Source organism: Herpailurus yagouaroundi, unplaced genomic scaffold (assembly GCF_014898765.1).
Source record: "Herpailurus yagouaroundi ecotype Mexico unplaced genomic scaffold, PumYag 180, whole genome shotgun sequence".
In the NCBI taxonomy this organism is placed as follows: Eukaryota; Metazoa; Chordata; class Mammalia; order Carnivora; family Felidae; genus Herpailurus; species Herpailurus yagouaroundi.
The window spans coordinates 16,190,683-16,321,828 of NW_024412411.1; the positions used below are offsets into that span (position 1 = coordinate 16,190,683).

At 39.4% G+C, this 131,146-nt stretch overlaps 1 long non-coding RNA gene across 1 annotated transcript; it reads right to left on the reverse strand.

Annotated features, from left to right (window-relative positions):
• Positions 1-67,843: 67,843 nt before the first annotated feature.
• Positions 67,844-120,468, reverse strand: LOC121039385 (uncharacterized). Its single transcript, XR_005794734.1, has 4 exons — positions 120,391-120,468; positions 119,341-119,450; positions 113,858-114,006; positions 67,844-68,036 (listed from the first exon to the last, which is right to left on the reverse strand). It is a non-coding gene; the product is annotated as an uncharacterized LOC121039385 (long non-coding RNA).
• Between the last annotated feature and the right edge of the window lie 10,678 nt (positions 120,469-131,146).

A 131,146-nucleotide genomic window follows, 5' to 3' on the forward strand; every position in this document is an offset into this window, starting at 1 on the left:
GGAGACATGGAATCCAAAGCAGGCTCCAGGCTCTGAGCTGTCAGCACAGAACCTGACACGGGGCTAGAACTCACAGACCATGAGATCGTGACCTGAAATGAATTCAGAAGCCTAACTGACTGAACCATCCAAGTGCCCCTCTTACCTCTCCAGCCTTAAACCCTTTCCTACCAGTAACAGATTTGAGTCCTGGGGACAAGAGGTTGTATTTTCACTGCTCTGAGTCTCCCTGGCACAATCATTCTGGCTGACGGAGCATCTGCCCCGACTTTGCTGATGTGACTCCTAGCCTGGATGGATAATGGGCTCTACCCTCAAGACTGGAGGGTACACCCTCACTGAGTGCACTGGGGTCTTGGAGATGCCGTTTCATTGCCTGCTTCCAGGTAAATGAAGCCCCAGATGCTGGCAGATAGATGCTGTGCAACCAGGCTTGTCAAGGCCACAAGGTGGCCTGAATCTTCTCTGAGCCCAGTTTCTTTGAAGTGAAAACTTCCATCGATTCATTCCCTCAAGCGAGAGAGCAATCTCATCCTTGCTGGGTGGCAGATGGTAAGGTCCTTGGTGCTGGAGGTGAGGGGAAATGATGACAAGCCACTTTTGGCCCAATTGACAAGCTGTTGTGACTAATTATAACCCGCCAGGACTCTCCAATACTGAGTGAGTTTTGTAAACTTGAGAAACAAAGGAAAGAATGATCACAGTATGACTCAAGAGAGGCATCTGCAAACATACATTGGGAGGAGTCAGGGAGGCAGCATTTTACCTGAGGCTGGGGAGCCAGTATCTGAGACACACCAACCTGGATTATTAACTCTCTAAGCCTTAGCTTTCTGGTCTATAAAATGGGGTCATGATAATACCTTCCACGGAAGGATTATTGTGGGATGAAGTGAAATAATGCAGGTTTTCGCATTCACCTAATAAATTCTCAAGAAATGTCAGCAATTTTTTGTAATAATAATGATTATTTATTAATCACTTAATTGTAATAGGTTGACAGTTCAAAAAGGAACTGTCTTTAGGAATGAACTCTTTAGGAATGAGCAATGCATCTTGAACACACAGATCATTTACAAAGAGCAGTTACAGCTGGAGAGATCTGTCAAGATCATCTCATCTGAGTTTCAGTTGTCTCACCAGCGAATTGGGGGGGTTGAGCCCCTACCCTGCAAGACTGCTATGAAAATTAACCTATACCATTTTCATGGTGCTCCTGACAGTGACAGTGGGAAGCCACTGCTCTCATGATGGCTGAAGGCCGGGTTCTCTGCAGACAGACAATCCTGACCTGAAAGATGGGGGGAAATGTCAGGCATAGGAAATGAAAGCCGTTGGAGGGAATGTGGGCAGAGGAAGCTTCTTTAGGGCTGTGTCCTGGGACGCTGAGCAGCTGCCCTGAGGTTGTCCTCCCTTCACCTCATCCCAGACAGGAATTCAGAGTCTCTTTTTCCTTGATCATGTTCCACTATTGAAATTACGTATTATCTTCCTTGCACAAGCCACACATCCTTACTGCATTGTTGGCCATTTCTAGTATTGATTCCTTTAAGGTAGACTAAGATCCTAAGGATACTTGAAAATCAATCAACTTAAGCTTATCATCCTTTGGATATTTATGTTTCTTCCTGTATCTTTTACAGATGTTTCTCTTATAACTTTATCAAATTTTCCCCAAGTATTTAGTTTCCATAGAAAAAACAACTCTCTTTCTTTTCATTCCAGAAGTTCCTAATTTTACCTAGGATTTAATGAAATGATTTAATGACAATATCAAGTACAACTGTATTGCACAGATGTAGGTACAGACAAGACAGATTCTCTGTAGCACACAACTCAACTGGGGGGCACAGCATGAGCAGACACATGAGGAGGAAGCTGACTAGCTGTGGGCATCTGGGTACCGTGGGCATCACTCCATATATTTTACAGGAAATGGAGAATAACAGCTAAACCAACCAGTTGGTTAAGCAAGGTCTATAAAAGAGCTTCTGCTGTCCTTGCAAATTGCGTGATGCACCCACCACCCTTTCTCTTGGTCTGCATCTTTATGCACTGTTTTCTTTGTCAGGAAGGTCCTTCTCATCTCTTTCGTCCTCTCCCCTTTTTTTCCTAGGCCAATATTAATTTTTCTTTATGGCTCTAACAAGTCTCTCCTTCTACTCTATTCCTTTCTTCTCTCCCTAACTTTATCCTAAACCCTTGTGTACTTTTGTCCTTACCATCTCCCCTGAGAAGGTGGCTGGGCCACAAGGTGGAAGAAGGCTAGTTCCCTGCCCCCCACCTCCACTTCTACAAGAGCACCCACCCCACTCTAGGGCATTCATTTGGTCACTTTTCTGTCCTTTCCACTAGTATTTGAGCATCTTGATGGCAGGGCCTATGTCATATTCAATTTTGTTTCTTCAGCACCAAGCTCAGAGTCTGACACATAGTTTTTCACTAAAAATGTATTGACTGATCTCTACTTCTTTTGGAACTACTATGCATGTAGTCCAATCCTACAGTGTTGTAGTAGATAGATAATCACATTCCAGTAATCAAAAGTAATGCCAAAATGGCCTGGGCTAGTTATGCGCATTTCTTGAGTGCAGTGAGTGCAACCACACTGCTTAAAACTTCCTTCTTTTTATAAGCTTTTGTGCAATTAAATTTGTCAAGTACTTGGTATTCACAGTCACTGGCTTGGAGGAGAGAGCACAGAGCATAATATGTGTCAGGTTTTTATGGACTGGTCCTGGAAATGGCAAGTATTCCTACTTACTTGTACTCCTAAAGCCAGAACTCAGTTGTGTGCCTTCTCTCTCCAGTTTCAAGAGAGGCTGGGAAATGTAGTCTAGCAATATATCAGGCAGAGAAAATTTCTGGGTCATGGGAATATGCATATCTGTAGCATTATTAGATAATGTCAAAATAATTTCAAAATGATATACCAATTTTTACTCCCACCAGCATTGGATAAGAATTACCACTGTTTCACATTCTGGCTAATATGTGATGTTCATCTTTGGGTCTCCATGATATCTTGTGTGGTCACATGTCCTCTTTGACAGCATGTATCACCTTATATGACATATATTTATCTCCTTTAAGGACTGTTACCCTATTGATGGAAGTTGCTCTGTACTTTTATTGCAAATATTCAGTAAGTCTACCTTAAGTACATACCCTAGGTGTGTACCCAGCAGAAAGGTGTGGACCCATGCACCAAGAGATGTGTGCAAAAATGTTCATAGCAACATTAAATAGGTAGAATTTGGAAGCAACTTAAATATCCATTGAGAGTTAAATGAAATATAGTACAACAATGAGAATGAGTAAACTATAGCTATACAGAACAACATGATGAGCTTTCAAAACATAGTACTGAGCAAAATGAGTGTGTAATGTATGAATACATTTATGTAAAGTCCAGAAATGGGCAAATCTAGACAATAGCATTTAGGGTTGTGAACTTGGGTCGTGTGAGTATGAAAAAAGAAAGAAAGCAATGAATGACCATGAAAATCAGGTTTAGAGAGAAGGGAGGAAGGGGAAAGGAGGAGGGTCTCCATCAGTGGGAATTAGGAAGTCTAATACAGGGCTTTAGGGACCAGAGTTAGTTGTAGGACCATTTTAGCTTTAAAATGCAAAACAGGGTTATTTCTGCATAGCAGGATTATGTTTTTAATTTCTTCCTTTGTGCTTGAATTGATCTTGAGAGATTGAGTTTGCTAAAGCAATAGATTAAAGGAATGATAAGCTTATTTCTAGTGGTTCAAAAGGGTCTTCAATTAAAATCAGTTAATGTTTTTTTCAGTTCAGTTCCATGCAGTTCCACAATTACTAATTTAATAAGCATTTGTTCCCTACTAGGCACTATAGTAAAACAGAGACGAAAAATACATGAACTATACTCAAGGATCTTGTGAGGGGGAAAAAAACCCCACATACACACTAACTAAAATACATGCAAAATGCCACATTCCAAGACATAAGTGTAAACAGAAGCCTACGTGAACACCCGAGTCAAGAACCAGCAACCACGAGGGGGTAGCTCTGGGAAGATGTCATAGCACAGGAACTCCTAAGCTGTGCCTTGAGAAACACAGAGGTGAGGAGTGGAGAGAAGGAAAGGGTGGATCTGGCAAGAAGAACATCAGGAATAAAGACCTGATGTGGACGACAAGAGTGGACTGGAGGGATGGTGAATGGTGATAGGGCCCTGAGGGTCCATGGTGGGTTTGAAGGGGAGGGTTGGGGGGTGGGTAGATGGAAAGGAAGTTTAAACAGGCAGTCTGGGCTCAGATCAAGAAGGACTTTAAAGGCATGCAAGCAACTTGTGTACCTCCGGATCTCTCTCTCCGTGCCACCCCTACCCCCGCCCCGCCTCCATAACAAGAAAGGGCTCTTGATGCATTTGAAGCAGAGAAGCAACTGGCCATGGTTGCTTTAGAAGAATGACTCAGGCAGGAGGTTAGAGGAGGAAATGGAGAGAAAACCCAAAAGGAGGAAAACCACTCTGGAGGTTTCAGTGGTGGTCACCGCCTCTCCACCCAACAGAAACACTCCAAACAAAAGCAAGAGTTGTGGCCATGAGAAGGAAGAGAGCCGGCTGACACAATTTACTGCTCAGCTGATGCCGAGTGAGGAGGAGGGAGATGCTGAGGATGGTCTTGGGAACAGGGTGTGGGCGTGGAAACAGTGTGCTTCCACTGTCAATGTGTGGGGTGCACACCATCTCTGTTTAAGTTTGTTGTGACTCTGAAGGAGAAGGGGAGGGGCCCCAGGGCTTGAAGTATGTATGCTTGCTTACTTGACAGCGTTTTCTGTCTTCAAGACCCTCTGATTGACTCAAGGTTCCCAAGCAGTATCACATTTTGTTTTGCATGAAAATGATTGAGCAAGCCTGTGATGATAAGCAAGTTTGTGAAGCTTAAGGGTATCTCTGTCCATTGCTATTCCAGCAGAAGGGAACAGTTTCCACCTAAGTCAAAAGCCCAGTTTGCAGCCATCTTCCAGGGAGAGAATATCCTGTAAGGAGTTGATAATCTGACCAATCCTCCCCAAAAGAAAGTCCTAGAACCAGCAGCTGGATAAGTTGAGGCATGGTTGTCCACATTTCCCTGTAACTTTGTTGAGCTCTCCAAATTTCTTCCATTTCCATATTGTCTGTGAGCCCAAGATCTTGCCTTTGATGAGAAATTTTGTTCACTGTTTGAATGTTTAAATTTAACTCCCCAAACTCAGAGATTAACTATCACTGTACAAAAAGTTTCCATTAATCATTTCAGATATCGTGTCACAGAGGACAACGACAAAATCTTCTGGAGGCTCCTGGGCCTTTATCTGCCATAGTCATCTTTTTTTCCTGCCAAATGCAAACATTTATCTTCCTACCAGACTGGAATGATTCCTTGGTACACACAAATTCATTACTGGCTAGCCAATGGATAAACATATCCCTTACGTGAGATTTATTCCACCCCCAATATTTTCACCCTCCATCTAAGCTAGGAAAATAATGTTTTACCTTCCTTTTTTTTTAAATTTTTTTTTATTTAAAAAAAAATTTTTTTTTCAACGTTTATTTATTTTTGGGACAGAGAGAGACAGAGCATGAACGGGGGAGGGGCAGAGAGAGAGGGAGACACAGAATCGGAAACAGGCTCCAGGCTCCGAGCCATCAGCCCAGAGCCTGACGCGGGGCTCGAACTCACGGACTGTGAGATCGTGACCTGGCTGAAGTCGGACGCTTAACCGACTGCGCCACCCAGGCGCCCCACCTTCCTTTTTTAAAAAAAGATTCTTTGTACAGGTGATGGGTGGGAAAGAAATGCAAAGGAGATTTTTGGATTTTTTTAAGACTGGGTTTTGATTCTTTCTTGAATCTGAGCAAATCTCTTACTGTCTCAGAGCCTAAGTTTGCTAATTTATAAATTGTAAAAATAATATTCCTGCCTACCCACCCCATTGGGTAGCTGGATCATCTACAAAATCATCTGGGAAGACAGTTTTTAAATTGCAAAGTACCATATAAATGTTGTATATCAAAATCATTCACTGATATGGTATGAATTTTAGTCTCAAAGGGCAAATGTCTATCTTTTTCTATTCTTTCTGGCTCTTATGCATATATGTTCTTCATTGACTTAAACTATTTATTGAGTGCCTATTTTATGGCAGCATTATGTTGGAAATAAGGTTGACAGTGGATGTGACAGAATTTATGTCAATTTCAAGATCAAAAAGATTCTAACAGAGGTGAGAAAATAGTGTTAACATCTCCTTAGAAAATAAACATAGCTCAATGTAGAATATAGTAAAAGGAATGGTGTACCATAGTAACTCCAAAGCCTGGGTAGACACTAGATTCACCTGGGGAGCCCACAGAAACTATGTGTTTCTATCAAATTAGGGTATGTGAGGATAGACCCAGAAATCTGTGCTTTGTGTTCTCTTATGTTTTTTAAACATCTATTGCTTTTTTTAAATGTTTATTTAATATTTTGAGAGAGAGAGAGAGAGAGAGAGAGAGCGAGCATGCAAGCAGGAGAGGGTCAGAGAGAGAGGGAGAGAGAGAATCCCAAGCAGGTTCTGCACCATGAGCATGGGGCCCAATAAGGGGCTTGAACTCATGACCATGAGATCATGACCTGAGCTGAAATCAAGTCAGATGCTTGACTGATTGAACCTCCCAGGCACCCCTTAAATAACCATCTGAATCAGTTCCTTACTGGAACCACAGTCATAGATGACATTGATGCAGGGATAAAATGAAGAGTGCGCTCAGTGAGAGCTAAAGTGGCAGGGAAGGGGGCAGTGGTTTTCTGGAGGAGGTGGGCCTCAAGGTAGGAAAAATGCTGAGAAGAGCTTGAATCCAAGTCTTTCTTTGCTGCTCCTTCAGGATTTGGCAACATTGCCACCTCCTCTGGTAACAGTTTTCTGATTCCATGAGATGGGGCTAGGAGCAAATGTAGGCTCCCACAGTGCCCTGTGTGTCCTTGAATCCCCACTTCTCATGCCAATTCGCAGTTATTTGCTTGCTTACTTGCCTCTCCTCTAGAATGTACACTCCATGTGAGAGGAGAAAGTGTTTTGTCTGTATTTGTCACCGGGTCTGTCACACAGTAAGCTTTCAAAAAATCTTCATTGAAAGAATGAAAGCTGAGGGCATTCATTGTAGGTAGGACCAACAGCATATGCTAAAATCAGAAAGTGAGGGTGACCTTGGTGTGTTTGGGGCATGTGAGGAGACTGAGGACCATCAGCCACAGATTAGAGAGGGTAGGATTGGTTTTATGGTGAAGCTTTGGATTCATTCCTTTAACGAACAGGTTGAGCACTTACAGTGCACCAGGAATTTGCTGATAAGAGAAACACCATCCACTCCCTGGTGGAAGAGATAGGTTCGTGAATAAAAAAAAAAAAAAAAAAAAAAAAAAAAAAAATTATGCTCCAGGCACTCCCGGGAAACAGTGCAAGGGAAACAGTAGTGAACAGACCAGCATGCTAGAGCAGCCCAGAGTGGAGATAACAGACACTGTTGAGAGGTATCAGGATAAATATGACTCATGGCAGGATGTGTGAACCTGTTTCTGATGGAGGAAGAGCAGAATTTTATCAGGCATTGCAAAGTGGGAAAGGGCAGAAATTGTAGAGGACTTTCCATCTAAAATCAGGCTTGCAGCTTAAATCCTCTACCTGTGGCCAATCACCTTACACTTGAACATCTTTCATGATAGGAAGTTTTCTGCTCCAAGGCAGCAGCCTATTCTGATCCATTATTTCAGAGCCTGGGTTTGTCAGGCAGACCATGGTTATGCTAAGGAGGGCATGTTGCCGTGAGTGAGGCAGTTTTTCTTACCCACCATGCTCCACCTTCACATGTGCACACTGAACTTTCACCAGAGTCTTGCCCTTAATCTTCGCCAGAGACTATGACTCTCTTGCTCGCTGCTGTATACGCTAGCACTGCCTGAACCAGAGCAGACACCCAATAAAAATGTGGTTAGTGAATGAATAAATGCCAAGGAAAAAGGACAGTGTTCCCACAACACTTCTGCAGCAGCGGCCTGGAACCTTGATGAATGGCAAGTGAAGGGCGGGGGGTGTTCTGACATGGATCAAGGCAGCCGTAAGTCATGAGCACTGAGGTTTAGATGCCTCTTGTCCCCATTATCTTTCTTAAAACTGCCCGCCAGGGGCGCCTGGGTGGCGCAGTCGGTTAGGCGTCCGACTTCAGCCAGGTCACAATCTCGCGGTCTGTGAGTTCGAGCCCCGCATCAGGCTCTGGGCTGATGGCTCAGAGCCTGGAGCCTGTTTCCGATTCTGTGTCTCCCTCTCTCTCTGCCCCTCCCCCGTTCATGCTCTGTCTCTCTCTGTCCCAAAAATAAATAAACGTTGAAAAAAAAAATTTTAAAAAAAAAAAAAAAAAAAAACAACTGCCCGTCATTTCATGCCTTGCTCAAACTGGGAATGCGGAAGTGTAGGTGACGCAGCATGACAGAGGCAGGTGAGAGCCTAACCAGAGTTAATGAGCATCTCATGGTAGCTTATTCCAGTTTCTCAAGTCTCTTTGTAGGTTTTCACATAATTGTATCAAAGGAACAAACCTTTGTTGTTCTGTATGTAATGGCTAGGGGATAGCTGGGATAGCTGAATAAGAGTGACTAGCTCTTGGAATTGAGTGTATGTTCTAATTGGGAACTGTGCATGACTGGGAATGTCAGAACACAGATCACGGTAAAATAATCATAGGAGATGTTATTCTGCAGCCTGGCTGACAGTGGAAGGGGTGATAAACGGGGGGACAGAGATCTGGATTCTTTCAGGCTTAATCCTGACTTGATTAACCATTTTGGGTAAGGCAGGAAGTACCTGATACTTAGTTTACTCTCTGATACTTAGTTTACTCACTGAAGTGAGGAATTTCATTTAAGTTCATAAAATGGAGTGCCCTGAAAGACACAGTAAGTCATTGAGGTATTTTTTTTTTTAAGTTTTCATTTAAATTCCTGTCAGTTAACCTGCTGTGTAATATTAGCTTCGGGTGTATAACGCAGTGATTCAACACTTCCAGACATCATCCTGTGCTTATCAGGACAAGTGCACTCCTTAATCCCCATCATCTATTTAACCCATTCCCTTACCCCTTCCACTCTGGTAACAATCAGTTTGTTCTCTATAGTTAAGGGTCTGTCCCTCAGTTTATTCTTTTTTTCCATTTACTCATTTGTTTTGTTTTAAATTCCTCATATGAATGAAATCATATGGTATGTGTCTTACTCTGACTTACTTTGCTTACTCTCTAGCTCTACCCATGTTATGGCAAATGACAAGATTTCACTCCTTTTTATGGCTGAGTAATATTCTGCTGTATGTATATATCACCTCTTTTTTATCCATTCATCAGTTGATGGACCCTGAGCTCATTCCATAATTTGGCTATTGAGATAATGCTGCTGTAAACATAGAGGCCCATGTATCCCATTGCATCAGTATTTTTTTATCCTTTGGGTAAATACCTACTAGTGCAATTGCTGGATCTTAGGGTAGTTCTATTTTTAAGTTTTTGAGGAGTCTCCATACTGTTTTCCAGAGTGGCTGCACCAGTTTGCATTCCCACCAAGAGTGCAAGAGGGTACCTTTTTCTCCACATCCTCACCAACATCTGTTGTTTCTTGTATTCCTGATTTTAACCATTCTGACAGGAGTGATGAGATAGCTCATTGTAGTTTTAATTTGCATTTCCCTAAGGATTAGTGATATTGAGCATCATTTCATGTGTCTGTTGGCCATCTAAATGTCTTCTTTGGAAAAAATGTCTATTCAGGTCTTCTGCCCATTTTTTAATTGGATTTTCATTTTTTGGGTTTTGAGTCATATTCATTCCTCACATATTTTGGATACTAACCCCTTATTGGATATGTCATTGTCACATATCTTCTCCCATCCTGTAGGCTGCCTTTTAGGTTTGTTGATTGTTTTCTTTGCTGTGTAGAAGCTTTTTACAGGATGAAGGATGAAGTCCTAGTAGTTCATTTTTGCTTTTGTTATCTTGCTTCAGGAGACATATCTAGGAAAAAGTTGCTACGGCCAATGTCAAAGAGGTTACGGTGTTCTTTTCTAGAATTTTTATGGTTCCAAGTCTTGCATTTAGTCTTTAATACATTTTGAATTTATTTTTGTTTATGGTGTAAGAAAGTGGTCCAGTTTCATTCTTTTCCATGTGGCTGTCCAGTTTTCCCAACACCATTTGTTGAAGAGGTTGTTGTTTTCTTATTGGATATTCTGTCCTTCTTTGTGGAAGATTAATTGACTGTATAGTTGTGGGTTTATTTCTGGGTTATCTATAGTTTATTTGCTCTCTGTGTCTGCTTTTGTGCCAGTACCACACTGTTTTGACTACTACAGCTTTTTAAAAAAAATTTTTTTTTATAAATTTTTTTTTCAACGTTTTTATTTATTTGTGGGACAGACAGAGACAGAGCATGAACGGGGGAGGGGCAGAGAGAGAGGGAGACACAGAATCGGAAACAGGCTCCAGGCTCCGAGCCATCAGCCCAGAGCCTGACGCGGGGCTCGAACTCACGGACCGTGAGATCATGACCTGGCTGAAGTCGGACGCTTAACCGACTGCGCCACCCAGGCGCCCCAGCTTTTTAAAAAAATTTTAAATTTTATTTTATTTTAGTTTTGAGAGACAGAATGTGAGCAGGGAGGGGCAGAGAGAGAGAGGGCGACACTGAATCTGAAGCAGTCTCTAGGCTCTGAGCTGTCAGCACAGAGCCTGATTCAGGGCCTAAGCTCACACCATGAGATCATGACCTCAGCCAAAATTGGACACTTAATTGACTGAGCCACCCAGGTGCCTCTGATTACTGCAGCTTTGTAATGTAACTTGAAGTCTGGCATTGTGATGCCTTCAGCTTTTCTTTTTCAAGATTCCTTTGACTCTTCAAGGTCTTTTGTGGTTCCATACAAATTTTAGGATTGTTTGTTCTAGCTCTGTGAAAAATGCTGTTGGTATTTTGATAGGGATTGTATTAAGTGTGTAAATTGCTTTGGATAGTATAGACATTTTAACAGTAATTGCACATGGTAGATTCTTCAGAATAGATTCTATATTAGGTCACAAATCAAACCTCAACAAATACAAAAGGATTGCAGTCAAACCATGCACATTTTCTGACCACAATACTATGAAACTAGAAGTTTACCACAAGAAAAATTATGGAAAGACCACAAACACATAGAGGTTAAACAACATGCTATTAAACAATGAATGGGTTGACGAGGAAATCAAAGAAGAAATAAAACATTCATGGAAACAAATGCAGATGAAAACACAATGGTTAAAAATCTTTGGAATGCAGCAAAAGTGGTTCTAGAGAGAAGCATGTAGTAATACAGGTCTACCTCAAGAAGCAAGAAAAATATCAAATAAACAACCTAAACTTACACCAAAGGAGCTAGAAAAAGAACAAATGAGGCCTAAATCCAGCTTCCAGCAGAAGGGAAATAATAAAGATTAGACCAGAAATAAATGAATAGAAACTAAAAAAACAATGGATCAATGAAACCAGGAGCTGCTTCTTTGAGAAAATTAATAAAATTGATACACCTCTAGCCAGACTTATCAAAAAGAGAAGAAAAATGATCCAAATAAATAAAATCACAAATGAGAGATCACAACCAACACCACAGAAACACAAACAATTAAAAGAGAATGTTATAAAAAAGTGTGCCAACAAGTTGGACAACCTAGAAGAAATGGATACATTTCTAGAAACATATAAACTACCAAAACTGAAACAAGAAGAAATAGAAAACTTGAATAGACTGATAACCAGCAAAGAAAATGAATCAGTAACCAAAAAACTCCCACCAAACCAAAGTCCAGAACCAGATGGGTTCACAGGTAAATTCTACTAAACATTTAAAGAAGAGTTAATACCTATTCTTCTCAAACTGTTCCAAAAAAAATAGAAGAGGAAGGAAAACTTCTTAATTCATTCTATATGGCCAGTATTACCCTGATACCAAAACCAGATTAAGATTCTACTAAAAAAGAGAACTATAGGCCAATATCGCTGATGAACATGGATGCAAAAATTCTCAAAAAAATACTAGCAACCCAATTTAACAACACAGTAAGATGTTTTAACAAGAGAAATAACATGGGTCTTAAATGACTCCAGTAATTGTGTGAAGTGGGTCAGATTGTGTGAGGAGGTGTTTTTTACTGCTGAGGTAAGTCATGTGTTGTGATAACTTTTTTTCTGGAATTTTACCTACATTTTTATGATCCTATTATTAATTCTTAAAATGCTTCAACTTAATTTTAAAAGCTCATTTAAATATTATTAGCCACATTGCCAAACTCATCAGGTATTATATACTCTATTAATCTATTTATTTCCTGGGATCTTTGGGATCTTTCTTTTGGGATCTTTGTCTTTCTGATACAGCCTGGACTGGGGGCTCTCCAGCACACCTGACAGCTGTTACCCTGGGACTTCCCCCCACTGCTCTCCTATGTTAGATCTCCTATTTCTGGGATATATATTTTTTCATTCTTGATCTATTTCCTCACTCTGGTGGAGAATGTCATCTGCTAGTTCCTGGAAAAGGGTTTTAAGGAAAAAATTTTTTGGAGAAGTTATATGTGTAAAAATGTATTTTTTCCCACACTCACACTTTAATGACAGCATGTCTGGTCATGACTCTGGGTTAGAAACTTCAGAATTGGGAAGGATTTGATGCATTTATTTTTGGCTTCCAATATTGCTATAAATGATACAATAGCAATTCTTAGTCTTTAGTATATCACTTATGTTTTTTTTTCTGTAAGGTTTAAGCTCTTCTTTTTGTCTCCTAAATTCTGAAATTTGACAAAAATATGTACCTTTTTCCATTAGCATTTCCAAGCAGTAAGTGGGAACACTCAATTCAGAAACTCAGATCCTTTTGTTCTGAAAAACTTCTAGTATTGTTTCTTATATAACCTCCTCCTACCTAGCCCTTTCTTCTTTTCCTGATTCTGCAATAGGGCATGTTGGACCTCTTACTTGATTCTCTTTTCTTTTGTCAAAAGAAATTGCCTTTTTTTTTTTTGTCAAAAGAAAATTCAGAGAGCTTTACTTAATATGGATATTTTGTTGAGCAAAAAACAAACTGGTAGACTTTGAACCCATAACAGGAGTGAAGCTCAGAGGCATGATGTTCCAAAGTGAGAATGAGGCAGTTGTTCAGCCTTTACAATGACTGTTATTTGATGGAGGTTTCCAAACTGGCAAAGGTGATTATCTTACATTGATTTAGGAAGATGATGTAAACTTTGATTATGATTATCAGAAGTATTTACAAGAAATAGCTTGTTTTATTTACATGCATGAAATAAACTAGATTATGTTTTCCCTTTATGATTTACATGGGGTTGTCTGATCAGAAGATCTTGAAGCCTGATTTCCATTTTAACAATTTTTCCATATATTCTATCACCTGGTCTCCTTTCCCAGAGCTATTCTCAATTTTCTTTCTCAAATCATTCTATTGAATTTGCATTTCTTTTATCATGTTTTTAATTTACTAGTGCTTCTTCTTTTTCTATAAATGTTTTGTTACAAACCTAAAAAAATTTTTTTTAAACAAATAGCATCCTATTTTTCCTCTTCTAGCCATCCAAGGTTATCAATTGTAGATTTCTAAATTTTTTTCCCATGTACTTTTCTATGTTTCCGCTGGGTTGAATTACTTTTTTAAAACATATTTATTTTGATCTCTGTCTTTCATATAGAAAACTTTATACAAATGTCTGGTGATCCTTTGCTGCCCAATCATGGTTAAAAGTGACATCCTAATGGATGATTGGGTATACTAACTGTCTGTGGGAGGGATTTGATAACTGATATGTGAATTCCTTTTTTTAATATGAAATTTATTGTCAAATTGGTTTCCATATAACACCTAGTGCTCATCCCAACAAGTACGCTCCTCAATGCTACTTTCCCCTCCCTCCCACCCCCCATCAACCCTCAGTTGATTCTCAGTTTTAAGAGTCTCTTATGGTTTGGCTCCCTCCCTCTCTAACTTTTTTTTTCCTCCCCCCCGTCCCCCACCATGGTCTTCTGTTCAGTTTCTCAGGATCCACATAAGAGTGAACACATATGGTATCTGTCTTTCTCTGTATGACTTATTTCACTTAATAACACTCTCCAGTTCCATCCACGTTGCTACAAAAGGCCAGATTTCATTCTTTCTCATTGCCACAAAGTATTCCATTGTGTATATAAACCATAATTTCTTTATCCATTCATCAGTTGATGCACATTTAGGCTCTTTCCATAATTTGGCTATTGTTGAGAGTGCTGCTGTAAACATTGGAGTACAAGTGCCCCTATGCATCAGTACTCCTGTATCCCTTGGGTAAATTCCTAGCAGTGCTATTGCTATTGCTAGTGCTATTGTATTTTTAAGTTTTTGAGGAACCTCCACACTGTTATCCAGAGTGGGTGCACCAATTTGCATTCCCACTAACAGTGCAAGAGGGTTCCCATTTCTCCACATCCTCTCTAGCATCTATAGTCTCCTGATTTGTGCATTTTAGCCACTCTGACCAGTGTGAGGTGATAGCTGAGTGTGGTTTTGATTTGTATTTCCCTGATAAGGAGTGACATTGAGCATCTTTTCATGTGCCTGTTGGCCATCCGGATGTCTTCTTTAGAGAAGTATCTATTCATGTCTTCTGCCCATTTCTTCACTGGATAATTTGTTATTCAGGTGTGGAGTTTGGTGAGTTCTTTATACATTTTGGATACTAGCCATTTGTCTGATATGTCATTTGCAAATATCTTTTCCCATTCCATCTGTTGCCTTGTAGTTTTGTTGATTGTTTCCTTTCCAGTGCAGAAGATTTTTATCTTCATGAGGTCCCAATAATTCATTTTTGCTTTTAATTCCCTTGCCTTTGGAGATGTGTCAAGTAAGAAATTGCTGTTCAAAGGGGTTGTTGCCTTCTGTCTCCTCTAGGGTTTTGATGGTTTCCTGTCTCACATTTAAGTTTTTCATCCATTTTGAGTTTGTTTTTGTGAATGGTGTAAGAAAATGGTCTAGTTTCATTCTTGTGCATGTTGCTGTCCAGTTCTCCCAGCACCATTTGTTAAAGAGACTGTCTTTTTTCCATTGGATGTTCTTTCCTGCTTTGTCAAAGATGAGTTGGCCATACTTTTGTGGGTCTAATTCTGGGGTTTCTATTCTATTCCATTGGTCTATATGTCTGTTTTTGTGCCACTACCATGCTGTCTTGATGATTACAGCTTTGTAGTAGAGGCTAAAGTCTGGGATTGTAATGCCTCCTGCTTTGGTCTTCTTCATCAAAATTACTTTGGCTACTCGGGGTCTTTTGGGGTTCCATACAAATTTTAGGATTGCTTGTTCTAGCTTCAAGAAGAATGCTGGTGCAATTTTGACTGGGATTGCATTGAATGTGTAGATAGCTTTGGGTAGTATTGACATTTTAACAATATTTATTCTTCCAATCCGTGAGCATGGAATGTTTTTCCATTTCTTTATATCTTCTTCAATTTCCTTCCTAAGCTTTCTATAGTTTTCAGCATACAGATCTTTTACATCTTTGGTTAGGTCTGTTCCTAGATATTTTATGATTCTTGGTGCAATTGTGAATGGGATCAGTTTCTTTATTTGTCTTTCTGTTGCTTCATTAGTAGTGTATAAGAATGCAACTGATTTCTGTACATTGATTTTTGTATCCTGCGACTTTGCTGAGTTCATGTATCAGTGCTAGCAGGCTTTTGGTGGAGTCTATTGGGTTTTCCATGTATAGTATCATGTAATCTGCAAAAAGTGGAAGCTTGACTTCATCTTTGACAGTTTTTATGCCTTTTATTTCCTTTTGTTGTCTGATTGCTAATGCTAGCACTTCCAACACTGTGTTAAACAATAGCGGTGAGAGTGTACATCCCTGTCGTGTTCCTGATCTCAGGGGGAAAGCTCTCAGTTTTTCCCCATTGAGGATGATATTAGCTGTGGGCTTTTCATAAATGGCTTTTATGATGTTTAAGTATGTTCCTTCTACCCTGACTTTCTCTAGGGTTTTTATTAAGAAAGGATGCTGAATTTTGTCAAATGCGTTTTCTCCATCGATTGACAAGATCATGTGGTTCTTATCTTTTCTTTTATTAATGTGATGTATCACATTGACTGATTTCCGAATGTTGAACCAGCCCTGCAGCCCGGGAATGAATCCCACTTGATCATGGTGAATAATTCTATTTATATGCTATTGAATTCGATTTGCCAGTATCTTGTTGAGAATTTTTGCATCAATATTCATCAGGGATATTGGCCTATAGTTCTCTTTTTTTGCTGGGTCTCTGCTTGGGTTAGGAATCAAAGTAATGGTGGCTTCATAGAATGATTCTGGAAGTTTCCCTTCCCTTTCAATTTTTTGGGAACAGCTTGAGAAGTATAGGTATTATCTCTGCTTTAAATGTCTGGTAGAATTCCCCAGGGCAGCCATCTGGTCCTGGACTCTTATTTGTTGGGAAGTTTTTGATAACTGATTAAATTTTTATGCTGGTTATGGGTCTGTTCAAGTTTTCTGTTTCTTCTTGTTTGAGTTTTGGAAATGTGTGGGTGCTTAGGAATTTGTCCATTTCTTCCAGGTTGTCCTGTTTGTTGGCATATAATTTTTCATAGTGTTCCCTGATAATTACTTGTATTTCTGAGGTATTGGTGGTAATAATTCCATTTTCATTCATGATTCTATCTATTTGGATCATCTCCCTTTTCTTTCTGAGAAGCCTGGCTAGAGGTTTATCAGTTTTGTTTATTTTTTCAAAAAACCAACTCTTGGTTTCATTGATCTGCTCTACAGTCTTTTTAGATTCTATATTGTTTCTACTCTGATCTTTGTTATTTCTCTTCTTCTGCTGGGTTTGGGTGTCTCTGCTCTTCTGCTTCTATTTCCTTTAGGTGTGCCGTTAGATTTTGTATTTGGGATTTTTCTTGTTCTTTGAAATAGGCCTGGATTGCAATGTATTTTCCTTTCTGGACTGCCTTCACTGCATCCCAAAGCTTTTGGATTGTTGTATTTTAATCTTCATTCGTTTCCACATATTTTTAAATTTCTACTCTAATTGACTGGTTGACCCATTCATTCTTTAGTAGGGTGTTCTTTAACCTCCATGCTTTTGGAGGTTTTCCAGACTTTTTCCTGTGGTAGATTTCAAGTTTCATAGCATTGTGGTCTGAAAGTATGCATGGTATGATCTCAATTCTTGTATACTTATGAAGGGCTCTTTTGTGACCCAGTATGTGATCTATCTTGAAGAATGTTCCATGTGCACTGGAGAAGAAAGTATATTCTGTTGCTTTGGGATGTAGAGTTCTAAGTATATCTGTCAAGTCCATCGGATCCAATGTATCATTCAGGGCCCTTGTTTCTGTATTGAATGTGTGTCTAGATGATCTATCCATTTCTGTAAGTGGAGTGTTAAAGTCCCATGCAATTACCACATTCTTATCAATAACGTTGCTTATGTTTGTAATGAATTGTTTTATATATTTGGGGGCTCCTATATTCGGCGCTTAGACATTTATAATTTTTAGGTCTTCCTGATGGATAGACCCTGTAATTATTATATAATGCCCTTCTTCATCTCTTGTTACAGCCTTTCATTTAAAGTCTAGTTTGTCTGATATAAGTATGGCTACTCCAGATTTCTCTTGACTTCCAGTAGCATGATAGATAGTGCTCCTTCCCCTCACTGTCCATCTGAAGGTGTCCTCAGGTGTAAAATGAGTCTCTTGTAGACAGCAAATAGATGGGTGTTTTTTTAAATCCATTCTGATACCATATTTCTTTTGGTTGGAGCTTTTAGTCCATTTACATTCAGTGTTATTATAGAAAGATATGGGTTTAGAATCATTGTGACATCTGTAGTTTCATGCTTGTAGTGATGTCTCTGGTACTTTGTGGTCCTTGCAACATTTCACTCAGAGTCCCCCTTAGGATCTCTTGTAGGGCTGGTTTAATGGTGATGAATTCCTTCAGTTTTTGTTTGTTTGGGAAGACCTTTATCTCTCCTTCTATTCTGAATGACAGACTCGCTGGATAAAGGATTCTCAGCTGCATATTTTTTCTGTTCATCACATGGAAGATTTCCTGCCATTCCTTTCTGGCCTGCCAAGTTTCAGTAGATAGGTCTGCCACCAGTCTTATGGGTCTCCCTTTATAAGTTAGAGTGTGTTTATCCCTACCTGCTTTCAGAATTCTCTCTTTATCCTTGTATTTTGCCAGTTTCACTATGATATGTCATGCAGAAGATTGATTCAAGTTATGTCTGAAGGGAGTTCCCTGTGCCTCTTGGATTTCAATGCCTTTTTCCTTCCCCAGATCAGGGAAGTTCTCAACTATTGTTTGTTCAAGTACACCTTCAGCCCCTTTCTCTCTCTTTTCTTCTTCTGGAATTCCTATAATACGGATATTGTTGTGCTTGATTTCATCACTTAGTTCTCTAATTCTCCCATCATACTCCTGGATTTTTTATCTCTCTTTTTCTCAGCTTCCTCTTTTTCCATAATTTTACCTTCTAATTCACCTATTCTCTCTTCTGCCTCTTCAATCCGAGCTTTGGTCACCTCCATTTTATTTTGCACCTCATTTATAGCATTTTTTTTTAGCTCCTCATGACTATTTCTTAGTCCTTTGATCTCTGTAGTAATAGATTCTTTGCTGTCCTCTATACTTTTTTCTAGCCCAGCAATTAATTTTATGACTATTATTCTAAATTCTTGTTCCATTATATTGCTTAAATAGTTTTTGATCAATTCGTTAGCTGTCACTACTTCTTGGAGTTTCTTTTGAGGAGAGTTTTTCCGTTTTGTCATTTTGGGTAGTCCCTGGGGTGGCGCAGAACTGCAGGGCATTTCCCCTGTGCTGTCCAGAGTAACTTGTGTTGGTGGGCGGGGCCGCAGTCAGACCAATGTCTGCCCCCAGCCCACTGCGGGGGCCACAGTCAGACTGGTGTGTACCTTATCTTCCCCTCTCCCAGGGGCGGGACTCACTCTGGAGTGGTGTGGCCCCTGTCCAGGCTACTTGCACACTGCCAGGCTTGTGGTCCTGCTTTGATGGGATCTGGTCAAGGGCATATTAGATGGGGTGGATCTGCAGGTGCACAGGGGAGGGAGTGGCAGACTTAGCTCGCTTTGCCACTGGTGGTCCCCTGCGGGAGGGGCCCTGCAGCACCAGGAGGGAGGTAGACCTGTCAGGGGGTGGATCCACAGAAGCACAGCATTGGGTGTTTGAGTGGTGCAAGCAAGTTCGGTGATGGGAACTGGTTCCCTTTGGGATTACGGCTGGGGGATATGAGAGGGAGATGGCACTGCCCAGTGCCTTTGTTCCCTGCTGAGCTTAGCTCTTTCTTCCGGGGCTCAACAACTCTCCCACCCGGCATCCTCTCAACCTCCCTGCTCTCCGAGAGCGGAGCTGTGGACTTTTAACATTCCAGATGTTAAGTCCCGCTGGCTGTCAGAACTCATGGAGTCCAGCCCCTCTCCTTTTGCAAGCCAGACTCAGGGACTCTGCCTTGCCAGGCGGGCTGCCCCTCCATTGCTCTGGCTCCCTCCTGCCAGTCCGTGTAGTGTGCATCATCTCTCTGCCCTTCTTATCCTCTTCCGTGGGCCTCTTGTCTACACTTGGCTCCGGAGAGTCTGTTCTCCTAGTCTTCTGGTGGTTTTCTGGGTTATTTAGGCAGGTGTGGGTGGAATCGAAGTGATCAGCAGAATGAGGTGAGCCCAGCACCCTCCTATGCCGCCATCTTCCCCTCTCTAATCTCATATGTGAATTCCACTGTGGTTTGATTTGGTGGGCACTTCCCAGACCTTTCTGTTGGAAGATTCTCAAATACCTGAGTCTATGGATCTTCTCAGTGGGGCATTTGATTTTTCCAGGAAACTAATCTCTCACCTGAGAAGAACACACTGGCTAACTGCATTCCTGAAACCATGGTGGCATTAGGGGGATCTCATGTTAAGTATGTAGACTTTCACTGAATTTCCTTATTTCCAATATAGCCCTCTTCCACTCTACCTGGTAACCCCAAATCAAGAACTGCTCTATGTCAGTTTCTGGCATAAATATTCCTCCAGTTTGCTGCCTGAGCAGAAGAGGTAGTTAGCTAGCTTCAACAAATGGGGATGGGAACCTGAGATGCTATTTGTTAGAGAGACCTCAACTCACTCCCTTGCCTTAAACTCCTTTATGGTGGAAATTGGCATCTTCTATACTGGCTTCTCTGGAGCTGTGCAGAATGAATGGACCATGTCTTACTGACATCCTTTCTGCAGCACCTGGTATTCAATTTTTTCAGGTCCACTCACATCTTCTTCCACTTCCTGTCTTCCCAAAATGTGTTGACATCTGTATTTCTCCCATTCATTCCCTTTGCAGGTTTATACTTTTTGAATCCTTGTGATATCATTTTAAATGAATATAGACAGAAGAAACAGTAATGAGCATATGGTTTTGATCCATCATTTAAACCAGAAGCCCAGATAGATTTTTTATTAAAGTGATTTTATCCTGTCATGCCTAAGTTATTTTCTACTATGTGTCACTTTAGTACAATCTTTTAAAATTGTGATATTAAAATAGAACTAGTTTCTCTGATAACTCTCTCTCTCAATGCAGATTTCCCATTTAAAGACAAATCTTGAATTTGGAATAATGCTCCAGCTAGTTCAACTTGAAGTGTTAAACTTGGCTGACCCAAATGTATTTCTGATTCTAGGAGTCTGTTGCTACTCTATTCCACTATGAATTGGAAATCTTCTTGCACCCACAACATCTTTAGGGATGGGCCAGCTCTGCATTGGTCTACATAATGTTGCCTCCTTTATTCAGCTGCTCATTTTAATCCTGTGGCCCATTCCAGATAATTTGGGAAGGGTGCCGTCCTCTGTAAGTGACTGCACACCAAATATGAATTAGGAAATAGAATGAAGAGACAGCCCTTGCATAATAAAAAAGGCAATGTAAGGAAAACTAAAAGAATCACTTGATGCAACAGGGAGCAACCCAGGAAGCTTTTTACCACCAAGGTTTTAATTGATTAAAGAAAGATGCAGAGTTTAGGCACACTAATGGACACTCTCTAAGAGATTTTACTGTGTTTTCCAAATCAGTTGGGTAAAGTTCAGAAGCCATGACCTCTATCCCTGGTGTAACTATCTGAGGCAACGTTGGGTTGAATGTGTGTTGGGCTGCCCTGGAGTGGCCCTGGGAAGCCTTTCCTAATCCGTCAGCATGAAGTAGCCACCCCATCCTGTGACCCCAAGCATCTGGCCCATTCTCTACTGCAGCATTTGATACTCTCTACCTTTGAAAATTTCCTTTTACTTTTCCAAAAAAATACTAATTGTTTTTCTCTAAGTATAAAATTCATAGATATTTATTGTAGCATATTTGAAAAAAAATCACATATAAAAATGAAAAGCAGTTAGATAATGTACAGCTCTGGGATAACCCATTGTTTCCCCTTGTATGTATATACAATGATAAAAAAAAATCTCTCTCTCTCATCATACTATTTTTAAAGGTGCTATTTTTCATCTTACATTAAATTAAACATTTTCCTGTCATTATTATTTGAAATCAGATTTTCTTATACCTTTATGGTATTTATTCTTGATGAAAATATGAATTCTGGATTTGGCTCTGACATATAAAGAGTTTAGAAGTTATTTCCATCCTCACAAAAAAGGAAAAATGGACAAAGAGGAAAACAATAAGTCTAGACACAGACCTCACACCTTTAAAAAATTTTACTAAAATGGAAAACTTGAATGTAAATGTAAAACTATAAAACATCTAGAGGATAATACAGGAAAAAAAATCTAGGTGGCCTTGGGTTTGATGATACGGTTTTATAACTAATACCAAAAGCACAATCATGAAAAGAAAAAATTAAGTTAGACTTTTAAAATTAAAAAGTTTTGTTTTGTTAATGACATTGTTAAGATAATGAAGTAAATATAAGCCATATACAGGGAGAAATATTTGCAAAACATTTATACGAGAAAGGACTTATATTCAAAATATATAGCTAACCCTTAAAGACAATAATAAGAAATAACCCAGTTAAAAAAGAGGCAAAACATCTGATGATCTTCCCAAAGAAGATGTATAAATGGCAAATAAGCATTAATATTAAAAGACTGTCAACATTATATGTCATTGGAAAACTTGATTAAAGCAATAATGAGGAGCATCTGGGTGGCTCAGTCAGTTAAGTGTCTGACTCTTGATTTTAGCTCAGGTCATGAGCTCATGGTCATGAGATAAAGCCCCGTGTCAGGCTCTGTGCTCGGTGTGGAGCCTGCTTAAGAATTTCTCTCCCTCTCTCTCCACCCCTCCCCCGTCAAAAAAAAAAATCAATAATGAGATACCACGACACACCTATTAGAATGGCTAAAATCCAAAACACAGACATTACCAACTGTTGGCAAGTGTGGAACAATGGGAATTCTTATTCATTGTTGGTGGAAGAAATGGTACGGTAGCTTTGAAGATGGTTTTGCAGTTTGTAACAAAACTACACATATTTTACCATGCAATCCAGTGATCACACTCCTTAGCTCCAAATGAGTTAAAAACTTATGTCCACACAAACAAAAGTTGCTGCACATAGATGTTTATAGCAGGTTTATTTGTAATTGAAAAAATTGGGGACAACCAAGATGTCTTTTAGTAGATGAATCGATAAATAAACTCTGGTATATTCAGACAATGAAATATTTTCAACACTAAGGGAAAATGATCTAACAAGCCATAAAGTGACAGAGACCGTAGATGCATACTATGAACGGAAAGAAGCCAATTTGAAAAGGCTACCTATGGTGTGAGTCCAACTATATGACATTCTGGAAAAGGCAAAACTATGGAGACAGTAAAAAGATCAATGCCTGCCAGAGGAGTCATGGATAGGCAGAGCACAGAGGATATTTGGGGCAATGAAACTATTCTGTATGACATTACGATGGTGGATACATGTCATTCTATATTTGTCAATACCCACAGAAGGTATAACACCAAGAGAGAACCTTAATGCGAAATATGTACTTTGGGTTATAATGACATATCAGCATAGGTCCAACCATTGTAACAAATGTTCACTCTGGTGCAGGATGTAGGCCGTGCATATATGTGTTGGGGTGGGGTGTGGGAATGGGAACTCCATGCTTTCTTCTTGATTCTGCTGTGAACTGACGTCTGTTCTGAGAAATAAATTCTATTAATTAAAACAAAATCCTTTTTACCTCAGACGTATTTACCACAGTAGTCAATTATTAAAATTTTAGTATTTTTTAAGTGTGTGTAAATTTAATTTATTAAATCAGTTTCTAATTTCTAAGTATTTAGGCTTTTTCTCCTAGGTTTTTTTTTTAATTAATAGCATTACAGTTAACCTGCTTGCACCTAGATTTTTGTGCACATCTTCTCATATATTATAATTGTCTGTATTCTTCCTAAACTGTAAGTGCCTTGAATGTGGGGCTCCACCCATCTAATCTTTATATGATCAGAGCCTAGTACAGTGTGAGATACCATACAGCTTAATACATATTTCTTGATTAAGTGAATGTACCTATATTTTCTCATGTAGAGTTACCCTAAGGGATTTCATTTTGTCTCTATATCAGACATGTTATACAATACTACAAGGTCTTCTATTTAAGTTAAACACAAACACACACACACACACACACACGTACACACACTGCCTTTGAAAGTCAAACATGGATCTAAGAGAAAAGTATAGCACTAATTTATTTACAAATCCATCTAATGAAACTCAGGTACTGGAATATAGTCAAAGAAACTAGGTATGGAGTATAATCTACCATTTTGAACTCTAAGCTTCTCTTTTTTGCTTAAGAAGACAGCACAGGGTGCCTGGGTGGCTCAGTCAGTTAAGCATCCGACTTTGGGAGTATGCTCGGGGGGAGAGGGAAGATGGCAGCGTAGGAGGACGCTGGGCTCACCGCGCGTCCTGCTGATCACTTAGATTCCACCTACACCTGCCTAAATAACCCAGAAAACCGCCAGAGGATTAGCAGAACGGAGTCGCTGGAGCCAAGCGCAGACAAGAGGCCCACGGAAGAGGGTAGGAAGGGCGGCGAGGCGGTGCGCGCTCCACGGACTGGCGGGAGGGAGTCGGGGCGGAGGGGCGGCTCGCCGGCCAAGCAGAGCCCCCGAGTCTGGCTTGCAAAAAGCGGAGGGGCCTGACGGACTGTGTTCCGACAGCAAGCGCGACTTAGCGGCTGGGAGGTCATAAGTTAACAGCTCTGCTCAGAAAGCGGGAAGGCTGGAGGACACAGGGAAGGAGAGCTGCTGAGCCCCCGGACGACAGAGCTCAGTTTGGTGGGGAACAAAGGCGCTCGCCAGCGCCATCTCCCCCGCCCATCCCCCAGCCAAAATCCCAAAGAGAACCAGTTCCTGCCAGGGAACTTGCTTGCTCCGCGCAAACACCCAACTCTGTGCTTCTGTGGAGCCAAGCCTCCGGCAGCGGATCTGACTCCCTCCTGCTGCCACAGGGCCCCTCCTGAAGTGGATCACCTAAGGAGAAGCAAGCTAAGCCTGCCCCTCCTGCCCCTGTGCACCTTGCCTACCCACCCCAGCTAAGACGCCAGATCCCCAGCATCACAAGCCTGGCACTGTGCAAGTAGCCCAGACAGGCCACCCCACCCCACAGTGAATCCCGCCCCTAGGAGAGGGGAAGAGAAGGCACACACCAGTCTGACTGTGGCCCCAGCGGTGGGCTGGGGGCAGACATCAGGTCTGACTGCGGCTCCGCCCACCAACTCCAGTTATACACCACAGCACAGGGGAAGTGCCCTGCAGGTCCTCACCACACCAGGGACTATCCAAAATGACCAAGCGGAAGAATTCCCCTCAGAAGAATCTCCAGGAAATAACAACAGCTAATGAGCTGATCAAAAAGGATTTAAATAATATAACAGAAAGTGAATTTAGAATAATAGTCATAAAATTAATCGCTGGGCTTGAAAACAGTATAGCTGACAGCAGAGAATCTCTTGCTACAGAGATCAAGGGACTAAGGAACAGTCACGAGGAGCTGAAAAACGCTTTAAACGAAATGCATAACAAAATGGAAACCACCACGGCTCGGATTGAAGAGGCAGAGGAGAGAATAGGTGAACTAGAAGATAAAGTTATGGAAAAAGAGGAAGCTGAGAAAAAGAGAGATAAAAAAAATCCAGGAGTATGAGGGGAAAATTAGAGAACTAAGTGGTACACTTAAAATAAATAATATACGCATAATTGGTATCCCAGAGGAGGAAGAGAGAGGGAAAGGTGCTGAAGGGGTACTTGAAGAAATAATAGCTGAGAACTTCCCTGAAGTGGGGAAGGAAAAAGGCATTGAAATCCAAGAGGCACAGAGAACTCCCTTCAGACGGAACTTGAATCGATCTTCTGCACGACATATCATAGTGAAACTGGCAAAATACAAGGATAAAGAGAAAATTCTGAAAGCAGCAAGGGGTAAACGTGCCCTCACATATAAAGGGAGACCTATAAGACTCGTGACTGATCTCTCTTTTGAAACTTGGCAGGCCAGAAAGAATTGGCACGAGATTTTCAGTGTGCTAGACAGAAAAAATATGCAGCCGAGAATCCTTTATCCAGCAAGTCTGTCATTTAGAATAGAAGGAGAGATAAAGGTCTTCCCAAACAAACAAAAACTGAAGGAATTTGTCACCACCAAACCAGCCCTACAAGAGATCCTAAGGGGGACCCTGTGAGACAAAGCACCAGAGACATCACTACAAGCATAAAACATACAGACATCACAATGACTCTAAACCCATATCTTTCTATAATAACACTGAATGTAAATGGATTAAATGCACCAACCAAAAGACATAGGGTATCAGAATGGATAAAAAAACAAGACCCATCTATTTGCTGTCTACAAGAGACTCATTTTAGACCTGAGGACACCTTTAGATTGAGAGTGAGGGGATGGAGAACTATTTATCATGCTACTGGAAGCCAAAAGAAAGCTGGAGTAGCCATACTTATATCAGACAAACTAGACTTTAAATTAAAGGCTGTAACAAGAGATGAAGAAGGACATTATATAATAGTGACAGGGTCTATCCATCAGGAAGAGCTAACAATTATAAATGTCTATGCGCTGAATACCGGAGCGCCGAAATATATAAAACAATTACTCATAAACATAAGCAACCTTATTGATAAGAATGTGGTAATTGCAGGGGACTTTAACACCCCACTTACAGAAATGGATAGATCATCTAGACACACGGTCAATAAAGAAACAAGGGCCCTGAATGAGACATTGGATCAGATGGACTTGACAGATCTATTTAGAACTCTGCATCCCAAAGCAACAGAATATACTTTCTTCTCGAGTGCACATGGAACATTCTCCAAGATAGATCATATACTGGGTCACAAAACAGCCCTTCATAAGTGTACAAGAATTGAAATCATACCATGCATACTTTCAGACCACAATGCTATGAAGCTTGAAATCAACCACAGAAAAAAGTCTGGAAAACCTCCAAAAGCATGGAGGTTAAAGAACACCCTACTAACGAATGAGTGGGTCAACCAGGCAATTAGAGAAGAAGTTTAAAAATATATGGAAACAAACGAAAATGAAAATACAACAATCCAAACGCTTTGGGGCGCAGCGAAGGCAGTCCTGAGAGGAAAATACATTACAATCCAGGCCTATCTGAGGAAACAAGAAAAATCCCAAATACAAAATCTAACAGCACACGTAAAGGAAATAGAAGCAGAACAGCAAACGCAGCCTAAACCCAGCAGAAGAAGAGAAATAATAAAGATCAGAACAGAAATAAACAATATAGAATCTAAAAAAACTGTAGAGCAGATCAATGAAACCAAGAGTTGGTTTTTTGAAAAAATAAACAAAATTGACAAACCTCTAGCCAGGCTTCTCAAAAAGAAACGGGAGATGACCCAAATAGATAAAATCATGAATGAAAATGGAATTATTACAACCAATCCCTCAGAGATACAAACAATTATCAGGGAATACTATGAAAAATTATATGCCAACAAATTGGACAACCTGGAAGAAATGGACACATTCCTGAACACCCACACTCTTCCAAAACTCAATCAGGAGGAAATAGAAAGCTTGAACAGACCCATAACCAGTGAAGAAATTGAATCGGTTATCAAAAATCTCTCATCAGTACTCTTTGGTTATATTTTTCAACCAGGAACAATTCTACTTAAACACACTATTTTCTGGATCACAGTTTCTCATCTCCACAGCACATGAAGGCAAACTCAATGAAGTTTGTCTGTAGCTGATTAGGTGTCTTGATGTGATAGAAAGGGCCTTGATTTAAGAAAAAAAAATCTGAGTTATGACAGGAATATTTATTACCCCAACATTATCTAGCGAAAACTAATTGATACACTAGGCTGGCCAACAGGTAGGTTGGGCATAGACTTAGGACCCAAGATCCTACCAAAGGTTTCAAGAGAGGGAGTTTTTCAAGGTTACGAGGATTGTTAAATGCAGTAAAAAAAAAATCAAGAAACCTATTACCTGAGAGGTCATTTGGTTTGGGGACCAGGTAACATAAATTAAAGGGTTTGGTATATCATAAAGAGCTATATAATGATAAGACATTATTATTAAAATGCCATTAAATTCTAGGAAATGAATTCAGCATTAGCTAAAGAAGTAGCAATGTCCATGAACTAGGTAGAGAAATACTAAATCAGAGAGAGATAAGAAAGCAAGTGTTAAAAAATTATGATATCTTAGATGAGGGACTTTGGGGAGACTTCCTCTCTTCTTAGATAAATAGCTTTGTTGATGTAACTCTTTGTGCTGAGGTTTGAAGAGGTAGAATATCTTGATCACAGAATGGGCCCAAAGCTGACTCTGGCTGCTTTATCACACAAAGGGTATTGAAACCTTGCTTTTAATAAATGGCCCTGTCATGAAAAGAGTCTTTCTTAATCATCTCAGGGAGAGACGGACAGAGACAGGCCATCCAGAATTCAAGTACCGTCTCCCTGATTGATTGCAGACTACTCACTGAACAGTGGTGGAGAAGGCCTACAGAGCAGGGGAACCAGACTTTCTTTTTCTGATAATAACACAAGATGATAAAATGTGTTCTGCCAAGTGTCTTGGTATTTCTCTTTCTCAAAAAAAAAAAAAAAAAAAAAATCCTTCACAGCTTTCCTCACCACTTTATCACATTTCTTCATGTAATTGAAGCCGTGCTTTTGGACTGCATTAATCTCTACTCTGTAAGGCAAGACTCAGTCCTTGTCAACATCTGAGAGGGTGAAAGTAACAAATCTCAGCATGGGTGTTGAGAGAAGTGTTGTCTTAATGAATGTGTGGGAAGAAATAGAATGAGCCATGAGGGTAGGAGGGATTTGGCATTTATCTAGAAAGTCAGTCTCACCCCATTTCTCTTCCACTTCATTCCTTTAGGGGCACCACACATTTTTAAGGATCAAGGCCAGTGTGCCCAGTTTTCTACACCTGCACTTTGTGTGAGCCGCTCTGACTGACCAGCGGTCTTGGCCCCTCCCACCTTCCTTTCCGTGGCAAACTCTTGCCTGTCTTCCAAAGTGTAGTCGGAGAATTTTCCACCTCAGACTCCTCCTACCTGCAGTGTGATTTCACCCTTATGTCTGTTAAGGGGTGAGTTGCTTTGTATCCTCCTCCACATTATCATTTATCTGCAGCAGGACAGGAAGCACATGGTATTCAACATTGTTTTCCTCAGTGCTTAGAACCATGTCTGGCACATGGCAGATGTTCAATAACTGTTGAGTTTGTCCTCCAATGTCTTTGTTTGTCCTCTTTTATTTTGGGGAGGGGCCTGGCCCCAGAGCCAGGTCCCCCGTCTCTTATGGAGATTTGCTGCTACATCCAGAAGCTTCTGTGGCTCTAAAGAAGGAATGAGAACCTCTGTGAGGAGGGGGCGCTGGAGAGAGGGCCAGAAGAGTTTCCACGGAGGGCCTAGGCCCTGAGCTGCAGCCTTTAAGGATGCGCAGGAGTGTGTCAGGAACATGAGAGAAGAGGAAAACGGGTTCAAAGAGATAGTGGCATGAAGCAGATTATTAAAAGCTAACAATTTTACCATCTGTTGAGCACCTACTCTGTGATACTCTTGTTGAGTGTTTATACACAACATCTCTAAGTCTGGCAACAGACTTGAAAAGACATACCCCCTTCCCAGGTTTCCAAAGGGAACAGCCATTTAAACAACAAATTGTTGCTCAGAGAAGCTCAGTGATATGCCTAAGGCCACACAGCTTTTAAGTGTCAGATCTTGAATTTTAACCCACCGTGTTCTGAGAATAAAACCCTAAGCTCTTTTCACTCCTCAGGGCTATAGATGTCGTTTGGAATTGCCCTGTGTCTTATATTCATCATCAGCAAAATATGTGTGCTTGATTCCATAAATGGCCACATTTTCTTCCAAATCTGAATTTATGTTTGCTGAGCATGGTAATGAAGGCCACGGGCTCCAGAGCTGGAGTGTCTCAGCTCCATCTCCAGTTCTGTCACTTACTTCAGGGGTGGCTTGGGGTAGTGCCTGCCCCTCTCTTTGTTTCCATCTCCTCATCTGGAGAATGGGGCTGATAATAATAATACTCCTATCAAAGCACCTCTGTGAGCATGTGTGACATCCTTAGTGCCTGACACAGGGAAGTGCTCTGTAAATGAGAGCCCTCGGCAGTTCTCAGGAGTGTATATGACCATTTCCCTAGGACTTTATTTACTCCAAAAGACTCTGTGGTCTTTTATTTCTTCATTGAGCAAACATTTATTCAAAACCAAACAGGTAGTTACAGCAGAGCATTCACTGGTGATACAGAGAAGCAAGACACAGCACACATAAGAGTGACATGGCCAACATTTGCTTAGCTCTTCACAGTTTACACACATGTAGTGTTTATAGTGCTAACTCAATTCAAGGTGCTGTATGCCGGGTAGACGCACTTAGTAGGCTTGAAGTGGTTAAGTACCAAAACCCTAGCTGCAAATGTGGGATAATTATGTAACATGAAGCAAACCAATTAGGTTGTCTGTCTTCTTGAGGGACTGGTGGAAGTTGTCCTCTACCCTAGAGGGGCACCATGGTCTGGAACCCCATGGAGTGTTGCAGCATGGCCTGGTGCAAGGGTAGAGAAGGAACAAAAGAGAAGGAAGCAAGGAGGCATGCAGTAGCTTCCCAGGCATTTGGCAGAAGGCATGATGGGGCAAGGGTGCCTTCTGTTCCCACAGATACCCCTGATTCAGTAGGCAAGAGGAACCCAGACTCTCAAATGTGTACATGCCACAGGATGAGCAAATGTCCAGAATCATACTTCTGTTAGGAGACTGTGGTTTTTGTGTATCAGCACATTACAACATTATCTACCTTTTCAACTGTGAGTAACTGACTCCTTTTTAATATGAAGGACTTTTGCAAGTAAGAACACATTTTTTAAAAATTTAAGTCTTTTATTTATTTATTTATTTATTTATTTATTTATTTATTTATTTATGTATTTATTTATTGAGAGAGAGAGCACATGGGAGAGAGGCAGAGAGAGAGGGAGAGAGACAATCTCAAGAAGACTCCACACTGTCAGTGCAGAGCTGACTCAGGACTCAAACTCATGAACCGTGAGATCATGACTTGAGCCAAAATCAAGAGTCAGATGCTTAACCAACTGACTCATCCAGGGGCCCCATTTTTATTTTTTTATCGAGAGAGAGAGAGAGAGAGAAAGCGAAGAGAGTGAGAGCACATGCGTGTGCACACGAGTAGGGGAGGGGCAGGAGAGAAAGAATCTTAAGCAGGCTCCATGTTCAGCTCAGAGCCCGATATAAGGCTCAATAGAACACATTTTTAATCACTTTCTAAGAGTTACTAAAAAAGACAAAGAAGGGTAAAACAAAGTGTGTTGTTGTGAATAAGTAACAAACAAATCTCAACCAGGCCATCATCTTTAAAAGTTAAATTTGACTTTTACATCTCCTCTGCAAATGCCTTCATATTTGCTCCTCAGACCTCACTCCCTTATGTGGTCCTATTTCAGAGGAGGCCTTTAGCAGCATTAAACAATACTAGCTATCATTTATTGGTGATGGCCATGTGTCCTTCCTAATCTCTTTTTCTTTGCAATAGGAAAAATCCCCATTATCTAAGATAAAGAAACACAGGCTCATAGAATTGAAATAATGACATATTGTTCCCAAACTCTTAGAGACAGAGTTTGGAGTCAGGCAAATCTCTCTTCGAGTCCAGCCTTGCTCCATACTTGCAGAGTCATTTAATCTTTCTGTGCCTTAGTTTCCTCCTCTGTAAAATGGGGATAATAATGCTTACCTGATGGGGCTAGCTATTGTGTCAATTGTAAGAGACGGTATGTGTGGGAGGCATGGTATCCAGCACATTGTAAGTGGAAGCAAGCAAGGCCATGCTAACCTTATTGCCACACCTCATTTACCCCCTTTCCAAACAGATACTGTGGGTGTGGAACAGTGCCAGCTCTCACTTGTGTGCACCAAACACACTTGTCTTTTTGATCATGCTCCTGCTGGGGCGACTGCTCTCAGTCAGAAAGGCAGGAGCTTTTCCTCTTTATTCCAGTGCACCTGGATGAGCTGATGTGATGGCTGCCTACAGTTTGGGGAGTTTCCCCTTCTCTAGTCAATTACTTCCATAATTGCTCACTTCTACACTACTGTGAGCTGAGAATTTGTGGTTACGGAACCTCCTCCTGTCTGGTTGCCTGTTCAGCTGAAGAGGTACTTCTGTTGCAGGTTGTTTGGAAGTTCTCTGTGCTGGCTACTTAACAACATCAGCAGAACAAATTAATGTATGTCCATGTTTGACAGCTCCTACCTTGGAGATTCTGATTCAGTAGGGCTCAGAATTCATATTTTGAAAAACCTTTGCTCACTGATTTGGATGCACAGCCTGGTTGAGAACCACTGGGTAAGAAATCTGGTTGAAGGAGAATTGAGTGTATTTATCAGATGTCCTCTTTAGTGTGATGATCAGATGGCCATTTTAGTCCCACATGTCATGGCTGGAAAAAGTGATTTGATCAGTGATTGAATCCCAGGTGTGAGGTGATAAACTTTCACATGTTAGGCCTTTGAATCCTCTCTACCGCCTAGAAGGTCAGCAATATTTTCTATTTTACAGGTGCAGAAACTATGGCCCAGACAGATGCTGTAATTTGCACAACTGTTCGGTAGACTTAGGGTTCCTATATAGGATTCTCTGCCTTCCAGTCCAGGACTCCTTCCCTTACAGTTCAGGGAGGTGAATCATGAAGATCCGTTCATTTTACTGAGGTCATGACTGGGTTAAATTATCTTGAAAGTCCTGCTTTAAGGGATCACAGTGAGGATGTTTTGATAGGTCCAAACCAATGCCTGGTAAATCTGGGCAGGCTTAATAGAAGAGGTGACTTCTGGAATGAGCTTTGAAAAGGAGGACACCATTTTGTTTGGAGGCAAGGAGATGGGTATATGTTGCATGAGAAGTGAGGGAAGCAGCATGAAAAAGGCCCCCAGCCCCCAGGACTGCTGCTTTTGGGAGGGAGAGTGGAAAGGTTGCAGAGACTCTTGGGAAGGTGTGAGGGAACCGGCTGGCCTCTGGAAATCATTTAAAAACCCTTTTGAAACAGGAAGCCCTTAGAAAGTATTCAAGTAACTGCTCAGCATTCTCCGTTGACGAGCTTATGGAAATGACATCTCCTGTAGCAATTTGACTATTAGAGCACAAAAATGCTTAATTAAATAGAATTATTGAATTGAATTAGCCTCTGTTGATATGCAGAGGGGTTTCTTCCCTTACATTTATTAAAGTACTTGTTGCATGGCAGGATGTAATTAAAAGCTAATATTAAACTCTTTAGGAAAATCAGCTCAATCACAAGAAAATCTAACCTATGAGTTGAATATATGTGTATTGCAGCCTTCAGTGAAGGTGTAGTGGCAGAGAGAAGATTCTGCCATTCTGCCTTGCACAAGTTAGGGGATTTTCTTTCTTTCTGTTTTCTTTACATTTTATTTATTTCTGAGAAACAGTGAGACAAAGCGTGGTGGGGGAGGGGCAGAGAGACAAGGAGACACAGAATCTGAAGCAGGCTCCAGGCTCTGAGCCAGCAGTCAGCACAGAGCCTGATGCGGGGCTCGAATCCACGAGCTGTGAGATCATGACCCTAGCCGAAGTCGGACGCTCAACCGACTGGGCCACCAGGGCGGCCCAAGTTAGGGGATTTTCTAAAGCAAGTTGGTACCATATAATTTCCAAGATGTCCAAACTGAAGTGTCTCAGTATATTCATTCATTTAGTTATTCCACAAACATTTCTGGCTATCTGCTATGTAGTCCAGGCCCTAGGTATTGGAGGAGGTCACTGAGAGGACATGACCTCTGGTTGACCCAACAGGTGCACCTGGGCAATTGGAGGCTCCTAGCGCCCCTCCCTGTCCTTGGGATGTCTGTTTCACTCAGCATTCTCACAGCTGGAGCCATTTTAAGGATGAAACCTGGAGAGGGTAATGTATTATTGAGACCATCTGGATGGTGTAATGACTCAACCCCCTTAAGGCTTCTTTATAAACTTCAGACTCTGGCAGGCGGGTGTAGAGATTTACTCATTTTGCGTCGGCCTATAACAAGCCCGCAGGTAAGTTCCCTTACTAAACCTGCCACGGACCTATCCAGGAGCAGCCTCTTTCTTTAGCGTGTCCTCGCCCTCTGGGTACGGGACCGGTTTGCAAACCAGCAATTGGTGAGCCAGCCGGGGTCGGCGGAAACGAGTCTTGGGGAAGAGGCCTCTGTGGGGGGAAATCCCGAGCTGGCCACCCACCTCTGTGTGGGGAGGGGTGGCCCGTACGCTAGAAGCTGTGGACCACCCTGGGACACCCCCAAAAACGCGCTTGTCTGAGGAACTGGGCCGAGCCCACTGCCGCAGAGAAGGGAAGCGCGTGGGGGCCACGGTGGGCTGGCCTCTAAGGGGGCAGCTTTGCGGGCTCTAGATGCCCCACTCGGGGCTGGAGCTCGCGTTAGAAAGGAGGAAGCGCTGAGGTTGGAGAAGGGCGGGTGCCCCCTACTCCGCTGGCTTTGGGGCCAGCAGACAAGGTGGGAGAGCAAGGTAATCATCTGGGCAACTTAGCCTGCAGTTTTGCAAAGCTGGGCGGGCCCACGGGGGATTAAAGCCTGTGCATTTGGGACAAAGTGTGATTGAGCGGCCAAGACGAGGATCCCAGGCAAAGTGGGGAGAATGAAGGAGAGGATGTTGTGATAGTGAAGCAGACAGAATGCCCCATGCCGTTTAACCCCTAATAATACAAAGGAAAACAAAAGCACACCAACAAGAACCCTGGCCAACAGGGCAGCCCCCAACTCAGGAAATGTTCACGATGAAAGAATATATTCCCACTGAGTTCACTAGTTTAGCTGTCAAATTTCAACAAAAAGCCAGGGTAGGTAGCCAGGTGTGGCTAGTGCCACTAAGGGGATGGGGAGAGGTGGCATTTCTCTGGGAAGGAGGCAGAGAAAATGAGCGTCATCACCACACACCCTGCCCTCTGATAGTGCCTGTACCCCCTTGTGGGGGCAGGGGGGGGGGGAAGTTTAAGGTATTTATGCTCTTATAAATGGATTATTCTAGTTTGTAGGTAGGCTTGGCTCAGTGAGGGTCATCTCCCTGGTTATGGGGTCTTGGAAATCCATAGAGGAGGTATAAATCTTGAGGGTGCTGGGTATGAGCCAGACCACCTAGGCCTTGATGGAGCCACATTCACTGCAGGAATGCCCCAAGAATCTGGTATGGGACATGGATATCCTTGCTGAGTCCAGTTGTAGGACAAGACATTTATGATGTCTACTCCTGATCTGGGGGAAACTGACAAATTCCAGGAACTAGTACCAGCTGTAAGAAAGATCCCAGACAAAGAGGAAACTCAAAAAGCCAAAAGGCTATCCCAATTGTCTGTAAAGTGTGCAGGAAAGGTAACCTGTACGCGGTTTGCCCTTGCTATGGAGACACTACCTAAAAAGTAAAATCAGTAGCCCAACTCTATGTTGATCTTGATGTGGAAAACCTTAACACCTGAACAGACCTTCCCAATCTACTCTCCCTGCCTCTATTGTCCCTGACACACCTCCTGTTTCCTCAGAGGCCTCTAGGTTGTAGTCCAAATGGGATGGGTGCCTCCTATGCCCTGGGTACAGGGTCCAGGCCAAGGTTGTCTCCAGGTGAGGGCCATTGGAGGCAATCGGGGTATCATGTTGAGCTCTTTATTCACTAGTTTTCTGCTGCCTCCCCCTGAAATAAACAAGAATTCTGGTTGATCCTGGAGTCAAATACACTCTAATACACAGTAACCCTCAGAAGTCTTCTGGCCCCTCAATGCTATTGGTGGTTACAAAGAGCTGATGATTGTGGTCTGAGAGGTCCTTTGAAACTGCAAATTGGGTGTTCTCAGAAGAGAATGAGGCTTTTATCTTTCTAATACCAGAGAACCTACTGGGCATGGACATCCTACAAGCTCAAACTCTGTAAATCTCTGTTGATGAATTTCTTCTCTGGGTTAGACTAGTTAAAGCACTGCTGAGGGGGAAACCCCACCTGGGAACCGTTAAGTCTACCATGGCTGGGAAGAGTAGTTTAACTGTCAAACAGCAGAAACTGCCTGGGTGTGAGGGGAGCATAAGAAGAGAAACTATCTGAGAACTGCACTGAATGGGTGTTTCACACTCTGCCCATGTTGGTTTCAATAGCTTGGTACAGCTGGTAACAATGCTGGTTGGCTCATGGCAGTTGACTGTGGACTACCAAAAATTTTTTTTTTATTTATATATGAAATTTATTGTCAAATTTGTTTCCATACAACACCCAGTGCTCATCCCGAAAGGTGCCCTCCTCAATACCCATCACCCACCCTCTCCTCCCTCCCACCCCCCATCAACCCTTAGTTTGTTCTCAGTTCTCAACAGTCTCTTATGCTTTGGCTCTCCCCCACTCTAACCTCTTTTTTTTTTTTTTTTCCCTTCCCCTCCCCCATGGGTTCCTGTTAAGTTTCTCAGGATCCACATAAGAGTGAAACCATATGGTATCTGTCTTTCTCTGTATGGCTTATTTCACTTAGCATCACACTCTCCAGTTCCATCCACATTGCTACAAAAGGCCATATTTCATTTTTTCTCATTGCCACGTAGTATTCCATAGTGTATATAAACCACAATTTCTTTATCCATTCATCAGTTGATGGACATTTAGGCTCTTTCCATAATTTGGCTATTGTTGAGAGTGCTGCTATGAACATTGGGGTACAAGTGCCCCTATGCATCAGTACTCCTGTGTCCCTTGGATAAATTCCTAGCAGTGCTATTGCTGGGTCATAGGGTAGGTCTATTTTTAATTTTCTGAGGAACCTCCACACTGCTTTCCAGAGCGGCTGCACCACTTTGCATTCCCACCAACAGTGCAAGAGGGTTCCCGTTTCTCCACATCCTCTCCAGCATCTAGAGTCTCCTGATTTGTTCATTTTGGCCACTCTGACTGGCGTGAGGTGATACCTGAGTGTGGTTTTGATTTGTATTTCCCTGATGAGGAGCGACGCTGAACATCTTTTCATGTGCCTGTTGGCCATCCGGATGTTTTCTTTAGAGAAGTGTCTATTCATGTTTTCTGCCCATTTCTTCACTGGGTTATTTGCTTTTCGGGTGTGGAGTTTGGTGAGCTCTTGATAGATTTTGGAGACTAGCCCTTTGTCCGATATGTCATTTGCAAATATCTTTTCCCATTCCGTTGGTTGCCTTTTAGTTTTGTTGGTTGTTTCCTTTGCTGTGCAGAAGCTTTTTATCTTCATAAGGTCCCAGTAATTCACTTTTGCTTTTAATTCCATTGCCTTTAGGACTACCGAAAATTGAACAGGATTGTGTCCTCATCCATGCAGCTATGCCTAACTTTGCCACTATCTTAATTTTTTTTAACGTTTATTTATTTTTGAGAATGAGAGAGCGAGCCAGACAGAGCACAAGCAGGAGAGGGGCAGAGAGAGAGAGAGAGAGAGAGCGCGCGCGTGTGTGCGTGAGCGAGAGTGCAACACAGAATCTGATGCAGATTTCAGGCTCTGAGCTGTCAGCACAGAGCCCAACACGGGCTTGGACCCCTAAGCCATGAGCTCATGACCTGAATTGAAGTCAGACTTCCAACCGACTGAGCCACCCAGGTGCCCCACCACTATCCTAGACACCTTGGCCATGGTTGTAGGAGTGTACCATGTTGAATTAAGCAAATGGGTGCTTCAAGATATCCCTGACCACTTAGTCACAAGACCATTTGCCTTCATGTGGGAGGATGCAATAATGGAACTTTCAAGTACTTCCCCAAAGCTATGGGCATAGCTCCATAATAAGTCCTGGGATGGTAGCCTGATCATATCCCCATTCTCCTCCACAACAGTAAAATGGGTCCATTATGTCAAGTATATTACCATGTAAAGACTTGATTCTGCTGCAGGATACTCTGCAGACTTTTCTTGAACATCTGCAAGGGAGAAGATAGGTGGTAAACCCACAGAAAATTCCAGACCCAGGCACTGCCATAGTTTTGGGAGCCACTTGATGGATAAGATGTGCATTGTCCCAAAAGCTGTGATTGACAAGGTGCAAGCCTATACAACCCTTAAAAACATGGAAGAGGTGCAGCCTTGGTAGGGATTTGAGGGTTTGGGGAATTTTTGTTCTCCACCTGTCCTTTGCCATTGATACTACCTGGTAAAGGAAGGGCATGTGTGGGACTAGGGATCAGAGCAACAAGTTGCTTTTAAAGGCAAAAATACAGTGAAATAAATTAAAACTTTGGAAGTCTCCCAAGCAGGGATACCTCTTGAATTAACTGTATCTGTCACTCCAGAAGGTGTGGATTGGCCCTGTGACAATCAGTAGAAGGAAAGGCTACTGCTAGGATTTTGGTGCCTAGAGCAACAGGTCCTAACCATGTATATAGTATTCCTACAGGTACAGCTCTCCCTGGTAAGAACTCCCCTTCTTCGCAAAGAGTGGGGTAAGAATATATTCCATCAACCTGCCTCTGCCATGGCTCAAATTCCCACTTGTACTAAGTGTCATGCCTACTGGCACCAGAGGAGCACCTGTTTGCCAGTCCACTAGAAATGTGGATGCTACTAGTCCCTGTAGAGTATGTAGATCTTACAAATGTGCCTACCACTATTACCCCTGATGCCTGGTATACAGCTGGGTCTGGTCTGGGCAAGCTATGCACATGGACTGCAGTCACTATTCAGCCCAACACTGACCCCATTTGGATAGAAACTAGAAGGAACTACAGTAGCTAGTGAGCTGAACTCAGGGATGGCTGGTGATCACTCATGATCACTGGCTGTTAACCCTTTGTGCTGTTAGTTGGGCTGTTCTAAAGAGATTAACCTTGTGGCTTGAACAATGGAAAGCCAAGGGGTGGATGGTCATGAATAAGCCCCTGTGGATTTAGGATATGTGATAAGACAAGTTCACCAGCAAGAGCCTAAGGCAATCCTTTCTGTTTCCAAGTCCTAGCTCATAAGGCACTGATACCCTTCGGCAATGGAGAAGCTGATGCCATAACCTAGGTATGAACCCTAAGATCTGGCCCTTTTGTAGTTAGAGCAGATTGGGAGCATAAAAAGAGTAACCACTGTTGGTCCTGGGTGGGAGCCAAGGATGCCATTTAATATAGTCATATCATGTCCTTTGTGTTCTAAACAATGCCTAAGGTAACTGCCAAAGAATTCTGAGACCATCCACTGGAGTTACCAACGGTGAGGGATTAGGAAATTGATGAAATTGGTCCCCTCCCTCTGAGTGAGGGTTCTAAATATGCCTTGGTTTGTGTGGACACATTGTCTGACGTAAGCTTTCTCCCTTGGCCATGTGAACCAGGGTACAGCCATTAGAAGATAAGAAAAACTGAATACCACGTATGGATACCCTTGTTGGATAGATCATGATGGGGGTGGGGCGCACTTCAAAGGTCATGCTCTACAAAACTGACCAAAGAACAGGGCATTAAGTGGTGATTCTATTTCCCCAATAACCCATAAGCAACGTGGTTGGTTAAATATTTTCTATAATATAAATTACACCACTAACAAAACCACCTTGGATAGGTGGGCTGAAAAACTACTCCAGGCTTTAATATATCTTAATTATCAACCAATAGGATCTGTCACCCCATATGCCAGACCGGGGTCCCTGCTGAAGGACCCAGCACCACAAAAGTATGGAAATCACATACTTCCCTGCCTCTCAGAGTGGATCAGCATGCTATGCTGCTGGGAACAGCAAGCTTCATCATACCTGGGAGAGGTGTTACCTACTAGAGTTGGCAATTGAATGTCCTACCGGGATAGTGCAGCCAGATAGCCACCAATGAGCTACCTCCAAGCTAGTAAAACCCTTTGACCACTCAGGGCACACTGTGGAAGGAGAGGAAACATAGAAGGTGTAAGAGCCAGCCACAAGGAGTGGAATATTGGAGGAGGTCATTGAGAGGATGTTACCACCAGTTGACCTAAGAGGTGGGTCTGGGCAATTGGAGGCTCCTCACCATCTCCTCTGTCCTTGGAATAAATTCTTTCCACCATTACCACAGCTGTTTTAAGGATGCCACCTTCAGAGACCGGTGTATTGAGACCATCTGGGCAATAGACCTGCCTCAATCCCATTAAGGCCTCTACATGAACTTTTAACATTCTGGTGGGCATGGGTAGAGATCTGCCTATCTTACAGCCACCAAAAACAAGCCTTGTGTGTAAGTTCGCTTGTGGATTAAAACTGCCACCTACCATTCTGGTGTGGTCTACCTCTTCATTTGCTCCTTTTCCTCTGTGAATGTGGGCCAGTTTATAAAGCAACACTGTTAATTATGGAGGAGAAAGAAACAATCCTTCCCGATTTTCATTGAATAGGAGAAGGCAAAAAAGTAAATATATTTATAAGATTACAAGATGGTGTGTTTATTTTGCTACAGTAGAGCTGTGTTTAGAGGTTAAGGGTACGTAGAGAAGGGGTTTGGTCAGGAAGGAGCCTTCAGAAGGACAGATAGAATTTAGCTCAGCAGATCCAAGTATGGCTATGTGAAGTACAGAGGTCTAGCATCAAAGAGGATGGTGAAGTCCGGGCACCAGTGACCGTAATTGCCATAGCAAAAGCAACCGCAGAACAGCTCAGTATGAATACAGCTTTGAACCTTTGAGTGTGGTGAAAGAAGCTGCCAAGATTAGTCTGGACGTGGGAGATAGAAGGCGTGCTATGAAGGCTATAGCTTGCCGACTCACAAGCTTGAACTTAGCATAGATCCAGGGATGATACAACCAGAAATTTTTGGTTTTGAGCAAAAAAATTTTCTGGCTTTGGTGGTTAATAATGATACAGGGGTAACTATAAGGAATCAGATCAAGGTGAGAACCAAGGATTTGGCCTTGGCAAATCCAAAAGATTGCTCATCCACCTCTCCTTCTTTTCAAATGTTGGCCTTAGCCTCACCTATTGCGTTCAGTTTTCCCCACAGGGAAGAAGACACGAGGAGACATTGAATTTGTCAGCATCTGTATCACAGATCTGGGGAAGGACTCCAGTTAGCCTTGTCTGGACTGACCAATCTTGACAGTGATGGGAGATACAGGACAGCCTTGGGTACCAAAAAGCTTACTCCACAGGACAGGTAGGAAGGCAGCAAGACCGGAGGCAGGGAGGAGAGAGGCGATGAATTGTGAATTGATATATTAACAGAAGAAACAGTGAGCCAGGGAAAGGTAAAAATTATGGAGGCAGAACCCACAGAATGAAGGAATTGCCTGAAGAGGAAGGGAGAGAGAATGTGAGGTTTGAGGAGTGAATGATGTTGGCCGTACTTTCCTACTTGATAATCTGGGTGGAGGAGGTAGTATTTATTGAGGTGGGGGGAGAGACCGTTTATCACAGGAAAGAGGAAATTCAGTCTTTGTGTTTTACTTCCTATGACTACTTACACCTTTCCTGATTTTCTTCCAAAGATAATATTTGTCCCCTTACATGCAAAAACTCCATATAAATGAAGTTTAATTTTCATGAAATACCCGACATGTGTGGTGTCTTCTATAGGTCTTCATTAGCAGGTTAACACGTGAAGTAACCTTCAAATAATTGGGCTGGAAAAGATGGCTGTGGGAATTCAGAGAAAGAAAGGCTGTGTGATGCTTCTAAGATGGTTCAGGGAAGACTGACGTCTGTCCACTATGTCCATGCAGCCCAAAATAGTCTGTGCTAAACGAAGCAGGTAGGTCTTTTAATAAGCTTGTCCTTTCTTTGGAGAATTTTGTGTTTGTAAGCAAATGAAATGTAATAGAACTGCACTTATTTTTGTTTATAAAAGGACGTAGTTCTTACCTTTCACTAACGAAGACTGTCCTGTCTAGTAGTTTGAGTTAGCAGGATCCCCTGGATGTTGACGAGAAATGTTGAACACTTGCAGCACACAACACCTTTGTGCACCTTCTTACTCTGCCTCAAGTGCCCTTTCCCGTGTTTCCTATTGGGCAAATTCTGTCTGACCCTTCAAGACTTCCCCTGGACAAAATTAATCCCAGTTTCCCATGATCTTCTGTCTTGTTCAAACCGCTACCAACTGTTAAGCCCAGCAGTTAAGAACACGGCATTTGATTTGACCCAGGTTCAAGTCCGCTTCTGTGAAGTATCAGGCAAGTTACTTAACCTCTCTGAATTTCTGTGTTCTTACTGTGCAGTAGGGCTAATAACAGTGCTTTCTAATGTTATTGCAAAGACTAAATGTTATCTTGCACATAAAGGGTTTAGTGCACTGACGCATATAAATGCTCAGTAAGTGATGAATGGATGTATGAAATAACAAGTACATGCATAAGAGAATGGCCCGAGATAAAAGGCATCTGCTTTCTGGTCTGTTTGGTTACTAAATGATAATTATGATAGTGGAGATACAGATCAGTGTCCTCACATTGATTGAGTAGTTTGAAGTGCCAAGGGGGATATTGTTTCTCCATATGCTATTCTTATCTCAGCAGGATGAGTGTTGCACTTTTCAAATGCGGGAAGATGGAGAGGGTCAAGTATTGAATGGATGAGGCTGATTGGAATCCAGGAATCTCATCCCCTCACCTGCAGGGCATACATGGCACCTGGCTTAGCTCATTCTAGTACCTCACACTGCTGGCCAAGGTGGTGGTTACAGGGATGAGCGTAGGGTGCAACCTGGCCCAAATGACTTTGATGGAATCCTCTGCAGAGGCTGGGCAAGAGAGGCTTTACTTCTATGCTGGGAGATGATTAGCCTGTGGTCGTTTCTCCTCCTCTCCTCTCACTGCTGCATGGAAGAAAGCTGTCTGCAGTAAGCTAGAATGGGCCCACCACACAGGAGAAAACAATATTTGTGTCTCTGAGACTTGTTCTTCCCTTGGGCTTCCAGATTCCCTAGTTACATGGTACACACGTTTTGTTTCTAAGTTTAAAATAGTTTGATTTGGGCTTTTTGATTCAAGATACATTGGCTTGAATAAAGTGTTTATAATCCTTACCACTACCCTATGAGATATACTTCTCTTTTTAGATGTAAAACCCCGGTTCAGGATACTTGTATAAGAATACATAGTTACTAAGTGGGAAAGCTGGGTTTCAAATTGAACTCTGCATGATTCTAAAACCCTTACTGCTTTGATTGCTCCTCTGACATGGTTTCGCTTGCTTGTGACCTTGAGCCTCCTAACCGCCAGGCTATGAAGAGGGGGAGGTATGGTCATCTCCTTGGGCACATTGTCACCCTGTCCTCATGGTATTAAGATTGCTATTTGGAAAGAAATAGCGTATGATTTCATGCCTATGTGGAATTTAAGAAATAAAACAAACAAACAAAAGGCAGACAAAAAGGACTCTTTTTTTTTTTTTTTAATTTTTTTTTTCAACATTTATTTATTTTTGGGACAGAGAGAGACAGAGCATGAACGGGGGAGGGGCAGAGAGAGAGGGAGACACAGAATCGGAAACAGGCTCCAGGCTCCGAGCCATCAGCCCAGAGCCCGACGCGGGGCTCGAACTCACGGACCGCGAGATCGTGACCTGGCTGAAGTCGGACGCTCAACCGACTGCGCCACCCAGGCGCCCCAAAAGGACTCTTAACTAGAAAGAAAAAACTGGTAGCTGCCAGATAGGAGGTGGATGGGGCAATGGGTGAAGTAGGTGAGGGGGATTAATAGTAGACTTATCATAATGGACACTGATGTATAGAATTATTGAATCGTTACATTGTACACCTGAAACTAACATAACACTGTATCTTAATTATACTGGAATTAAAAGTGTACTAAATTGTATGTTAAAATTGTATATTCAGCTGCCATTTTTGTCTAATTCCAGTTTATTTGTAGACTTTTCTATTTAAACTCTTCTTCACTCCATTTCTAAGAAACTCCGAGACCATGAAAAGCCTCCTTGCCAGGCTGCCTCTGACCTGTGCTGCGATGGGTCCATTAATCTCCTAGACTGTGAGGGAGGATGTGGATGCCCCAGATGGCATTTCTTGGGAGACAGTAGAGACAGCCAGAAGGACATGACTGGAATCTAAACAGCAGTGGCCTGCTCAAGGCAGGAAGGTTAGGTCTTGGAGGAAAAGCAAGGTGGCAGCTTTATTTAATTAGTTTATTGGTTAATTATATCAAGAGTGAATATAAAATGGCCTTTGATTTGATAATTCATGAGATAAGAGCATTCATTGCCAACCATAAGAGAAATTCTAGGGGCAGAGAGGAAGAGGTCCAAGGTACAGTGTGTATATCTGTCTACATGTATGTTTCATGTTCTTACTGATTGAAATTATATACCATTGCATTTACTGTTACATTCTTACCTGTTTTAAGTAGCTGTTTTCCTTGTCCTTATTAAAGGCTACACATTATTACAGTATCCTTAAAGATTTTAACTGTTAGTTCTATTCATGAAATAGTTTTTCAGACTATTAAGGAGGTAGAGTTCTGTCCTCAGTCTACATCCTAAGGGGTTCTGCGTCTGTTTATACATCTGCATTTAAAAAAAAAAATTTTTTTTAATGTTTATTTTTGAGACAGAGACAGAACATGAATGGGGGAGGGTCAGAGAGAGAGAGGGAGACACAAAATCTGAAGCAGGCTCCAGGCCCTGAGCTGCCAGCACAGAGCCTGACGCGGGGCTTGAACTCACGGACCGTGAGATCATGACCTGAGCCGAAGTCGGACGGTTACCGACTGAGTCACCCAGGTGCCCCTATACATCTGCATTTAAATATAGTATAGATTATAATTTTGGCTTAAGTCTCTTTATTTTGACAAATGTGCTTTTAAGTCTTCTCACCCCCTTCTCTGAACTAACTTCTATTCCACCTTGGTCTCTTGTCCTTTAGGAAGTTTTAAGTTCTCGGCCTCAACACCTTTACTTGTTCATGTTCAGAATACTTGGAATTCTTAAGAAAATGTTTATTTATAGCCCAAGTGGGGGGGGGGGAGCGAGCGAGAGAGAGCGGGAGAAAATCCCAAGTAGGCTCCACAGTGTCCGTGCAGAGCCCAACACAGGGCTCGATGCTACAAACTGATATTATGACCTGAGCCAAAATCAAGAGTCAAATGCTTAACCAACTGAGCCACCCAGGCACCCTAATTTTTTACTCAATGTTGTCCTTCTGCTAGACTGCAGACACTATGTACGCTGTAAAACAGGACCTTGCATATTTGTGTTTAACAAACATTTGTTGACCAGAGACAATGGGCTATAATCTGTAGGTCATCAGAGTTGCTCAGGTAATTTGGGCTGGTTGGAAAGTGGGAAATGGGATATAGGGTGGCCTCTCATACCTACATCCTGGTAGGTCAGCTACTCCTGTGGTGAGCCACTGCTTCTCATGGGATTCCATCTTCTTCCTCAAGAGTTTGGGGACAGAAGGAAGGTTGTGAACCACTATCTCTGGGCTTCTAGTACTCCTGCTATTAAGATCATATACTTAAATGCCTGCTTCCTCAGTTAAAGTGTGAGCCTCTAAGGGTTTGGACTAACGTCATTTTCATTGCCCAGCACACTCATTAGCAATTTCTATTAGAGCTAGGTGCCAGTATTTTTTGAGGATTATGTCACATGTATTAAGCATGTTATATATATTTGCTATTCCTCACAACCTCTTATATGAGGTAGGCACTATTATATCCATTTTAAAGATGAGAAAACAGAGGGTGACAGATTTTAAGTATAAAGCCTCAAGACTGTGCATATAAGACCATAAATGATAAGGGCTAGAATTCAAACTCTGGCTATGTAGCTTCGAAGACCACACTCTTAACCAATGCTGTCTCTCAATTCATGATGCAATTTAATTTAGTTTGAGATTAAAAACTAAGCCCGGTCAGAAGTTTCCAGAGAAAGAGACTTAGGTCACTTTAGACCAGGTAAGAGGGATGAGATAGGTATACCACAGAGATAGGTTAAGTGAACAGAGGTCATTATATCTTAGAATATGGGCATCTGGAAGGGAGGAGGAAGAGGTATAACTCTCTCCTTGATGCAGTCTGCTTCTGTCTCAGAGCTAAGTGTTCCCTCACCCTCCAACCTTGTATATGGAACCGTTATACCTGGGGGGATAACTGGTTCCCCAAGAAGGATGAGCTTGGTCTGGCTGAGCACTGAATTCTTCCCACCCTGCCCGTGGCCATTTCTGTGCAGTTATGTCTCTTTCCATTTCTCTTATCCGTTAACCCACACAAGGATCTCTTTGGTTAATTGAATTTGCTAGAAGGCTGCCTTCTGTGATTAGGCATCCTGCAGCCTGAGCTGAGAGGAAGAAGGGAACAGGCATAGAGGCAAATGTCTTGGTGAGCACAATTCAATCTGCTGCTAAATTCAATCTCTACGTTTCTGGTTTCTGTTCTCATTCAACCACCCGCGGTGATATGTTTAAAATGCTCCCGACATATCAGCAAGGTGGGCAGTGTGCCAGGACCAAGCTGCCCATTTTTTCCTTCATTTTATATAAAACCCCAGTGAATATCAGTGCCGTTCCTTTTCATGCCACATCTGCAATTCTGAATTGCTGAGTAAGGCAGGACTGCAGTACCTGCTCCAAATGTGGTCTCCAAAAAAAATGGGTTTTAATATGTGTTCCCCCCATGCCCCCACTAAATATTCCTCTGTCCAGAAGAAGTTGGTAAGCCCTAGGTGTCTTAGTTTTGGAGCTCTTCTCTCATATTAAATATGTTGTTCATCTAAATCTTGCATGATAAAAAAATTTATTTAAAATTTCATGTAAGTTTTAGGTAAGTAAAAGATGTGTTGACATATAATAAAGCATATATTCATTTGGATTGTAAGTTTTCTTTTTGTATTTTGCAATGAATATATTTTCTTTTGTCAAGTCTCCACTTATTTAGGCGTCTGCAAAAGTCCTAGGTTCTGGTACCATGTGTGTGTCAGCTGAGGGGTAAGGAGACCAACATGTTGTATTATTTGTCTGCCATTTTAAACTTTCCTGAAGCAGAAGCCAAGAATATTGTGTGTGATGGCTCAAAGCACAGGCTTTGGTATCAAGCAGGTCCAAGTCTGTCTGCTCGGAGCATCGTTTCCTGAGAACAGAGCACCTGTTTCTGCCTTTGTTGAAATTTCAGTGATGATAGTGCATACTGGTTTCTGTTGTTTGAATAGTTTCTATGGTGGCTTTGTAATGTGACAGCTCGTTGGGGCCGAACCACATTTAGCAGAATTTCCTTTCTTGTATGTTTCTGGTTAGAGTGGCCCCAACAGAGATTCCGGTGGGAGATTTGCAAAGTGCAAGGAAAGCAACAGTCATTGGGTCGTTCACACACATTGTTAATCTGCTCACCTCGGTGGGGGGAGGTAGCAATCAGGCCTGCAATGGCTTAGCCTCCCCCAGATCCTCCCTTGGCTTCTCTCACTTGTTGGCTGGGTATGTCTGTTTAGCTCCAGGACAAGGCCCTGGCTTCTACAGGACACTCATATCATGAAAATCAGAAACAAACTGATGCGATTTCAGTCCACTTTGTATATTCCAGTTTGTTCTTGCTCTTCTCCACTTTACATCCTTCTTCCCTTGCTGACTGTCTCCTTTACAGACTTCCAGCTCCAACATCAGATGTGAGGACAACCAGCTCCCATGATTGTATAAAGTCAAACCCCCTGTAACAAATCTTTCTATATTTATGGTGGCTCTGTTTCTCTGACTGAGCCCTGCCTGAAACAGAACCCACTCATTGTTTCAATGGGATAAGGCTTATAAAGTGCCTAGTATCGGCCTAGCCTATATTAAATGCTTGATAAACATCGCCATTGCAGTCCCCAAAGATGGACATTTCTTGACTAATTAAGATCTAAGTACAGCACCTAACACAGAGCCTGGCACATAGCAGATGCTCCCTACAGACTTGTTGAATGTTTAATATCATAAGAGTGAGAAACAAAACTATATATGGCAATACATGGGAGTTGAGGGGGAGGTGGTGTAATCATTGAGTAACACAACATCTATATTTAAGAGCACTATTTTAAAGAAGTGCAATTTATTATTTCACATTTATAGAGTGATCACCTAGGGCAACATCATACACTCTAAATTTAAACAGTTGCTAAGTATGTTCCTTGGGGCCAGTTTGCATGAACGCTTTGAAACCTAATAAGTGTGTTCAAATAAAAATAGATGTTTCTGTGGTACTTAAGAATAAAATTATTCTGGGTTTTGTACATTCTGACAAGTCTTTCCTCATCCTCTCTCTCTGATCTAGCTTCACCTGTGTCCACAAGGCAAGGGTGTCTTTCTCCCATTTAACATTTAACTTTTTTTAATATGAAATTTATTGTCAAATTGGTTTCTATACAACACCCAGTGCTCGTCCCGACAGGTGCCCTCCTCAATGCCCATCACCCACTTTCCCCTCCCTCCCACACCCCTATCAACCCTCAGTTTAATCTCAATTTTCAAGAGTTTCTTCTGGTTTCGTTCTCTCCCTCTCTAACTTTTTTTTCCTTTCCCCTCCCCCATGGTCTTCTGTTAACTTTCTCAGGATCCACATAAGAGTGAAAACATACGATATCTGCCTTTCTCTGTATGACTTACTTCACTTAGCATAACACTCTCCAGTTCCATCCACGTTGCTACAAAAGGCCAGATTTAATTCTTTCTCATTGCCACGTAGTATTCCATTGTGTGTATAAACCACAATTTCTTTATCCATTCATCAGTTGATGGACATTCAGGCTCTTTCCATAATTTGGCTATTGTTGAAAGTGCTGCTATAAACATTGGGGTACAAGTGCCCCTATGCATCAGCACTCCTGTATCCCTTGGGTAAATTCCTAGCTGTGCAATTGCTGGGTCATAAGGTAGATCTATTTTTAATTTTTTGAGGAACCTCCACACTGTTTTCCAGAGCAGCTGCACCAGTTTGTATTCCCACCAACAGTGCAAGAGGGATCCCGTTTCTCCACATCCTCTCCAGCATCTATAGTCTCCAGATTTGTTCATTTTAGCCACTCTGACCAGCGTGAGGTGGTATCTGAGTGTGGTTTTGATTTGTATTTCCCTGATGAGGAGTGACGTTGAGCATCTTATCATGTGCTTGTTGGCTGTCTGGATGTCTTCTTTAGAAAAGTGTCTATTGGGGGCGCCTGGGTGGTGCAGTCGGTTAAGCGTCCGACTTCAGCCAGGTCACGATCTTGTGGTCCGTGAGTTCGAGCCCCGCGTCAGGCTCTGGGCTGATGGCTCGGAGACTGGAGCCTGTTTCTGATTCTGTGTCTCCCTCTCTCTCTGCCCCTCCCCAGTTCATGCTCTGTCTCTCTCTGTTCCAAAAATAAAGAAACATTGAAAAAAAAATTAAAAAAAAAAGTGTCTATTCATGTCTTCTGCCCGTTTCTTCACTGGATTATTTGTTTCTTGGATGTGGAGTTTGGTGAGTTCTTTATAGATTTTGGATACAAGCCTTTTGTCTGATACGTCATTTGCAAATATCTTTTCCCATTCCATCTGTTGCCTTGTAGTTTTATTGATTGTTTCCTTTCTAGTGCAGAAGATTTTTATCTTGATGAGGTCCCAATAATTCATTTTTGCTTTTAATTCCCTTGCCTTTGGGGATGTGTCAGGTAAGAAACTGCTGTCAAAGAGGTTGCTGCCTGCTTTCTTCTCTAGGGTCTTGATGGTTTCCTGTCTTACGTTGAGGTTTTTCATCCATTTTGAGTTTAGTTTTGTGAATAGTGTAAGAAAGTGGTATAGTTTCATTCTGGTGCATGTTGCTGTCCACATCTCCCAGCACCATTTGTTAAACAGACTGTCTTTTTTCCACTGTATATTCTTTCCTGCTTTGTCAAAGATTAGTTGGCCATACATTTGTGGGTCTAGTTCTAGGGTTTTTATTCTATTCCATTGGTCTATGTGTCTGTTTTTGTGCCAATACCGTGCTGTCTTGATGACAGTTTTGTAGTAGAGGCTAAAGTCTGGGATTGTGATGCCTCCTGCTTTGGTTGTCTTCTTCAAAATTACTTTGGCTATTCGGGGTCTTTTGTGGTCCATAAAAATTTTAGAATTGCTTGTTCTAGCTTCAAGAAGAATGCTGGTACAATTTTGATTGGGATTGCATTGAATGTGTAGATAGCTTTGGGTAGTATTGACACTTTAACAATATTTATTCTTCCAACCCATGAGCACGGAATGCTTTTCCGTTTTTTTCTTTATTTTTTTTAATATATGAAATTTATTGTCAAATTGGTTTCCATACAACACCCAGTGCTCATCCCAAAAGATGCCCTCTTCAATGTCCATCACCTACCCACTCCTCCCTCCCACCCCCCATCAACCCTCAGTTTGTTCTCAGTTTTTAAGAGTCTCTTATGCTTTGGCTCTCTCCCATTCTAACCTCTTTTTTTCCTTCCCCTCCCCCATGGGTTTCTGTTAAGTTTCTCAGGATCCACATAAGAGTGAAAACATATGGTATCTGTCTTTCTCTGTATGGCTTATTTCACTTAGCATCACATTCTCCAGTTCTATCCAGGTTGCTTTATATCTTCTTAAGCTTTCAATAGTTTTCAGCATACAGATCTTTTACATCATTGGTTAGGTTTATTCCTAGGTATTTTATGATTCTTGGTGCCATTGTGAATGGGGTCAGTTTCTTTGTCTTTCTGTTGCTTCATTATTAGTGTATAAGAATGCAACTGATTTCTCTACATTGATTTTTGTATCCTGTGACTTTGCTGAATTCATGTATCAGTGCTAGCAGGCTTTTGGTGGAGTCTATTGGGTTTTCCACGTATAGTATCATGTAATCTGCAAAAAGTGAAAGCTTGACTTCATCTTTGCCACTTTTTATGCCTTTGATTTCCTTTTGTTGTCTGATTGCTGATGCTAGAACTTCCAACACTATGTTAAACAACATTGGTGAGAGTGTACATCCCTGTTGTGTTCCTGATCTCAGGGGGAAAGCTCTCAGTTTTTTCCCATTAAGGATGATGTTAGCTGTGGGCTTTTCATAAATGGCTTTTATGATGTTTAAGTATGTTCCTTCTATCCCGACTTTCTCTAGGGTTTTTATTAAGAAAGGATGCTGAATTTTGTCAAATGCTTTTTCTGCATCAATTGACAGGATCATATGGTTCTTATCTTTTCTTTTATTAATGTGATGTATCACATTGATTTGTGAATGTTGAACCAGCCCTGCAGCCCAGGAATGAATCCCACTTGATCATGGTGAATAATTCTTTTTATATGCTGTTGAATTCAATTTGCTAGTATCTTGCTGAGAATTTTTGCATCCATATTCATCAGGGATATTGGCCTGTACTTCTCTTTTTTTGCCGGGTCTCTGTCTGGTTTGGGAATCAAAGTTATGCTGGCTTCATTGAATGAGTCTGGAAGTTTCCCTTCCCTTTATATTTTTTTGGAATAGCTTGAGAAGGATAGGTATTATCTCTGCTTTAAATGTCTGGTAGAATTCCCCAGGGAAGCCATCTTGTCCTGGACTCTTATTTGTTGGAAAGTTTTTGATAACTGATTCAATTTTTATGCTACTTATGGGTCTGTTCAAGTTTTCTGTTTCTTCTTGTTTGAATTTTGGAAATGTGTGGGTGCTTAGGAATTTGTCCATTTCTTCCAGGTTGTCCTGTTTGTTGGCATATAATTTTTCATAGTATTCCCTGGTAATTGCTTGTATTTCTGAGGGATTGGTGGTAATAATTCCATTTTCATTCATGATTTTATCTATTTGGGTCCTCTCCCTTTTCTTTTTGAGAAGCCTGGCTAGGGGTTTATCAATTTTGTTTATTTTTTCAAAAAAACAACTCTTGGTTTCATTTTTCTGCTCTACAGTTTTTTAGATTCTATATTGTTTCTAGTCTGATCTTTATTATTTTTCTTCTTTGCTGGGTTTGGGTGTCTTTGCTGTTCTGCTTCTGTTTCCTTTAGGTGTGCGGTTAGATTTTGTATTTGGGATTTTTCTTGTTCTTTGAAATAAGCCTGGATTGCAATGTATTTTCCTCTCTGGACTGTCTTCACTTCATCCCTAAGCATTTGGATTGTTGTATTTTCATTTCATTTGTTTCTACATATTTTTAAATTTCTTCTCTAATTACCTGGCTGACCCATTCATTGTTTAGTGGTCATTTTGACCTTCATGCTTTTGAAGGTTTCCCAGATTTTTTCCTGTGGTTGATTTCAAGTTTCATAGCATTGTGATCTAAAGTGTGCATGGTATGATCTCAATTCTTTTATATTTATTGAGGGATGTTTGTGACCCAGTATGTGATCTATCTTGGAGAATGTTCCATGTGCACTCGAGAAGCAAGTATATTCTGTTGCTTTGTGATGCAGAGTTTTAAATATATCTGTCAAGTCCATCTGATCCAATGTATCATTGAGGACCATTGTTTCATTACTGATTCTATGTCTAGATTATCTGTCTATTGTAAGTAGAGTATTAAAGTCCCTGCACTTAACACATTATCAATGTGTTTGTTTGTTATTAGTTTAATGTATTTGGGTGTTCTGAATTTGGTGCATAGACATTTATAATTTAGCTCTTCCTGATGGGTAGACCCTACAATTATTATATAATGCCATTCTTCATCTCTTGTTACAGCCTTTAAAGTCTAGTTTGTCTGATATAAGTATGGCTACTTCAGCTTTCTTTTGACTTCCAGTATCATGATAGATCTCCATTCCCTCACTTTCCATCTGAAGGTGTCCTCAGGTCTAAAATGAGTCTCTTGTAGATAGCAAATAGGTGGGTCTTGTTTTTTATCCATTATGATACCCTATGTCTTTTGGTTGGAGCAATTAGTCCATTTACATTCAGTGTTATTATTGAAAGATGTGGGTTTAGAGTCATTGTGACCTCTGTAGTTTTCATGCTTGTAGTGATGTCTCTGGTACTTTGTGGTCCGTGCAACATTTCACTCACAGAATCCCCTTTAGGCTCTCTTGTAGGGCTGGTTTAGTGGTGATGAATTCCTTCAGTTTTTGTTTGTTTGGGAATACCTGTACGTCTCCTATTCTGAATGACAGACTTGCTGGATAAAGGATTCTCAGCTGCATATTTTTTCTGTCCATCACATTGAAGACTTCCGGCCATATCTTTCTATCCTGCCAAGTTTCAGTAGATAGGTCTGCTACTACCCTTTTGTGTCTACCTTTGTATGTTAGGGCCCATTTATCCCTAGCTGCTTTCAGAATTCTCTCTTTATCCTTGTATTTTGCCAGTTTCACTATGATATGTCATGTAGAAGATCAATTCCAGTTATGTCTGAAGGGAGTTCTCTGTGCCTCTTGGATTTCAATGCCTGTTTCCTTCCCCAGATCAGGGAAGTTCTCAGCTATGATTTGTTCAAGTACACCTTCAACCCCTTTCCCTCTTCTTCTGGAATTCCTATGATATGGATATTGTTCTGTTTGATTGCATCACTTAGTTCTCTAATTCTCTGCTCATACTCCTGGATTTTTTTTTCTCTTTTTCTCAGCTTCCTCTTTTTCCATAATTTTACCTTCTAATTCACCTATTCTCTCTTCTGCCTTTTCAATCCGAGGTGTGGCTGCCTCCATTTTATTTTCCGTCTCATTTATAGCATTTTTTTTAGTTCCTCATGACTATTTTTTAGTCCCTTGATCTCTGTAGCAATAGATTCTCTGCCATTCCCTATGCTTTTTTCAAGCCCAGAGATTAATTTTATGACTATTACTCTAAATTTTTGTCCATTATATATATTGCTTAAATCATTTTTGATTAATTCATTTGCGTTGCTACTTCCTGGAGTTTCTTTTGGGGAGACTTCTTCTGTTTCATCATTTTGGGTAGTCACTGTGGTGGCTCCAAACAGCAGGGCTCTTCCCCTGTGCTGTCCAGAGAAACTTGTGTTGGTGGGCTGGGCTACAGTCAGACCTGATGTCTGCCCCAGCCCACTGCTGGGGCCACAGTCAGACTGATGTGTACTTTATCTTCCCCTCTCCCAGGGGCAGTGGAGTGGTGTGGCCCCTGTCTGGGCTACTTGCTCACTGCCAGGCTTGTGGTGCTGCTTTGATGGGATCTGGTCAAGGGCGTATTACATGGGGTGGATCTGCAAGGTGCACAGTGGCGGGAGGGGCAGCCTAGCTTGCTTTGCCAATGGTGGTCCCCTGTGGGAGGGGCCATGCAGCACCAGGATGGAGGCTGACCAATCAGAGAGATGGATCCACAGAAGCACAGAGTTGGGCGTTTCTGCAGTGCAAGCAAGTTCCCTGACGGGAACTGGTTCCCTTTTGGAGTATGGCTGGGGAATGGGAGAGGGAGATGGCCCTTCCCAGAACATTTTTCCCCTGCCGAGCTGAGCTCTTCTTACAGGGCTCAACAACTCTCCCTCCCAGCATCCGGTCACCTTCCCTGCTCTCTGAGAGCAGAGCTGTTCACTTTTAACATTCCAGATGTTAAGTCCCACTGGCTGTCAGAACTCCTGCAGTCCGGCCCCTCTGCTTTTGCAAGCCAGACTTTAGGGGCTCTGCCTTGCCTGGTGGGCTGCCCCTCCACTGCCCCGGCTCCTTCCCGCCAGTCTGTGTAGCATGCACTGCCTCTCTTCCCTTCCTGCCCTCTTCTCTGGACCTCTTGTCTACCCTTGGCTCTGGAGAGTCCATTCTGCTAGTCTTCTGACAGTTTTCTGGGTTATTTAGCCTGGTGTGGGTGGAATCTAAGCGATCAGCAGGATGAGGTGAGCCCAGCATCCTCCTACACCACCATCTTTACTATCATGCCTCCCATTGAACTCTTAATACCAGTTAGTTTCATCTTCTTCAGCTATCAGTCATCATGGCCATTTGCTGTCTCTGCAGCCTAGTCTGTACCATGCCTGAAAGCTTGGCTCTTCCAATTGCTCTGGTTGTTTAATGCTGCATAATAAACCACCCAAAACAACTCCCACCATTTATTCTCCTAAATCTGCAAGGTGGTAAGAGTCAACAAGAACAATTAGTCTTTGTTTCATGGCATCTGGGACCTCATCTGGATAATTCAAATAACTGGTCCTGGCGTGGTGGACGACTGGCTAGATATCTCTTTCTTCTTGTAATCCCAGTTTCCTTCCCTGTGGCATCTCCACATGGTCTCCCCAGCCTGGGGACTTCAGAATAATAGCTGGACTGCTTATAATGCTGCTTGGGACTTGAAGAGCAAGTGTTCCAAGAGGTCTGTGTGTAAGAGTTCTCGTGATCCAGACTGTGAAGCCCAGATAATCAGTTATAACATGTTGTATTGGTCCAGCTAATCACTATGCCCAGCACAGATTCAAGCAGAAGGAAATCGGACTCCACCTCTCACTGGGAGAAATGACAATGTGTGGCCCTGTTTAATCTGTTACAATATTTAAAAACAATGTCTCTGGCTACTAGCTCCTTTCCTTCTATGTGCCAGTCACTTATTTTGTTGTGTCTACTGGTGGAGACCTCTGTTCCTTTGTGCCTCCATCTTTTTCCTGTCTGGCTTTACATCCCCACATTCTAGCTTGGACTCTGTACCGGTTCAACACTCTGTGTCCCTATCTCTTTAACTTCTGTCACAGACTCTCAAAGTCTCAACTCTGGAGCAGTCCAACCAATAGTCATTTCTACTCTTCCATAGGCTGTTGAGATTCCTGAGGATATTACATGCATTAGTGCTCTGGGGGATGTTGGACTCCTCCCCAGAGTCATGCCCCAGACTTACACTCTCCATGGCCTCAGTAGCAGACCTTTCTCATTCATGCCTCCTGACAACAACCCTCTCCCCATGTCACCACTTCTTTCTTCATTCTTGGCAGATGACCTAGTTTCATATCTCACAGAGGAAAATGGAGGCTCTCTCAACTATGTGTCTTGTTCAAGACCAACAGATTGGAATCTGAACTCCCTTGGTGATTTCCTGTAGCTCTCTTAGTGAGCACACTGATGGAAGGAGGGTAGTCCTTCCTCCTGTCTAAGGCTACTCCTCCTTTAGTGCTCTGCTCCATCTCCTGCCTCTTCAGGAACTTTGCTCCATCACTAATTCCTTATCTTCCCATTCTTTTAATCACTTTTCCCTATTATGAAATAGGAATATCAACACAAGCAGCTAATATTTATTATTTACAGTGGTTCAGGAGCCATGTAAGCACTTGACACTTGTAACTATTAAATACAACTATATATAGGCAGTATTATTAGTATCTCCAACTTGTGAATGAGCAAAATTGGATCCCAAGAAGTTGAGGAAGGTGCCCAGCTGGTCTGGCTCTATAAGCTGAGCTATAATACATGAACTTCAACACGTGCTGTCACACCATGAGCACTAATGTCCAAAATAAAAACCAAAAATACTTTCTACATTGAACTAATTTTAGCTTTTGCCCTCTTTTTCTTTTACAAATTTCTCCAAAGAGTTGTCCTCACAAAATAGTGTCTATACTTCCTCCATCTTCAACTGCTCCCACCAGTCTACTGAAACCACCTGAGCATCCACAAGCCCTGAATTTTGATTTTGGTACTAACTTCCCTGTGGCACTGAATGTCTCTGACCACTTTGTGTTTAGTTATCCCCTCCCTTGAGTTTGTCCTGGTTTTCTTCCTATGTCATTCTGGCTGTTCGTCCTTTGTCAGCCTTTCTCCGCCTTGCTCTTCTCTTAACGTTTCTCTTCTTGCTCCTCAGGCTTCCATCTGTGCTCATCTTCTTACCCTGCACAGTTTCCTGGGGTGAGCTGAGCTGTTTTCCATGCTGCCCTTACACAAACTGTTGATTACTCACAACTGTATATGTCTGGCTCTGATTCTGCCCTGTGTTCCAGCTCTGTCCATGAAGCTGCTAGCTGGGGACCTGGTTGCCTGCTAGTCTGAGTCACCATCCTGAAGGCCAGGGAAAAGCTATGGAAAGTAGGCAGATTGACCATGTGACACAGTCATTGCCAGAAAACCAGTGGTGTTGCCAGATCAATATGTGAGTTGGTAGGAGCTGAAAGAGAAAGATTTGGGATGGTTATATAACCCTGCAGGTGGCTTGTGCATGAGGAAATGATGTTATATAAGAGAAGAGGATTGTTATTGGCTCCTTAGAAACCCCAAATGAAATATATACAAAACCATGCTGGTCTTTTTCCTGTTGCAAACTTGCTGCTTTTCTTGTTATCTTTGAACCAGTGTGTGGCTCCATAATCTCCCTGGTCATCCAAGTCAAATTCTGGGTCATTTGCTCTTTATCACTTCCTACATCAAATTTGTTCACAAGTCCTGTGGATTTTACATCCTAATTATATTTTTAATTCACTCACATCTCTCATCACTTCTACTTTCTTCAGTCAGGCCATCACCATTGCCTATCAAGATTCTTCCAAAAGCCTCTTGACTAATTTCCCAGCTGCTGTCTGACTCTCCTTCTAGAATGACCTATCTGAAATGTAAGAGTGACCATATCACTCTCTCCTGCTTTTGGAATATTTCAACTACTCCCATTGCTTACTGAATGAAATCCAAATTCCTTAGCATGGCTTTATTACCTGACTCTTCATTACCTATCTCCTGACTTTGTTTCTCCAACTGTACTCTTTCCAATTGGGCCCATATACCCTAAGCCTGAACTCTTTGCAGTTCCTTGGCATTTACTGTCTCGTGATCTTTTGCATAATGAAACTTCTTATGGGTCCTAGTCTGGTTAACCCCTCTCTGTCTGTATGGCACTACTCTGGGTCACCTTCTAAAAGCCTCCTCTGACCAGACATTATGGATTAGGCTGTCCTTTTCTGTGTATCCAAAGGACCCTCAGCTGGGGGAAAGATGTCCTCCTCCATGGAATTGTCGCTTCCTGGAGGGCAGAGACTGGATTCTATTTCTCTCTATACACAACTGAGCATAGATTGTTTGGCTAACTCCTTCCATCCCTTAAGACCTTGTTTAGGTATCCTTCCCTATTCCCAGGTAAAATTCATCACCTTTTCTATAGTATTTCTGGACACTGTATGGACTTCATTTTTATTGATAATATCAACTGAATACATACATATGTATTGGATTCATGCTACCTACATTACTGCTGATGGGAGGTTTTATTGCTGTTAATCTTTACAGTATCCCTGCAAATACAGTTTGAATTTTCTAGAGGAAGAAACTGTTTTTGAGATACTGTGATAGATGCAGAAAATATGGTATGAACAAAACTGATAAGACCTTGGCCTTCTTGAAGTTAATAGTCTTGTGGGAGGGACAAACATTAAACTAAAAATTTGATAAATAAAAAGGACCTGTCTTGATGGGCGTGGAGGGCATCCCAGAGGAGGTGACCTGTGAACTGAGACTAGAAAAAGATACTGAGGGGGAAGAGTTTCAGGCAAAGAAAACAGGATTCTTTGGTTTGCATGTATGTCCGTCCTCCTAGACTAGTATTGTGGTTGGTTCATTTGTGTATCAGCAGTATATGTACTGTGCGAAAGTATGCATATGTGTGTATATATGTATATGTGTATCTCTAGTACTATGTTAGATAGCACATGGTAGGTACTCAAATAATGCTTACAAAACACATTTGTGGTTTCAATAAACATATCATTTCATTCCTTACACGAAGAACTATAAGGTAGGTATAATACAGATAATTAACGTCTTTGAAAAGAACAACAACAAAACAGAAGTGGTTTACTGACTGTCCTGAGGCCACAAAGAGGAAGAGCCAGATTCTAAAAAAAATTTTTTTCATGTTTATTTTTGAGAGAGACCTACACAGAGGACAAGCAGGGGAGGGGCAGAGAGAGGGAGACACAGACTCTGAAGCAGGGTCCAGGATCTAGGCTCTGGGCTCTAGGCTCTGTGGGGCTCGAACCCACAAACTATGAGGTCATGGCCTGAGCCGAAGTTGGACACTTAATGACTGAGCCAGGAGCCCCTTGGCAGAGCCAGAATCTAAAATCAAGTCCCTTTGTGGTTAGTCTCCACGTCACATCTTCTTATTATAGTGGTTCACCTTCTGGTTACTTCTACTGTCCTTCAAATACTCTAAAACAACTGTGGCCATAGGGAGCTGAATCTGCATGTGGCCACAGAATCTCAAAGATGCACAATATCTCACTAGCAAAGAACCTAATCTATTTGGGAGCCTTTGTCCTGCACTGGCACCAGGCAACTTTTTTTTTTTTTTTTTTTTTTTTAAACCAAATCCAGAAGCCTGGTTTTTCTCTGTTGTAAACCAGCAGGTGTCACAGTTTACCCAAGAAGAGCACAACAGGGACTTTATGGCAGCTGCTGGTAGACCCCAGGGAGTCTGCCTGACAGGCCAATATAGCTGATCCTGTCATTGTTCATCTGGTTAACTACCTGGTAATCCACCACTCCTTGTATTGAGGGGTTGTGGCAGAAGAAGTCTTCCAAAGCCTTGGCAACTTGATTATCCTTTTCTTTGGTCAGGGCCTATGTGGAGCTTCTGGGTACCCTACATGCGCTGTGCTTTCTGTCTTTGTATCCTACATTCCCTGGGCACCTCTTCTTGCCACCTCAAGGGCAGTGCCTGAGTGACCTTGGCTCTCCAGTTCTTTTCGTTAATATAGCAGCCAAAGTCAAGCCCAGAGATCTGCTTTGCAACTGCCCTGTACAACTCTGTTTTATTATTGATTATTAAAACTCTTTATCCCTCCTTTCTAAGGGCTCCTTTGACTAACCATGTTTTCTTGTTTGCTCATTCTCATTGCCCCGTGGGGCGACCATGTTTGTACACAGGATTCTCTTGCGTCTCCTGTGTCTGACTGCATCAGAAAGTATGTTTTAGAGAGGTGGTAGGGCTGCAGCTAAGAACTGAAAGATGGAGAAGTTCAGGAAGGCTGAGGAAAGGGCGGTGGGGAAGAAGGAAGGAAGGCAGGAATTGAGAGTAGAGGGTTGGGGATAGAATGAGTATAGTACATGTGCAGTGTAACCAACTGGCTTGGCTGGCATTAACTAGGATTTTGACAGCAGTATGCAAGTGGCCATGAGAGGAAGAAACAGATTGCAGAGGCCTCGAAAGTCCGTCTGGATCCATATTCTGGGCCCAAACCCTACCATGAACATGAACAACCCCATGGTGGAGATTGGGGTTGCACATTTTGAGTGAGGGGAGGATAACAGAACTAAAATTATCAAATAGCAGTGACTATTGTAGCTGCTGTATGTATGTCACTTACACATATCAGGAATACATTTGCTGGCAAGAAATATAGCAAGTTTAACTTGCAGTGGCTTAAATAAAGAGGGGCCATTTTCCCCCCACATATGAGAAATCTGGAATTTGATGGATTCAGCATTGGTTCAATGTGTTGATGACGTCTCTGTTGATGTCAGGACTGATGATACTGATATTCTCTTGGCCACAAAAAAGCTCCTGCTACTCCAGACATCTTTGTTCAAGGAATGAGGAAGGGGGAAAAGAGAGTCGGCCTCATCTGTCCCTTTTATTAGGAAAGCAGAAACCTTTGCAGAACCACTTAAAGTCTTGTGCTTCTATGCTATTCCCCATAACTGTGGTATCTAGCCACCCACTCCTCGCTGAGAGGGAGCCTAGCAAAGTGAGGGTTAAGCTCTTTCAGCCTCTAAGGTGGAAGGTGCTAAGTGACCATCAAACAGTGTCTGCCACAATTATGCTCACGCTAAAACTTGACAGATGTCAATATCACTGTCCATTACAAGTGAGAAAATTGAAGTTTCGTAAAGAAAATACCTTGGCTAAGTAACACAGCTAGTATCTGGGAGAGTTAGAATTTAAATCCTGCATATTCTGATTTCAAAGCCCTTGCCCTTCACGTGAGCCCTGGCAGGCTCAATCTGCCCTTGAACATTGACATCTCTGCTGGCCCTAAAGGCAAGCTCCTCAAAATTCTATAGATTGGAAGTGTGAGAGGGAAAATGTTGGAATCTCAGAAGATTACTTGGCTTTCTCAGGAAGCCAGGGTTCCTGCAGTGTTGCTGGATACAGGTGGTGGATGGAGGAGGTGTAGAGAAGCGAAAGCAGAAAATTAAGCCCTTGTTCTTTGTTCTCACTGGCACCTAAGTAAAGTTAGACCGGCAGCTCTGGGAGAGGTGTCTGTTTTTGAGGAGAGAAGAAAAAGACCTAGAAATCTGATCTGTTAGGCTGGAGGCATTGCTCTGTGAAAATACTGCAGCATACTCAGGCTCTCTGTTGTTTCTGGAATGGGTGGCTGACAGGCCCCAGTTCATGAGGGAGCCCATATAGGAAATAAAAGGTTTAGTTAAGTTTGACTAAATGACATTTCCTACAGAGCCAAAAATGACAAGTACTGATTTCCCATCAATCACACCTTAGGTGACTATTTTAAAAGCAAATTGTCCCTCTTGAAAAAGGAAAGAAAGAACATTTCTGGGTGTGGGTTTTTGCCCTGCATGTGGCTATTTGGAAGACTTTTAGAAATTGAAATGCCAGATTCTGGGAGGGAAGCAGCCAGTATTGAGGTTTGGCTCAAGATAAATGGATATTCCTGGCCTGGGGAAGGAAGTTACTGGAGAATCCCAGCCTCTCCTGTCTGGCAAAGACACAAAGCAGCTCTTGGACATTGGCTGACACTGTGTTTGATTTCGGCCAAAGCAATCCCCAGTCTGCTCAGGCTTTCAAGAGAGAAGTTTGAGGAACAGTCTCCTTTTTCCTTGCACTGACAGATCTCAAGATGCATTTCAATTCTCCTTCCAGTGAATGGCATCAGATCTAACCAGCTCCAGGGTCTCTGTCTCCATTTTGTTTCAACAGTTGTGTTTGATGAGTAGCTTCTTGAAGATTGTGGAGGCCTTTTGTGGGCCAGGGCAATGGCAAGAAAAGAGAATTTTGGAGAAATGGTATTAAAGGAAAATACAAGTCCGAGGAACTGTTTAAAAGACTCCTTGAACCTTTTGTTTTTAAGCCTTGTATACTTAGCTCTTCCCCCCACAGGCTCCAGTCTCCTTCCTATCCTGCTCTTCTGCAAATGTTTGGTGTCTTCTCTGCCCTCTGAGAGCCTGCCTTGACTTTCATGCTTCTGGGCTTTTGCTTTTCCCTCTGCCTAGGGTTCTCTGATCTTGATACTCTTCCTGGAAAACACATTTGGGATTCAACTCAAATGTCACCCCTTGAGGAAGCATTCTCTAACTCTTATGCACAGGGAGTTAGTCTTTCCTGTGGCTGGGGCATGGTCTCAACTGTGACAATATACCTAAGAGAGCAATGGTTCTCAAACATTGCACTCAAAGAATTTTCTGTGAGTTTTCCCCAAATACAGATTGCTGGGCTCCAACCCCAGAGTTCGTGACTCAGTGTATGTAGGGTAAGACCTAGGAATCTGCCTTGTAAGCAGGAACACAGAAGATTCTTATAAACCCTAATATTGGAGCTCATTGTTCCACCTGGGGTGTCATCTGACAGTATAATTATTTGTTTTAGGTGGTCTGTCTATTCTGCAATTACACTAGCTTCTCTGGGCACAGACCAGTATCTCCAGTGATAAGCACAGTCTAGCACAGAGCAGGCCCTCATTATTTTAGGGACTCAGGGAAAAAGACTAACATTTTAATGGTTTTATTGCACCTCATTTTAAAGTTTATTTATCTTGATAGGGAGAAAGACCAACGGCACAGGTGTGGGGGAGAGAGCGAGAGAGTGAGAGAATCCCAAGCAGGCTTTGAGCGATCAGCACAGAGCCTGATGTGGGGCTTGATCCCATCAACTGTGAGATCATGACCTAAGCAAAAATCAAAAGTTGGACCCTTAACCAACTGAGTTACTCAGGTGTCCTTACAGCTCATTTTACCGATAAGGAAATGAAGGCCCATGGGATGTACAGCTGTCACTCAAACCCAGGCTTGAGTTTGGGTACGTTTCATGTACAAAGATAGTTTGTACAAAATAAACACTCAAGGGGACCTTATCTTAGTTCTGTTTATGCCTCTATTGGGTTTTAGGCTAGATTCTATCTAGGCTATTTCTACCCCCATCCCCGAAGTTATGTACTAGGTACATTTTGAGTTTATTTGGAAGTTCCTCTCAAGCCATGCCACCACCCAAGTCAAGAAAGGATGGAACAATGTTGTATGAAGTGCTTTCAACTCCGTTGTTACTGACCCTGAACTGAATATCAGATTCTCTCTCCAGAACTTGATGCTCCAGATGTTGTCAGATGGGAACTGGTAAGGGAGCTGTGAAGTCACATTGCAACTAGAGTCAGCACCATGGCAACACGGTGCTCCATGCAAGTTGAAATTATGAGGTTTTAGGAAGAAGAGAAAATAGTTCATAGAAAAAGATAAAGGAATGTAATAAGTTTCTAGCAGAGACAAGAGGCCATGTTGCTTCAGAGAGTGATGAAAGAGCTGGACAAAGGAGCAGCTCACAGATTTTCCAGTTTGTATATGGCTCGGCTGTGTTTCCTGCCCTTGCATCCTGTAAAGTACTTCCGATTCCTTATAATCAACCCTCCTCATCTAAAGCTAGTTTGAAGCTGTTCCTTAAAACCTAAGTCAGTGAGCAAATGAAAGACTCACATACAGTCTTGGTATAACTAAGGCCATCTGCTGCCCCACTTCTCTTTGCTATTGAGAGGTCCCTCAGAAATCTGCCATCTTGCATCTAATTTCAATAAATTCTGACTTCTTTTCTATCCAATTCTGGGCTAAAGTCGTTCTTTCTCCCTTTGCTGGCTTGTATGTTTACATCTAGTCTGGGTTCCCATGAAATTTGAGGAAAGTTGAGAATAAAAGACTCAAGTTAATTTGCATTCCAAGCTTAACGATGTCTTCAGGTTTGCTGCCTTTACTGAGAATCTCTGTTTGTAGGAGAGAAGCCCAACAAGTGAGCCCTGAGCAGGCAGAACCCAGTGAAATCCAGGCTCTCAGTACAACAACTTCTACACTCAGGCTAATTTATTTGTATATCAATTATAGGTAGACTTGAGCCCGTGGAAGTCAGGGAGGAAACTGTGGACTAACTTGGCCAAAAGATATATTGAATCCAACTAAGCTTTATCAACTAATTTGTCAATAAATTAACCAATCCATCAAATCTGCGCAAGTTCATTGACTGACATAGCACTGATTCAATAAATCATTGTTCCTGGAAATAAGAGATGCTAGAGGGGAAACTATACATTTAGAATCTGATACACTAGCCTTGCAGCATATACCATCATTTCTTCTTGTGTGAATTTAAGAAAATTTGCTTATCCCTGAGCCTCAGTTTCCTCATCTGTAAAATAAATGTATTGAGAATTGCAATATATAATGTAGGAAAACAGCTAGCAGTATGCTCAGCACATGCTAAGTGCTCGTTATGTTTATTTTCTCTCCCCATATCAGTAACTTAGGCTACATAAAAGCCGAAATTAGCCTCTTCTATTTTCTCACTTAAAGCTATCTTCTGAAATAGCTGCCAACCAATAGCTGAGTTGACACCTGGACCAGCTATAGCATGATAACACCAGTCGCTTACCCACAGTAACTTGATGTTGCTGCCCTCATAAATTCTAGTGCTGTACTGTGGACTCTCCTTCATGATCTCTTAACCTCGAAAGGGCAGAATCATTCCTGCTCATAGGTTTGTTGTGAAGAATGCATGAGAAAATGGGGAGAAATTGTTAGGGAATTGTAGAGGCCTCACAAAGATGGGCTGAAGGTGGGAATGTCTCTAGTTGGCCTGAAGCCAAGTTAGCTGCCTTTGCAAGAGCAGCCAGGATGAGGGAAAATCTTTATTTTTGGGCAAGGTATTCCCTCAACTTCTCTTTATTTATATAAATTAATTAGGTTTCAGATGAAAGACAACGCATTAGTTACATTAGCACTGTTGATAGCAATGATTAATGAACTTCCATTTGGTTCGTCAGCTCTGAGATTGAGGAATGAGTGGCAAGGGAGAAAGGAAATAGACACCCAAGGGAGGGGTACTATTTCTGTATTCATTAGTTCACAAATTCTTTATAAGTTTTGATATTACTACTTTACACATCAGATAGAGACTCAGGTTGAGTTGCTAGTGAACTTCACATAGGGGATAGAGATAGAATTTCAGTGTAGGCTTGACTTGAAACACTGTTTGTCCCAGTTACTCTTGCTACTAATAAATAAATTTAAAACTTAGTACTTTAAAACACCCATTGTAATATGTTCATAGATTCTGTTGGTCAGCAATTCCAGATATGGCACAGTGGGAATGCCTTATCTCACCATCAATGAATAGTGGTGACTTTATGGTTGGGACTGGACTCCTATGAATGCAACCTCACTTCTATGTTTGGCAATCTATAGTGGCCATTAGTGTGGACCTTAGCCAGTGCTGCTGATCAGAACACCTACAGGTGGCATATACATGTGGCCTGGACTTTCTAGCGGTATGGTGGCCTCAAGAAACTTGGACTTTTTAAATAGTGTCTCAGTGAATAAAGCAGAAGCTGTATCACCTTCTCTTATTGAGTGTCAGAAGTCCAGCACATTCTGTTGGTTATAATTAAGTTACAAGCCTGCCCAGTTTCAAGGGAAGGGGACAAAAATCCCTTTCATGGAAAGATTTTCAAAGGAGCTGTACTCATTTTTCTTTAATTTTCCTATAGCTTGGTAGGATAGCTGTGACATATACTTTGATAGAAGATGGCAGGTCATTTGCATCAATTTTTTTTTTTTTTTTTTGCTTCCCACTGTTGCCTAGGACCACCTGTAAGTGGTAAAGCAGCAGGTGGGACCACAGGCCAGGCCTCATTTGAAGGCTGACTTGCCAGTCAACTGACTTGACATGTTCCGTTGTTTTTATAGGCTTTGCCAAAGTATGTAAGACTTCTGAGTTCTGGTATACGTTAGCAACAGGAGCTAGAAATCCCAGTTAAAGCTGCCAACAGAGGCCAAAAAAAGCAGACAGTCTTGCACTGGTGATAACCGGCAGAAATAATGAAAAGAACATTATAAAGGTCACTGTTGTCAGCCACAGGTAAGAATAATCCCCTGTCCAAGAAAAGGAAAGTCCACAAGCAGAGTTGACAATAATAGCAGTGAATGTAATAGTCCTAAAAGAATATAACATGTGGGGAACAACATCTATGTGCCACTCTCTGTGCTAGATACTGAAATCACCTCATTCTCCAGTGACTAGGACATTTCCTGTTATTTGAAGGCAGTCAATGAGCTGCTTTCTTGAGTGACTTAAAGACCATAAAGAATTTAATGCATTACAGGTAACTGCATTTATGGTAAAAATTTTCAATGTGCAGAAATGAATAAATGCCCAATCCAAAAATCTGCCCTACTTTACTCCCATTGTAAATCACCAAGTTGAAGTTAACTGAGTCATCTTTTTCTATGGTAGAGTTTTCTAACCTATGACTAATTTTTTCAGCTGCCATCTGAAAAAGAACAGAGAAAGAGACATTTATTCTCTATTTTTATATGTAGCAGGGCTAAGTGGTTAGGCAAAGTCAGAAGCTACCGGGTGATAGAGGATTTGTGGAGAGCTTGCTGGACCAAAGCAAGACAGGTAGATCAGGCTGGACAATGAGCTAATGCACAAACAGAGATTGAGAGAACAGTGGCAGTCAAACCTTGTGTCTGTGGCACATTGTTGCCCCAAGTGAGCGTATTCTGAGTTACAAATAATCTAAAATACTCTGACACAGCAGCCATGAGGAATTAAAGAAGAGGTAAAATGATCTTTCTGAGCAGGCTTGACTCAGATGCTATGCTTCAGTGTGCTGCCAATCTGCTTTGTGTTGATGGAAGTGATTTCTCTGCATGAAGTTGTTCTAGTCATTGAAGAAGCTGCAAGAAGGTATTGAGAACTTTGAAGTGAGCATGGAGCAAATGCTTGTTGAGATAATGATGAATCACAGCATTAGATTTCAGAGTCATGAAGATCCTGATACAGATATGGGCAGCAGTGCTGTCCTCAGTCTTAGTGCAGGATGAAGCTGGAGAAGGTCCTGGACTCTATCCTGGACTCCTTTTTTCCATACCTTTCTCTCTTTAGGATGTGCAGTATTGACTGATCTGTTTTCTTCAAGTAATGAATGCTGTATCCATCCACATAACTTTTGCCCTCAAAATGGTCATGAGCTTTGTCTTTTTGGTGTAGGGAAAGTAGGCTGAAACTCTGACGACTTTCTGATTCTACTTTGTGTTTCTGTGTAAGAGATGTTATAATAGGCCTAGCATATCTCTTTGCCTGCAAGTGCTCTCTTCTAATTTAGTTGGGGCATGCTGGAGATCCTAGACTTTCTGGTTGAGACTAGTAGACCCAGTAGTTTATTACATGAAGCTCAGAGGCCAAAATGGTATGTGGTATTTTTTTTTTTCCTCAGCAAATGTTGCCAGCCTCCTTGCCACAAGGGGGGGGGGGAGTGAGAATATAGATGGATGAACATAGATTCCTGCCCATTTATCATGGACTTGATTTGATTTCATTCCATTAAAGGTCATCAGATTACTTCCTCTTCCCTCCCATCCCGATTCATCCCATCCCCTTCCATTCCGTCTTTCTCATTCCATTTTGTAAGCTCCGTATAATTGATGTGGATGGAAAATTTTACTCTGCAACAACTGTTCTGTTCTGTTTATTGAACAACAAACAGAAGTTTCTCCTATGGATATAACACTGCTAGCCATCCTAGGATACACAAAGATGAGTAAATCACAGGCAGCCCCTTATGAAAGTGACTTGGGAGATTTATCAAGCTATCCTCAATTTCACCCACTCCAAATCCCATTGTTGCTCTTGCTGATCTCCCTCTTGGAGATACCTTCCTCTCCTTCTCTAGCTTTGAAGCATTGTGAACAGAAGGAAGGCTGGCATCTTGGGTTCTGACTAGTTCTTATTTCTCTGAAGATCTAGAGTGTGTCCAATAGAAACCACATAGTTGTCATTCTATATACTTTGTTAATTGACATCTATGTGTATTGAACACCAACTTGTGTGGCGTTGGGTAAGAGACTTCACCTCTCTGGCTCTCAGTTTCAGAATAGGGTGGTTTAACTCAGTTTGTGTTTTCCAGACTTTTGTAGGGATTCTGGATCAGGAGACCAGTTCCAATGAGATCAGACTCTGAGAGGATAGTACAGTAATTAGAGGACTTAGGATAAATCCTTGAGAGAATAGCAGAATGGGGCAGGTAACGGACTATGGTGAATTTTCTTGGAGAATATGGTTTATGATTAACTTTATTGCCTAAGAAGAAGTAGAGGCCGTATCAAAGATTTTATTTATGCTATGTTGGTTTGAATAAATGAGTGGAAAGTACCTTAGTCAGTGAGAATTGTACACAATTTTTAATGCTCATACATTATGAAATGTTAGGTAAGCAAATTAAGATAGTTGAGACTAAAATTATTTCTTACTTTCTTCATGCATCTTAGGATGAATTAACTCCTGTAGCTGCACAGGAGAAGAGGAAGATTTTGGTGGATGTGGTATTAGAGGTGTTGAAAGTAGCTTCCATCTGCAAGGAAAACACCAAGAGTAGAAATAAATATGTATATATATAAATGTATATTTTTCACCCTGGGGGCTGCAAGAGAGACATGGGTTGTTGGTGTCTCTCCCTTCTTTGTTTTCTGGATCCAACAGACCACTTTGCTCTGTCAACCTGTAAATTCAATTGGGAATCGTAGTATGTACCAGGCAGTGGAGGTATATAAGAGATAGAGACCCCGTCCTCAATTATAATTATTTTTTATGCCCATCATGTTATAAATAATTACTTTATAGGTATTAGCTCACATAATACAACATTGAAAGTGAGGTACTATCATCCTCTCCATTTTAGAGATCTGTAAATAGAGGAACTGAGAAATTAAATACTTGACTAAGCTTTCAGAACTACTAAACAGGAGGGGGAGGTATTGTCAGGACTTGAACTAGGTTTTAAATCTTGGCTCCAGAGCCTAGCCCTAAACTATACCATACCATACCATACCATACCATACCATACCATACCAGCCACACACACACACACTATATATACATACATACCATACATGCATATATTCTGAGGCTACCGAGAACTTGAGTGTACAATTCAGTTAAAACACACTGGTAAGTTAGGATTAAAATTGGCTATAAAGCATCCAGTAGGTAATTTATAAACCACTTTGCAGCACTGATTTTCTTTTCCCTTCTGAGCCTTTGCAAAAGTGGTTCGATTGTATGAAAAGCTTTGCATCTACCCAAGGCTGGCACTCTTTTTTTTTTTTTTTTTTTTTTGTAGGTAGTTAGAAGAGTGTTTTGTTTTGTTTTTAAACTTTATTTTTTTATTTTTTAAAATTTACATCCAAATTAGTTAGTATACAGTGAAGCAATGATTTCGGTAGATTCCTTAATGCTCCTTACCCATTTAGCCCATTCCCCCCTCCCACAACCCTTCCAGCAACCCTCAGTTTGTTCTCCATATTTATGAGTCTCTCTTGTTTTGTTCCCCTCTCTGTTTTTATATTATTTTTGTTTCCCTTCCCTTATGTTCATCTGTTTTAAGACTGGCACTCTTAAACACTTTTGAGGTATAATTTACATATGACAATATAACCAGGTCTTAGGTACTGGCAAATAAATACACTGGTATAGCCACCACTGTAATAATAAACATTTTTATCACTTAAATTCTTTTGATACATTAATCAACTCACTGTCTACACTCGGCCTGGGTGATCATTTGATTTCTATTATAGCTTAATTTTGCCTTTTCTAGAGTTTTGTATAACTGAAATCAGATAGTGTGTACTCTTGTGTCTGGACTCTTTTACTCACCATAATGTTTTTAAGATTCATTCATGATGTTGTGATGGGTTTGTGTGTGTGTGTGTGTGTGTGTGTGTGTGTGTGTGTTTCCTTTTTGGTGTTATTTTATTACTGAATCCATTGCATGAATTTGTCATACTTTTAAAATTAATTCATCTGTTGATGGCTATATGGGACATTTCTAATTTTGGATACTATGAATTAAAGCTTCTTTGAACTTTTTTTGTACTCTTTTTTGAGGGGGGGGGGCAGAAAACAAGCAGAGTAGGGGCAGAGAGAGCAGGAAGGAGACAGAGGATCTGAAGCAGGCTCCAAGGCTTTGAGCTGTCAGCACAGAGCCCGATGTGGACTCACTGCAAGACCATGACCTGAGCTGAAGTCAGATGTTTAACAGACTGAGTCACTGAGGAGCCCCTGTTCCCTCTGTGATCACATGTTTTTTTTGGAGTAAGCATCTAGGAGGATTACTGGTAGACATATGATTAACCAGATTGTTTCCTAGAGTGCTTGTGTCTTTTGGGATTTACACCAGCAACCAGCCTGTGATAGTTCCAGTGGCTTCATAGTCTTAACAACACTTGGTATTGTTGGTCTTGTTAATTTTAACTATTCCAGTGGCTGTGACATGGTATCTCATTATGTTTTTGATTTGCATTCCCTAATGACTGATGATATTAATTATTTCTTCATGTGCTTCTAAGACATTCCTATATCTTTTTTGATAAATGTATGAGTCTTCTGCCCACTATTTGTCTAACTTAAAAAATCTATAGAAGTTCTTTACATATTCTGAATTCATTTTTGTTATATCTTTATATTATGATTTTTCCTTAATCTGGGCTTATCTTTTATTTTCTTAATAGTATATTTTGAAGAGAAGTTTTAAACTCAGATGAAACTCAATTTATCAATCTTTTCTTTTATAACTCATGTGTCCTGATTAACCTTGACTACACTAAGGATGTGGTGATATTTTCCTCTAGAAGTTTTATAATTAGATATTTTATGGTTAGGATATCTTGAATAAACTTCAGTGTATTGTTTGAGGTAGGAATCAAGAATCAACTCGTACTATGTTGATACCAGAATTTTCCAGTAGTATTTGTCAAAAAGAATATAATTTCCCTATGTAATTACCTTGGAAGCTTTGTTGAAAATAAATTAATTGTGTATATGTGAGTCTATCTTTGATCTATATTCTTTCCTTTGGTCTATCTGTGTGTTCTTCACATATACCATCCTGACTTCATTACTATAGCTTTATAGGAAATCTTGAAATCAGGTTGTATAATTTTTTTCATTTTTATTCTTCAAAATTGTTTTGGCTATTCAAAGTTGTTTAGATTTCTAAATAAAATCTTAGAATTAGCTTGCCATACCTCCTGAGATTTTAACTAGATGAATTTTGGCAGACTTGGCAATTTTACAATATTGAATCTTCCAATTTATGAATAAGACTTATTTTTCCTAAGTTAATTTGTCATCTTTAGTTTCTCTCTGTAATATTTTATAGTGAAGAAATCTCATACATTTTTGTTAATGTATTCGAAAGTATTTTGGTTTTAGGTGATATTGTAATCGGTACTCTTAATTTTCTTTTTATAATTCTTGCTATATAGAAATGCAGTGATTTTTGGATATTGAACTTGTATCCCATGTCTTTGATAATTTTTCTTATTGATGGTAATAGGTTTTTTTTTTTTTTTTTTTAGATTCCTTAGAGTTTTTTTTTTTTTTTTTTTAATTTTTTTTTTCAACGTTTATTTATTTTTGGGACAGAGAGAGACAGAGCATGAACGGGGGAGGAGCAGAGAGAGAGGGAGACACAGAATCGGAAACAGGCTCCAGGCTCCGAGCCATCAGCCCAGAGCCTGACGCGGGGCTCGAACTCACGGACCGCGAGATCGTGACCTGGCTGAAGTCGGACGCTTAACCGACTGCGCCACCCAGGCGCCCCTCCTTAGAGTTTTCTATGTAAACAGTCATAATGTCTGTTACTATAGTCTGAACTTCATGCCTGTTACCTTTTTATCTTGACTTAGTATATTGGCTAGGACCTCTAGTATAATGTTGAATAGAAATAGCAAAGATGGACCAACATGTCTTATTTTCTAATTGTAAAGACATTTAGTATTCCACCATGATAACTATAGGATTTTTATAGATGTATTTTTTCGGACTGAGAAAAATCCTGTTTTCTTTGCTGAGGAATAAACATTTTTAAACACAAATACTTCTCTGCCTGTACTGTGATCATGTTCCTACCTCCTTTATTCTGTTTATGTAGTATATTGAATTAATAAATATGAGTATTGCACCAACCTTGCATTCCCAGAATGTTTCAGTTGGTCATGATGTATTATCATTTTATATGTTGGTAGATTTAATTTGCTATTAAATTGTTTAGAATTTTTTTGCCTATATTAATGAAGGGTATTTGTGGTTTTTCTTTTATATCCTTTTTAAGGATTTTTTATCATGATTTTGCTAGCCTTCTAAAATGAATTGGGAAGAAAATATTTTCTGAAAGTGAGGAAGTGTTTATTAATAAGGTTAAAATTTTCTAGTTCTTGTAGTCTGGTAGGTTGTGTTTTTAAAAGAATTTATTCATTTCACCTAAGCAGTTAAATTAGGTTGCATAAAAATATAACCTCATTGTCCTATGACTGTAGATCTAATGACACAGAGAATTTGCCCTTTCTCTCTCTCAATTAATCTAGCCATGGATTTACCAACTTTATTAATCTTACAAAAAACTATTTTCTTTGTTGATTTCTTCAACTAATAACAGTATTTGTCTCATCTTTATTATTTTCCTTATTTTACTTAATTTTTAGTTTATATTTCTAGGTTCTTAAGATTAAAGTACAAATCATTTATTTTATGCCTTATCTACTGCAAACATTAAGGCTATAAATTTTCCTTTGAGGACTGCTTTAGCTGCATCTCATTAATTTTAATATTTTAGAATTATTCCATTAAATATGTTTTTAAATTTTCTTTGAAATATCTTGTTTGACCTATGGGCATTAGATACGTCCTGCTTCATTTTCAAATAGACGTACCTTTTTTATACAAAGTATTACTGACTTAAAATTTAATGTTAGGGTCAGAGCATATAATCTTTGTGATTTCAGTTGCTGAGTTTATAAAAAAAAAACCAAAAAAAAAAACCTTTTTTTATGAGCCAGCATCATATGGTTAATCTTTCTGAATGTTTCACATGAACTTCAAAAGAAAATGTATTCTTTAGTTATTGATGGTAGTTCCGTAAACGTTGACATTACCAAATTGATATTGTTGGTCTAATCTTCTGGGTTTTTCCCCTCCCCCCATTTCTTGCATTAGTTACTAAGAAAGGAATGTTGTAATCTTGAACTGTAATTACAGATGTGTTTATTTCACTCCTCCAACTCTGCCAACTATCACTTCCTAGAATTTAAATAAATGTTATGACTGTTAGGCCTTGCAGGTGAATTGATCTTTTAATGATAAAATTACCCTCTCTGATTTCACTCATTAGTGGAATTTAAGAAACAAAACAGATGAACATAAGCTAAGGGAAGGAAAAATAAGATAAAAACAAAGAGGGAGGCAAACCATAGGAGACTCCTAAATACAGAGAACAAACTCAAGTTTGCTGGAAGGGAGGTGGGTGGGGTATGGGCTAAACGGGTGATGAGTATTAGGAAGGGCACTTGTTGGGATGAGCCCTGGGTTTTATATGTAAATGATGAATCACTGGGTTCTACTGCTGAAACCAGTACTGTCATGTATGTTAACTTGAATTTAAATAAATAAATTTAAAAAATTAAAAAAATATCCTCCTCTCCTTCTAATATTCTTGAAGTTAACATTGTTTAATACTGCAGATTTTAAAACATTAAAACTTCAGCTTTTTAAAAAATGTTTATGGGGCGCCTGGGTGGCGCAGTCGGTTAAGAGTCCGACTTCAGCCAGGTCACGATCTCACGGTCTGTGAGTTCGAGCCCCGCATCAGGCTCTGGGCTGATGGCTCAGAGCCTGGAGCCTGTTTCCGATTCTGTGTCTCCCTCTCTCTCTGCCCCTCCCCCGTTCATGCTCTGTCTCTCTCTGTCCCAAAAATAAATGTTGAAACAAATTTTTTTTAAAATAAAAAAATAAAAATATTTATTTTTGAAAGAGAGTGAGAGAGTGTTAGCAGGGAGGGGTAGAGGAAGAAGAGAGAGAATCCCAAGCAGGCACTGTGCTGTCCGCACAGAGCCCAGTGTAGGGCTCAAACTCATGAACTCATGAGATCATGACCTGAGCCAAAACCAAGAGTCAGATGCTTAACCTACTGAGCCACTCAGGTGTCCCAAAACTCCAGCTTGCTTATATTTAGGGTTTGTGTGGCATATCTTTTTCAAATCTTTGAGTTTTAATCTGATGATGTTTTATAGTTAAAGTATAATTCTTACAAACATCATGTAGTTGGGTCTTGCTTTTTTTTTGTCCCAGTCTATCTCTGAGTGTTTGTAGTAATTTCATGTTGTTTGGCAGAGTAAAGGTGTCTGTCATCTTTCTACATTGTAAGCAGAAGGAGAACTCAGGTGGGCTAATTATTAATTTTTATTTAACTCAATTTATAAATTATCTTAATGTTTATTTATTTTTGAGAGACAGTGTGCAAATGGGGAAGCAGCAGAGAGAGGGAGACACAGAATTGAAGCAGGCTCCAGGCTCTGAGCTGTCAGCACAGAGCCCGATGCGGGGCTCAAACTCACAAACCACGAAATCATGGCCTGAACTGAAGTCAGCCGCTCAACCGACTGAGCCACCCAGGTGCCCCAAAAATTATCTTAACAAGACCTCATCCATGATCCTCTCAGGTGTGGGTAGGTATCCTTTCTTCATATTCCAATGAAGAAGTGCATTGTATACTTCTCCCAACTGTAGCATTGTATCACATACCCTGCATTATACTAGTCTACTACATACTTTACTGTAAACATTTTGAGAAGCAACTGAAATTTGTTTAGTGTTTGTATCCTTGATACCTAGCACATGCCCTGGCCTAGAGTATGTACTGAATTTATAACAGATGAATAAATGGATAAATGAATGAATATTTTAAGAGATATAAAGTAAGCATGTAAAGAGGCACCTAGGTGGTTCCGTTGGTTTAAGCATTTGACTTCAGTTCAGGTCATGATCTCATGTTTGTGGGTGCAAGCCCCGCGTTGGGCTCTGTGCTGACAGCTCAGACCTTGGAGCTTACTTCGGATTCTGTGTCTCCCTCTCTCTCTCTGCCCCTACCCTGTTTGTGCTCGCTCGCTCTCTCTCTCAAAAATAAATAAACATTAAAAAGAATTAATAAATTAAGCACGTAACACTCAGTATATATGTATTGTATCTGAAAGCTTGTGTATATGTATTTTTTTTTTTTTTAGATCAGAGGTAAGAGGATGTATTACAGAATACCTCAAAGAAGAGATAAAATATTAATTGGGCCGTGCAGTATGAATAAAATATTCAGTCATAGATGGAATAAGATATATCAAAACATTCAAAAATTTCCCTTAGAATGCAATAGTGTCTCAAAAAGTCTTAGGTTCTATCAAGGCAGAAACTAAGTCTTGTGTTGTTTATTGCTATGTTCCTGGAGTCCAGGACAAGGCCTGGCACAATGCGGGTTTTCTTTCTCCCTCTGAATTCATCTATTCACTTTATACACATATAGGTGTATATATAAAAGTAGTTGTAACTTTAAATGAATAAATGTTAGGACATGAAATCTGCAATTATCTTCTATTCAGGAGAAAACTGAGGTTCACAGATGTGCAGTCACTTGTCCAAAGCCACAGGGAAGTTTAGGAGCAGGAACAGGAATAGAAAACTCATAAATCCATGCTTATTTTACTTCACCATAACACGCCTCTTGTCATCAGTTTTACAGATGGAATTCTACCTTGATAGATTAATATTGACTTGGGATTTTACCTCTGATTTAATTGGGGTATTAGGACTGCATTTATCCTCCTACCCAAAACAACCAAAAAAATATGGATACAGTCTGTGAAACCATGGATTTCAAGTTACTGAGCATCAAAGAACAATGATCTCTGAGAGGAAACAAATGAGGTGAGCTCTAAAATTGTCTCAGGTTGAGAGGGCTGTAGGCCATGGTGCAGAGAGAGAGAGAAATCAGGTGGAGGCACATGTAGGGAGACACCAAGAGTTGAGGAGACAGGTTGTGAGTATGAAGTGACTAAGGTGTCCAGTGTTAACAGGACAGAGGACTAAAGAGAGTCACACATGGAGAGAACTGCAAAGATCTGCAGAGTGTTGCATCTAAATATTTAGCCGGGTATTGATCAGCATGAAGGTAATGCAACCACCTGAAGCAAGGAAGGAACTAATCAAAAGGATTAGAGGGGAAAACACCAGATGTGCACAAAAGTACCAGGAAAAGTTTTTGTTCCCACCAGCCTGGAAAACCTAACAATTCATAGTAACTCAATGAGGCACGTGGAAGTGTTGTGCCTCAGTAGTGCAGAATAATTGGCCTCAGACTGAATGTTACTCTATTCTTGCCTAATCTTAAAAGCAAGGCCCCAAAGGATCAAACTGACTCCAAGTAATAAAACCATATTCCAGATGAAGCTAATGAAAATTTATAGCAATACAAAAATATCCAGCACTCAATGAAGTAAAATTCCTAATGTATGGGATCCAGTAAAAAAAATTGCTATGCATTCAAAGGAGAATACAACCCATAAAAGGAGAAAAATCATAAGTGACCCATAACTGACACAGATGTTAGAATTAGCTGATAAGAACATTAAAATGGTTATTACAAAGGTGGTTCACACATTCAAAAATTCAGAGAAATGGAAGATATAAAAAAAGAATCAAAACTTTTAGAGATAAAAACCACAAGATGTACAATGAAAAATACACAGGATGGAAATAATAAATTAGACATCACCCAAGAAAAAAAGATAAGTGAGCTTCACATAGCAGTATAAACTATCCATAATGGAATACAGTGAGGAAAAAATAAAAACCTTATCAGAGCATCAGTGAGCTCAGTTACAACTTCAAATGGCCTGTTAATGTTTAATTACAGTCCTGAAAAAAAAAAAAGTGGAGAGACAGAAAAATTTTTGAAGAAATGATTCTACCCCCATCCCCAAATTGATGAAAACTATAAACTGATTAATCCATGAAGCTCAAAAATGCTAAGCATGAGAAACATGAAGACAACTACTCACAGGCAGACACTTCATAATCAAATTACTCAAAACCAGTGATAAAGAGAAAAAATTCAAAGTAGCCACAGAAAATAAGACATGTTATAAACAGAGGAACAAAGATAAAAACAGCAAGTTTCTTGTTAGAAATTATGCAGGGGAAAAGATAGTGTAGCAAGCTTTCGATGGTAATGAAAGAAAACCTGTCAACCTAGAATTTTACAGGCAGAGAAAATATCTTTAAAAAATAAAAGTGCGATAATGACTTTTCAGACATAGAATCTGAAAGAATTAATTGCCAGTGTACTTGTACTATAAAAAAATATTAAACCTCTTCAGATAGAAGATAAATGACTGATACTGGATGAAAATGTATACAAAGGAATGAGTATCAGACATGATCATGGTAATTGCATAGATAAATACAGATTGTTTTTTTAATTTTTAAAATTATTAAATTAAAAAAATTCCAGTATAGTTAACATACATTGTTGTTGGTTTCAGGTGTACAATATAATGATTGTACTAATTGTATAATGATTGTAATAATTCCATATATTTTTCAATGCTCATCATGATAAGTGTACTCTTAAGCCCCTTTACCTATTTCACCCATCTTCCCACCAACCTTTCATCTGGTAACCATCAGTTTATTCTCTATAGTTAAGAGTCTGTTTCTTGATTTGTCTTTTTCTTAGTTCTTTTGTTTCTTAAATTCCACATCTGAGTGAAATAAGGTATTTGTCTTTCCTTCAATGACTTATTTAGCATTATACCCTTTATTTCCTTTATTTTTTAAAAGTTTTTTTAATGTTCTTATTTATTTTCGAGACAGAGAGAGACAGAGCATGAGCAGGGGAGGGACAGAGAGAGAGGGAGACACAGAATCTGAAGCAGGCTCCAGGCTCTGAGCTGTCAGCACTGAGCCCAACGCAGGGCTCGAACTCAGACTGTGAGATCATGACCTGAGCTGAAGTCGTATGCTAACCGACTGAGCCACCCAGGTGCCCCAGCATTATACCCTTTAGATCCATCCATGTTGTTGCAAATGGAAATATTGAATTTATTTTAATGGCTAATGTTACATTGTGTATAACACATCTTCATTTTTTTATCGACTCAGCTGCTTCCATATATTGACTATTGCAAATGCTGCAGTAAACATAGCGGTGCAGGTATCTTTTTGAATTAGTGTTTTCTTATTCTTTGGGTAAATACCAGTAGTGGAATTACTGGATCCTGTGGTAGTTCTATTTGTAATTTTTTTTGTGGAACCTTCATACTGTTTTTCCCCAGTGCCTACACCAGTTTGCATTGCCACCAACAGTGTATGAGAGTTTGTTTCTCCAAATTGCCAACACTTGTTTCTTATGTTTTGATTTTAACCATTCTGACAGATGTGAGGTGATATCTCATTGTTGCTTTGATCTCCCTGATGGTGAGTAATGTTGAGGATTTTTTTATGTGCCTGTTTTCCATCTGTATGCCTTTTTTTTGAGAAATGTCTGTTTGTGTCCTTGTCTTATTTTTTAATTGAATTTTTTTTTTTTTTGGTATTGAGTTGTGTGAGTTCCTTATATATTTTTGATACTAACTCTTTATTGGATCTTCTCCCATTCGGTAGCTTGTCTCTTGTTATTCTGTTTTCTTTACTGTGCAGAAGCATTGTATTTTATTGTGATCCCAACAATTTATTTTGGCTTTTGTTTCCCTTGCCTGACGTGACATATCTGAAAAATGTTGGTGTGGCCAATGTCTGAGAAATTATTACTGTGTTCTCATTTTTATGGTTTTAGGTTTCATATTTGGGTCTTTAATCTACTTGCATTTTTTGTATATGGTATGAGAATGTGGTCCAGTTTTGTTCTTTTGCATGTTGATGTCCAGTTCTCCTGTTATGACTTGAAGAGGCTGCCTTTTTCCCGTTGCTATTCTTGCTTTCTTTGCCAAAGATTAATTGGCCATGTAATCATAGGTTATTTCTGGGCTCTCTATTCTTTTCTGTTGATCTATGTCTTTTTTAATTTTTAATTTTTTTTGTTAGCAGTATCATGCCATTTTGATTACTACAGCTTTGTAGCATATCTTGATATCTGGGATTGTGATACATCCAGTTTCGTCCTTTATCAAGATTACTTTGACAATTCAGGGTCTTTTGTGGATCCATACAAATTTTAAGATGACTTGTCCTCGTTCTGTGAAAAATGCTATTGGTATTTTGATAAGGATTGCTTTAAATCTGTAGAATGCTTTTGGGTAGTATCAATATTTTAATTTTTGTTTTTTCAATCCATAAGTACAGAATATCTTTCCATTTGTATTGTCTTCAATTTCTTTTATCAGTGTTTTAGAGTTTGTAGAGTACAGATCTTTCACCTTGGTTAAGTTCATTCCTAGTTATTTTAGTATTTTTGGTGCAGTTGTAAATGAGATCATTTTCTTAATCTCTGCTTCTTCCTTAGTAGTGTATAGGATTAAGTGAATTAATAGATTAAATAGATTTCTATACATTGTTTTTGCATCCTCGCAAGCTTACTGAATTCATTTATTAATTCTGGTAGTTTTTTAGTGGAGTCTTTAGGGGTTTTTATCTACAGTATCATGTCATCTGCAAATAGTGTTAAGTTTTACTTCTTCCTTACCAATTTGGATGCCTTTTGTTTCTTTTGTTGTCTGAGTGTTGTGGCTAGGACTTCCAATACTATGTTGAATAAAAGTAATGAAAGTGGACATTCTTGTCTTGTTCCTGACCTCAGGAGAAAAGCTCTCAGTTTCTCCCTGTTGAGTGTGCTGTCAGCTGTGGGTTTTTTATATATGGCCTTTATTATGTTGAGGTATGTTGTCTCTAAACCTACTTTGTTGAGGGTTTTTATAATGAATGGATTTCGTACTTTGCCAAATGCTTTTTCTGCATATATTGAAATGATTATATTATTTATCCTTTCTCTTGTTAGTATGTTGTATCATATTGATTGATTTATGAATATTTAACTACCCTTGCATCCTGGGAATAAAACCCACTTGATTGTGGTGAATTTTTTTTTTTAATGTATTGTTGGATTTAGTTTGCTAATAATTTGTTGGATTTTGCATCCATGTTCATCAGAGATATTGGCCTCTAATTCTCTCTCTCTCACCTTTTTGTAGTGTCTCTATCTGGTTTTGGTATCATGGTAATGCTGTCCTTATAGAATAAATTTGTAAACTTTCCTGAATATTCTATTTTTTGGAATAGTTTAGAAGAATAGATATCAGCTGTCCTTTATATTTTTAATTTTTCTAATTTTAATATTATTTATTTTGAGAGAGAAAAAGAGCAGGGGAGGGGCAGAAAGTGATGGAAAGAAAGATAATCCCAAACAGGCTCTGCCGCATCAGCATGCAGCCCAAAGTGGGGCTTGAATTCACAAAATGTGAGATCATGACCTGAGCAGAAACCAAGAGTTGGGTGCTTAACCAACTGAGCCACCCAAGTGCCCCAATATTAACTGTTCTTTAAGTGTTTGGTAGATTTCACCTGTGAAACCATCTGGTCCTAGACTTTTGTTTGTTGGGAGTTTTTTAATTGCTAATTTAATTTCTTCTCTGGTAATCTGTTCAATTTTTTAATTTCTTTCTGATTTAGTTTTGGGAGGTCATATGTTGCTAGAAATTTGTCCATTTCTTCCAGATTGTCTAATTTATTGGCACATAATTTTTTGTAATATTCTTTTACGATCTTTTTCTGTGGTGCTGTTTTTTTAAATTTTTAAGTATTTATATATTTTGAGAGAGAGAAAGACAGCATAGGAGGGGCAGAGAGAGGGAGAGAGAGAATTCCAAGAGGCTCTACACTGTTGGCACAGAGCCTGATGCAGGGTTTGAACTCATGAAAAATGAAATCATGACCTGAACTGAAATCAAGAGTTGGACACTTAACTGAGCTACTCAGGTGCCCCTGAGGTGCTGGTTTTTATTTCTCCTCCTTCATTTCTGATTTTGTTTCAGTTCTCCCTCTCTCTCCTTTTGATGAGTCTGACTAATGGTTATTAATTTTGTTGATCTTTTAGAAGAAACAACTGGTTTCATTGTTTGCTTTTTTTCTTTGTAAGTTTCTATTTCATTTATTTCTGCTTTACTCTTTATTATTTTTCTCCTTCTTTTGGGTTTGGGTTTTGTTTGCTGTACTTTGTCTAGCTCCTTTAGGTCTAAGGGTAATTTGCTTCTTGAGATAGGCCTGTCTTGATATGTACAGTTTTACTACATCATAAAGATTTTGGACAATTATGTTTTCATTTTCATTTGTCTCCATGTATTTTTTTATTTCCTCTTTGATTTCTTGGTTGGACCCCCCCCCTTTCTTTTTTTAGAGATGGCACATTCTTTAACCTCCATGCATTTATGTTGTTTCCAGATTTTTCTTCTGGTTGATTTATAGTTTCGTAGTACTGTGGTTGGATAAGATTCAATTGTTTTGAGTTTTCTGGGACTTGTTTTGTGGCCTAATATGTGATCTATTCTGGAGAATGTTCCATGTGAACTTGAAAAGAATGTGTACTCTGATGTTTTAGGATGGAATGTTCTAAATATATCTGTTAGATCAATCTGATACAATGTGTCATTGAAAGCCACTGTTTCCTTGTTAATTTTCTGTTTGAATGATCTATTTATTGATGTAAGTGGAGTTTTAAAGTTCTTTACTATTTTATTACTATTGATTACTTCTTTTGTTATTAGCTGCTTTATGTATTTGGTTGCCTCCATGGTGGGTACATCCTTAAAATTGTTACATCTTATTGGATTGCTCTCTTGATGATAATATAGGATCCTTCCTTGTCTCTTGTTAGTCTTTGTTTTAAAGTCTACTTTGATGTAAATATTGCTAGTCTGGCTTTCTTTTCACATCCATTTGCATGACAAATATTTGTCTTCTCACTTTCAGTCTGCATGTCTCTTTAGGTCTGAAATGAGTCTCTTGTAGGCAGCATATAGATGGGTCTTGCTTTTTCATCTACCATGTCACCCTCTGCCTTTTGATTTGAACATTGAGTCCATTTATATTCAAAGTAATTGTGCTTATTGCTATGTACTTCTTGCCATTTTTGTTACTTGTTTTATGGTTGTTTCTGTAGTTCTTTGCTGTTACTTTCTTCTCTTGCTCTCTTCTCTCATGGCTTGCTAGCTTTCTTTAGTGATCTACTTGGATTCCTTTCTCTTTATTTCCTGCATATCTGTTACCATTTTTTGACTTGAGGTTATCATTAGGTGTATAGATAACATCTTATGCATATAGCAGTCTGATATAAATTGATGGTTAATTCAATTTGAACTTACTCTTCTCTCCCCTCCACCTCATCCTTTAGGTATGTGGTGTCATAATGGGTGCCCTTTTGTTTTTTTGAATCCCTTGACTGATTTTTACAGATATACTTATTTTTACTGTTTTTGTGCTTCCTACTTTTCTTACTCCTACTTCTGGTCTTTCCTATACATTCAGAGTCTCCTTTACCATTCCTCGTAGGGCTAGTTTGGTGGTAATAAATTCCTTTAACTTTTCCTTGTCTGGGAAACTCCTTCTACTTTGAATGGTAGCTTTGCTGGGTTGAGTATTTTTGGTTGCTGTTTTTTCTTTAAGCATTTTGAATATATCCTGCCACTCCCCTCTGGCCTGCAAAGTTTCTGCTGAAAATCCACTGGAAGTCTTATGGGGTTTCTTTTGTATGTAACTGTTTTCTTTTCCCTTGTTGCTTTTAAATTCTCTTTAATGCTACTTTTTTGTCATCTTAATTACTATGTGTCATGGTGTGGACCTCCTTGGGTTGATTTTGTTGGGGGATATCTGCCTTCTGGATCTGGATTTCTGTTTCATTCCCCAGATTGAGAAACTTTTTAGCTATTATTTATTCAAATCAATTTTCTGCCCCGTTTTCACTCTTTTCTCCTTCTGGGATCCCTGTAATGCAAATGTTATTATGCTTGATGGTATCATTGAGTTCCTTTAGTATATTTTCTCCTATTGTTGTTTTTCACTCTTCTGTTCAGTTTGATTACTTTCAGTTACTGTATTCCAGATCACTGATCCATTCTTCTGCTTCCTCTAGTCTACTATTTATTCCATTGAGTCTATTTTTAATTTCATTTATTGAGTTCTTCATCCCTGATTAGTTCTTTCTGTATTTGTTGAGGGTCTCATCAAGTTTCTCCATGCTCTTCTCAAGCCCAGTGAGTATCTTTATGACCATCACCTTAAATTCCTTTCAAGTAAATTACTTAGCTCTGTTTTGTTTACCTCCCTTGTTGTGATTTTTGACCTGTTCTCTTGTTCTTTGTTTCATTTGAAACCTACTACTTTGTCTCTTCATTTTGACTAACCACCTATGTCAGTTTCTATGTGTTAGGAAAGTCTGCTACATCTCCTGCTTTTTTAAGTAGTGTTCTTAGGAAGAAGAGGTCCTGCAGTGCAGTATTCCTCATTTACCCAGACTGATGCTTCAGGGGTATCTCTTATGTGTGATGCATGTGCCTTGCTGTTGTGGCTGATCCACATTTACCTTCAGGCTAGTTGTCTATAATAGTTTCCTTTGCCTGTTGTAGACAGGGTTTGGTCCTTTGTTAGTGGGCCATTCTGGGCTGGCTGCCTTGTGCTTGAGTTGAGTCAGACCATGCCTTTGCCAGAGATGCAGCTGCACCAATCTGCAGGGCACTTTACCCTTGTTGTCCCTTGAGAGGTTTTCACTGGTGTAGGTGGGACCTGCAGTCAGACCAGATGTCTGCCCCCAGCCCACTGCTAGGGCTGCAGTTAGACTTATGTTCATGGTTATCTTCCCTTCTCCCCAGAGTAGCAGTCACTTTGACATGATACTGGCTTCTGTTGGGGCTGCTTGCACACTTCCATGCTTTTGACACTGCTTTGGGTGGACTCCTGGCAAAGGTGTGTTGGAGGAAGAAAGTCCATAGGAGAATGCTGAAGTAGGGTGCATGGTGCCAGCAAGGTCGATACTGGTCCACTATGTAAGGAGACCTGTAGTCACCCTGGAAAACTCCTGCTGAAGCTTGGATAGAGGAGGAATGTCCACAGGAGAACTTGGGAGCAGGGTGCACTGCTACCAAGCTAGGTGGAGAGTGTTCTTGCTGCACTGTCTGCTGCATGTGTATAGGCTGGGAGGTGGGAGGGAAATAGTACCTTCTAGGTCTTTTGTTTTTGAAGTTCCCAAAGATCCCTGCCCCTCTAGCACATGCTCTGAGATTAGTAAATGAATCTTCCTGTATACCTCAGGCATTTTTTAAACTGCTGCTTCTATGCTATATCCCCAGTGGGGCTGTTTGTTGTGCTGTCTCTTTAATTTTTTTTTTTTAACGTTTATTTATTTTTGAGACAGAGACAGAGCATGAACAGGGGAGGGGCAGAGAGAAAGGGAGACACAGAATCCGAAACAGGCTCCAGGCTCTGAGCAGTCAGCACAGAGCCCGACCTGGGGCTCGAATTCACGGACCGTGAGATCATGACCCGAGCCCAAGTCGGACGCTTAACCGACCAGCCACCCAGGCGCCCCTTGTGCTGTCTCTTTAAGGGTGAGGAGTCAGTTTCCTATTGCCCTCCTGGCTCTTTGACAGCTAAGTGGCTGAATTTTAAAGTTCTAGGTGTTAAGCCTGACTAATTATAACAAGTCACACAGGCCCTTCTGGTTTCAAAGCCAAATATTATAGGGATTTGTCTTCCCAGTACAGGTCTCCCATGCCTGGGTGCCTGGTGTACGAGTCTATTTCTTTTCCCTCTCCGTGCCCATGGCATTCCCTCCCCTCCTCTGCCCCCCCCCCCGCCCCCACCAAGAAAAACAGTCCTACACGTTAGTTTGGCTCCCAACTATGCCCTTTCTACTCTCTTGAATGTGGCTTCTCTACATTTAGCTGTAGAGAGTCTGTTCTGCCAGTCTTTGGGTTGTTTTCTGAGTTATTTACACTGATGTAGGTGTTAACCTAGTTGTATTTGTGGGACAAGGTGAGTTTAGGATCCTCCAACTTTACCATCTTTTCCAGAAGTAGTCTATAGATTGTTGTCTTATTTGAGTCTCTTTAAAAGGTAATGATTTGAACAGAAATAAAAACCATATAGAGTAGGGTTTATGTGTGAAAGCAAAATGTGTGACAACAATAGCACAAAAGCCTGGAGAGAAAAAATGAAAGTATATAATGCATGAAATGGTATAATATTTAAATATAGACTGAAAAGAAACACTATTAACCCTAGAATAATTACTAAAAATATCTACAAATCTAAACAAAAAATTACAGCTAATAAAAAGTCAACTCTGCCGATTAAGGGTAATCACAAAAATAATCAGTTAATCCAAATAAGACAAAGAATGGAAAAATATAACAAACAGATAAAACAAATAGTAAAATAATAAAATCAAACTTAACCATATTAATCACATTAAATGATGTGAAATACATCAATTAAGAGGCAGATATTGGATACAAAAAGCAAGACCAAACTATATTGCCTATGAGAAGTCTACTTTAAATATCAAAACACAAATTGGTTAATAGTGAAAGGCTAGGAAAGGATAATGCACAGAGGAAAAAAGTTAGAAAGATAGAAATGATCAGTGGAGCAGAATAGTGAGTCCAGAAATAGATTCACACTTAAAAGCAAGCAACTGACTTTTGAAAAATGTGCAAAAGCAATTCAATGGGGAAAGGATGTTGCTTTCAACAAAAGATGCAGAAACAAGTGCATATCAAGATGCAAAAGAAAAAACTTCAGTGTATATATCATGCCATATAGAATAATTAACTCGAAGTGCATCATTGACATAAATCAAGAGCTGTAATATTTATTTAATTGTTTTTAATGTTTGAGAGAGAGAGAGAACATGAGTGGGGAAGGGAAGAGAGAGAAAGATGGAGACACAGAATCTCAAGCAGGCTTCAGGCTCTGAGCTGTCAATACAGAGCCAGGCGTGGGGCTCAAACTCACAAACCGTGAGATCATGACCTGAGCCAAAGTTGGTCTCTCAATGGACTGAGCCACCCAGGTGCCCCAGAGCTATTATTTCGGGATAAAAATTTTTATAATCGTAGGTGAAAGTTTCTTAGATATAATACCAAAAAAAAATTGGTAAAATAAAAAAATAAAAAAAATTGATAAATTGTACATTAATTTAAAAACTTTTGCATTTTGTAAAACACTTAGGAGAATGAAGAGACAAGCCATATACCGGGAAAGATTTTTGCAAATCATCTGATAATTTTTATCTAGAATATGTAAAGAACATTCAAAACTCAATAATGAGAAGACAACCCAACACAAAGTGGGTAAAAGCTTTGAACAGACACTTTACCGAAGAAGATAGACAGATGGTAAATAAATGTGTGAAAAGATCATCAATGTTGCTGGTACACAGGGAAAGGTAAATTAATACTCCAATGAGACAATAGTACATTCCTTTTAGGATGATTAAAATTTACAAGACTGTTTCAAGTGTTGGTAAGGATGTAGAGAAACTTGAACTCTTCTGCATTGCTGGTGGTGGTGTAAAATGTTTAACCAGTTTGGATAGCAGTTAGGTTTTTAGAAACTGCCAAACATATAATTCTGTCGTTTCACCTAAGAGAAATTAAAGTGTACATCCATACACAGATTTTTTACATAAATATTAAGAGCAGATTTGTATTATTTATAGGCATGACAATGTGGATGAATCTCAAAATAATTATGTTGAATGAAAGCAGACCAAAAAAGAATACATGAAGTATGATTCAACTTAGAGAAAATTCTAGATGATACAAACTAATCTAGAGTAATAGAAAATGAATCAGTGGTTGCCTGGAATAAGAAATGGTAGAAGGTGAGATTATAAAGGTGTATAAGTTCATTGTGGGTGATAGATATGTTTATTATTTTGATTGTAGTGATGGTTTCACAGGTAAATATACGAAAAGTTATCACATTGGACTCTAAATATGTGTTTCTTCTTGTATGTTAATTTCTTTATTGATGTAATTATTGATATTGTGAAACTTAGGTCTCTGTTCAAAATGAGAGAGAGATACTAAGCAAAACAAATTTAGCCATGTCTAAAGTATTTTTTATCACTTAAATATCATTTAAATATATCAAAAACTGAGTTATACAGCCAGATTTCAGACCTGAAGATAGAGAACAGAAAAATGTAGGTTCAAGAAGCCTGAAACTTGAGCTCACCCTGGCACTTGGTTAGTATGTATAGTTGGAGCCATATATTTTCATAATGATGAACATAACTGTTGAGTTGAATTTTGTCTTGAAACTAAAATAGCTATCAGTGTGAGATATGTGGAGCCCAATTATAGATGAATGAAGTCATAATTGTAAGTTGCTTAATATAGTAATTATTAAGGCAGATGTACAGTAATTAGTTTATAGCATTAAGATTTGGTGATTTTTTTTTCAATACCTTTGAAAAGAGAAGTAGGTGTGGAAAGGCAGAATTGGGTGTGGAATCTGAAGTGTTTTTAGGATTTTTCTGCATCAAACCAGGGCTTGCATATTGGCAAGCAATGCTAGTGACAGAAGATTCAGGCTCAAGAATCACAGAGAACAGAATGTGTGGTAGTGAAAGAGCTAGATGATAAAACTGGGCAATGAAATGTATGGCTTTTGAGTGGGATGTCAATACATAAGAGAACATACATGTCAATATATAAAAGTATCACTACTAATTTGCTGCCAGTAGTTAACTGATAAGTTATAACAAATAAGCAAAACTTTGAATCAATTTCTCAGAATATCCATAGTTTCAGGATGTAGAATGTCAAGTAGTACCAAGAACAGAGATTTGAGAGTTGGGCAAACTTGTGTTGGAATCCCAGGTTGACCACATATCAACTGTATTATCACTAGTAAGATGTGTGGTGTCCTTACGTGTCAAGTGGAAATATCTACCTTTTTAAGGTAATAGAGCTAGCAGAGGTAGTGTATATAAAGTACATAGTACTTTGGCCACTTTACCTTAATGTGGGAATTTGCTCTAAGGTATAAAATGGTCCTGAAAATTGAAAGACACTTTCAAACCATACTCTTCAGTGTTATTGTAAGAATTCTAGGCATTCTCTATAAAGTACCTAGTATGATGCCTTGTACATGGCACAAAGTAGGTGCTCAATAAATGATAGCTCGTATGCACATTATTAAAGAAACTTAGGTAAGGATCTGAATTAGGAGTCAGAGGACCTGGTCCTAGTTGTATTTCTAGCACCAATAACAGCTGTGTATCCTTTAACAACTCACTTGTCATTTCTCCTTTTTGAGATAATTACCTCTAATGACACTTCTACCTTTGTAATTCTATAGCTTACTTCCTTTTTCTGTTTTCTTTTTCTTTTAAATTGAGGTATAGTTGACACACAATGTTACTGTATTTCAGGTGTACAATATAGTGATTTGACAAATTTATATATTATACTATGCTCACAACTATATCTTCTGTCATCGTGCAATACTATTACAATATCATTGACTATATTCTGACTATATTCATTCTCATGCCTTACTGATTCCATAATTGAAAGCCTATATCTCCCTTTCCCCTTCCCCCTTCTTTCCCATCCCCCCATCCTGGCAACTATGTTTGTTTTCTGTATTTATGGGTTTGTTTTGTGTGTTTTATTTTTTAGATACAAGTTAAATCATGTGGTCTTTGTATTTCTTTGACTTATTTTACTTAGCATAATACTCTCTATGTCCATTCATGTTGTCACAAATGGCAAAATTTCATTATTATTTATGGCTGAGTAATATTCTTTGTGTCTGTGTGTGATTGTACATGTATACACAACCCACATCTTATTTATCCATTTATCTATGAATGGACACTTAGGCTGCTTCCATACGTTGGCTATTGTAAGTAATGGTGCAATAAACACAAGGATGCATATGTCATTTCAAATTACTGTTTTTGTTTTCTTTGGGTAAATATGCAATAGTGGAATTACTGGATCATATGGTGGCTGCATGCTGTTAACATTCCCACCAGCAGGGAACAAAGATTCCTTTTTCTCCATGTCCTCACCAAAGTTGTTGTTTCTTGTCTTGTTGATACTAGCCACTTTGACTGGAGTGAGGCGATCTCACTGTGGTTTGATTTGCATTTTCTGGATTATTAGTGATATTGAGTATGTTTTCATATGTCTGCTGGCCATCTGTCAGTCATCTTTGGAAAAATGTCTTTTCAGATCCTCTGTGTTTTTTTAAGCTTATTTATTATGAGAGAGAGAGAGAGAGAGAGAGAGAGAGAACTCACGAATGAACATGCCCGAGACAGCAAGTGGGGAGGGTCAGAAAGAGGGAATCCCAAGCAGACTCCACACTGTCAGCATGAAGCCCAATGTTGGTCTCAAACCCATGAACTGTGAGATTATGACTTGAGCCAAAATCAAGAGTGGAACACTCAGCTGACAAACCACCCAGCTGCCCACCCCCCCCCCCCCGCTAGTTTTTAAATCAGAATATTTGGGTTTTTTTGGTGTTTAAGTTTTTTTTTAATGTATTTTAGATATTAACTTCTTAGTGCATATATCATTTGCGAATACCTTCTCCCATTCAGTTGATTTCCTATTAATTTTGTTGATTGTTTCCTTTGCTGTGCAGAAGCGTTTTATTTTGGTATAGGCCTAATAGTTTATTTTTGGTTTAGTTTCCCTTTCCTGAAGGGACATATCTAGAAAAATGTTGTTAAGGCTGATGTCAAAGGTTATTTCCTATGTTTTCTCTTAGTAGTTTTATGGTTTCAAGTCTAATATTGAGGTCTCGAATCCATTTTTAGTTTATTTTTGTGTATGGTGTAAGAAAGTGGTCCAGTTCCATTTTTTGCATGTAACTGTCCAGTTTTTCCAGCACTATTTATTGAAAAAGGCTGTCTTTTCTCCATTGTGTATTCTTGCCTCCTTCATTGTAGATTAATTGACCATATAAGTGTAGGATTATTTCTTGGCTTTCTAATGTGTTCCATTGATCTATGTGTCTATTTTTTTGCCAGTGCCATACTATTTTTTTTTAATTTTTTTTTTAATGTTTATTTATTTTTGAGACAGAGAGAGACAGAGCATGAACGGGGGAGGGTCAGAGAGAGGGAGACACAGAATCCGAAACAGGCTCCAGGCTCTGAGCTGTCAGCACAGAGCCCGACGTGGAGCTCGAACTCACGGACCGCGAGATCATGACCTGAGCCGAAGTCGGCCGCTTAACCGACTGAGCCACCCAGGCGCCCCAGTGCCATACTATTTTGATTACTATAGCTTTGTAGTAGATCTTGAAATCTGGGATTGTGATATTCCCAGCTTTGTTACTTCTCGTAATTGTTTTGGCTATTGATGTTCTTTTGTGGTTTCATTCGAATTTTAGGATTATTCTAGTGTGAAAAATGCAATGGTTATTTTGATAGGGATTGCATTGAGTTTGTAGATTGCTTTGGGTCATCTGGCCATTTTAACAATATTAAATCTTCTACTCCATGAGCATGGAATATCATTCTATTTGAGTCTGCAATGTCCTTTTACCAGTATTTTATAGTTTGCAGAGTACAAATCTTTCACCTTCTTGGTTAAGTTTATTCACAGGTATTTTATTCTTTTCGTACAATTATAAATGGAATTGTTTTCTTAATTTGTCTTCCTGCTCCTTTGTTATTAGTGTGTAGACATGCAGCAGATTTCTGTATGTTAATTTTGTATTTTCCAACTGAATTCATTTATTTTAATTGTTTTTTGGTGAATTCTTTAAGGGTTTGTATGAATAGTATTATGTCATCTGCAGATAGTGAAAGTTTTACTTCTTCCTTACCAATTTGCATGCCTTTTATATCTTTTTTGTATCTGATTGCTATGGCTAGAACTTATAGTGCCCTTTTTCTGTTCTTAACTTTGTATTGTTTTCTTTTTCATAATTAAAAAAATAAAAATTCAAGCAGTGAATGAAGAATGAAATGTTGGTTTTCTCATCCAAATCCTTAACTACTATCAACTGTCTGTTGTGTAATCTTTCAGTAAATTTGTGTGTGTGTGTTTACTTTCACACACAAAAAAACACAGGTTATTCTAAACATACTATTCTATATCTTAATTGATTTTTTTCCAAGTAACAATTTATCTTGAAGATTTTTTCACATCATATAGACCTATCTGCTACATTTTGTTTTTTTGTCAATAACTTAGTAGTAGGTATGTTATATTCCTAATAAGTGGAAGTAATACAGTTTATTAGTCCTCTATTAATGCACATACAGCTTATTTTTCCTTTGCTTTAAAAACAATGCAGGATTCATTTATCTGTGCACATTCTTTTTTGCATATGCATACAATTACAAGATGTATTTTTAGAAGTTGAATTTCTAGGTCAAAGATGTGTGTAGTAAAATTTTGATAATCTCAAAAAGAGGTCCTCCAAGAGAATGAACACATTTATATGGCCACTAGCTATGTATTTGTAATTATCTCTCCATACACTTACCAACACTGTGATAACTTGTTTTTTTACAGAGATTAAGTTTTTCATTGACAGGATTTAGTTCATCCTCTATTAATCACATTTTTTTCCCTGTAGAAATGACTTGATTTGACAAACATTTAGTCTCGTAAAACTTTATTGTGTGTGAAGTATAATATTAGATGTTTGGAGAAGTCAGAATTCATTAGATACAGTCTCTGCTTCTGACCAGATGCTAACATAATTGACGGAGGCAGACACATTCTGGCCTCAGATTACCTTTCCCACCTTATCTATTTGTAATAACTTTTGTGAGCACTGTGGGACTGAAAATGAGCAAGTTTCATGAATATTTTAAGTGAGTACTAGAAGTTTCATGAATATGTTAAGTAGGTGTGAGAATTTCCATGAATATATTAAGTAGGAGAATGATTAGCATGGATAGTGCAGCCATAGCTCACTAACCTCTATCTCCCACATGCTCATTTGCTACCTTTGCATTTTTTTCACTGTTATCAGCTAGTACAAGGAGATATGGTTGAGGATTTATGACTTACCATGTCTCTTTCATGCCTCTTACAGGTTAGCTGACTCACTATCCCAGGTGTCTATAACTAGATTAAACCACTTCTGCATCACTGTGAAAAAGAGCTCCCTTCTGGAAAACAATGATGCTTGAATGAGCAGCCGTATACCAAAATCAGGACAACAAGGTAAATAGTAAACATAAATGAGGCTTCTGGAAGCAAAATGGATGGCAGGAGGATTGGAGACAGGTGATGAGAGTTGAGGAGAAACAACAATAGTAGCAAAATAGAAAAATGAAGACAAATATTGGCTACATTTAAGTTCTCATAGGCCTTAGGTTTTTAATATTCATCTTTATTAACTTAGGCTGAATGTGCACATGAAGTACTCTTTAACAGAGACCCATTCCTTATTAAATACTTCAAAGTAAATAAGTGCTCTCGCCTCCTCTTTGCCCTAGTCTTGGCCCCTGGGTGATGTGATTAAGGCCACTTTAGCTGTTTTGTGCAAGTAGCTGGATACCCCATAGGTGAGGGAAGAGGAAAATGACTTTTTTCTTTTTCTTTTTTCCTTTTCTTTTTCTTTTTTTTTCTTTTTTCTGCACACAAAAAGAAAGGAGGCAACTGTCTCCCATCTCTCCTGAAAGGTTTCTTTCTGACTCCAGCCTTTTGATATGCAAATAAAATCACTCCAACTACTTGCTAGTCCTTTGCCTCTAGGATGTGTGACAAAGAGGTATCCCAAGGTCAGGGATACTTATTACAGGGATTACTTAATACTTCTTGAAATAGAAATACCTTTGTAGATAATGCTCCCTTCTCCAAGAACCTTTTCACCTAACCTAGGTACCTATCCTGGGACGTACCCACTTGACTTTTGGGGATAAATTTTAAATTACAGATCTAATCTTATGGTATGTAGACATGTTTCCAGAAGTGAAAGTAAGCTTTCCCTTACTTTAGAGCATATACATTTTTGTAGCTCAGAAGGCTAAAGCTTTTTGCAGGATCACTGACAAATTCTGGGAAATTTTATTTCCCCACACCTTGGTAAGGCTGCATCCTGGCATGCATTCACTCAAGCTGTTCTTGGTCTTTACTGAGATGCATTGCTTTGTGAACAGGCAGGGATTGGGAATCCATAAACCCACCTAAGCTTAGCAACAGTTTATAATATATACTATGTATATTATATATAATTATATATATTATAGGAATATATATTATATATAATTATATATATTATAGGAACATATATATTATAAGAATATATTATATATATTATAGGAACATATTATAAGAATATATTATATATATTATAGGAATATATTGTATATATTGTTATATATTACATATATTATATGTTATAGGAATATATATATTATGTTATAGGAACATATATATTATATATATGTTATAGGAACATATATATTACATGTTACAGGAACATATATATGTTATAGGAATATATATATATTATATAATATATATTCCTATATATTATAGGGATATATTATATAATTATATAGGAATATATATAATTATATAATATATGTAATAGTCATTATATATTCCTTGGGAGTAAAGAAAGGGAGTTTAATTTTTGGTTTTATTTTTTGGAGGATTTTGGAATGTGTTGTAGAGGAGCTGGCTCTTAAAAATGGACAGGAATTGTCAAACAGAAGTGGGTTGGAAAAATTTTCAAGCAGTGCTTCTCAAAATTTCCAGTAGAGGACTCCAAAGAGCAAAAGGCAGTGACCACAAACCTCTGGGGCTGGGATCGGAGAGGTGTGTGTGTGTGTGTGCTACCACAGCCACCACCTGTAGTGGTGTTAGAGAGAATAGTTAGAAACAGACTTATCACTGCCTTGAAATTTCATTTGAATTTTGCATTCAAATTCAAATAATACAGTTTCACTTCCAAATCTTGGTGATCAAAGTTAAAAATGTCCTCGTTTCTCCTCCTTTCTTACATCCTTAGACAATAGTTCGTCTATTTTAAAAAACTGGGACATAAATGGCTCATCACAAGCAGAGTCATGGAGGTTAGACTTGAAGGAAAGTATAGAGAAATGTGAATTGGTTGTTGAGTTGGGATGGGGGAGGCACATCCAGAAGCTAGTGATGGAAAAATGGTGGACCAGGCAGCACATTGCATGGGTCCTTGAATGCTGTACTAAGAAATTAGTATTTGACTTTACAGTGGATGAAAATCTAATAGTCTTGGCAAGTGAAGTGCTGAATAACATAAGCTGCAGGAGGCAGAAGGTGACTTAGAGGCAAAAAGTTCTCTAGGAAGCTATTGAGGATGAGAGAACTGTGGGCCTGAATTGGGACCTTGACTTTGGGAGAAGAGGAGGTGTAGATCTGAGTTGAACTGGGAGATACAACCCACGTTGGATACAGAAGATCAGAGTGAAATGAGTACAGGATAATGCCTAGACTTGTACCCAGAGCATTTGAGAGGATGATAAATCTTCCCAGAGAATTTTTCCTTTGATATTTTCTGCTTTGTGTTTTTATCCCCCTCCCACATTGATGTTCAAATATACAAAGTATTATCATTTTTTTTTCAATGTTTATTTATTTTTGGGACAGAGAGAGACAGAGCATGAACGGGGGAGGGGCAGAGAGAGAGGGAGACACAGAATCGGAAACAGGCTCCAGGCTCTGAGCCATCAGCCCAGAGCCCGACGCGGGGCTCGAACTCACGGACGCAAGATCGTGACCTGGCTGAAGTCGGATGCTTAACCGACTGCGCCACCCAGGCGCCCCACAAAGTATTATCATTTTAAGATCAAGTCAAATTATACCCACAATACACTTTATTTCTAAATTTACCAGGTAGATCTTACAATATTATAAAGGTAGATATAAAAAATTAGTTTTTCTCAATCAAAAATTACTTCATGGCTTCAAAATCTATAAAATAAAATTTCCTTAGAGGGTAGTAAAAATATCTATTAATTCTAATGGAGTGTTATATCTATTCTAACTGAGGCATAATTGCCAAAATAATAAATGCTTATTGTGGGAAAATCCAAGTTGAAATTTCCATCTCTAGAATCTCCCAACCCCCTGTCAAGAAACCCACTCTTTCTAGGTTAAGACTGTTCATGGTGGTTTGGTGCTTATCCCTTCAGACCTTTTATATTTCTATGAATATTTAGTTTTATATACATGATATATACACAACATATATGTATATGCTATATGCAGTTACTACTGTATGTAGAAACGTATATAGTTCGGGTTTTTTTTTTAAAAGAAGCATGGATATTTCTCAGTTTTTTTTATTGCTTACATATAGTTGGAATACATATATAAATGTACCATAATTTAACTGTCCCCTTTTTGATAAACATTTAGGTTACTGACAAGCAAGTCTGCATTTAAAATACATCAGCTACTGGGATGCTAGTCATGGTGCAAATTAAGTCAGCTGGTGAGTGAAAATCCATCTCAAATTTTTATTTTGATAACTTTGCTTAAATTTTGTTGTTGAGAATACTCAAATGATGATACCATTGATGGCAAAGATAATTACTCTCAGATTCTGTTAGTAAGAGTGAGAATTTAATTCATACTTAGAAGAAATTTGGCAATATGTATTAAGAATTTGAAAAGGAATTACAGATCGAAAGAGATAAATCAATTTCTGGGGATAAATTTCAAAGTAATAATGCTGTAGAAAAAGACTTATGGATATTTAAAAGTGTTATTAATAGAAAAAACATGAAAACATACTAATGATTAAGTAAAATACAGCACATTAATATGACTGAATTATAGTTTGCAGCCAATACAACCATGTTTTCACATTTAGTTGCATGAAAAATGCTTGTGATACAATGTCAAATGAAAAAAGCTGGTGTAATCTTTTGAAATATTTTATTTATATTTTCAGTTTTATATAGGAAACATTTTTTTTTACATAAAGAATAAACCTTACTGTGATAATTTGTGCTGGAAGAAATAACAGATGTTATGAAGGCAAGGTCTTTATGAAAGTTAGTAAGGTGTCTAAGGTGTCTTCAGATAGGGGAGCATCATTTTGTTTCTGTTTGTGTGGCAAGTGGGCAGCATCATGGGGTCTCACTCTGGATAAGAAGATGAAGGACTCACCAGGGGACTATAACACAGAAGGTGATGTTAGCCCAGTTTAGTTTTCTTGTGAATTTTTCCAGTATGAAGCACATATCTTTTTAATCTTCTGAAAGCATCCCTCCCATGACTAACACAGATGGAGGACAAAGCCCAAATCTACCACTTTGAAAACAGTTTAGAGAATTGCATTGTAAGTGAAAGCACATTTTGGAAAATTGTTCAAACCTCAAAGTTTTGAGACTTAGGGGCCAATATGAGAGAAGCTATTTTACTCTTCGAAGTTTTAAGGTGAAAGAAGGCAGAAATCTCAGATTTCTAGCAACAGTTAAGAAGTAGCAAGCAAGCACAAAATTTTATGTAGGGTTATTCTACTTGAAACAAGAATTGTACCTGTTACCTATGTCATAATTCTTGGTATTTTTAATTTTTTTTAACTTAAGGGAGAATGTCTAATCTGTAGTTCAAATAAAACTGCCAATAGTTTAACTCCATTCCTTTGACCATGAAATTAAGACACCTACCATTGCTTGATGGTAACACATATCAGTGTTACTTTTTATGATGGTTCAAAAGGTCTGTAAGATGAATAACTAAACCTAATGTGTAAGATGAACAAATGTAGTAAACTGGTTTCCCAATTTCCAACTATTCATCAAATGGTTTTATGTGTCCTAACCTCTTCCCCCCCTTCCTACTTCCTATTCCCCACTCTTCCCCCTTTTCCCCTTCCTCTATAAAAATTGCTACGTCCTCAGCCAAATTATGTGATTTTGGTGTAGGCAGAAAATCATAACACCTCAGTCTTGGGGTACAGAAATCAGAGTCCTTTCTGAGCATCTTGAATTGCATATGTACAATTCAAAATTGCTTTCTGGCCATTAGCCTAGAAGGATATAAGCTTGAAGTTGTTTATGGTTATATTTACAGGCTTGTAGAAAAAACCCAGGGTTGGATTTCTATCTCTTGGAATCAAAGAGTTCTGACTATTTCAATGATTCTATTGGATTAGCAGTCAGAATCAGAGATAGCAGTAGGTATACAGAATTATCCTTGGGCATACTAACTTTATTTAACTCTAAAATCAATATGAGTATTTAAGGAGTAAAGCAGTAGGCACTTTGCAAAAGATGCCAAACTTCAGTTTCTTTGAAACCATTTAGCTGTGGGGAAGAGCTGGAGATGATTAGGACAGGGAGTTTGACTTATAAATAAGAAATGAGAAGGGAGCAGTGATACCCTTCTACAGCACAGAAGCTATGTCTTGAAAAGGAATAGAAGGAATTAATTTAGAATCCCAGGCTTCCCACTTTTCATCTGCTCTCAGAAACGGAAATGTGATTGAATATATTATATAGTGATAATACAGAATTTGCCCTTTTCTGATTGCGAGAAAGATAAGCCTGTGGATAGATTTCTTGCCTATTGGTTCAGCTGAAGAAAATCCTCTTTCTATCTTATACTGCTTATATCAGTGAGGGTCCATGGAAGCTGTGGGATCCCATTTTCCTTTGCTCAACAAACACTGGGAAAGTTTTTTTTTTCCTCTTTCCTACCACCACGAAAATGTCACTCTCCAAATGGACTATTACCATCTTGGTATCCCTTAAATAGATTTCTGTATCTTAAAACATGTGGGATATATTTGAGATTAATATGGTTCACATCAAAGTCTAAGTGCTATCAGTTTTAAAAGTCAATTTGTGGAAAATCAAGTCCAAGTGGTGACTTTATTTGTACTCAGTAGAATTCTGGATTCCTCAAATTATCATTTTCTCAATTTCTAGTTTGAGATCTTGGTCTAGTCTTCCTCTGGCTAATGTATAAGTGGTATTTTGACAATTGATTCATCACTTGGGGGTGCATCAAGTATTGCCTCCTATGTGTACCTAGTATAGAATATGGGTGGTATTTATTGATGGAAAGAACTTTTCAGACTTTACATAGGGGGAAGCACATATAAGGTACTGTGTTAGAGCAAAACATCTATAATCTTACCCTAATTCCTTAATTTATACACTGTTCCTCTTTGTGCAGGGAAGTACATTGATGAAAAAAAAATGATGGATTACACTGTTGGTACTTTAAAAGTTATTTTCCAGCATGGATACTTCCTAAATGATTACATAAGAAGAAGCCCTTGTATAATCTAACAGTGCCAATTAGGCATTGGCAGTCTTTGAAAGCTGTGGATAGCTCTGCTTCCCCTAGTGCCTGTCAGTGTTTGGTGCTGGCAGAGAGAGTTGTTTTGAAAAGATGGTGGTGGGTAAGAAGAACTGCCTCCTACCACACCTTTATGATGAGGGGAACAGAAGCTGTATGTGACCTCACAGGAAGAAAATGGGGTTTAGAAGAAATATTCTCTCAGGCACTGGAAGGTGACAGTGGGAGGGGCCAGGAACACTGTGGAGCCACTTGGCTTGTACCTCTCTGCAGACAAAGCAATTATGCTTTGGGCACTCTCAAGCCACCTTTGGCTGACCTTGATACAGACCAGTGCTTCTCTCTGTACATTTTTAAAAATAATTTTATTGAGGATTAATTGATGTATGATAAGCCACATAAATATACCATTTGGTAAGTTTTGACATAAGCATGTACCTGTGAAGCTATTACCACAATCAAGTTAATAAAAACATAACTCCTAGAAGTATCATCATGGCACCTTCATAATTCCTCTCACTAGCTACTCCCTGGTCTCCTCTACCTTCATCCCATTGTAATGACTGATTTACTTTCTGTTCCTGTAAGATTAGTTTTCATTTAATAGAATTTTCTATGTATGAAATCATATAGTATATAGTCTCTCTTTTTTTGGGGGGGTTTATTTCTTTAACTTAGCATAATTATTTTGAAATTCTTCCATAGTTTAACACTTATCAGTAGTTCATTTCTTTTCATTGCTGATTAGTATCGTAATGTATGTATATACCATAGTTTGTGTATTCACTCACATATTGATGGATATTTGGGTTGTTTCCAGTTCTTGGCTATTACAAATAAAGATTCTGTGAATGTGTGTATACAAGCCCTTGGACACAAGCATATGATCATATGCTTTCTTTCTCCTGCATGCATATCTAGAAGTAGAAGTTTGGGTCATATGGTAGGTCACATTTAACTTTTTGAGAAACGTCCAAACTATTTTTCCAAAGTCCTACCAGCAGTGTATGAGATATCTAGCCCTTCTACCTCCTTACCAACTTTTAAGATAAGCTTTATAATTTAATAATGAAGCTTTAATAATTTAATGCTAATAGGTGGGATGTGGTACTCGTTGTAGTTTTAATTACATTATTCTAAATCTGACTATAATTGTGGATTCATTTTTCCTTTCAGTTCTTAGTTTTTGCTTCATACATTTTGCTTAATTTGTTTTTACATGCATAAATGTGTAGGGTTGTTATATTCTCTTCATGAATTAACCTGCTTATCATTATCAAATACCTTTCTTTATCCTTGACAGTATTATTTTTTTTAAATTGTTTTAAATCTTTATTTTTGAGAGAGAGAGAGAGAGAGAGAAAGAGTGCAAGGCAGGGGAAGGGGGGTGGTGTTGAGGAACAGAGAGAGAGTGGGAGACACAGAATCCAAAGCAGGCTCCAGGCTCCACGCTGTCACACACAGCCTGATGTGAAGCTCGAACTCCGGAACCATGAGATCATGACCAGAGCTGAAGTCAGCTGCTTAACCAGCTGAGCCACCCAAGCACCCCTTGACAGTATTCTTTATTCTGAAATATCCTTTGATCAAATATAGCCATTCCAGCTTTCCTTTGATAATGTTAACATGGTATATTATTTTTCATTCCTTTACTTTTAGTCTGTTAATGTCTTTACGTTTAAAGTGTGTTCCTTTTGGCAGAATATAGTTTGATCTTGCTTTTTAATCCAATATGATCATATCTACCATTTAATCGAGGTATTTAGGCCATTTATGTTTAATATAAGTATTGATATGTTAGGTATAAATATACCTTCTTTTTCTTAGTTGTTTCATCTATTCTTTCCCTTCTACTTTCCTTATATTCTGGATTAATTGAATATGATTCCACTTTATATCTTTCATTGGCTTGTTAACTACAACTCCTTGTTTAATTTAGTGGTGGCTTAAGGATTTGTAGCATACATCTTTAATTTATTACACCTTTCACAAAATATTACATCATTTTGCACATAGTGAAGAATCTTAACCATATACTCTCACTTTTTTTTTTTCTATAAAGAGGTAGATAGTATTTTAGGCTTTGTGTGCCGTATGGTCTCTTGCAACAAATCACCTCTACCATTGTAGCTCAAAGCAGTCATATGTGATACATAAATGAATGAGAATGACTGTTTTCCAATAGTAGTTTATTTTAAAAAAAGCAAGAAGGATTTGGTCTTAGTCTGTTTGGCAGCTATCACAAAATATCATAGACTGCATAGTTTATAAACAACAGAAATTTGTTTCTCATGGTTTTGGAGGCTTGGAAGTCTGAGATAAAGGTCAGATGAAGGCCTTCTTCCAGTTTGCAGACTTCTTGTTGTAACCTCACATGGAAGAAGGGGCAAGAGATCTTTCTGGAGCCTCTTTGATAAGACACTAATCCCATTTATGAGGGGTCCACTTCCCAGGACCTACTCATTGCCCAGAAGCCCCACCTCCTAATACCATCACCTTTAGGCAATTCCTGTTGCCAAAATTCAGCATATGAAATTTGGAGAGATAACAACATCCATACCACAACATAGTGGGCTGTAGTCTGTTGATTCCTGGTTTTAAATAGTCAGTTATCTTTATATAAAGGTATTACCATATCTGATGATCTTCCTTCCTTTATGTAGATTCATATTTTCCTCTCCTTCTGCCTAAAAGACCTTTTTCTTAATACATTTATTGTACTGATGAACTCCTGGTGTTGAATTTTTTTAGATTTTCTATGTGTGAAATAGTCATAATTTCACCTTCATTTGCAAAAGTTGTTTTTCTGGGTATACAAGTCTAATTGACAGTTATTTTCCTTTTATATTTAAAAAATGTTATCTCTTTTCTCACTTGTGTTTCCAATAAGAAGTCTGCTGTCATTCTTGTCTTTATTCCTGTGTACATGTAACTTGTAGTGTTTTCTCTGGCTGCTTTTAAGATTTTTCTGTTTACTATTGGTTCTGAGCAGTTTGATTATGATGTGCCTTGGTATAGTTTTTTCATTTTTTTGTATTTTGAACTTCTTGGCTCTCTACATTTATAATATCAGTCAAATACGGAAAAAATTTTGTGTCCTTATTCTTCAAATAATCCCCTCCCCTACACACACATACATTTCAGGGATCTACTTATTTGTATATTTGGACTTTCATGCTCTTAATCTCCTCTTTATCCTTCTACATATTTATTTTTGTGATTGATTCTGGAGAGTTTCTATCACAATGTCTTCAGGTTTACTAGTCCTCTTTTCTACAAATTATAATTGGCTGTTTATCTCAACCAGTGCATTTTTCACTTCACATATTTTATTTTTCAATTCTAGAAGTGTAACTGGGATTAAAAAAATACCTTCTATGTTTCTATTTCTTAACATATGGAATAACATGTTTTAATTTCCTTTTCTGCTAACTTTAACATTTGTGTCAGTTGTGGGTGGGTTTTGCTTTTTCTCATAACGGGTTGTATTTTCCTGCTTTTTTGCTATGTGACTGGATTCCAGACATGGATTTTTTTACCTTGTTGGGGGCTTGATATCTTTGTATTGCTATAAGTTTTCTTGAGCTTTGTTCTGGATACAGTCCTTTTCCTTGGATATAGATTGATCCTTGTGAGTTTTTACTTTTAAGATTTATTAGTTGAGTTTCAAGTAGTACTCAGTCTGGAGATAACTATTTCCCACTATCAAAGCAAGAGTTTTTGGGTATTCTACCCAATTCCCCATGATTTATGAAGTTTTCCAATATGCCTATGTAAGATCAGGCAGTGTTCCTTCTAATTCTTTGGGTGGCTCTGCCCCCAGTGTTAGGTCATTTCCTTACAGGCACATGTTGATCAGCACTTAGCTAAATAATCTAGGGAAAATTTTTCCAGATCTTCAGAGTTCTCTCTGTGCTATTCTTTCCTTTGCAGGAGTCTGTTCTCTAATCACCTTGGTCCCTCTGGATTTTCAATTTCATTTTATCAACTTAGGAAGTTCAGTGGGCTCTGTCTGGTTTCCTCCCCTCTGTATTGAACACTCTCAAGAGAGTTGGGCAACTTTATCTCTTATTTACTTCCTATTCTCAGGGACCACTGTCATTCTTTGCCTGATTTCCAGTATCTTCAAAACCATAGTTTACTATATTTTGTCTATTTTTTGGTTGTTTCAGGAGGAGAGTAAAGTCTCTCCAGACTTTCAGTTATATATATTCCAGAGTGTCAGTCTTCCAAGGCAGTAGGTATCTCACGGTAGAGTGGTTAAAGTATTAGGTGTTTTAGGAGTACTTAGTAAATAAATTTCTTTGCTCATATTTAGAATGAATTAGGAGATGGTTGTGGAGCCCAAGATATAGACTGAGATCAGTTTATTTCTCATAAAATGACGTTGGAGAAAGTAGCTAAGGTTTGCAGTCAGCTCACTAACATTTCACCTTGATTAAGAGAATAAAAGGCTGCATGGAGGTCCATCTCCCAAACCCTACAGATAAGCAACTCTGCCACCCCTGGGAAGACCTGGGATAGGCTTTGAAAGAGGCTTTGAATGTCACTGTGTAGGAGAGGTCCCTACCTGTGGAAACTAGAGGAGTGGAGATGAATGATTTTACAAAGAGAGTGGGTTCAGCAGCAAATAACTCTTGGTTCTCCCAAGTGACTTTGTACAAATTAACTGCTGACTTTATTTCTTCTTTTTTGAAGAAAGAAGCTGTTATGCAACCTTCAGAAAATTTATGTAGTGTGTGTTCTCTGACCGTCCTCTACCCCACACTCTCACCCTCTCTCTCTCTTCTTGTTATAGCTACTTACAAAGCATAGGAAATTGTGGGTAGTCATTACTTGCAATTTCACAGAACATAATCCCCCCCATAGTTGTGTGAATGAGAATTATAAATGATAACAAACTTGCAGTGATAATCCTGTCTTAAATCAATATTGAGGTTCTCAAGACTATTCAATTTGGAGATGCAAGGATGTCACCAGTGTAAGGTTTGAACTCTGACCCTACTCCAATGCCATTTCCTAGAGCACTCACCCTGCATCAATACAGTAGTTACTAAGGAATTTGGGAAACATCCTGCCCATCTGGGTCCTATAGCCCTGTGATGGCTCCCTTGCTCTGTCATCTGTCCATTGTCGAGTTCAGAATATAAGGCACACAATCCTCCTGTCAAGTGCTTCCAAATCCAGTGTAAGCAGAAGGCTTTCAGAAGTTCAATAACAATAAACCTCCATTCATTTTCATCTCCGTTAATTAGGAATCAGCCAGCAGGTTGACAAGGTCTAGGCTGAAATTTACCTTGGCTTTGAAAGGGCTTTCTTTATACACAGTAAAAATTAATTGGGTAAATAGAACATCAGGTGAATGATGGGAGAGAAAAAAAAGGAGAAGCATTTAATTGCTCACATGATAAAAAAAAAAATGCCTTTCACAAACAAATAACAACAATCTCATAGCAGTAGAAAAAGTGGAAAGGGTTGGATATTTAGAGCCCTGAGTGCTCCTCCTATGTCTTCTCTAACTACTGTATCACTTAAGTACAACTACTTTCCTTCCTTGGACTTAGTTGGCTCCTCCATAAGATCCACAGTTGTTCTCCATGCCCTTTAGTGACCTAATACAATGATAGCAATTGATATGCTCCATTTAAAATAAATTCTAGGTCTTCATTAAGCTAGGCAGATACTGTTGTAAGAAGGACAGTTCCTTTCCAAGATGTCTAGATAAATCACCATCACCTTTGCATGCCAGTCTCTCTCAGTTCCAATTTGTTCTCACTTCTGCCAGTGATCTTTTCTACAGTGCATTCTGACTTGGTCTCTTGGGTCCTGGGATAAAGTCCAAACTCTCTACCAGGGCACATACGAGCTTCCACAAAATCTCCTGCCTTGGAGATCCTGTACACAGGGCTTGAGTGTCAGCCTGCTGGATTATGTACGTTCTCAGAATGCTCTTCATTCCTTCAGACTTGGTGTGTTTGCACCTGCTCTTCCCTTGTTTTGTCCAGGAAATGCTACAAATCTTTGAAACCTTAGCTCAGGCAACTCTTCTGTAAATTCTCAAGTCCCCCAGATAGAATTGGTGACTTCCTCATCAGTCTTTCCTTGATTGCAGTCACAATGTAGTATGATTGCCTCCTCTGACAGACTGTGGATACCTTCATTCCAGGGTTTGGTTCTATTCCATCTGTATTTCTGAGGTCCAGCATGGGAATACAAAAGGGCTTATTGCATGGATGAATGAAAACAGCATTTAGAAGTAATAAAGAGGCAATTTTATAGCTATGTCATAATTTTTAAATGTCCTTATTTGAGATTTGCTTTTCTCTGATAATCTGAATTAGTGAAGGGTACTGACATTTCTGAGGATTATCTAAGAACCATTAGTCAGAAATATTCTGTGTGGAAAATTGCATTTAAGATGAAGAAAGAGTTTAGTTAGTGAACTGAGACTGCATGTTAAAGAACAGTAATTTTGAAAAAGTCATGGGTGATTTTTTTAATAGTGCTTTTATCAGCCATAGTAATAGAGCCTGGTTTATTTGATGTTAAGCAGAATTGTAGCCATGTTTCTTGCATGTCCATTACGAATTGTAATTAATGGTTTTAGAAACGGGTGGGCTTCCCCAGAGTCTATAAAATTTTGGCCCCTGAAGGTGAGGTGTTCAGAGAGAGTCTTAAGACTATCTGATGTTGTTGATGAAAAGGGAATTCATGTATTGAGTAGGAGTACATTCAGATCAAAAGAATTTTTTTGATACTATGAATTTCTAGATTTATAGATAAGAAAAATGTGGCTTGAGAAGGTGCTCCATATCTAGTCAATGAATTCAGGGTTTCTTTTCACTAGATGCCAGTAGCATCTCCATTCCCATCCCCAGGTGTGAAAAAGGTTTCCATACATCAACAAATGTCCCGGGGCGCCTGGGTGGCGCAGTCGGTTAAGCGTCCGACTTCAGCCAAGTCACGATCTCGCGGTCCGTGAGTTCGAGCCCCGCGTCGGGCTCTGGGCTGATGGCTCAGAGCCTGGAGCCTGTTTCCGATTCTGTGTCTCCCTCTCTCTCTGCCCCTCGCCCGTTCATGCTCTGTCTCTCTCTGTCCCAAAAATAAATAAACGTTGGAAAAAAAAAATGTCCCTTGGGAGGAAAATTGCCCTATTGAGAACCACTGAATTAAATGAATCCATCAGTAAACATCACCTGAGGAAAGCTGAAAGGCTACACTAAACCTGTTAAATTTTTACTTTTGATATTTGTATTAAGATTAGACTCAATAAAGACTTATTCTGCATTTGCCAGTGAGGCAATGAACAAGACACTGTGCTAGGTACTGTGAAATTATAGAGAGCTGAAGAAGATATCTACTGTCTTGTTAAAAACCTACAAATAAGGACATCTTTGGACAGAAAAGCCGTGCAGAGAGAGCTGATGTAGCATAGCAGTTTATAGCATAGCATCAATGCATGCGATTTACTGGTTTTAATCACAGAATCTGGAACCATATCTGGGTTTCAAATACTAAGTACAATGTGCTCTAGCTGTTAAGTTGGAGAGGGGAGAGAACACAAGCTACTTAACTGTCTTATGCCTTAGTCTTTTTATCTGTAGAATGAAAATGATAATAAAAGACTATATCACAAGGTTCTTGTGAGAATTAGATGAATTAGTAGATTTAAGGTGTGATGCCTACTGCATAAAAAGTACTGTTAACACATTTGTTGAATCAAATAAATCATTGGCTGAGAAATGCATCATCTTTATGCACTTAATGCCACTAAGATAGAAAAAAAGGCTAATAATTGTAATTTAATAAAAATATCAGTTATGGGTTGGACTCATCCTGATTTCAGAGGTGTAAAAAAAGTGCATTCTAGATTTGATGTAATATAAATGTTTAGTGTTATCATGGCTTAGTAGTCAGATTTGTATTTGAATTCTTGTGCTGCCACTTTTTAGCTTGGTCACCTTGAATCAATTATTTATTCTTTGAACTTTTTTTCTCATCTATAAAATGGAAACAATAATTGCCATCTCACAGGGTTGTAGCAGACATTGAAGGATTGTAAATCACCTTAGCAAAAATGAGGTGCTTAACACATGGTACCTATTATGAACATAGATGTGTGGAAAACTGGAAATGAGTGCTTTGCATGTGACATTTTGTCACATGAGAGAGTTCAATAGAAAGTGCTGTTAGGTAAGAGGATGGTGTCATCAAGGCAGGACATGAAGGTTCTCTGTCAGTTGTAGATACTAAGATCACTTTCTCTTCCCTTCCCCTTTATTATTTGAATTTTTTTTTTAATTTTTTTTTCAATGGTTTTTTTTTTTTTTTTTATTTATTTTTGGGACAGAGAGAGACAGAGCATGAACGGGGGAGGGGCAGAGAGAGAGGGAGACACAGAATCGGAAACAGGCTCCAGGCTCTGAGCCATCAGCCCAGAGCCCGACGCGGGGCTCGAACTCACGGACCGCGAAATCGTGACCTGGCTGAAGTCGGACGCTTAACCGACTGCGCCACCCAGGCGCCCCTATTATTTGAATTTTTAACGTATGTTCAACCCTGCATATGTGGCATTAGAGCCATATTCGACCAAATCAGAGGACTTACTGGTTAGATGGGAAGATAAGATCAATGGGAGTGGAGAGAAGAAAGGGAGACTACCATTAATGTAGTATCTTCTATATCTCAGAAATCTCACTATGTGCATTGTTGTCGTAAAAACACTGTAAGGTAAATCTTATTGTTCCCATTATGGATGAGGAAACCAAGGCTTATAGAGGTTAAAAAAATTGTTTAAGGCCACATATTTAAGAAGCAGAGCTGGATTTTCCACTAAAGTTTTCTTGACCATTAATGCTGTAATCTGTTACAGTGTGGGTAAAATATTTTCATAGGAATAGAAGGCAGTAGCTAATTAAATGCTGTGACATAGGAATTCAAGGGGAGCAACCTTGAGTTGAATTGTCAGGGAAAACTTTATGCAAGAGGGCACTTGGAAAGGAAGATGAAATTTGATTAGGCAGAGGAGAGAATCCTAACTGCTACTCAAGTATGTTGGATAGGAGGATATTACGAATAAAGGTCAAGATTACCATGACTTTTCAAGGGGGTAGTGGGGAGACTGGGCTGGCTGAATCCGAGGAACTGAGTTTTGTGAGTCCAAGGAGCATGTGTTGCCTGTTCTCCTCTATACCTCCAGCACCTAAAACTGCACTTAGCCCATAGTAAGAGCTTAGTGATTGGGTAATACTACTGAAATACAATTGAATGGATAGTGGGAAATGAAACTCAAGTCATGGTTTAGGATCTCAGAAGGCCTGAATGTCAAGTTGAGTGGTTTGGACCTAGCCTGTTGGTAGAGAGAAGCATGTTTTTGAGCAAGAGAATGGCAATAATAATTGTACTTTTAAAGTGTTTACTATTTATCAAGCAGTCTTCCGAGTACCTTATACATAATGTTTCATTTACTCTTCACAGCAAATCTATGAAATAGGCACTATTATATTCCACCCTGTTTTTCAGATGGAAAACTGAGGTATAGGGAAGTTAGAAAACTTACCCAAAGTCATACAGCTATTAGGTGACAGAGCTGAGATTTGATGCTAGGAAGAAATCTACTTCCATGTTCATATTCTTAACCTCTACACTCTACTGCCTTTTACTGCAAATGGTTTATGTACGATGTTTCTTGCCAAGGGCCCATTTTTAATGTCCCCTTGCAGCTTATGAATCTGTGAATCAGTGGCATGAATGAGTGTATAAGTAAAGACCTTTTTAAAGTTAAAAAGTTTCTAATATCTCTCTCCTATGTGTTGTTTCTACTCCCCACCCCTGTCCTGAGTTCTTTTTGTGCCTGACAAAAACAGGAAAAAAGAGAAGTAATGACCATCTTTTTCAACACATTGGTAACCTTTAGTAACTAGCTAGTGATCACAGAGAAGATTGAAAACATGAGTCTCCAGAAATGCCAAATTCATTACTTCCCTTCTGATGGTATTTAGATATTGCTAAATTGCTGGGTCCAAGGGAGAAATTAATTCCAACATCACATGCTATTTTGAAAGTAGGGGAACCAGGCATTGAGTCTTCGTCTCCATAAAATGATTTTCTCAAAGTCCAAAGCTACTAGATCTGTGCTTGTCCCATGGCAGGTGCTGTATATTTACTTGTTAAAGAAATAAGAAGTAGGGTCATAAAAGGAACAGGGATTCAGACTTAAGTGATGTATATTTATTTTTTCTTTTTTAATTTTTTTTTCAACGTTTTTTTTATTTTTATTTTTGGGACAGAGAGAGACAGAGCATGAACGGGGGAGGGGCAGAGAGAGAGGGAGACACAGAACCGGAAACAGGCTCCAGGCTCTGAGCCATCAGCCCAGAGCCCGACGCGGGGCTCGAACTCACGGACCGCGAGATCGTGACCTGGCTGAAGTCGGACGCTTAACCGACTGTGCCACCCAGGCACCCCTGTGATGTATATTTAAAAGTGACAGAGGGAGGGGGACAAAACAGAAGAGACTCATAAATATGGAGAACAAACTGAGGGTTACTGGAGGGGTTGTGGGAGGGGGGATGGGCTAAATGGGTAAAGGGCACTAAGGAATCTACTCCTGAAATCATTGTTGCACCATATGCTAACTAATTTGGATGTAAATTTTAAAAAATAAAAAATAAAATTAAAAAAAATTTAAAAAGTGACACCCTGCAGCTATAGGCTATGTGGTCTTGGGGGAGTCACTTGATCCCTCTTAGTCTTGGTTTTCTCAACTAATCAAAAGAGATAAGAATAATTACCTTACAGGACGGTGGAGAGGAATTAGTGAATCAAAATGAGATAATTGTGTACAAGTCACCCAGTAAACTGGTATGGATACATTAGAACCAATTTTACTTAGCCCTATGTAAGGGGCAAACCTCATACCTCTCCCCTTTCTTATACAGCTAGTGACCAAACAGTAGCTGTAAATCTATTATTGCACTGTAGTATCTAACACATGATATTCTACATAACCTAGTAAATATGACTAGATGTGCAATGGACATAAGAATTGTTACTACTTTTAGTTATTCTTTGGAAAATATTATATCAACAAATGACAGAGAGGCATGGCATAAATTTTGTCTTCACTGGTGTATTATGAAATGAAGAATATAGATTCCATTTCTAATCTTTGAGAAATTTAATTAATCCCATTTTGAGAAGCCAAAAGGAAGAACTGTAAAATAGGGGGAATGAACAATCTTCCAGAGCAGATCCTGTCACTTGACCTTTAATTGGTAGAACCAAGGCAATCAGAAGGGACCATAAAGTTTAACATGATTTACAAGCTCAACAGGGTGGTTGTAAAAATTAAGCAACTAACACATGGCATCTTGCACATGGTAGGTAATTTCAAATGGCAGTTACATTTCCCTCTTAAACATGTAGTAACTCATTCATTCACGCAACACAGAGACCCTCCCATCACTTGTCAGTAGAAAGCCTATGTGGTATAGTGGAAAGTGGGTTTGAAATGCAGGCAGAGAAAAAATTGCAGTGGTCCTCAAAGGGTATGCTCTTTTTTTCTTTGTAGACATTGGAGTAACTTAATGTTTTTTAGAAAGGGAGTAATAGGAAGTGTTCTGTTTTCAACTCAGTTTACACAAAATAACTACCACTATTCCTCTCTCACGCTGCTCCTCTCTCCTTACACTCTTCTCTGGTATTCTATGGTGTTCTGTAATTTTTGTTAAGCTTTTCTTCCAGTTAATCTAATTCCCAAAACAGTATACTGGTACGTTATTTATTACGATCTGTATTTCACCAGTAAAGAAACAGAGGGTCACGTTAATTTGACCAAGAGATAGAACTTCTACTTGAACCCAAATCTTAGTGTTCCAAGCCTTGTCTTGTCTTCTATACTCCACCACCATAAAAGGTGACACTTTTTAACAAGTAAACACTTAAAATAAAAGCCAATATAGGCTTGTATGTCATCTACATACTGGGGAAACATACACTACAGCCCTAAACACCTTGCTTACAGGCCGTAAAAATAACCATTAGACCTGGAATACCCTTATTGTTGGGTTTTATTTCAGTACTATTTATTTAGTGACTGTTCTCTCATTGTATTTCTGATGGCTGTCATTTGATTTACAGACCCACTGAGAAAAGAAGTCATTTCAAATTGTTATTATTTCACAAAATAGCACTGTGTTTTAACTGTGCCAGTTTTGCCCCTGGCCCAGTGTCTTTAAGAGTGTGTATTTCCTGGACCCATATCTATTGCAGATAGTGTTCTGAACACTTTAGTATTGTTACTAAATCCTAGTTTAATTTAGCATTGCTACTAAGTCCTGGTTAGATTTTTTTAATCAGGTTCACTGCACAGAAATGGGGGTACCTTTTGTTAGCTACAGTTAACAGGCTTCAGCTCTTGATTAATGCTTTAAGTGCTGGATGGAAACCTCATGAATTGTACAGTGTAGTTGTGCCTTTATGGATAAAGACACTGAGGCCAAACAGGGGAATGGAGGCAGTGAGTGAGGTGAAACTCTAACTTAGGTGACCTAGTTCCTGTGTATCATTGTGACTTTAAGAATGGGCTAGGGACTAGCAGAATTGATGAAACCTGTGAGCTTTTAGTGATGCAGAATCTGGGGTCCCACCCCAGCCTAAGTGTATCAGAATCTGAGCTGTAGCAAAATATCCAAGTGATTTATACGCACATTAAGGTTCAAGAAGCACCATTTTAAACTAACTTGAGCTTTTACTTGTATAGGTATGTGTAGGTGTGTAGGTATGTATGTGTAGGGAAATGAAGCAGGAAGGGCAAAGAGAGAGGAAGGGAAAGAGAAAGGGAGAGAGAGAATGACTGATTCTGTGGAAGTATGGATGGGCTGAAGGTGATGAAATGCCCACATGATGTCCTTTAAACACTTGACAAATGGGGCTGGCAATCAGAAATGAGATCTAGGAAGGGATACTAATCTAGAGGGCATCTCTTAATAGGTGGTAGTTAAAACATGAAGGGATGTGATCATCTAGAGAGAGCAGGAAGGAAACACTACTGTTTAGAAGCTGGCAGGCCCAGCTAAAACGGCTGTAAAGGAAAGGCCAGAAGTCAGCATGAGGACCTCTGTATGTTCTACAGGCAAAGGAGAAGGGTTTCTAATTCTCTGGTTAATGTCCTCAGATAACAAAGATTAGAGAGATGAAAACTGAAAATTCTCCTTTATATTCGATACCTGGTTGTTTGGCCAGGGGCCTCAGCTAACTGTGTCCTCCCAATTCCAGCACCTGTCATTGGGCGGATGTTTCAAATGCTAACCTCAGGCCATTCTTGCTTTTGAGAGCAGAACCTTGTGCCAGCAAGTGCTTCATCTGCCATACTCTGGGGCTGTGCCTGGCCTCCGTCCTGCCTCTCTGTCTCTGACTTCCTAACTCCTAACTTGCCTGTAGGCTGCTGGACTCAACTTCTCATCTGACCCTTTTTCCACCCATTTGTGTATTTCCTTTTTCAGACCATCAGTGCCTCCTGACTTAGGTTTGCTTGGCCTAATATCTAATACCAGATTGTTTCCATTCCCCTCAACTCCTAATATTTAGGTTGAAATTATTTTAGCTGTTAAGTCTCTAGACAAAATAACTAGGACACCAAACTGTGTTTGTGACTTCTTAGTTTAATGTGATGGGAGCATCTCTCCTCTTAGAATAAGTAGCTTATTGTTTAAAATAAACCTCGGGGAGCAGATGGGATCCCAGGAAGAAGTCCTTGGTGCTTAACTGATGCACCAGGAGGGAAGTATTAAAAAGTTAAGCCATTTACTTCAACACAATTGTCTGTACATAATTTTTAATGTATTTTTTGGGGGGGGTATCAGCATGATTCTGGAGGGAAATGGAAAACATTTTACAACTTTTTAAAACCGCTGGTAGAATTTAAATTCCTAGTTACTGATTATTGAAAGTTATTGCATAAACTCTCCAGTAGCTGGCTGCCTTTTCTCTTTTAGGCTGGATTGGAGGCATTAGCCAAATATAGCCAAATTCATTGAGATTATCCCCAAACGATACTTCTTTGTGCCAGGCATTGGGTGCTTTCACAGATTATCTTGTTTAGTCCTTACAACAACCATGTACAGTAGGTGTTGTTACCTGTATTTTGTACATGAGTCTCCCCAAAGTTACAAGTATTAGTGTCAAGAAACAGTATACAGATTCAGTGGGTAGTAATTCTGTGTATAATAGGGTAAATTTGAAATAGGGTAGAAATAAGTATTATAGAATAAAGGAGTATTTTCTATATTTCCTTTATAAAAAATCACAAACTTACTATATTTTACCAGAGGCAAGGTAGTCCTTCTAAATCTGTGGTTCAAGGAAAGAGCTACAGGATGGTGACAAAGGAGAATTTCCCCACGAATGAAGGATCCTGGGGCAGCTGGGTCTTCACTCAGCTATGTACTTCCACTTATGCTTGACTGGCTATTTTCTGCACCTGGAATGCTTATCTTCCCTGCTTACCATCTCTTTACATCCATCACCATCTTCAGTAAATGCCTTTGTGAAATCCTCTATGAGGCCACTTAGGGTGCCATGAACCTCAGCTTCTCCATCAATAATTTGGAAATGATAGAACTAATCCAAGATACCTTTTGCTGTTTGAATAAGGGTATAACATATGTGGTAATTTTGATAAAGAATAATGTAAAAATGTAAAGCACTGGGAACAGGTATGGGCCCACATGAAAACTAGTCCAAAATAGAAGTTCTGCTGTATTGAATTAAAAACAAATTGATGTGTTATGGAGGTTCAATGACCAAAAATGAAAAAAGAGTGGCTGAAACTAAAGAACACATTTAATTTTTGAAAGAAATGTAGATAAACCTGTTTAAAACTGTTTTGAAATGGCTAACTGGCCCACTGAGAATTATAGCTATTTGTCTGGAAACTGCTTTTAAGTGTAAATGACACAACTCAGTAGTGAGAGACATTTGAACTTTTGAGGTTACCTTGCTATAGTTTAGATATTAATGTCTGTTCTCTTTAAGCTCATATACCACTTATATATATTTTTATTTTTTTTACTATTTATTTCTGAGAGAGAGAGATAGAGTACAAGCTGGGGAGGGGCAGAGAGAGAGAGAGAGAGAGAGAGAGAGAGAGAGAGAGACAGAATCAAAAGCAGGCTCCAGGCTCTGAGCTGTCAGCACAAAGCCCAACGTAGGGCTCGAACCCACAGACTGTGAGATCATGATCTGAGCTGAAGTCAGCTGCTTAAATGACTGAGCCACCCACGTACCCCATCATATACCACTTATCTTATATTTCTTTTGAAGCAGTGGTTAAAATAGACATTTTATCAGAATATCTATACCTGACTCTTACCATAATTGTAATTCAACTTAATAAATATTTGGTGAGTTACAAATATAGTCCATGGTATTAGGCATAGTAGAGACCCAGAAAATTCAAACAGAATTTGTTTTTATGATGAATTCCATTACAAATGTAAGTCTCATGAGGGCAGACATAGTTTTATTCAGATTTTGCATTTGAAGCCAAGGCAGAAAGCACTGATATAAGAGGCCAGCAATAAAAGAATTAGCTTTAGGTTGCTTAGCGATTCTGTGTTAACACATAAGTCCGGAATTAGGAAAGGGTTGAAGCATTTATGTATTCTTGAATATACTATATTGTGAATGGAGAAAAAGCTGTTAACATAGGATGGGTGGGGAATGGAATCTTTCTCTGGGGTCATAGTAGACTTTGGCTTTCATTGCTTCTAAAGAAGGCGAAGGTTTTTGTGGCTTTCATTGTCTTGCCTTTGCTAAAAGTTCATCACTGGACAAAATAACAAGCAGGAAATGCAAAAAAAAAAATAGTAAAATAAAGGCAACTAAAACAGAGTATTAGATGGAAAGATGGGGAAGTAAGAGCTGGTAAAAGGGAAAGGCCTGGAACAGTGATATGCAGAGTGTTTCCTTTGTAAATTGTGAAGCTTTGTTGGAAAGGTATTTTTGCTGAGCGCCCTCCATGGGTAAGGTGGTTAAAAAATGTAATGAAGGTGAAAACATTTGCTTTACTGACCTGTCTCCTATTTGAGGTATGATGGGGCAGTTGACATCATTCCCTTCAACTTTGGTGGTGCTAAGGGTTGCAGACCCTGGAAAGGCCTTGTGCTCTTCTCGAATGACTGACATAGTCAGGTACTCAGTGTTCAAACATTAGTTTGAAGGCTATTTAAAAGAGAATGGTAAGAAGTGAGAAGATAAGATTAGAGGCTTAATCCCTCTTTAATTACATATGTGATCTTGGGGAAATACTGAGTTCAGCTTACTAGTTCATGAAATGGACCTAAGAATACCTTCTCTACCTAATGTTAAGGATAAAATGAGATAATTTCTGTGAAAGTGTCATGTAAACCCCTAATTGTCCAATGAAGTTTCCTATCTCTATTTGTGAACAAGTAGATATCATTCTAGGGTAAGGTGGAGTGAGGGTGTTTAATTACAAATTATAGTTCTTTTAAAATGTGAAATCGTGTCCACTAATAAATAAGCAATAAATCCATTTTGAAACCTTTTCTTTTAAATAACCCTATACTTTGTCCTAAAGTTTTATCCAAGTATGGTCTCAACAGAATTCTTTGTAAAAAGTTTGGACTCATTGGTTAGAGTTGCATCATATTTCTATTTTGTTGGAGTATAATTTATCTTTCCATATTCCCACATCTTTCCTGGTTTTATTTGAGTTGGCCAACTATTAAAAATGGGCTTCTCTGTGGGGCGCCTGGGTGGCACAGTCGGTTAAGCGTCGGACTTCAGCTCAGGTCATGATCTCGCGGCCCGCGAGTTCCAGCCCCGCATCGGGCTCTGGGCTGATGGCTCAGAGCCTGGAGCCTGCTTCCGATTCTGTGTCTCCCTCTCTCTCTGCCCCTCCCCCGTTCATGCTCTGTCTCTCTCTGTCCCAAAAATAAATAAACGTGGAAAAAAAAATTTAAAAATGGGCTTCTCTGAGATTACTCCCTAAAGACCTATCAAAAAAGAGCAGAAGATCATCCTAGAGTGAGCATTAGACACTGAGGTAGAGGACAATGAGCTTTCTTCCCTAGATTTTGAGTTGTCTCTGGTGGTCCAATTAAAAGTTGATCAAAGCAGTAAGAAAGAAAAATAGAGGCAGAAGAAGGATTGCTGGGGGAAGGGGTGTTTAGGTAGCTCTTAGTCATAAACTGAACTAGAACAGTTTGGTTACATTTGGGAGTTTTTTTTTTTCTTTCAACAAGGCATTTAAATGGAGAGCTTGAAAAAGCTCAGAAAGAAGCTCATTGCAGTAATACAGAATGGAAATGCCTAGCTCAGTAAAGTGAGAAGTTTCTGGTGCATTTGGTAACCGAATATGAAATCTTCAAGAAACTATAAAGACTGATTTAATTGTGCCTCTAGTGTTATGGGAAATAACTTATTGATGCAGCAGGTTTTGTAACTTGAGCTGATGCTACAAGCTGGTTCTAAAATGTTAGAAACCAGACAAGAGTGTGAAGACTAATTAATAAGCTAGACTGATCCCTAAGGTGTTGTCTGTGTCTATGCAGAGTTGTTAGGGAAGTTTGAAAATGTGTGAAGTTCTGACTTACTGGTCATTAAAGTATTAAAAGTATTCTGTCCAAGTCAGCTTGGCATTTGCATGAGAAAGCCAAGCCAATAGGAGCAGGTTTGCTCTCTTCATTTTGCCTCCTCTAATTGTTTCCTGATTGACAGGTGGACAGATGTGTGAATGTAAATGCAAACCACTCTGACAGCTACTGTAAAGAAAGGGTTGCTTATGATGATAAAATATTTGTAGTAAGCAAGCTTCTGTGCCTGTGTTCTATAGTAGGTGGCTATATAATGCATGTACCATGGCTGCTGTCTTAACTAACAAAAACCATGTGCTCATACAGCATGGGATGATATGCAATTGGTTATTAAATGTTCTAATAGGAAATACTTCTAGACAAATTCCAGTTGAGGATGCATAGGGGAATATTGTTAATAATTGTAAAATTCTTAGCTTTAATAGATCTAAATATGTCAGGCCCTGGGAGGGGGCAGAAAGTCTCAGTGGCTGTTCCACAGTCTTAGTTCCCAGTGCTTGAGCACAGGGTTTGGCTAGTGATGGGTGCTGTGTGAACAGAGCATCCAAGATACAATGAATCTGACATTTGGGAATAAGACAGCTAATAATAGTAATAACTAAAGTAATAAAATCTCTTCTGATAGTGTACAACTGAGTTGCTGCTTCTTGAATCCCTCTCCTAAGATGAGGTTGAAAGTCTAGAGCAGTGACCTCTCAGATCTGCTGTAAGCCAGGCTCTTTCACTCTCAGTGCCCCTGCACACACCATTCCTCCTTGCTTCATGTTGTGAGTGCCTTTATAGGCCTCTGAAGTGAACCTTTGTCATCTGTTCTGTGTGCCCAGAAACATCAAATATGCCTCCTATTCCTGAAGCATTCATTCTCTACTCTGTATGTCTCAAATTCAGAAAGTGGGCTTTCTCACTTTCTCTTGCATGTGACCCGGGCTCCACCAGTCAGATGCACTGACTCCAGATTCAGAATTGGAAAGTAGAGCTTCTGAGGTGGCAGGTTCATCCAGTTCCAGAGGCAGCACTTGGTCAAGTCCTGTGGCCCAGGACTGGATCTCTGCCCAGAGGTGGCAGTAGCAGTTTATCCACTGGAGCTGTTCCATAATAAGATTTGGGGTGTTACTCCTGGCTGCATAGTCTCTCAGAAAACCTGTTAGCTTTCCTCTGATAAAGTGATTTGCTGCTAAAAATAGGCAAATGCATTCTCTTTGTAGCTAAGAATCCCGTGTGATATGCTCAAAACACCGCACAGAGAACTCACCTCTGTGAAGCTGTCCTTAACTCTTCTAGAATGAGTTTATTTTCCATGTCCATCTCCCTGACCCCTAGGAGCACCTGTAGTTTCATTCAGCACAGGACATGATTGTTGCTTGTCTAAGGGTCTGTGCTCGCCTTCTCCCATGCCCAGCATAGCACCTAATGAATGGTAGTCCCTCCGTAAATGCATATGAGTCAAGTTATCATCTGATCCAGGTCTTATTGCTTTGTTGGGAGAATACCCATAGTGCTCTGTAAATCAGCTTGCATACCCTTGCATGGTATGACCGTGAGGAAACCTTTCAGGAAACATGCCTCATGCCTTGATGAGCATTTCTTGTTTAGAAGTCACACTTGGTTTGACTGATACTAGATTCTCTCTTGGTGTCCCCAGTGGTGCTTGCTTATGCTTTATTACATTAGTTTTCTTTACTTTTACTGTTTCCAGCCTGGCCAGGTGCAGTACTCCCTGTTGTAACTGCCTGAATGATTTGTTGAACCCTATTGTGTCTATTATGGGTGTGTGTGTGTGTGAGTTTTGGACTGGTAGTAGCAATGTGGTATCAGCCGAGGCCTAGGATACTGAAACAAAGAGAATGAGTATTTTTACCTCATCTTGCTGATTCCCCCACAAGCCCCCACCTGTAAGTATACAATTGCTACCCTGTCTGTGAACAGCCGTGCAAGTATCGTCCTGGTTTCCTCATCTCTCTACAGGCACGGAAATTTAATTTACTACTGTCCCTTGCTCTGTAACGGTATCACACCTTTTTGTGGGATACAGAATCTGCTGTCTCCATCATGCATCTGGAGTCAACCATACTTCTTCATCTCATGAACATCTTTTTTTTTTTAATTTTTTTTTTCAACATTTATTTTTATTTTTGGGACAGAGAGAGACAGAGCATGAACGGGGGAGGGGCAGAGAGAGAGGGAGACACAGAATCGGAAACAGGCTCCAGGCTCTGAGCCATCAGCCCAGAGCCCGACGCGGGGCTCGAACTCCCGGACCGCGAGATCGTGACCTAGCTGAAGTCAGATGCTTAACCGACTGTGCCACCCAGGCGCCCCGTCATGAACATCTTAAAAAAAATCTTTCCCCCCTTTTGGCAACTTTATGCCATAATAATAGTTTCATATTCTTATGAACAAAAAAAAAAAAAATCAAGGAGGGGGATGCATCTGTGTTTGACCAAAAACCTCTGTAACGAGCTGTGATCCTTTCATTATTGCTTAAATATATGTCTGAAATTTTGGTGTTTTAAGAGTCAAAAAAAAAAAAAAAAGGAAAAAAAGGGTAAGCAGGGTAACATCCAGATGAAATAGTGCAATTTCACCTCACTGTCCTCTCTTAATTAATTTCAAGGTGAAACACACAGGGACCATGAAAAGGTGGAACAAAAATGAGACAGTTCAAGCCCATTCTATTTTTGCTTCCTGAACTCAATATATCCTAAAATTGGAAAGCAGAATCAAGGTGTTAGCATGGTATTAGCCTGGGGAGATGTGACCGTGGAGGTCATGCAGTAAAAGGGCACTAAAGTATGCATATTGCATGAGGGATTAATTGCCAGGAGCATGTGAAAAGAATTATGGAAGTTAATATCCAGAGTCTGAGCAAATACTGACATGGCAAAGTCATTACATATCTGCAAATATAGGAGGATTCTAAGGCAATAGATTAAAAAAGAGATTAGCTTCTTTCTTCATATATGATAGAAGATGCTTTGGGGGAAAATCACCAAAGATGAGCTGCATTGGGTAGTTGAAATATTTTCAAGTTATAATTCTCAACAATGCTCACAGTGACGGAAACTCTGTTTTAAAAAAAAAATAACAATAGAGGAGGGGCACTTGCGGTATTTCCTGACTCTGTGGTACACCTTCCAGTCAAGCTTGCTTATTTTGTAAATCTGTAGCTATAGTGCTGTATAGTGAAGATCCAACTTTATCATCCAGAGCCTGAGGCACTATTAGATCCTAAGCACTAAATGGGAATTCAATTATGTTCTCTCTATCCTATTTACTAAAGCAGAAAATTGGAATCATTAGTCTTTGAGCAGCATTTCTTACTTGTGGGTAGGCACGGGGCAGAGACCTTTCTTCCTCCAGGAGAACGTATCACTCTCCCAGCGGGCAATATGAAAATATGTATTTAACATTATACAAATTATCAAATTGAAATGTCACAAAAGGCCATTAGTTTTGTAATGTAAACTGCATCAGAAAAGCTAAAGGGAACTTCTTGGCTGATGGGAACATACAGAAAATAAAATTTCCTTTGTCTTTCACTGATTCCATTATGAAGACAAGAGCAAGGCCTATGGACATAGGCAGAGAGTAGAAGCTCCAGGAAAGTGGAGATTTTTATGTTCATCAAGAAGGAATGTAGTTTAAAAAACATTGAGAAGCATGGTCCTATCATAGTGTGACATGTAACAGGTCCCATAACAAGTATCCCATGTTTACCATTAACTGGAAAAATTCAATCTAATAGAGATTTCCTGGCCATTTTTGATTAATAGAAGATCAATTTGTTACCCTTTTGATTATATGTACGTGTGTGTGTGTGTGTGTATCTGTCTATATATCTGTATGTATGTGTGTGTGTAATATATATATATGTATATATATATATGTATATATATATATATATGTATATATATATATACACATATATATATATTACCTTAACTGTTCTTGGTAGCATATAGACCTGACCTTCACATAATGGTTTGTTGAAAGCCAGAGGGATTCTTTATGGCACTGTGGAGTTCTTCCTCTGCTGGAAGCAGTTTGCTTGTACCAGCAGTTTGCTGGTACAGAAGAAAGAGGAATTACTGAGAACAGATGTCTCTTTTGATTTGATTCTTAGCAAAATGGGGTAATGGAGTGCCCACTAATGCATGGAATCTGTTACAACTATTCTCTTGCTTTGCTTGGAAGAAGCACACAAGTAAGATATGTCTTTTCCTTCATATTTTCATTTCTCACTAAGCTTGTTAGGAGAAGAAATGACATTAAGAAACTCTGTGTAAGTGTTAAATTTGTCACCACTTCCAAATGTAGCCCTGTTTAGAGTTAAAAAAAAAAAAAAAACCAATACAGGAATCTGAAAAAAGGAAGAAAAGGATGTAAGCCATGTAATTATCAGATAGCTTGAAAAAATAATGGTTTCAACTGTATTTTCCTTAAAACTCCAAGATCTCATGCCAAAATTAAAATGCAGAATCCCTAATACATGGTTAATCCTTCAAGAATTTTTTTAACAGCTGAGTGTGCAGCTACCATGTTCTAGTAACTTAAGAATCATATTTTTCTCTCCCCTTTACTTTTTTTTTTTAATTTCAAATGTGTGTTTTTAAGAAAAATCCTTTCTAAATGTCCTTTTGATGATTAGATTTGCCGTTTTTGGCAGAACCAGGTCCTCTGATACACATGTAGAACCCCAGGGAATCCTTCCATTAAATGCAGCAAGAACTCTGTACTTAGGAAGGCTTTGTGCTCTTTCTTGTTTTTTTCAACGTAGAGAGGATTGGGAGAGATACAGAAAAGGACAAAGATATCAGCATGAATGAATCTGGATTCCAATGCTAAGGCCAGACATTGTATGGCATATATACTTGGGGGAGAACATGAGGCTAAAGTTACCATATGAAGATGTGGACCAGTATTTTTCACTAGTATGCTGAAGGATGCTAATAGCTTTTTTTTTTTTTAATGAAAAATGGCCACTTACATGAAGAGTGAAGCTGTTAAGCATCCTGACATAGAAATGGCTTTCATGAATATTGCTAATGCTTGTTACGCTGGACATTGTGACATTCAGATGTGACATCACAGTGTAAATGTGTCTTACTGTATCTGGCCCTGGAATTGTGTGAGCAGAGCTTACTGGAAGGAACTGGAAGCCTGTCTGTTGAATGTTCTTTGCATCATCAGATATGTAACATTGTAAGTAGAGAATTCAGTTCACACAGATGCCTGCTTAATGCCATCAAAAATAATTAAAAAAAAAAAACAATATTTGACCAACTGTGCCAGAAAAAAGGCTCTTTCCATTTATTTCTATCAAAAAATGATACTACAAAATTGTTGTAATATGAAGAGACAACCAGAAAAACCAGCAAAAATATGTATGAGGAAGTATTATAGAAATGGATCACGCAGTAACTTAGTGAATGTATGTTATTTTTCTGACTTCAGTGATGTTTGTGGTATTTGTCAACTTTAAAAAAACTTACATTTTATTAGCCTTTCTTTTTTTTAGCCCTAATCCATGTTAAAATTTAGATCTATCTCCTATTTACTTTTATTCTTTTTCTTCAAAATGGCCCCTCAAACTGTATATGATTCAGTCTTCCCCAAATCTGGATTTGCGACGGTGAATCTATTTGACTTTATAAAAACTAATCCCAGACAAAAAGTCTGGAACCTTTTAGATATGTGTGCAGAGTTTTGAAACATATCCTGAGGGAGGGCATTTCTCAAGTGGCTGTGGACAGCTTTATCTGTTCTGTTAGCATGCTTATTGTTCGTACAATTTTCCATTAGTTTGGGGTGGATTTGGGCTCTGACAGGGCTCATGATTAAGTAGCTCATCCAATATTTGGTCCTCAGTGCTGTCCAAAAGGATTAATTAAACATAATTTATCAAGAAGAAACAAGTCTTGTTAATTCAAATGAGCCAAAATAAGAGTAAGAACAAGAATGTTCTTAGAGACCATAATTGTGAATAAAATAAAATGGAAAAGGATGTAAGGACTATCTATCCATTAATAAAAAGAGTAGTCTTGTTTGCATTGGTTACTGATGTGTTACAGCTGGGTCTTATCGTAATCATTTTAAATCCGTACAACTATAACAACAACAACAAAATGGAGGATGTAATTCGTCATTCAGTTGCTGTTTGCCCTCAGAACATAATGGAGCCATAGGACTTTGGTTCCCAATGAGTGATTTCTGTTTGGGGCTTGGTGAGAACTCAGACTCTTTTGGTAGTGATATTAATCTTAATTGAATACACATGATGACAACACAGCCAGTAGAACAGAGAGGGAAGGGCAGCTAAATAGCTCTGCTTGAGTGAGTTTCAGCTTAACACTTGCTTGAGGGGAGAAGCCAGTGAAGCCACAATTGTGTATTTGTCAGGGATCCAGGGATGATGGAGACGCTGCTCTTCCACAAATAACAGGCTCTGAAGTCATGACCTCAAATTAGAATTGTGAGTTCCTCCATACTGTGGACTAAGGACTTGGAACACCCACAAGCCCACCTGTGCTATGAACTTATTTTTACATCTGCCGCCTTCTCTTCACCTTTACCTTCGAAGCCTCCTCTGGCCTTCCCTAATTCTCTCTAGACCACATACCCTAACTTCATTTATTTTTACCATGGTTATTTTCCTGTTATGTTGTTAAATTAATGGTCATGTCCTCTTACATTAATGATAGTAAATGACATTTGTTATTAACAATAGCGATGAAAAGTCTGTAACAAAGAACAATAATAGTGGGTGCCATATATTAAATGCCAAACACTTTTCACATATTGTCTTTTTGAATTTTCACAAAAACTTTTTAAAGTAGTTATAATGGTTTCTATTTAACATTTCAGGATACTGAGACTCAGAGAAATTAAATAATGTACCCAAAATTATGCAGCAAAGATCTTTTTGGGGGAAGGTAGAATCTAAGTACCATGTTATTTGTATATTCATTTTCTATAGAACAATTTTTTTATTTTATATATCATGTAATTATACTTCATTTGTATGTGTGTTATATGTACGTATGTGTATGTGTATATATATGTGTGTGTGTGTATACTATATATATATACATACATATTTATATATATATATGAATCTATTATGTTTCTCTTACCATAATATGAGCTCACTGAAGGCAGGTATGTCTCCTATTTCAAATTTGTATCCTCAGATGCTTACAGAATCTACTAATCTAGCAAATTCATAAATGGACCTTTGTTTTCTCTTCGAGTCTTTCTGGGCATTTTGTCTGGTGGGTGTCAGACTAGAAGAATGTGCCTTGATTTTAGGCAAATTAGTGCAATTATATTTAAAGGATTTGATGTCCAATACTGTACAGAAAAACATCAGATTAGAAACGGTGAGACTTATTTTCAGTGCAAAAGTGGGCATACATTAACTTTGTAATTAAAAAGAAATGGACTCATTACATGGGTTGTAGCTTTGCAATTGACTATATATCTGTGTACCCAAGGGTTAGGTTCTTGAAAAATATCTTAGTGTAGATTTCCCTGAAAATAAAGCCTAGGTAAAGAGCTTGAAGACAGGTGGTTTATATGGGGATATGATTCCAGGAGCACAAGTGAAAAAGGAAGGAATGAACAGAGGAGGGAAGTCAGTGCCCACTGGTGATGTGTTGCTTAATCTTGTGGGGAAATGATGTCTAAGAATTATCTACCTGAGGAAAACAGGAGAAACATTTATCCCTTAGCTGCTAGTTCCATTGGTCAAGGATTGCCACGTGATGTTAAATCTCTTGCTTCTGGATTGTGATATGTAGACAGGGGTGGGGATGGGAAATTCCCGAGTGACTAAAAGAAGATCAGGATATATTGAGCAGGTTAAAAATGTTCTTTGAAATCAATGTATCAATACGAACAAGTCACCAGTTTGAGGATACAAAAGTTTCCAACAATGTCCAATTGATCCTGATGACAATAACGGAAGTCTGTTAGCTATGTTAGTTTCTATCTTCTATATTAAAATTTTTTGTATATGAAATCTCTCTTAAAACCAATGGTATGTCTGTTGTTTCACTAGGATGAGCCACTCACCTGCTGACATCTTTAGATTGTTTTTAGTGAAATGAAAGTTGAAAGGCTTTTGCTGCTTCTTTATCATTGTAATGTTAATGATTTCTAGTTGGATATGTTTAACTTACAATCTAGTATTTTAAATTTATACACTAAAATAAAATATTGGGGATACATGTGAGTTTGTAGAATATCATCTCTGTCCTCTGAGTAATGTGGAGTAACATGAAAACTGAGGATGCTTTTGAAGGTGAGGAAATCACCTGCATCATGCTGTGATGTGTTATTCTATTCTTTTTCATGACCTGTCAGTCTTCTTGAATAGCACTGTTTTCTAATATAGCCTAGTGACTGAAATAATCTGCATAGAGCTTTGATTGTGGATTGTAAGATCTCTACAATATCATTTTCGGCAAGAATCCTGATCTAACATTATACTGTTTAAGCCTGGAATACCAGATGGGACCTATCACAAAACTCTTAGACCTGGAGAGGTTATCACAAAAAGAAAGATGAAATTTTTTTAAAAAGGAAAAATACTGAAAAGCAACTCAGAACAGTGTTCCATGTGAATGATGGAGAATATCTGAGGAAGGGTAACATACATTCTCAGATCATAAAATGCACTGAATATTAAATGTAGTCAGTAAAAACATACCAATTTCTAGTCATAGTGAAAATGAAAAATGTCAAGGAAAAGGAGATAATAAAAACTATCAGGTGGAAAAAAGATTGCCTTTAAAAAAACAGTAATTAGATAAATGGTAGATTGCAGATAAAGAAGAAAGGATATGGGGAGGAAATAGAGTAATATCATCCAAGTGCTGTTGGGAACTAATTCTTGGTCTGGAATTTATACCCAGTTAGGTTATCATTATGGAGGGAATAAAGATGAGGACATTTTTAGGCATACAAATATCAAACATAGATCCTTACTTGAACTATTAAAGGATAAATTTCACCAAACAGAAAGAAGAGGATAATGTGATGACACAGATAGTAATAACATTTTTATGATCTTTAGTTAAACTTTACTTACACTTTTTTTAACATTAAAAGATAATTATAAAATTCTAAGCTGGATAGACTAGGAGTATGAAAGCATACCAGTGTCCTTCTAATTTGGGAGGAGGATAGAAATACTGAAGTACTTTATATTTCATAAGAAAAGCTAGGGGATTCCAACCTAACATGACAACATAGGAGGTTCCTAAATTTCCCACTTCCCATGGATGAACCAAATCTATAGTTACACAAGGAGCAATTTCCTCAGAAATCCAGAAACTGTTTGAGTTATTTCACATATTGGGTGACTGAGAAAATGCCTACATCAAAATAGGTACACCTATTCTTACCATAAAATCAACTCCCAATACAGTGCTGTATAGAGTCAGGGGAGAAACCCCAACTCCCAGCTTCTCTCTGAAGAGGGAAAGGTCTGGACCACACATCTAGTGCCCCAACTTTTAAGGCTGTCACCCAAAGCATGGTCCCTCAGATCATTTAGCTGAAAGCAAATGGGGCTTGCATTCATGGGATCCACAGACCTATAGCAAACAAAGATATCACTTGGCCATGGCTATCCCCACAGAGTTCAATGCAGAGGGAACAGGCAAAAGCACCCATTCTCTTGGTCTTTCTCTGGAAGGGTTTTGGATGAATACTTTACAAGTTATTGCCTGAGGATCTGGCATCTGATTAGTAGGCATCTAGGTGTTGACTGTTATTGAACTTGGAGCTTGAGAAAACTGGTGATCACTCCCCTCCCCACTTTTCTCCCTCTGGTTTTCTCCAACAAAACTGTTATTAGCATCTCCGTGAAAGATGCTTGTCCACATATTTAGCACTTCAACTTTTATAGCTACCATCTGAGGGCTGGGTCCCTAAATCACAAGGCTTGCATTTACAGTTCTACAGGACTATAGCAAACAGAAAAGGAGTTTTTGTAAGTGGGTGTAGGAACACTCTCCCTCCTCCATACCCATGGCAATACAGCCTGGATTAGTGCAGAGGGAGCAGGCTAAAATGCACAGTTTTCCCCTTAAATGGGTTTGACTGCATACTTTCCCAGCTGCTGACTAAGTGTCTGGCTTCTAATCACACTACATCTAGGTGCTGACTACAAACATCTCATTTGAGACACTGACTGGTCTTGGCATACTCCCAACTACTGGGATCCCCCCAAAACAAAGATGGTGGTTTGAGAGGCAATGAGAAGCATGTGCTGGGCTGATGATGAGGTTCATTTACTACATTAAAATTGTCTGACAAGACTGGGAAAGGTGGTTTTTTTCTATAACATGCAGAAAGAAAAGCAGAAGGTATCTACTCCTCCATATTAATTGCAACATTATTCATTATAGCCAAGATACAGAGACAACTTCAGTGCCCATTGATGGTTAAATGGATGAAGATGTGGTATCCATATATAATGGAATATTAGCCTTTATTTTTATTTTTTCATTATTTGAGAGAGATAGAGTGCAAGCAGGGGAGGGGCAGAGAAAGAGGGAGATTCTCAAGCAGGGTCTGCACTGTCAGCCCAGAGCCCAATGTGGCGCTCAAACTCATAAAACTGTGAGATAATGACCTGACCCTAAATCAAGAGTCAGAAGCTTAATCAACTGAGCCACGCAGGTGCTCCACTCAGCCTTTAAAAAGAAGGAAATCCTGCCAGTTGGGTAAACATGGATGAACCCAAAGGGTGTTATGCTAAATGAAATAAGCCAGAGAAAGATAAGTACTGCATGATATCACTTATATGTAGAATCTAAAAAAGGCCAAACTCCTAGAAATAGCAGAAACGTGGTTTCCAGGAGTTGAGGAAAGTAGAAGTAGATTGGTAGAAAGGGTACAAACTTTCAGCTATAATACAAAGAAAGCCCGAGGCTCTAATGTATAACATGGTGACTGTAGTTGATAACACTGTATTGTATAATTGTAATTTGCTAAAAGAATAAAACTTAAATGTTCTTCCTCCAAAAAAGTAAATATGTGAAGTAGTGGATATGTTAATTAACTTAATGGTGGAAATCCTTTCACAATATACCTATATAAAAATCATGTTCTGTACTTTCTATTTACTTTCTTTGCTCAATTGTACCTCAAAGCTGAAAAAAGGAAAAAAAGCTATAAATAATGCATGTTAAAATTGAAGGATAGTCTACAGGAAGAGGAAATAGGATATAGATTTTAGTTAACCAAACTCCAGTATATCTTAAATCTGGGGGTCTTTACCTTGACTGTAATTAATGTGACCATGTAATTTATCATGGGGGATAAATTTAACCTGGGAATGTCCTAGGCCCAAATCTGAACAAATAGTCACATGAATTATGATAAATATAATAACTTTTCCTCCTTCTTAATTCAGGCCTTCATGGAAATTGATGCCTCATGTCCCAGTCTTTCTATATCCCCTCTTTTTTTTTAAGTAATCTCTACACCAAGTGTGGGGCTCAAACTCAAGACCACAAGATCAAGAATTGGATCCTTGGCCACTAAGCCAGCCAGGTGTCCTTATATCCCCTCTTCTACTTCATATCTGGCTTATCTGAATTTGCAGAAGTCTCACAGTTCAATTATTTCTCTAGGTCCTTTGCTACAGTGGCAAATCCCACTTTCACAAGTATTATTTTCTACAAGCCTGATTTTTTTAAGCTTAATAAATTAGGTCAAGATGACCTATTCAAGCTCATGTAGTCAGTGAGAAAGAAAATATGATTGTAACAATGGACTCTCATTCTCTATTGACACAGTGGTTTCTAAACATTTCCTAGGCAACAACCTGATATGTGTACAAATGGAAATAAGGTGCTGTTTTGATGAACAGAATAATGACCTCATTGCTCTTGTGTCCCTTACCTTTTCATTCACTCCACTTGTGTCCCTTAATTCAAACAACAACAAAGAGAATTGAAGTGGTCACTCATGAGCCAATGCGTTTACTGCTTTGAGTCCGTTCCCCACTCATGGTCTATGTTGGGGGTAGGGGCCAAGGTGGGGTGGCTTATTGTGTAGCCCAACGTTCACTCAGAGATTGACTTACATATCTATGACATCTTCTCATATAAGACATATTTATTTTCTTCCTGAAACTTAGGTCTGGTTTATGTTGTAGGAATTCAACTCAGAGTGAAATCTTAAGCTATTCTGACCTAGGGAGTTTGGAATCACTTCATACCTTGTCGGAAGTGATTCCTCATCTTGACCTGTCAGCTAACAGTGTAAACACTTTAGACTGACAATAGGGCTTGCAACTGCGTACTAGCTACCCAAATAAGTTTTCTTCCTTTCAGTGTAATGCTCATAATCGCAATCATAATAAAAAATCAATCTATCCAGGTAAGGGACCCTGTAGTTTTTATCCTTTGTCTTCCCTCTGCTACCTAAACTCGGCTAGTATTTCTCTTTCCTAACATTCGTAAGTTTGCCAAGTTCCTATGGTTTAAAAAGAGAAGAGACCTTTCTCTGTGAGAGTGGAATAAGGCAGTATTCACTTTTATATTGTGTTATCTTTCCAGAATTTAGTTTGGCAAACCCCCAAATTTTCCAGGGCTTGGTGAGCCCACTAGCGTACATGGTAGATAATGACTATTCTCAGTTGAGTTAAAAGAGTTATTTCACATCTCTTCTGAAGAGCTACCATGGAATGAATAAAGCTTCTTGACTTTTTTTCTTTGTCTTTAATCTTCAGTAAATAGTTGTTGCCTGGGAAGCAAAGCAAACCCCATAAAGCAAAAATGAGAAACTAAGAAATGGTTATTTATCATTAAAAGGCAGAAGTAAGGGAGTAGTGACAAGACCAAATCATTGTGGCTTAATAATGCCTTAAATCTATACACTGTGGAAAATATTTTGTTTTTATCATATTAGTGCTAAAGTGTCACTTGCTGATGAAAACTCCTTTATTCGTCTGAATGTTTTTCTCACCAATGTTCCTACTCAAGACCCATGAGGGAAGGAGACATCTTCCTTTACCTGTTATGAAAGAAAATTGTTAATTCCCAGTTTCTTAGCTTTTAGGGTATTTATAAACAAGTAGCAACTTATTCAGCATACTTATAATTGGTTGCAGTGAAATTTCCTTGTCATAGGTCTTGACCTCATTTCTGCTTTTATTACTAGAAGATCTCTGATAAGTAGATTGGGTTGATGTGGGAGCCTAGAGGCCAGCATATTTGGACTTCCTTTTATTCCATGAAATTGTTCTTGGGGCACTTTTGTGTACCTAGAGTCTCAGTTAGAAAGCCTCAAGGATAAAGCCCAAGTACCCAGTGCTTAATAATGGTAATCTTACCTGCATGAGTAAGTAGAGAAAAATTGATCCTATGGAATTTCAGAGAAGCTAGAGGATGACAGACTAGCCTGGTAAACTCCCCAGTAAGAGAGAGGTAGTGGGGAAAGGTGGACTGAAATGCACACTTTAGAGGCTGTGTTGGGTAGTATGAGGAGCGTAAGTTTAGGAAAGCAGAAGAGAGAGTTCTTGAGATTATAGAATGCTGTGCAATTATAATGTAATTCCCTTTTTAGGACAACCCCAAATCTTCTATAAAGTTACTACATTCACAGTATGATGACTTAAGACATGGGGTGGAACAGAAAAGTGTACACAAGGAAAGCATAGGCAGGGAGAGCATATGGAAGAAAGGTTTGAAGATACTGGTGGGGCTTTCCCACAGGTTAGCCATATCTTTGAGGAATAAGACAGCATGAATTAGAATAGATTCTAGCATCTTGGAATATATTTTTCTCTAGTACTGAGCCATAAGTGTGCAGTCTCCCCATGTTTGCTGTATGCTGGACACATAGTTCTAAGGAATGGAGCCCGACTCAGGGTTGTCCTGAGAATATTACTCCAAAGTCAGAAGAAAGTTGGAAAATCTGTTCCATGGTCAGAAGAGAAAGCCATCATTTAAAACTTGATGTTTTAGCAGGAGAGCTAAATTTATACCTTGTAATGTGAGCTTACTTAGAAACTTCCTCTTAAAACATCAAGCTTGAAGTTGGTATGCAACCTAGCCTCTGTCAATACATGATTCTAAGAAATAGTGCTCTGAGAAGAGGATTTTGAGTTACCACTAGAAATGTTACAGAGATGTGCAGAGCAAAAGAAACAATGCTAGAAAAAATTAGCGTAGAAGACTGGGATTGAAGGATGAGTCCTGATCAGAGTCCTAAGGTTCCTGTATCATTTGAGATGAGGCACAGAATACTGGTCAACTTCAGATTTTGTCAAAGTAACCACTAAATAGAAGGAGCATAAAATGTTTAATTTTCAAACCTGGGGAGAAGAGAATTGAAACAGAAATATTACTGATTTAATAGAAAACAGGAATGAGAAGACAAAGGTGTGGGGGGACAATTTGCAGTGGAGAGCAATTTGGAAAACCCTGGCTGCCTAGACCAAATCTACCCATGCAGCTTTTAGTAAACCTTGGAGGCATTTTGACTTCACCTGTAGTGGGGGAGGTGACTGCATTTTCATGATTAATGTAGTAGATTCATAGAGAAAGTGGAGCTGCTATAACCATTGTCTGTTCCCAGAAAGAATTAAATATTAGGGCTGGAAATGGAGGCAGTAATTCAATCATGGGGGTCTGGGGGAGATGTGGATAGACTCGATTTTTTGAAAATCTCTCAATATTGTACAGTCTCTTTATATTTGTTCGATAAAGAATGAATAGTGCTTCCTGGGAAAGCTTATCTTTTTCACTAGCTCATACACTGTGTGCTCAGTTTTCACTCTTCTGTATTTCATTGCATACACCTAAGGACACTATAAAAATAGCTCCTCCCAAATGACCCTTTACTTTTAACATTTACAAGGCTAAATTGAAACATAACCTTTAAGAAATTATTCTCATCCCTTTTTATTTTATTTTTTGTCTTTTTAAATTGAGCTATAATTGTAATACAACATGTTTCAGGTGTACAACATAATGATTTGATATCTGTATATACTGTGAAATGGTCGCCACAATGAATCTAGTTAAAACCCATCACTATACATGGTTGTAGAAATTTTATTGTGATGAGAATTTTTAAGATTTACTCTTCAGGGCGCCAGGGTGGCTCAGCTGGTTAAGTGTCTGGCTCTTGATTTCGACTCAGAACATGATCTCATGGATTTGTGAGATCGACCCCCATGTTGAGCTCTGTGCTGACGGCGTGGAGCTTGCTTGGGATTTTCTCTCTCTCTCTACACCTCCCCCACTTGTGCACATGCTCTCTCTCTCTCTCTCTCTCTCTCTCTCTCTCTCAAAATAAATATTTTAAAAAAAGTATTTACTCTTAACAACTTTCAAATACACAATACAATATTACTAATTATAGTCACCATGATGTACATTATATCCCCATGATTTATTTTATATTTGGAAGTTTGTATCTTTTGACTCCCTTCGCCCGTTTTGTGCACCTCCCAACCCCCACCTGTAATAATCACCAGTCTCTGTATCTATGAGCTTCTTTCTTTCTTTCTTTCTTTCTTTCTTTCTTTCTTTCTTTCTCTCTTTCTCTCTTTCTCTCTTTCTCTCTTTCTCTCTTTCTCTCTTTCTCTCTTTCTCTCTTTCTCTCTTTCTCTCTTTCTCTCTTTCTCTCTTTCTCTCTTTCTCTCTTTCTCTCTTTCTCTCTTTCTCTCTTTCTCTCTTTCTCTCTTTCTCTCTTTCTCTCTTTCTCTCTTTCTCTCT